This window comes from Catharus ustulatus, chromosome 27 (assembly GCF_009819885.2).
Source record: "Catharus ustulatus isolate bCatUst1 chromosome 27, bCatUst1.pri.v2, whole genome shotgun sequence".
Classification (NCBI taxonomy): domain Eukaryota; kingdom Metazoa; phylum Chordata; class Aves; order Passeriformes; family Turdidae; genus Catharus; species Catharus ustulatus.
In genome coordinates, this window is record NC_046247.1 from 1,845,342 (window position 1) to 1,966,902 (window position 121,561).

General features: G+C 49.4%; 5 protein-coding genes across 8 annotated transcripts; 3 read left to right on the forward strand and 2 right to left on the reverse strand.

Annotated features, from left to right (window-relative positions):
• Nucleotides 1–6,423: 6,423 nt before the first annotated feature.
• On the forward strand, nucleotides 6,424–20,180 carry RHOBTB2 (Rho related BTB domain containing 2). Of its 2 annotated transcripts, none has more exons than XM_033081271.2 (10): nucleotides 6,424–6,983; nucleotides 12,433–12,634; nucleotides 12,765–12,868; nucleotides 12,953–13,138; nucleotides 13,790–14,811; nucleotides 16,166–16,284; nucleotides 16,359–16,509; nucleotides 16,595–16,683; nucleotides 17,695–17,800; nucleotides 18,954–20,180. In XM_033081271.2, the coding sequence occupies exons 1-10, from the start codon at nucleotides 6,952–6,954 to the stop codon at nucleotides 19,190–19,192; spliced, it is 2,250 nt and encodes a 749-aa protein (XP_032937162.1). In that variant the 5' UTR covers nucleotides 6,424–6,951; the 3' UTR covers nucleotides 19,193–20,180. The 2 variants fall into 2 exon arrangements, with proteins under 2 accessions (XP_032937162.1, XP_032937164.1); XM_033081273.2 differs by lacking the exon at nucleotides 6,424–6,983 and adding an exon at nucleotides 8,507–8,611.
• Nucleotides 20,181–21,511: 1,331 nt separating this feature from the next.
• Nucleotides 21,512–33,134, reverse strand: LOC117007975 (tumor necrosis factor receptor superfamily member 10B-like). The gene is made up of 10 exons (XM_033081459.1): nucleotides 32,961–33,134; nucleotides 28,010–28,139; nucleotides 27,309–27,437; nucleotides 26,146–26,260; nucleotides 25,978–26,063; nucleotides 25,647–25,745; nucleotides 24,972–25,012; nucleotides 24,209–24,304; nucleotides 23,242–23,308; nucleotides 21,512–23,160 (listed from the first exon to the last, which is right to left on the reverse strand). The coding sequence occupies exons 1-10, from the start codon at nucleotides 33,006–33,008 to the stop codon at nucleotides 22,817–22,819; spliced, it is 1,155 nt and encodes a 384-aa protein (XP_032937350.1). The 5' UTR covers nucleotides 33,009–33,134; the 3' UTR covers nucleotides 21,512–22,816.
• An 8,005-nt stretch (nucleotides 33,135–41,139) lies between these two features.
• On the forward strand, nucleotides 41,140–52,282 carry CHMP7 (charged multivesicular body protein 7). 2 transcript variants are annotated; one of them, XM_033081321.1, is made up of 10 exons: nucleotides 41,140–41,505; nucleotides 42,338–42,512; nucleotides 46,505–46,690; nucleotides 47,258–47,391; nucleotides 47,642–47,690; nucleotides 48,594–48,713; nucleotides 49,562–49,660; nucleotides 50,218–50,278; nucleotides 51,004–51,168; nucleotides 51,840–52,282. In XM_033081321.1, exons 1-10 carry the CDS (start codon nucleotides 41,216–41,218, stop codon nucleotides 51,902–51,904), a joined length of 1,344 nt encoding a protein of 447 aa, XP_032937212.1. In that variant the 5' UTR covers nucleotides 41,140–41,215; the 3' UTR covers nucleotides 51,905–52,282. The 2 variants fall into 2 exon arrangements, with proteins under 2 accessions (XP_032937212.1, XP_032937213.1); XM_033081322.2 differs by having other exon boundaries at nucleotides 41,179–41,505; nucleotides 51,007–51,168.
• Nucleotides 52,283–57,355: 5,073 nt separating this feature from the next.
• Nucleotides 57,356–66,901, forward strand: R3HCC1 (R3H domain and coiled-coil containing 1). The gene is made up of 8 exons (XM_033081325.2): nucleotides 57,356–57,445; nucleotides 58,202–58,328; nucleotides 59,028–59,165; nucleotides 59,814–60,858; nucleotides 61,728–61,900; nucleotides 62,625–62,695; nucleotides 63,763–63,858; nucleotides 66,677–66,901. The coding sequence occupies exons 2-8, from the start codon at nucleotides 58,234–58,236 to the stop codon at nucleotides 66,823–66,825; spliced, it is 1,767 nt and encodes a 588-aa protein (XP_032937216.1). The 5' UTR covers nucleotides 57,356–57,445; nucleotides 58,202–58,233; the 3' UTR covers nucleotides 66,826–66,901.
• Nucleotides 66,902–67,618: 717 nt separating this feature from the next.
• Nucleotides 67,619–121,022, reverse strand: LOXL2 (lysyl oxidase like 2). 2 transcript variants are annotated; one of them, XM_033081324.2, is made up of 14 exons: nucleotides 120,901–121,022; nucleotides 115,124–115,517; nucleotides 111,132–111,307; nucleotides 95,395–95,606; nucleotides 88,665–88,884; nucleotides 86,984–87,167; nucleotides 83,410–83,561; nucleotides 81,630–81,797; nucleotides 79,578–79,743; nucleotides 78,326–78,569; nucleotides 74,254–74,369; nucleotides 73,513–73,649; nucleotides 72,018–72,129; nucleotides 67,619–69,206 (listed from the first exon to the last, which is right to left on the reverse strand). In XM_033081324.2, exons 2-14 carry the CDS (start codon nucleotides 115,470–115,472, stop codon nucleotides 69,127–69,129), a joined length of 2,316 nt encoding a protein of 771 aa, XP_032937215.1. In that variant the 5' UTR covers nucleotides 115,473–115,517; nucleotides 120,901–121,022; the 3' UTR covers nucleotides 67,619–69,126. The 2 variants fall into 2 exon arrangements, with proteins under 2 accessions (XP_032937215.1, XP_032937214.1); XM_033081323.1 differs by lacking the exons at nucleotides 67,619–69,206; nucleotides 115,124–115,517; nucleotides 120,901–121,022 and having other exon boundaries at nucleotides 71,897–72,129; nucleotides 86,984–87,164; nucleotides 111,132–111,211.
• Nucleotides 121,023–121,561: the final 539 nt, after the last annotated feature.

The following is a 121,561-nucleotide window of genomic DNA, read 5'->3' on the forward strand; positions in this document are numbered from 1 at the left end:
CCTGGAGAACTGGGATGGACTGGGAGGGCTCCAGTGTCCATCCCAGGGCACTGGGACCCGCGTGGAATCCTGGCCGGCCTGGCAGGGATGGGTTATAAATAGCAACGTTTCAAATTCAGCCGGCATGAGGCTCTTCCCTTCAATCCCTGCTTTATTTTCTCCCTCTTGCCAAGGATCTCCGCAGCCTGGCGTGAAGGGGAACACAGCCCGGACCCTCCCCTAAATCCTCCAGGGAAAACCTGGAGCTGGAACAGTTAAATTGGTTCAAATCCCCGATGGTGATGCACTTAGAGCAGATTAACCTTTGCGGCAATAGGTTCCCAAATCACGCTGAACTGGCTTAACCCTTCCCTAAATGGGTTTAACTGGTTTGTGGCGGGGGCTGGTGGAGCTTTAACGAGCTCACAGCAGAGTCCCAGAGGTGGCGCTTTCCTGGGAAGCCCTGAGCCCCCCCAAGATCCCCCAAAACCAGTCTGGGGGGCTGGAAGGAGGTGAGGTCACTTCTCATATTTGCGGGGAACCCTTCAGCATCTTTTCCAGAATATTTCCAGCTTCTCCCCTGCCCTGTTTTTTCGCAGCCCCTTGGCACCCCGGCTCTGAAGGGAACCCCAAAATCTCCTCTATTTACAATTCCTCACCCAACAGAGTCACAGACCCGCTGCCTTTACATCCCAAAAAAACCCCCACCCAGCTGCAGAGCGACAGATAACAGCCTGGGGTCCCTTTTCCACCTACCCCTGTTTCCAGCACCAGTATCCCCAGTTCCAGCGCAGCTCAGAGCCTGTGCCCAGCCGGTTCTGGCAGGGTTGAGACCTGACATCCCCCCAGGGTGATGATTTGGGAGCGATTTCGGTGAGATTGGGACCATTTGCAGATGCTCCAAGACGCAGATACAAACCCGCCCTTGCTCCGGGCTGGGAGCGTTTCCCTTGGTTTGTGTACCAGCAAAAAAAAAGGTTTTTTAGCATCTACCACCAAATTAGACGGAAAAAAAACCCTCTGACCGGAGCTCTGCTGTGCCTGCAGTGAGGCCAGAACTCGGGGTGCAGGTGAGGCGAGGCCCCGTGTGTGCCGAGCTGCACGTTCCAGTTCTTATCAAATCCATCGGGACCAGCTCCAGCAGCGCTGGGAGCAGCTCCAGGGGCTCCTCCTGCCCCATTATCCCCTGGGCTCCCTCCTTTCCCACGGAGTCACCTCTCCATCGCTCTGATTCACCCTCCCGGCTCGTGGCTCCTTTCCGTGGCCCGTGGACATTTCCCCGGTTCTCATTGACTCACCCAGCCAGAGCTCGCCCTCCGCTTTTCCAGTTCCCATCCCGGGTATTTCTGGGTCGTTCGGACTCACCTGGGATCTCCCTTCCTTCCCTGCATCCCTGGGGAGCATCCCAGGATGGGGAATTCCCAAAATCACCTCCCAACCTGGGCAGAAATGCTTTTCCCAGACCTCAAAGCTGCGGGGAGTTTCCTTTTCCAGGAGGATTCTCCCCATCTCTCACCCTGGCTGGCATCTTCTGCTGTTGTTTTATTTGTTTGTTTGTTTTTTGAGTTTTTTTTCCCCACAGATCACAAGAAAAATAAACGATTTGCAGAATTTAGACGCCTCAATTTAGTGGAATTAATGTGGAATTTAGATGCCTCAATCAGCAGAATTTAGTGCCTCAAACATATTCCTTCATCGTGGAATCATCCCATGGCTCGTTTTCTCCAGCAGTGGAGGAAACACTTAGGAACGAGTCTGAAAAACTTGGGAAGTGCAGAAAAATGGGATTTTTTTTGGAGGGGAAGCAGAGAGACGCTGGCCCCGGCGCGCCCTGAACGGCTCGGAGTGGAAAATTCCTGTCGGTTGAGTTGGGATTGTGGTCCAACAGGTTTTTAGTCCCGGCCCCTTGAGTTGTGTCAGTGCAAAAACTCATCCCTAGGGCATTTGTTTAGATCACATGGGCGAGAGTATAAAAATGGGTCCTGCCTGTCCTGGCCAGATCGCACCTGGAAAGGGAAGGCGGCTGCTGGAGGGGACAGAGCGGGGCTGCTGCGCTCAGGTAATCGCACCCAGAACGAGAATTATTCCAATTTCTCCCATGGATGGGGTATGGACACAGCGAGGATTCCTCTGCCGGGAGTTTGAGGGGGAATGAAAAGTTTTTGAGGGTTGGGAAATGGGGGAATTGTGGTGGAGAAGTGTTGGATCCTGTCCCAGGAGCAGCTCCAGGTTTTTCCTCGCTCCCTCGCCACCCCTTGGAGCTGTGGAGAATTGGGAGAATTGATCTGCGGGGTAGCGAAAAGGAGAAATTGGAGCAAAAAAATGGGAATTTGGGTCCTGGAAAGGAGAATTTGGGGATAAAAAGGGAGAATTTGAGATCAGAAAGGGAAATCTGGGTCCAAAAATAGAGAATTTTGACCTAAAAATGGGAAATTTGGGGCTAAAAAAAAAAAAAAGAAAATTGGTGGATTTTGGGATTTACCTGCTGCAAATCCTTCCCTGCTGGGATGGGGCTGGAATCACATCCTGGAATCCCAGGAGGATTCAACTGGGAGGGAATTCCAGGATTTGCTGATCCAACCATATAAAAGGACCCTCAGGGCAGAGAGGAGACACCGAGATGTGCGGGAGCGGAATTTTCAGCGTGGAAAAAAGAAATCTCAGGCGCTGCTCGCTGGTTCAGGGCTGCTGGTGGCTCCTGGTTGGTGTCACCATGTCCTGGCTGGTGTCACCATGCCCTGGCCGGTGTCACCTCGCTGTCGCTTCCCTCGCCCTTGGGGTAGGAATTGCTTTTTGAGCTGTTTCACAAGCTCAAGCGGCCGCTCCCAGGGTGAGGGAACACGGAGATGTTCGTGCCCCGGGGCTCCTGGATGCTCCCGGTGCTGTCCCCTCTTTTTTCCTGCTCTTCCCTCCCTCCTGGGATCTCCAGAAGTTTTCTCCCCACTCAACGCTGCTTCTCCTCGGCTCTCCATCCCCACTTGGAGACTGTTGCTTGGAGACAGACTCGCGATTCTTTGATATTTTAACCTTTATTTTTTATTTTTAAATGGGGGAAGAGTAGGGGCAAAGAAGAGGATGGCACCACCCTGGTTGGGAGCAGAGTCCAGGAAAGATCTGACACCAGAGGGAAAGGTTTAAACCGAGCAAAATCAGCATTTTTCCCTCATTAGGAAATATCCAACCCCCCCACCAAGCCCCCTCATGCTCTGTGGCCAGGAAAAAGTCCCAGGAGGGTCCCAGTTTCTCCTTTTTCACCTCAGGCCCACACCCAGGTGCGGCTTGAGAATGAATTCCTTGGCTGGGGGTGGCCTGGAGGGTTATTTTTCCTTTTCTGACGAAGAGCCCAGGCTGGTTGGCAACATTATCCTCCTATTTTCTGCACTGCTCTCCGTCGCAAGAGAAACCAGGAGAAAAAGGGAAACAGAGAAGCCACAGGATGCGCCGTTATGAGAGGAACTTTCCCCAAAATAGAAGCTTTTCACAGTTTTTTCACGAGGCGTCAGCAGCTCTTAATGCTGTACGAAACTGTGAATCCTGCCTGGAGCAGCCGGAGGGAGCCTGACAGTGCTCCAGGCTGCAGCTCCCAGGCTCTGTGCCCCCCAAAAAGCAAAATTTCGGCTGTGATTCCATCCCAGCAGCGCTTTCTGCACCCATCGTGGCGATAAATCCGAAATATCCCAGCTGGAGGGTGCAGAAATCCTGCACGGATGGATCAAGACCTTGAATTTCGCCCTGACCTGGTTTTTTTTTTAGCTGTAAAAAAATCCGTCTGGAGAGCCCCAAATGTTCATTAGCTCAGCGCTGGGGCGAAGGGACGCTGGGCTTGTGTAAGGAGTTTTACAAGAGCACACGGCTCCTTCTGGGTTTAAATATTTATAAGCTGGGTGATGAATCCCCGGGGCTGTGCAGCCGTATCGATGGCAGGGTGAGCTGTCACCCGGGCGGTGTCGGGTGGCCGATTCCAGGGCTGGGAGATGCGATCCAGCTGAGGCAGAGAATTCCTGAACGCAGGGAATTTCCAGAGCCCCCCAAAAGTCCTGGCTGGCAGAGAAACCCTGCAGGGGATGGAAGGTGCAAAAATGTTCTTTTTTTGATTTTTTTAGACTTTTCCTTCTGGTCTCAGCTGTTTCCTGGGCTTTGCTCCCCACCAGTGTCCTTTTGTCCCCCCGTCGAGGTTGGGTTTGGCCATTTTTGCAAAGTTCTGGTTGAAGATTTCTCCAGTTGGATACCGAGCCTGTAAATGCCATTTTTTGGGAGCTGCTGATGGGGCTGGGGGATTCATGGGGCACTTGGAGCTGCCTTGTAGCCTCCCTCAGGAAGCAAAACTGCAGGATTTGGGATTTTTAGAGAAGCAAAACACGGGAATGACCCTTGCTGCTCCTCCTGGTGAACCCATGGGTGGATCCAGCACCACGGTGGGTGCCTGGAACCCATTCCCTGCCAGTAGCCAGGACTGTGCTGGCTTTGCCAGGAGCAAATCCCAGGCTGGACTCTGCTCCTGACGTGTGCAGGATCCAGTGACGGGGGAGGAGGGACAGCCCCATGCCCTGCCTCGCTCCAGAGCCTTGGGCAAAGCCACCATGCCAGGGGACAAGGTGGCCTGCTGGCCACCCCAGGAGCCCCAGGAGCACAGGGAAAGCTCTTAGGCCAAGGGTGAGGTGATTGGAGAGGGGCTGGGAGAGCCTGGTTGGGGCTGAGGGGAGGTTGTCACTGTGGAAACTTTATGGGACAGGTCTGGGAGTGTTGCATGGATTGATTTATTTTGGGGTGGCATCAGGAGGGCAGCGAGGCAGGGGGACAATGGGGACACAAGGGACAACTTGGCCAACCTGAATCCTTTCTGTCTCCGGGGTCGGGAGGTGACGCTGGGAGGGGAGGGGGTGGCTTTAGGATGTGAATCCGTGTTTGGGGTGATCCCACAGAGCCCTGTGCCCTCTCCTTGCAGAGCTGCCACCAGAGAGCGATGGAAAGGCCAGGGAAGGGCGGCCCCGGCGGGAAGATGACAGCCATGGCTCGCAGCCTGTGAGTACCTCCCGCTGCCTCCTCCTGCCGCTGCTCCTCCTTTCTGCAGGGACTTTGCTCTTTGCTCCCATCCCACCCCACAGCAACACCTCCATTCCCCATGGATGAGCTGGGAAATTCCCAGCAGAGCAAGGCAAAGGCAGGATCCTGGCTCTGGGGGCTTTGGGAATGTGTGGTCCAGGGTTTTCTGTCCCAGACCTCTGAGGGATGCATTGCCTTGGTCTGTGCCAGCCTTTCCAGGTGAATGATGCTGGATTTGGGGGGTAGAGCCAGAAAAGCTGCAGAGCATCCAAGGAGTGTAAGGAAAATGGGTTTGGATTTGGAGCAGTGCCCTCCTGTCCCAGCCAGACTGGGCAGGGTCCTGGCAGCAGCTGGCAGAGGTGGAAACACCCCTGGCTTTAGACTGGAGAGTCATAAATTTTATTGGGGCTGGAGCAATGTCCACTCATATCTCTGATATCCTGAGAGCTTCTTCATTGCTGGCTGTGGGACATGGAGGGAGGAGGGTGCTGTGGGGTGAGAAGGGGGCTTGGAGGGACCCCCAGAGCTCAGCCTTGGGTGTGGAGCTCTTTGCCTGGGGTTCAGGGCGGTCATGGAGCCGGGCAGATGGAATTCCAGAGGTTTAAATGGGAGAGATGGGAGCAAAAGGCGTTTTAATGACAGCACTGCTGGGGATGGCGGTGCTGAGGGAGGGGGATGTCACTGGGGGGCTGTGCCATGCCGTGGGCAGCTGTGCCATCCCATACTGTGCCATCCCATGCTGTGCCATTCCATGCTGGGCCATTCCATGCTGTGCCATGCCATTCCATGCTGTGCTATTCCATGCTGGGCCATTCCCTCTGTGCCATTCCATGCTGTGCCATTCCCTCTGTGCCATTCCATGCTGTGCCATTCCACCCTGTGCCATTCCACCCTGTGCCATTCCCTCTGTGCCATTCCCTCTGTGCCATCCCACCCTGTGCCATTCCATGCTGTGCCATTCCCTCTGTGCCATCCCATGCTGTGCCATTCCCTCTGTGCCATTCCCTCTGTGCCATCCCACCCTGTGCCATTTCATGCTGGGCCATTCCCTCTGTGCCATTCCCTCTGTGCCATTCCCTCTGTGCCATTCCCTCTGTGCCATCCCACCCTGTGCCATTCCATGCTGTGCCATTCCCTCTGTGCCATTCCCTCTGTGCCATTCCATACTGTGCCATTCCATGCTGTGCTTTTCCCACTGTGCCATCCCACCCTGTGCCATTCCATGCTGTGCCATTCCCTCTGTGCCATTCCCTCTGTGCCATTCCATGCTGTGCCATTCCATGCTGTGCCATTCCATGTTGTGCTTTTCCCTCTGTCCCATCCCATGCTGTGCCATTCCCTCTGTGCCATTCCATGCCATTCCATACCATTCCAAGCTGTGCCAAAGCATGGCCTCGCTGGAGAACAGTCAGCTGGGACTCTCCACGGAGGAGAGGGGCCGTGAGCATCACCCACATCCTCCACAGCTGCTCCTGACCCTTTTCCCTGCCCTGTGCCCATCCCAGCTCCTCCATCCGCTCTCTCCTCTGCTCTCCTCTCTTTCTCCTGGCAAGGAGGCCCGAGCTCCTCCGCAGCCGGAGGTTTCCCTGCCAGTGACAATCGTGCTTTTGTTTTGCCTGGCTGCCAGAGGGGCAGGCAGGAATTTGGCTGCCCAGAAAGCTGCCGGGAACCCTTTCTGCCACAATTAAGCACCTGCTACAAGAGAGCAAATAAGCCAAATCATGCGGCTGGCAAACAAGCTTTACGTGTTCCTTCCCCGTGACCCACTCCAAGAAGCAGAATGCTCCAGGCTCTGCGGCTCGGCTGCTCGCAGCTCCCGGGCCGGGGATTCTCCAGCTCCGCCGCCTCCTCCCGGTCCCGGTGCGGGCACCTCTGCCGCCTCCAGAGCGCTTCCCCCTCCCCAAATTAGCAACTCCCTCTCTTTCTGCTATGGAGAGACAAATCCCCGTGCTGCGAGTTCGGTGAGGAGGGGGGCGATGGTGGGGCTGGAGGGGGGAGCGAGGTGAGCGCTGCGTTTGACGCTGCGGGTTTTGCATCAGTGCCAGCCCGAGCACGGGCTGGGAAGGGATCAGGCCGTGCAGGGGCCGAGCTTAGCGCGGCTCAGCGGCGGGGATGGGGAGGGAAGGCGGCGGAACGGCTCGGGGAAGGGATGGCGAGCATCACATGATGCGGATATTCGGGGTCAGAGCAGCGGGGCCAGCGCTGCCCGGCGCCTTCCCGGCAGCCGCGCTGCAAAGATGACTCGGAGGTTTTTTTGGGGTTTTTTTTTTGTGCCCTGTGGGTTCAGATTTTGGGGTGAGGAGGGGGTTGCGAGGAGCGCTGTGGAACGATGTAAAAGCAGGAGCGCAGCGTGGAGGGCACGGAGGGATGGAGCAGCTTTGCTGCCCCCGCCGTGAGAAGCCCTGCGAGGGTTTGGGGCTGTTCTGGGGGGGCTGTGGGGCTTGTGAATGCCCACACACGGCCCAGCCGGGAGCTGGCACCTCCTGAAATGTGGGGAAAGGGAAAGATGCTCAGAGGGATGCGGGAGAGGGTGCACCCCTTCCCCACATCACTGGGGGATCGGATGCAGAGGAAGGATGGAGATTTGGGGGGATGAGGGTGTTAAACCCCCCTGTGGATGTCACAGAACACGGAGGGAATCCAGGAGCAGGGGGGATAGGGGGGATAGGGGTCCAAGGAGTGCAGGATTGGGGGGCAGGATGGAGATCCCTGCATGGGAGGATTTTAGGGCCAGCACGGAGGTCCCCAAGCAGAATTGGGGACACAACCAGAGCATCCTGAGAGATTCAGGGGCAGGATGGGATTACAAGGAAGGCAGGATTGGGGAGGGGGGCACAGCAAAATCTCCTTCAAGGGAGAATTCGGGACACGATGGGGGTCCCACGGCAGAATTGGGGACACAACCAGAGCGTCCTGAGAGGTTCAGGGACAGGATGGGATTACAAGGAACGCAGGATTGGGAGGGGACACACACAAAAAAAAAGAATTAGGGACACGATGGGGGTCCCACGGCAGAATTGTGGGGGCATCACCACACAGGGATGGTTAGAAGCCATTATGGGGGAGTCTCAAGGAGGATTTATGGGGACACCACAAAGCCCCCTACAAGGCAGGTTTAGGGGGCAGGATGAGGGTCCCACGGCAGGAGACCCATCCCAGGATGGGAGCCAGAACCGATCCTCCCACCAGGGACGCACTGAGGGTCCCCACGGGCGGCAGGACGAGCCCGTACCCCCCCAAGCAGCTCCCCCCGCTTCTCCCTCAGCCAATGCGCGGCAGCGGGGGGGGGCTGCGGGGCGGGACTCCGCCGGGGCCGCTTGTTTTTTGTGAATGAAAGGCGGGGCGGCCGCGACTGCAGCGCGCAGGGCAGCGCGCACCGCAGGGCCGCGATCCGCGCAGGGCTCCGCGCAGCGCAGCGGGCCGCGGATGCGGAGATCGGGGCGGCCGAGGAGCCGCCATGGGCCCCCCCGGGCCCGGCCTTGAGCCGCCCTGCAGTGCCCAGGCGAGCCGCGCAAGCCGCGCCGTGGCCATGTCCGGAGGGGCGAGCCCGGCCCCGGCCCCTGGGAGCCGCCGCTTCGTCTGTGTTGGTGTGAGTACCGGGGACCCCTCCTCACCCCACGGTTCATCGTCCCGTTCCTCCTCCGCGCATCCTGCCCGGCCCGGCCCGGCTCGGCCCAGCACGGACAGCGAGGGCCGAGCCCTTGGCCGTGCCCCGCACCCCCGATCCGGCTGCTTGGAGCTGGCCCCGAGCCCCCCACCCGCTCCCGATGCTCTCCGGTCCCCTCGCTGTGTCCCGCAATGCCCCGCACCCCCATCCCGGTGCTCCGAGCACCCCCGAGCTCCTGGCGATGCCCCGCAGCCCCGAGCGGGCGCTGCGAGCTCTCCTGAGGCTCCTGGCGATGCCCCACAGCTCCGGCCTGGATCCTCCTCATTCTCCTTGCCATGTCCCGCACCCCGAGCCGGCTGCTGCGAGCCCCCCCATCCTGCTCGTGATGCCCCGCACGCCTGGCCCGGGTCCTCCCCGAGCTCCTCGCCATTCCCGCAGCCTCTCCCGATGCTTCCTTGTCCCCTTTGCAATGCCCCACAGCCGCGATTCGGCTGCTCGGAGCACCCCTGAGACCCCTTGCAGTGCCTGCATCGGCTCCGGATCCTGCCCAGCCCCTCGGATCCTGCCCAGCCCCTTTGCGATGCCCCCTCCCGGTGTTCTCAGCCCCCTTTGCCATGCCCGCACCCCTTCCCGGTGTTATCACCCTTTCTGCGATTCCCGCACCCCCTCCCGGTGTTCCTCGACCCCCTTTGAGATGCCCGCAACCCCTCCCGGTGTTCCCAGACCCCCTTTGCCATGCCCTCATCCCCTCCCGGTGTTCTCAGCCCCTTTGCCATGCCCCCCCGGACCCCTTTGCCATGCCCTCACTCCCTCCCTGTGTTCTCAGCCCCCTTTGCCATGCCCGCAACCCCTCCCGGTGTTCTCAGCCCCCTTTCCTATGCCCGCACCCCCTCCAGATGTTTTCAGCCCCCTGTGCGATGCCCTCACCCCCTCCCGGTGTTCTGAGCCCCCTGTGCATCCTTATCCGGATACCCCGAGCACCCCCAAGACCCCTCACAATTCCCCGCACCCCCGATCCTACTGCTCCCCTCTCCTTCCCCAACCTCTCCCGGTGTTCCTTCGCCACGTCCCGCACCCCCGATCCCGCTGCCCCCCTCCCGCCGCGTCCCCCGGCCCCGGCCGTGCTGCAGCCCCGCTCGGGGCCCCGTTTCTCCCGCACCGCCTCCCACACCGCCTCCCTCCGCGGCCTCCCCAGCCCCGGCAGCTCCCGCGGGCCCCGCTCCCCCCGCACCCCGTTTTTTGTGGCCATCGCCGCCGTTTCGGGGCGGTTCGGCCCCGCTTTGGGGGTTCCCCTCCCCTGGCGAGGTGCGGGAGGGAGGATTTTGGAGGCTGCGAGTTGCTAAGCGACGGCTCCCGGGGTGATGGTGCAGTTGCCGTGGCAACCGCGGGCTGGGAGCCTGGAAAGAGCAATTTTGGGGTTCTCCTTGGGGGGGTGTGGGTGTGGGTTGGGTGCCCGGGGTTTGGGTGGGGGGCTGTGGCAGGCACGGAGAGCAGGGCTGGGCTGGAGCTGCCCTGCTCCTCCAGGGAGAGCTTTTCCTTCTGGGGGTGCAGCTCCAACCTCTCTCGGCATCTCGGGTTTATTTTTAGTCTCCTGTGGGTTTTGGAGCTGTTCTCAGGACAGAAGTGATGGTGGGGAAGGTGAGGAGGGGGCTTGGAAAGGTTCAGCCCCTCCTGGGGTGGTGTCTGGGTGAGGGGCTGTGACCCCTTGGCTCTGTGGGGCCAACAGAGCTCCCCAGTTTGGTTCTGCTTTATCAGGAACCCCCTTTTTGTCCCTGCTGCTGTCCCCTTCTTCCCCTCCTCACAGCAGGCGCTGATCCCACAGGGATTTATCCCTTAATTCCCATGAGGCACCGAGCTGGCTGGGCTGGGGGTGGGCTGAGCTCCCCACGAGGGACAAACATCCCAAGTGCCAACTGCAGTTGTCACTCCTGTGCCTTCCCCCTCCATCCCAACGAGCTGGGCCGGACCTAAAAATAAACCCCAGCAAATCTGAGCGCTCCCAGAAGATCTCCTGGCCCCACAGAGCTCATCCCTGAGAGGAGCAGGGGATGGGAACAGAGTGGGGTGGAGATGGGAAGGAACCCACCTGCCCCTTGGGATGAATTCCCTGCATCCCAAAGGATGGAGAGGGGCACAGAATGCGGTGACAGCCACTCTGAGAAGTTTTACCTCGGGACAAACCTGGATTTGGATTTATGGCACCTGCCTTTGCCTCCAGCTGCCCACGGGGCTCCTGGCTCGCCCTGCCCCGTGCATCCAGGTGTGCCCAGGGAGCCTGCGCACGGAGGGAGGTGCTAACATTGGGAAGTCCTTGCCAGGCTCGGTTTGGGGAGCTCTGGTCCCACGTGCAGGGCTCCGTTGCCATCGTTACCGGGTATTTTCGCTCACTGCGCTGGTGGTTTATTATAGCAGCTCGGGAGGCCGCTGCCAGGAGGGAGCAGAGAGGAGGAAGAGATCCATGGCCTTGGAAAACTCAGAGAAATTGGGATGTGGGGTTTTTTGTCCTTTTTGATGTCCCAAAGGAGAAGAGATCCCTGGCCTTGAGAAGTTCAAGAAATTGGGATGTGGGGCTTTTGTCCTTGATATCCCAAAGGAGAAGAGATCCATGGCCTTGGGAAGCTCAGAGAAATTTGGATGTGTGGTTTTTATCATTTTTGTTAATCCCAAAGGACAAGAGATCCATGGCCTTGGGAAATTAATGAAATTGGGATGTGGGGTTTTTGTCCTTTTTGATGTCCCAAAGGACAAGAGATCCATGGCCTTGGGAAGCTCAGAGAAATTTGGATGTGTGGTTTTTGTCCTTTTTGCTATTCCCAAAGGACAAGAGATCCATGGCCTTGGGAAGTTCATGAAATTGGGATGTGGGGTTTTTGTCCTTTTTGCTAATCCCAAAGGAGATGAGATCCATGGCCTTGAGAAGTTTAGAGAAATTGGGATTTGGGGTTTTTTTTCTTTTTTGATATCCCAAAGGACAAGAGATCCGTGGCCTTGGGAAGTACAAGAAATTGAGATGTGGGGTTTTTTGTCCTTGATATCCCAAAGAAGAGATCCATGGCCTTGGGAAGTTCAGAGAAATTGGGATGTGGGGTTTTTGTCCTTTTTGCTATCCCTCAATCCCCTCAGTGCTTTTTCTCCTGGAAACCACATCAACCCTCGGGTTCATCCTGTGATGAGTTAATTCTGGCTGATTTAGGCTCTGGTTTTGAGCAGGGCACCCCTGGGCGCTGCTCTTTAGCTTTGCAGCACCCACAAGGTCTCTCTCAGGACTGTTGGGGTCACACCTGCTCCTGGGAGCTCTCCCAATCCCTCTGGGAAACCTGAGGAGTTTCTTCTCGCTGCTCTTAGCTGGGAGCAAACATCCCCTGAGGAATGGGGTGGGAAAAGGGGGCAGGTCAGGGTCCCCTGCCAGGCAGCACAGCCTGGCACTGCCCGCGTGTGCACTCAGTCAGGAGGCTCTGGAAGCTTCTCTTGCAAATGCTGGAGAAGGAGAAAAGGAAGAGGAGGAAGGAAGAGGGGAGAAAAAAAAAAAGCCTCATCTCACATGAACAAGCATGAGCCGGGAGGGAGGAGGGCGCAATCCAACGCAGGCCATGTGTCTGACGTGGCACAGCAGCCACACTGCCACCAGAACATGAAATTTTAAAGGGGACTGGTGGGGACAGCGAGCTGGGAAGGGCTGGGCAGCCGCTGCAGAACTTCCCTGAGCTGCCAGGGAGTGTCAGCATCCTCCAGCTTTGTGCCTCTCCTGTGCCCTGGAGCCACCTCCTGGCTGTGTTTGCCGAGCCCTCCCTCCCCGCCCGCAGGTCCCAATTAATGGATTCTGACATGGATTATGAGAGGCCAAACGTAGAAACCATCAAGTGCGTCGTGGTCGGGGACAACGCGGTGGGCAAGACCCGGCTCATCTGTGCCCGCGCCTGCAACGCCACCTTGACCCAGTACCAGCTGCTGGCCACCCACGTGCCCACGGTGTGGGCCATCGACCAGTACCGCGTCTGCCAGGAGGTGAGGGCTGCCAGGAGCGCTGGCTGGGCTCGTGGAGGCTCTGGGAATCCTGAGCCGCGGGGAATTGTGATGGACAGCCCTGGTGGTGTTGTTGTGGGGTCTGGGATTGAGGGTTTTTCTGTTCCTGCAGGTGCTGGAGCGCTCCCGGGATGTGGTAGACGATGTCAGCGTGTCCTTGCGCCTCTGGGACACCTTTGGTGACCACCACAAGGACAGGCGCTTTGCCTACGGCAGGTAGGGACAGGCTGACCCTGGCGCTGCCCCCGGCAGGGAGGGACTCCCCAAAACCAAACCCTGACCCCCTCTGTCCCCTCGCAGGTCCGACGTCGTGGTTTTGTGCTTCTCCATCGCCAACCCCAACTCCCTGCACCATGTGAAGACCATGTGGTACCCGGAGATCAAGCACTTCTGTCCCCGTGCCCCCGTCATCCTGGTGGGCTGCCAGCTCGACCTGCGCTACGCCGACCTCGAGGCCGTCAACCGGGCACGGCGACCCCTGGCCAGGTGGGACCCCGGCTGATACAACACCCCGCTCCTCAAATACTCTGCAGAGCTGGCCCGGGGTGCTATCATGTAGAACATTAGAGGTTCTTAATCCCAGGGATAATTATTCAGTTTAATTCTTGTCTTCCATGAGGGCAGAGCAGGAGAAAAAGAGAATGAGATGAGGGGGCTCGGGGTTTTTCAAGGGTCAGGAAAGGGGAGGGGGAACTTGGCTTCTTGCCAATAGCCTTTCAGAGGGTCAGTCCACAGGTTTTACAGGGTTACAAGGTTACAGGGACATACCAGCAGATGTCCCCGCCCGCCCTCTGATACAACGCCCGAGGCTATTCCCGCACCCTAACTTTGCAGAGCTAGCCTGGGGTGCTATCATGTAGAACAGATGAGATATTAGAGGCTCTTAATCCCAGGGTTTTTCTCTGTTTATTTCTTCATGACAAAAGAGGAAGTCTCCCAAGGTCAGGGGTCTTTTCTAAGGTCAGGAGAAGGGGAGGGGAAACCTTGGTTTCTTGCCAATAGGATTGCAGAAGGTCAGCCACAAGTTTTACAGGCGTTACGGGGACACACAATTCTCAAAGCATCTTAGGTACTGGGTTACAACAGCCCTCCTTATCTCAGGAGGTCTCTACATTAATTATCTCCCGTCTCTTTCAGGCCAATTAAACCTAATGAGATTCTTCCCCCGGAGAAGGGCAGGGAGGTGGCCAAGGAGTTGGGGATCCCTTATTACGAGACGAGCGTGGTGGCCCAGTTTGGCGTCAAGGACGTCTTTGACAACGCCATCCGCGCCGCCCTCATCTCCCGCCGCCACCTGCAGTTCTGGAAGTCCCACCTGCGCAACGTGCAGCGGCCCCTGCTCCAAGCCCCCTTCCTACCCCCCAAACCCCCTCCTCCCATCATCATTGTCCCAGACCCCCCTTCCAACAACGAGGAGCGTCCAGCCCACCTCCTGGAGGACCCCCTGTGCGCGGACGTCATCCTGGTGCTGCAAGAGAAGATCAAAATCTACGCACACAAGATCTACCTCTCCACCTCCTCCTCCAAGTTCTACGACCTGTTCCTCATGGACCTGAGCGAGGAGGACCAGCAGAGCACGGCGGGGCACGGCTTCGGGGCGGTCACCGCGGCCGCCGAGCGGGTGCTGCACCAGGAGGAGAGGCACCACGGGCGGGATTTCCTCCTGCGGGCAGCCAGCTTCGACATCTGCGAGAGCGCCGAGGAGGCCGGACCCGGCCAGCGCAAACCGTGCCTTAGAGCCTCCACCAGTGACGGGATCCTGCGGGGAAACCGCTACGAGAACGGCGAGCGCGGGCTGCGCCGGGGCCGCAACCTCTCCTCGTGGAGCCGAGCCTTCAGCAGCATCCAGGAGGAGATGGCCGAGGATCCGCTGACCTACAAGTCCAAGCTGATGGTGGTGGTGAAGATGGACGCGTCCATCCAGCCGGGGCCGTTCCGCGCCGTGCTGAAATACCTGTACACGGGAGAGCTGGACGAGAACGAGCGGGACCTCATGCACATCGCTCACATCGCCGAGCTGCTCGAGGTGTTCGACCTGCGCATGATGGTGGCCAACATCCTCAACAACGAGGCGTTCATGAACCAGGAGATCACCAAAGCCTTCCACGTCCGCAGGACCAACCGGGTGAAGGAATGCCTGGCCAAGGGGACTTTCTCAGGTATGGATCCAGGAGCAGCCTGGTTGTTTTTTTGGGGGGGTTCATTTTGTGGGGTTAGAGCTGCTGGTTTTTGGTTTTGCTCTGTGGGTGAGAGGTGGCTGTGCCTCCCTTGTTTTTTTATTTTATTTCATTTTTTTTTTATTTTTATGGCTTTTTTTTTAGCCCAAAAAAGTGAATGTGAAGCCTTTCACCGGTGTTTCCTGCTCCCCAGCTGCTCCCCAGCTGTGCCTCCCTTGATTTTTTATTTTATTTTATTTTTTTATTTTTATGGCTTTTTTTTTTGCCCAAAAAAGTGAATGTGAAGCCTTTCACCGGGGTTTCCTGCTCCCCAGCTGCTCCCCAGCTGTGCCTCCCTTGATTTTTTATTTTATTTTATTTTTTTATTTTATGGCTTTTTTTTTTGCCCAAAAAAGTGAATGTGAAGCCTTTCACCGGGGTTTCCTGCTCCCCAGCTGCTCCCCAGCTGTGCCTCCCTTGATTTTTTATTTTATTTTATTTTTTTATTTTTATGGCTTTTTTTTTGCCCAAAAAAGTGAATGTGAAGCCTTTCACCGGCGTTTCCTGCTCCCCAGCTGGCCCAGCAGCTCTGTTTATTTATGGAAGTGCTCCAAAGGGTGACTTCCTCCTCTCCCAGCCTGGATTTTCACAGGGTCATCCTGATTTATGAGGAGCAATCCTTCGTAGGATTTCCCTGGCTTTCCAGCGAGCACCAGCACGAGGTGACATCCCAGGGGGATATGAATGTCCCACCCTCCCTCTGGCTGGATTTGGAGATGGATCCTAATATGGCCAGGCTGCCCAGATGTGTGGTGGCCCTTGCACACCCCTGGGAGAAGCTGTGGAGAGCGAGCCAGGAGATCCCAAGGGCTCAGATTTGGCTGTGACATTTTGTTTCCCCTTCCTAACAAATGTGTTGTGAGCTGGGAAAACCCTTTGGAACAGGCAGAGCGCTGCTGAGGCTCTGCCCTGAGCTCCTCTGAGCTGGATCAAAATTAGAGATATTTCAGGGAAAAATACAGGATGTACCAAGCTCTGTCCCCTTCCCTCTGCTGCCCCAAGGTGTTTTGTGCCTGAGCCCCAAGTGACAGGGCCAGTCCCAGCAGCACCCCTCTGTAAAGGGTTAATTAATCAGTGACTTATCTTCATTTTCTTCTGTCTTCACTCAGAGTCAGGATTAAAACCACCAAGGAGATGAATTTTCTTGGTTGTTTATTAAATTTTATCCAAAGTACAGAGTTCAGCAGCTAAAAGTGAGCAAAGTGGAGCTGAACCGAGCTGGTTACAAGGAATTTTAAATCCAAAGAACTAAAACCCACTAACCAAAGCGCTGTGACCCTGCTGTGCTTGTCCCCAGATGTCACCTTCGTGCTGGATGACGGTGCTATCAGTGCCCACAAGCCCCTGCTCATCTCCAGCTGCGACTGGATGGCCGCGATGTTCGGCGGCCCCTTCGTGGAGAGCTCCACCAACGAGGTGAGCAGAGCTGCCAGGGCGGGGTGGCACAGCTGGGGACACAGCCAGGAGGTGACAATGAGTGTGTCTGGCAGGTGGCACTTCCTCACACCAGCAAGAGCTGCATGCGGGCGGTGCTGGAGTACCTGTACACGGGGCAGTTCAGCTCCAGCCCCGACCTGGACGACATGAAGCTCATCATCCTCGCCAACCGCCTCTGCCTGCCGCACCTGGTGGCTCTCACAGGTGAGTCCAGGTGGCTGCAGCACGGCAGGGTGGCTGTCACCCCGTGCCAGCCCCCCTCTGAGTCCCTGTGTCCCCCCCTGTGCAGAGCAGTACACGGTGACCGGGCTGATGGAGGCGGCGCAGATGATGGTGGACATCGACGGGGACGTGCTCGTGTTCCTGGAGCTGGCTCAGGTGGGACAGGAGGCTGTGCTGGCAGGGCTGGGGGGCTCCAGGGGACACACAGGGGTGGAGCAGGGCTGGGGGGCTCCAGGTGACACACAGAGGGGTCTGGAAATATTGGAGATGCTCAAGGGGACACACAGAGAGAGTCTGGCAGAGCTGAAGGTGACACAGAAGTGTCTGGCAGGGCCAGAGGTGACACAGAGGGGTCTGGCAGGGCAGGGGGTGACACAGAGGGGTCTGGAAATGTTGGAGGTGCTCCAGGGGACACACAGAGGAGTCTGACAAGGCTGTGATTGCTCCAGGTGACACACAGAGGGGTCTGGAAATGTTGGAGATGCTGAAGGTGACACACAGAGAGAGTCTGGGAGGGCTGAAGGTGACACAGAGGGGTCTGGCAGGGCTGGGGGTGACACAGAGGGGTCTGGGACGGCTGAAGGTGACACAGAAGTGTCTGGCAGGGCTGTGGTTGCTCCAGGTGACACAGAGGGGTCTGGAAATGTTGGAGATGCTCGAGGTGACACACAGAGAGAGTCTGGCAGGGGTGGGGTTCTCCAGTGACACAGAGGGGTCTGGCAGGGCTGTGGGTGCTCATAGTTCTGGGTGGGGACACACAGAGAGGTCTGGAAGTGTTGGAGATGCTCCAGGTGACACACAGAGGAGTCTGGCAGGGCTGAAGGTGACACAGAGGGGTCTGGCAGGGTCAGAGGTGACCCAGAGGGGTCTGGCACAGCTGAAGGTGACACAGAAGTGTCTGGCAGGGCTGTGGTTGCTCCAGGTGACACAGAGGGGTCTGGAAATGTTGGAGATGCTCGAGGTGACACACAGAGAGAGTCTGGCAGGGCTGGGGTTCTCCAGGTGACACAGAGGGGTCTGGCAGGGTCAGAGGTGACCCAGAGGGGTCTGGCAGCTCCAGGAGCCGGACAAGCAGGTCTGGCCTTGGATGTCCAGGGAGCAATGAGGTGACTCCCTGGCGCTGGCCCTGAGCTGGTGGCCCTGAGCTGCTGTCCCCTCCTCCCCCAGTTCCACTGCGCTTACCAGCTCGCCGACTGGTGCCTGCACCACATCTGCACCAACTACAACAACGTCTGCCGCAAGTTCCCCCGCGACATGAAGGCCATGTCGGGAGGTGAGTGACAGCTGGGGAGGTGACAGGGGTGTCCCCATGATCAGGGGGGTGACAGGGGTGTCCCCGAGGTCCGGGGGAGCTGACAGGGGTGTCCCCGAGGTCCAGGGGGTGAGTGACAGCTGGGGGAGGTGACAGGGGTGTCCCCGAGGTGGGTGGCAGCCAGGGGGAGGTGACAGGGGTGTCCCCATGATCAGGGGAGTGACAGGGGTGTCCCCGAGGTCCAGGGGGTGAGTGACAGCTGGGGGAGGTGACAGGGGTGTCCCTGAGGTCTGGGAGGTGACAGGGGTGTCCCCGAGGTCTGATAAGTGAGTGACAGCTGGGGGAGGTGACAGGGGTGTCCCCAAGGTCCGGGAGATGAGTGGCAGCCAGGGGGAGGTGACAGGGGTGTCCCCAAGGTCCGGGAGGTGAGTGACAGCCAGGGGAGGTGACAGGGGTGTCCCCGAGCTCCGGGGGGTGACAGGGGTGTCCCCGAGGTCTGGGAGGTGACAGGGGTGTCCCCGAGCTCCGGGGGGTGACAGGGGTGTCCCTGAGGTCTGGGAGGTGAGTGACAGCTGGGGGAGGTGACAGGGGTGTCCCCTCGATGCTGGCACCACCCTCACCCCTTGTTATAAGTGCATGACACTGTTGGCTTTTCACAACTATTGTTATAAATGCTGTATGAGTAATGTTAAAATAGCTTTTCTGTATGAATATAAGTTTTTTTTTTTTCTTTTCTTCTAATAGCAAAATTTAGACATAAGTTTTTTGGAGATATTATGCTTAAACTACCTGCTTAGTTAAGATAAACAGCCCGTGAGTGTGTGATAAAAACCCTGCAGCTGACACAACAATTATCAACACTCACCGGCTGCAAAAGGCCAGGACCACCTCCCAAATTAAAAAATGATAATAAAAAAAATTAAAACCACAAACCAAAAAACAGCACGCTCTAAAAAACCAAACCCAAAGAGCGGCCATGCTGAAAAGGATTTAACCATACATAAAAAACTATAAATAGGCAACAAGTTAATGTGTTGTAAAGTGAATTTAAAAACCGTTCACAAAGCAGCCACGTGCTGTTTTAACCCTTCGCTTTACATCTATCTCCTATAATCTTTTTATCAAACCTTTTAAAATTTTAAAATGTGTTTTTCACACCTCTGTGTGCCCGCAGAGAACCAGGAGTACTTCGAGAAGCACCGCTGGCCGCCGGTGTGGTACCTGAAGGAGGAGGATCACTACCAGCGGGCGAAGAAGGAGCGGGAGAAGGAAGACTACCTCCACCTCAAACGGCAGCCCAAGAGGCGCTGGCTCTTCTGGAACGCCTCCTCCTCCCCTTCTTCCTCTCCTTCATCGTCGGCAGCCACAGCCTCCTCTTCCTCCTCCTCCTCCTCCTCCTCGGCTGTGGTTTGAGAGCCCCGTGCTTGCCCTGGCTCCAGCGAGACGGGGAGGAGGAGGAGGAGGAGGAGGAGGAAGGGTGGGATGCCCTGCCCCAGCGCCAGGCGTGGAGAGGCACAAACACCACAGTGGAGGCGGTGGCCACTGGAGAGGGGCTTGTGGCTACTGTGGAGGGGACTTGTGGCTACTGGAATGGGGCTTGTGGCTACTATGAAGGGGCTGGTGGCCACTGGAGAAGGGGTGGTGGCTACTGGAGAGCACTCATGGCCACTGGGGAGGGGCTGGTGGCTACTGGAGAGAGGCTTGTGGCTACTGGAGAGCACTCGTGGCCACTGTGGAGGGGCTGGTGGCCACTGGAGAGGGGCTGGTGGCCACTGGGGAAGGGCTGGTGGCCACTGGGGAGGGGCTCAGGGCCAGCCCCGTTGCTCCTGGAGCCCTGCTGGCCCCGCAGAGCCCGAGCAGCAGGAGGAACTCTGCGTTTACAGGAGCACGAGGGCTGCGCCGTGGTTTCATTTGGGAGTTTTTGTTGGTTTTGTTTTTTGCGGGGGCAGCGCGAGGGAAGAAGGCAAAGGAGAAGAGGAAACGCGTCCTGCTCCCGTTTGGATCTGGAACCACAAGCTCTGGGATGTGGTTTGGGTGTCTGATGGCATCTCAGCACCTGGAGCCACCCTGGGGGTCCTGCAGCCCCCTTTGGCTCACAGCAGGGTCAGGCACAGGGCTGGGGACCCCGGTCCCCAAACGCCTCCAGGCACTGCAGAATTTCCCCTCCAAGTGGGGTCAGTCCTCACTCAGGGCACGGAGGGGATCTCACTCCTCTCCTCCCTGTTCTTAACTCTTCACTTTTATTCATACAGAAAACTTAAAGCAAAAAAAAAAACCAAAAAAAAAAAACCCCAACCCAATCCCAAACCCTCAACCTGCCACAGCAGAAACCAACCCCGAGCCCTGGGCTTGGGATTTCAGCCTGGAAGGCTCCATTGTAATAAATGGTATTTTAAAAGCCCAGCGTGGTCCCTGTGTGTGTGGGAGGAGCTGCTGGACCGGCACAAACCCTTGTGCCAGCTCTGGGGTGATGCCACCACCCCCCTCCAGCGCTCCTGGGACGGGCAGGGACAGCGAGGCCCCGCAGGACCCCACCCCAGGTGGCTTTGTGTGACCCCAGGTGGCTTTGTGTGACCCCAGGTGGCTTTTCCATCCAGGTGGCTTTTCCATGGGACTGCCCCTGCCTGTCCCACCTGTGTCCCTGCAGCAGGGCAGGGGGCACCCAAACCTCCTCCCCCTCCCCAGCAGGGATGGGGAAAGCTTGGAAAGAAGTTTTTATTTTTTTTTTTTTCCCTGGGGAAAGCTCCATCCCTGCGGAGGCTGCTGCTGGAGGAGCGCCTGGGGATGCTCCCAGTGCTGTCCCCTTCCTTTTCCACACTGCTCCTCTTCCCAGCTGCCCTCCTGGAGCACCTTGGAGCCTCCCATTGTGGTGTTGTCACCCAACCTCGGTGTTGTCACCCTTGGAGCAGGTAGGACACCACTTTGTCTCCTTTTCACACGATCTGGGCGCTCCCTGCTGCTTCCCAGCCCCGTTCACTGTCCCCTGGCAGTGACCCCTGCATGTGCCTGGCTCTGCAGGAGCTCCTGCCCAGCTTTGCCTGCTCAGGGGGGGCACAGGGAATGCCCAGGAGAGACCCCTGGGCTCGAACTCCTCCTTTTCACCCCAGCCCCACATCCTTAAAAAATAAAATAAAATAAAATGAAATAAATCCCCTCCGCAGTGCAAGGGGCTGGAGAGCAGCTCCAGGGGGGTTTTTGGGGGGTTGAGCAGAGCCCTTTTCTCACTAAGCACTGCATGGATTTGCAACACAGCTACTGCAACACACAGAGCCCTGGCTGGGTGGTGCCACCCCCAGAGGGACAGAGGGACAGAGGTCACCCCCCTGCTGTGGCAGGGGACTCTGGTGCAGGGGAAATAAAGGTCAGGGTGGGTGCTGAGGGCTTTTCCCTGGCAGAAATGTCTTAGTTCTGGTGGGATAGAAAGAATTCCTGGTGGGAATAAATAATTGCTGAGCGTTAATTCTGTGGGCTGAGTGCTGGAGCAACTGGTGGCCACTGGGACCCTGGTGGCCACTGGGACCCTGGACCTACTGAGACCCTCACCAGACCTCTGAGGGAGAAAAAAAACAAACAAACAATCAAACTAGAGAAGAAAATCTGAAGGATTTTTTTTTTGTTTTGTTTTTAAGAAGTTATCTCTTCCTTCATAACCACAGAAATGTAAAAAACTGGAAAATAGAAAAAACTGGCTGGGCCAGAGCTCTGTATAAAAACACACAACCATGCTTAATAAAAAAAAAAAAAAAACGGTATTTTTATACAGCTTTTAAGTTAATATATGTATGTTTACATTTGCTAAATAAATTAAATATAAAACTCTGGTGTGTCACCACCTTGTTGGAGGATGGAGGAGAAGGGGGGAGCAGCAGGAAGGGTGCTGGCCACCCTCCCACCCCACTGGGGAAGGTCCTGGTGGATTTGGGGGGGGCAGCTCAAGTAATCCAGTGATTTCCCCAGCTGAGAAAAAACAAAACCTGAGCTCAGTGCGAGGGGCAGTGTTTGAGGAGCTGCCCTGGGTGAGGATGGGCAGCAGTCACAGTGCAGTCACCCCTGCACGCTGCCTGGGGACACAGGGACAGCACAGCCACCCCTGGCCATGGGGGACCAGCAGGGGATTTGGGATTTCTCCTTTCTCCTCAGCTCTGGGGCCTCCAATGACAATGTGGAGCAAATCCAGAGATGCTCTGAGGGCTGGAGCTCTCCCAGCCTGGAGAAGAGAAAACTCTGGGACACCTTCAAGCCCCTTCCAGTGGCCAAAGGGGCTCCAGGAGAGCTGGAGAGGGACACTGGGCAAGGCCCTGAAGTGCCAGGACATGGGAATGGCCTTAAATAAAACGATTAGGTATTAGGAAGAACTATTTCACAATCAGGATGAGTAAACAGCGGCAGAAAAGCTGCCCAGATAAAGCTGCCCCATCCTGGCAAACATTCAAGGTCGGTCTGGGTGGGGCTTGGAGCAGCCTGAGCCCTGCACTGTCCCTTCCCCCAGGCAAACCCCAGTGACCATAGTGCAAAAATGGATCGTTCCCAGTCTCTCCTCCAAGTCCAGTTTCAAACTGGCTCCAAAGAGTAAACAAAACAACGCAGAACACTATTTCTTCAGCAAAAAAAGAAACCAACGTCCCAGCTGAGCCTGCAGAACCACCAAGCATGCAGAGGGAAGCTTTCTCAGAGGTGTTCTAGAAGCAGAAGCCATTTCATGACGCCAGGAACAAGGATGATCCAGTTCAAAAGCACAGGGATGCCAAAAATCCTGAAAAATCCGTTCTGTGTGCTGATGCTGAAGATCCAGGCAGTACCGTTGGCATCTTGAAACAATGGGGTTTTTTAAGGTTTTTTTTGAAGGTTTTTGCTCTGACCCAGTGAGATGAAGAAACCAAGCCTGGGTTCTGTGAGGAAGCACCAACATCAAATCTGTGACTGCAGCACAGAGCACCCCGAGGTTCGTACTCCCATGAGGATCAATCCTGGCTCTGCTGAGCTCTGAGACGGCTTCAAAAGCACAGGAGCCAAAGCAGAGCTACGAACAGCTGCACTTCAAGTGTTCTGGGAGGTATTTAATGGTTGTAGATTGAAGGAGGGAGGTGCAGCCTGTTCGCTGCTGCCTTCAGCCCCGTGCTGGAACAATCCCTTGTGGACCAGAAGGGAGGCGATGCTCTCTGCCACCCCACCGAGGTGCAGCTCGTCCAGGGTCTCCAGCAGAGTGTTCACAGAGGCTTTGGAGCCCTCCCTGCTCTGCCACTTGAGCAGCATTTCATAGACACCGTCCTCGCTCGTGGCCGTGACGACGTCGTTCTCCTCCAGCTTCAGGTAGCGCCCGAATTTCTTCCAGTGCTCGGTGCGGACCTTCCTGGCGAAGGTGTAGAAGGAGCCTCGCAGCCCTGCAAGGGAGGGGACAGCTCAGAGCAGGGCAGCTGCCACAGGGGACACCCATGGGACATCCCCTGAGCCCCACATCTTACTCTGACTGGGGTCCTCCCCCGGCGCTGGAACCAGATTCCACTTGGGTCTCGTTCTGGGTGGCGTCACCTGGAATGACAGTGTCAATTCTGGAATGGCAGTGTCACTTCTGGAATGACAGTGTCACTTCTGGAATGACAGTGTGACTTCTAGAATGGCAATGTCACTTCTGGAATGACAGTGTGACTTCTAGAATGGCAATGTCACTCATGGAATGGCAATGTCAATTCAGGAATGACAGTGTCACTTCTGGAATCACAGTGTCACTTCTAGAATGACAATGTCACTCCTGGAATCACACTGTCACTCCTGGAATGGCAGTGTCACTCCTGGAATGGCAATGTCACTCCTGGAATCAAAATGTCACTCATGGAATCACAGTGTCACTTCTAGAATGGCAATGTCACTCATGGAATCACAATGTCACTTCTAGAATGGCAGTGTCAGTCTTGGAATGGCAATGTCACTCTTGGAATGGCAGTGTCACTTCTGGAAGGACAGTGTCACTCCTGGAATGGCAGTGTCACTTCTGGAATGGCAATGTCAGTCCTGGAATGACAGTGTCACTCTTGGAATCACTATGTCACTCCTGGAATCACAGTGTCACTCCTGGAATGACAATGTCCCTCCTGGAATCACAACATCATCCTGGAATCAAGTCCTACAGCACCCAGCCAGCCCCAGCACCAACGTGTCACTTGTGAGGGTTGCAGCCCCTGTCCCTCTGTCCCAGGGCTGCTGGGTCACCCCCTCCCACCCCCTCCCACCCGCGTGTCCTGGCTCTGGGCTGGCAGCAGGACCCGACAGGGGGACACAGGAGCTGTGCAACTCCGGACTGCAACGAGCATTGTGCCATCCTGATCCCACAGAGAGCCCCTTCACCATGTCCCTGAGTGGCCCAGCCCTGGCAGCCCCCAGGATGATCAGATTTTGGCCAGGCAGGAGGGGCAGAGGGTGCCATTCATGTACCGGCGGCTCCGGCTCTGGCTCGCGCTGCTCGTTGGCGTCATTGTCCCTTGCCCCCGTGTTCACACTCTTGTACTTCAGCTTTCGAAACATGGAGCTCTGTGGCAAGGGAGAAACACAAACTGTGGTGGTTTGGGAAGGCAGGGCCCTGCCGTGGAGCCAAGGGTGTGGATCCTGAGCTTGGCAGAGCTCTGGGTGAGCACAGCCCGTCCCTACCCTGGGATCTCCACCTTGGAGCCTCCTCTGCTTGGCCCAGCTCCACCAGCCCTGCAGGGATCAAACTCATCCCCTGCTCCATTCTCAGCTCCATGAGCCTCATCCCCTGCTCCATTCCCAGCTCCACGAGCCTCATCCCCTGCTCCATTCCCAGCTCCACAAGCCTCATTCCCTGCTCCATTCTCAGCTCCATGAGCCTCATTCCCTGCTCCATTCCCAACTCCATGAGCCTCATCCCCTGCTCCATTCCCAACTCCATGAGCCTCATCCCCTGCTCCATTCCCAACTCCATGAGCCTCATCCCCTGCTCCATTCCCAACTCCATGAGCCTCATCCCCTGCTCCATTCCCAACTCCATGAGCCTCATCCCCTGCTCCATTCCCAGCTCCATGAGCCTCATCCCCTGCTCCATTCCCAGCTCCATGAGCCTCATCCCCTGCTCCTCCAGCCCTCCCAGGAGCTGCTGGCCAAGTGAGGAGCAGAGGGAATGGGGAACCTCACTCCAGCCCACAAACAGAGCCAGCCCCCATCCACCATGCCAGGAACTCACCACCATTTCGTAGGGTCCCTTGCTCGAGGTTCTCCCATCCTCTGGAAGATGGAAACAGTGCTGTGATCCCTCTTCACCCAGGCAGGACCCTCTTCCCACCCTTCCCACACCAGGTGGGTGCTCCTGGGATCCCTCTTCCCATCCATCCATCATCCATCCATTCATCCATCCATCCATCCATCCATCCATCCATCCATCCAACCATCCATCCATCCATCATCCATCCATCCATCCATCCATCCAACCATCCATCCATCCATCATCCATCCATCCATCCATCCATCCATCCATCCATCCATCCATCCAACCATCCATCCATCCATCATCCATCCATCCATCCATCCATCCATCATCCATCATCCATCCATCATCCATCCATCATCCATCATCCATCCTTTATCCATCCATCATCCATCATCCATCATCCATCCATCCATCATCCATCCATCCATCCATCCTTTATCCATCCATCATCCATCCATCATCCATCCTTTATCCATCCATCATCCATCCATCCATCATCCATCCATCCATCATCTATCCATCCATCCATCCATCCATCCATCCATCCATCCATCCATCATCCATCCATCCATCCACCCATCCCAAACCAGGTAGGTGCTCTGGTGTCCCCTTCCCACACCAGGTGGGTGCTCTGGGGTCCCCTGCCCTCACCTGGGGAGCTGCAGCGACGTTTCCAGACGCAGAACCCAAATATTGCTAAGATGATAACAACTAAGGCCACAGCTGCAATCACCCCGATGACCCAGCTGCCTAAAGCAGATAAAACAGGGCTGTGAGCTGCTGCTCCTGCTTTCCCCCAACCCCATCTCCCACCCTCAGCATCCCCCAGCCCCATCTCCCACCCCCAGCATCCCCCAAGCCCCATCTCCCACCCCCAGCATCCCCCAAGCCCCATCTCCCACCCCCAGCATCCCCCAGCATCCCCCAGCCCCATCTCCCACCCCCAGCCCCATCTCCCACCCCCAGCCCCATCCCCCCTTACTGAGGGTGCCGCTGTCCGTGGCAGGACCGCACACGAGGTCGCTGTCAGCCGTGCAGGGTTTCAGCACCTTCTGACCCTCAGGACACCTGGGGAAGGGGACACAGGGGGGGCTCAGCAGCTGCAGCTCCAGCAGGGACCCCCCAGGAGCCACCTGGGCACTGGACCCACCTGGTCTGGCACTTCTGGCACATCTCACAGGGGTGCTCTGGAGGGCAGAAGGTGCCGTCCTTGCAGGCACACACCGTGTTCCTGTTGGGCTGGCAGGGGCTCAGCTGCACCTGGTCTGTGGGGCACAGGGGACACGGGGTTGGGATGGATAAGGATTGGACAGGAAGGGCTCACAGGTGTTTGTGTGTAGCAGAAAAAGGATTTTTAAATGTAGAATCTGGAGAGGGAATAGGAATGAAAGCAAGTTTTGGTATGGAAAAGAATTGCTGAGTCAGGCTTATTGGGTAACTAAGTAGGCAAAAGGTGAAATGAGTTGGAAGGGTTTTATGACTCAGAGCAAAGGATAAATCCACCTCAGACAAAAGATATTTTTACCAAGGAAAAAGATTTTCACAAACAAGAAAACCAATGTTGCAAGTAGAGAAAAGATCTCAGAATTTTCCACTGCAAGAAAACTGAAGAACAACTTGTAGCTTAAACTGTAACACACTGAATTTAGTGATTGGAAAAGTGACATGGATGTGGTGATGTTGGTAGCTGTGATGGGCTGTGGGTAATAGCAAAGGTGTTGATTGGTTGTCAGGTATTGATCTGCAATGAAAAGTAAATAATTAATTGGAACCAGAACCAGAGGGAGCTTCCAGATGAACCCTGAAAAGGCTGAGGGTGGGCTCTGTACCCACAGCCTGTGAATTGCTGCATCATTGGGGTACAATAAACAGCATTTAAAATAATAAATAAATTACTGTATCATTTGGATGTAATAAACAGCATTTAAAATAATAAATAAATTGCTGTATCATTTGGATGTAATAAACAGCATTTAAAATAATAAATAAATTGCTGTATCGTTTGAATATAATAAACAGCATTTAAAATATTAAATAAATAAATTGCTGTATCGTTTGGATACAATAATCAGCATTTTAAAGAGCCAGTCAGGAGTTGCCATCCCTGATTTTGGCTCTTACACCACAGCTCCATCAAACTGCACCAGCACCTTCCAGTGCTGCTGGGAGCCTCATCCTCCTCATCCTCCTCATCCTCCTCATGAACAGCTGTGGGTCTGGCACAGATTCCAGCCCCTGCCACTCCCTGGGGACACTGCAGGTGACACTGAGCTCCCTCAGCTGGACCCAGCCCTGCTCCCCCCCAGCTCGTACCTTCCCTGCACTTGGAGCACTCCTGGCAGGACAGGAAGGCGTTGGGATATTCCATGAATTCCCCATCTCCACAGGGCTCACACCTGCCAGGGCTGTTCTGGACTTTACACTCTTCTACAAGGTAGGTGCCTGAAGGGAAAGGGAAATTCTGAACACACAAGGAAGGGGCTGGAGAATTCCTGAGGGAGCTGGGAAGGGGCTCAGCCTGGAGAAAAGGAGGCTCAGGAGGGACCTTGTGGCTCTGCACAAGTCCCTGCCAGGAGGGGACAGCCCCAGGTCGGGCTCTGCTCCAGGAACAGGGACAGGAGCAGAGGGAACGGCCTCAGGCTGGGCCAGGGGAGCTCAGGGGGGACAGCAGCAGGAATTTCCCCATGGAAAGGGGGCTCAGGGGTTGGAAGTGCCCAGGGGGGTTTGGATCCCATCCCTGGAGGTGCCCAAGGAACTCCTGGAGGTGACACCCAGTGACAAGGTGGGGATCAGGCTCAGGTTGGATTTGGTGACCTTGGAGCTCTTTTCCAACCTGAAGGATTCTGTGATTCCACCACCAGCAAGAAAAGGAAAATATTCCCCCAGTGAGTGCTTAGACCCGTGAGAGGGGAGCAGGGCAGAGTTGGAGCTGTGCTGCCCTCAGGAGCAGCCAGGACACAGCACAGGAGCACAGAGAGGCTGCAGAGGTGGGGTCAGTGCTGAGACCATCTCACCTGCAGGGCACTTCTGGCAATAGAGGCCACCAGCAGTGATGTAGCCATCACCTCTGCTTCCCCAGCTGGCATCCAAGACATCTGAGCTGTCCCTCCTCACGGTGACAGCACCAGTTCCTAACGCGGCCGCCTGCCAAAAATACAGAAAAACTCAGATTAAATCCCCAACCCATGGGGGAAAGGGAAGGTGAGAGCTGCTGTGCCCAGTGGAGCACGAGAGGAGCTTTGGGCTGGCTCAGCCAAAGGCACTTCCCACAGATTTTCCTTGGCAAAGCCTCCGGAGGAGCTCTGGATGTTCGCAGGGGAATTCCAGCTGCCAGGTTATCAGCAGGGCAAAGAGCCACCAACCCCCTTTTCCTTCCCCAATTTCTGAGAGCACCAACAGCCCTGACTGGAGGGGAAAGGTTGGAAGAGGAACGGGTTTGTGGCAGGAAAACGGTCACAAGGCTGGAAGGTGGCTGCAGTGCCCACCAGAAACCCCTGGGCTGTCACTCTGGGCTCCCAGGGGACAGCGTGGCCTTGGCTGTCCCTGCAGGATCAGGAAGAAAAGTCACATTTCCTCCAGCTCTCCAGGCCCTTTTGTGCTGCCTCAGCTCCTTCCGCCCCGGGGCACTGCAGGAGGACACGATGCTCATTTGTCCCCTTTGGCTCTGGGGGGGTTTGGGCACCTCAGTGTCCCCAAACAGGGACAATGGCATCGGCTCTGAGCCAGCAGAGCTGCTCCGTGGATATCCCTGGGTATAAACTGGATATATATTGATATAAACTGGATATCCATGGGTATAAACTGGATAGAGATTGATATAAACCGGATATATATTGATATCAACTGGATATCCCTGGGTACAAACGGGATATATATTGATATAAACTGGATATCCATTGATATAAACTGGATATAGATTGATATAAACCGGATATATATTGATATAAACTGGATATCCATTGCTATAAACTGGATGTATATTGATATAAATGGGATATATATTGATATAAAGTGGATATATATTGATATAAACTGGATATCCATAGGTACAAACTAGATATAAATTGATACAAACTGGATATATATTGATATCAACTGGATATCCATAGGTACAAACTAGATATAAATTGATACAAACTGGATATATATTGATATCAACTGGATATATATTGATATCAACTGGATATCCCTGGGTACAAACGGGATATATATTGATATAAACTGGATATCCATTGATATAAACTGGATATAGATTGATATCAACTGGATATATATTGATATAAACTGGATATCCATTGCTATAAACTGGATGTATATTGATATAAATGGGATATATATTGATATAAACTGGATATATATCGATATAAACTGGATATCCATAGGTACAAACTAGATATAAATTGATACAAACTGGATATATATTGATATAAACTGGATATCCATAGGTACAAACTAGATATAAGTTGATACAAACTGGATATATATTGATATCAACTGGATATATATTGATATCAACTGGATATATATTGATATAAACTGGATATCCATTGATACAAACTGGATATATATTGATATAAACCGGATATCCATTGATACAAACTGGATATAAATTGATATAAACTGGATATCCATAGGTACAAACTGGATATATATTGATATAAACTGCAGATATATCAATTCTATATCCATTTTCACAGATCTGCCCCTACCTGCACGGGCTGGCAGGGAGCAGCACGTCCCAACACCCAAGGGCTGCAGGCGACACTCCTGCCCTCCCTCCTCAAACAAAAATCTGCCTTTTAGAGCGAATATTTCAGCCATGAGTCAGAAGCTGCCTGGAACGGCTGAAACAATAGAGCTGCCTCCCGTCCCCTACCCACAGCACCTCCTCCCTGAGGCTTCCCGGGCAGGAATAAGGCAAAACCGGCTGCAGCAGGTCAGGGGGACAGTCACGAGACACGGTGACACAGAGCCACCATGGCAAGGACAAACACCCACCCTGACCATGGCACAGAGCCCCCAGCCCTGGGAATGGGGCCAGCTCCAGATCCTGCCTTGGAGGGATCAAATCTGTGTCCCTCCAACTCCTCCTGGCTCTACATCCCCAGGATCTGCCTCTGCTCCTCTTTTCTCCAGCTAGGAACGTTTGCAAGTTTGTAAAGTGATTTTTAAAATCCACTTGAGGAGCTCCAGCCACAACAGCTTCGCTCATTCTGGTCCTGGGAGTCCTGGGAGTGAAGGGTTAATTTATCCCACTACCATGGGGAAAAAAAATAATATTTCTTCTTATTTCTTCCCCACCTTTTCTGCAGTTTGGGAAGGCCCCTCAGGCACGGGATTTCAGCGAGAGCACCAACAAACGCACGATAAGGTTATCAGCCCACAGCACCCCGCCGCCACCGCTGACAAAAGCGTCAGTTGGACAATCCAGCACGGGTGGAATTCAGTTTTCACCCACAGTAAACAACCCAAGGCACAGGGATCCCTCAGCAGTTTTTCCTTCTTGGGGAATCAGGTCTGGAGAAAAAGTTCGGGGACACAAAAATCTTTGAACTTTCTCTGCTTCCATCCCCAATTTGTTTTTTTTGGTGATCCCAACCTCAGGATCCTTGGACTCTGGAGAGACCCCTCACTGAACTCCTGACCTGAAGAGGAAGAAACTTCCCCCAGCCCCTGATGGCAGCAGCAGGACGGGATAAAAGCGATGCTGGGCTGACCTGAGCTCATTTTCCCCAAGGACACCCCGCTGATTCAGGCAGGGATTTTCCCCTGGAATTCCCACACGTGGAATTTGAGCTCTAGCAAAGTCAGAAATCCAAAGCATTCATCCTCAAAAGCTGTGTCAGTGTCATGATGCAATATCACACCATCATGCCACATGAATCGTCAGCTCCCATCCCTAATTAAAAACAGGATAGAAAGTCGCACTTGAGGCTGTGCCTTAAGGTGACGAGTTTAGCAAGGCGTGGCTTTGTCAGGCCTTCTAAACAAACTCTTCTAAACAATGTGAGGGAATGAATTGGATCACAAACACTTCCTAAAAACCTGTTCAGTGCTGATGTAATTCCGGGGCGGGAGCAGCCCTGGCTGGATTCTCACAGATCAAATTCAGATCAGGATCCTCCCGACTTCAAGTGAAAACAGAGCTCAGGTATTTCCCAACTCTACGGCATCCAACGCAAATATTGGAAAGTTGATATGCCCAGCTGGAATTTTCTGTCCTAAATCCTTGTGCTGAGAGTTCGGCCACCCTCTGGGCGAGTCGCATTCCTGCGCCGGGAGCATCGCGGCGCGATGTGTTAAAACATCCCCGAGGAGTGTCGGGGCTGCCACCAGATGCCAGCAAAAACGATTTGGGAGCTTAGGGAGTGGAAATCCCCTTCCCTGCTGCGGCCTGCAGCCTTCCATCGCCAGCACCGTCCCCGTCCGAGCTTTTTTGCCATCTCCTCCCATTCCACTTGCAGGCTGCGGCTCCCCTCCACCCCCGGCGTCAGCCTCGGGTCCTCCCGGTACCCCGAACCGTGCCGTGCCATGCCCAGGTGAACTTCCCTGGTCCGACCTGCCCAACCGAACCCCCATGTCCGACCTGCCCATCCGAACCCGTCTGGTCTCCACCAGCCTATCCGAACACCCCTGGTCGCCACCTGCCCATCCGAACTCCCTTGGTCCGACCTGCCCGTCCGAACCCATCTGGTCACCACCAGCCTGTCCGAACCCCCCTGGTTTGCCCATTCGAACCCCCCTGATCGCCACCAGCCTATTCGAACCCCCCTGGTTCTCACTAGCCCATCTGAACCCCCCTGGTCCTATCAGCCCATTCGAACCCCCCATGTCCGACCTGCCCATTCGAACCCCCCTGGTTTGCCCATTCAAACCATCCTGGTCGCCACCTGCTCATCCGAACCCCCCTGGTTCTCACTGGCCCATCCGAACCCCCCTGGTCCGATCAGCCCATCCGAACCCCCTGGTTTGCCCATTCAAACCATCCTGGTCGCCACCTGCCCATCCGAACCCCCCTGGTTCTCACTGGCCCATTCAAACCCCCTGGTCGCCACCAGCCTATCCAACCCCGGCTGGTTTGCCCATCCGAACCCCCCTGGTCCAACCTGCCCGTCCGAACCCGTCTGGTCTCCACCTGCCCATTCAAACCACTCTGGTCGCCACCAGCCTATTCGAACCCCCCTGATTCTCAACTGCCCATTCGAACACCCCTGGTTCTCACTTGCCCATCCGAACCCCTCTGGTTTGCCCATCCGAACCCCCCTGGTCACCACCTGCCCATCCGAACCCCCCTGATTCTCATCTGCCCATTCGATTCCCCCCTGGTCCGACCAGCACGTCCGAACCCGTCTGGTCTCCACCTGCCCATTCAAACCCCTCCTGGTTCTCACCTGCCCATCTGAACCCCACCGGTTCTCACCTGCCCATCCGAACCCCCCTGGTCGCCACCAGCCCATTCGAAGCCCCCTGATTCTCACTAGCCCATCTGAACCCCCTGACTCTCACTAGCCCATTCAAACCCCCCTGATCACCACCAGCCCATCCGAACCCCACCGGTTCTCACCTGCCCATCCGAACCCCCCTGGTTTGCCCATCCGAACCCCTCCGGTTCTCACCTGCCCATCCGAACCCCCCCGGTCCCACCGCCTCGCCCCCCGGTCCAGGTGAGCCCCCCCGCCCCCTTTTTCCCTGTCGCCCCCAGAACCCCCGGAGCAGGTGAGCCCCTCCTGCCTCAGTTTCCCCCTGACTCACACGATCCTTTCCCCCCAAACACCCCCAATTCCCCCTCCCCACCTTTTTCCTCCCTCTCCGGACCCCGTCCCACCCCTCCGCTCCGAGCCCCACGACAGCGCTGCAAGCCTGGGCATGTCGCGACAACCCCGCGCAGCCCCCGCACGGGTCCGGACCCCCCTGGCCGCGCTCCCGGAGTGTCCCCAGGTCCCCACGAACCCTGTCCCCACTGACCGTGACCAACAGCAGCGCTGGGAGCCAGCGCCGCCGGGAGCGGCGCATCCTGAGCGGGCACGGAACGGGAACAGAGCGAGTATAGCACGGGTATAACACGGATATAGCACGGGTATGGCACGGTACGGCACGGTACAGCACGGATCGGTCCGCACACGCCTCTGGGACACTTTCCTCTTCCCAGGCGGAGTGCAGAATGACCGGGAGCAAAGAGGAGGAGGCGTTTTATTACGGGGGCGGGACGGGACGGGACAGGAGGATGTTACGCCGAGTGGAGTTACCCTAAAACCAACCCATGGATGCACGGAGGGATGGAAAGAAGGAATGATGGAAAAACTACTCAGGTTTTATTCGATGTGAAAGTCACGTTTTGCTGTTTTGGTAAAATTTAAATGGTTTAATATAATAGGAGACACTCACAAAGCAAAGGGTTAAAATGGTTTGGTGCTTGCCAAGAGCAGCTTGTTTTTAAAATACACTTTACAATGTATTAACTTGTTGTATGTTTAGAGTTTCTTTTGCACAATTAAAATTTTTTGGGAATTATTTAGCATGGCTACTTTTTGGGTTTGGTTTTTTAGGGTATGTGTGTTTTTTGGCTCATGGTTTTAGTTTTTTTTTAATTATTTTTTAATTTGGGTGGTGGTTTTGGTTTTTTGCAGTTGGTGAGTGTTGATAATCGTGGTGTCAGCTGCAGGGCCCTTATTGCACATTCACGAGCTGTTATTTTAACTAAGTGGGTAGTTTAAGCATATTATTTTAAAAAAACTTATGTTTAACTTTTGCTATTAGAAGAAAAGAAAAAAACCCTTATATTCACACAGAAAAGCTATTTTAACATGATACATACAGCATTTATCTCAATAATTGTGAAAAGCCAACAATGTGTCATGCACTTATAACACTCGAGAAACAGAATTTTTAGTTTTTTCTTTAAGTTTTCAACCACTCTTATTTTCTTCTTTCACCCCCCAAGTGACTGAATTAATTTCCCAAATCACACAGGAACATTCAGGAATAATTTCTCAGGGTGTTGCTTCTTCTCCATCTTGATTTTTTCCCTATCACTCATTAACTCCAGAGAGCAAGACCTCGTTTTTTTGTGTTCTGGGGAGGGAAATCGCAGGATTACGATGGTTTCAGGTTAGGGTTAATGTGTAAAGGCACAGCTCAGCAACCTTGTAAAGCTGAGCTGGGAATTGGGGAAATTCCGCCTTTTTTTTTTTTTTTTTTTTTTTTTTTTTTGTGGGATAGAACCCGCCATGAAAGGGGAAAAAAAAAAAAAAAAAAAGTCAAAAATTAAATATTGGTAATTTCTGCTGTTACACAAACGGCCCCGCTGCCTCACGTTATCAGGTGATCAGGTGTGAGGAAAATTAATTAATCTCAAGAAAAGTCTGATTTTTACTGAGATGATGGATGTGTGATGGGAGTCCAGAGACCCTTCCAGTACCAAAAAAGGCCCCCAGAGAACTTTTTCAGGTCTCTTCCAACCCAAACCATACCAGAATTTTTTGAGAAATCGAGGCAGAGAAGAATTGTGAAAGTTTGTTGATGTTTGTGTAATGGACCCTGAACTGATCCTCCAGTTCCGTTCCGGCACCTCCCCGGTGACTCACCGGAGGCTCTTGGAAAATTTTTTTTTTTTTTTTTTTTTTTTTTTATGCCACTTTGTCCTCCTTCCCAAGGCAGCGAAATCTGCAGGTGAACGGGTGAAAAACGTGATCCAAGGCAGGGAAAATGCGAGCAACACCAGAAAAAAATGCTGCTCGCCAGGAAAAATGCCAGGAAAAATGCCAGGAAAAAGGGCTCAGTGCCCCGGCAAGGAGCAGCCCCAACTGGATGAGTTAAATCTGGCTAGTCCCCTCTGGATGTGGATATTTGGGAAGAACTTTCTCTTTGCTGGCTGCTCTGTAGCCAGGACAAGCCTGGTTGTCTCCTGGCACAAGAATTATTCAGCCTGGCTGTGCCACCATCAGTGGATTTGGAGGAGGAGGAGAGAAATTCCTGCTGCTTTCCTGGGTGGGTGCTGTTATTACAAACCCCAAAAAATATGTGGGGGCCTTTTGTTTAACCAAAACCGTGTGTTCTGTGCTCTGGACACCGCTGGCTGCAGCTGAAGTCATTGAGTCATCAGAGGATGATTCATTTTCATCAGAACTAGTACAAGGTTTAGTGCTTGGACTACAGCCTACTGTTAATCCTTGTGCAAACGAGATGGGGAAGGATTTACCCTCTCTGAAAAATCAACCTGATGCTCTTTAGGGAGCTGAATTTAGCCAGGAAAATTCGGGATTTAGAGCAGAACTAGTACAAGGTTTAGGTCTAGGACTAAGCTACATGTTAATCCATGTGTAAAGGGGATGGGGAAGGATTTATCCTCTGAAAAATCAACCTGATGCTCTTTAGGGAGCTGAATTCAGTCAGAAAAACTCGGGATTTGGAGCAGAACTAGAACAAGGATTAGGTCTAGGACTACAGCCTACTGTTAATCCTTGTGCAAACGAGATGGGGAAGAATTTATCCTCTCTGAAAAATCAACCTGATGCTCTTTAGGAAGCTGAATTCAGCCAGGAAAATCTGGGATTTAGAGCAGAACTAGTACTAGGTTTAGGTCTAGGACTAAGGTGCATGTTAATTTATGTGCAAATGGGATGGGGAAGGATTTATCCTCTCTAAAAAATCAACCTGATGTTCTTTAGGGAGCTGAATTCAGCCAGGAAAACTCAGGATTTAGAGCAGAATTAGAACAAGGTTTAGGTCTAGGACTAAGCTACATGTTAATCCATGTGTAAAGGGGATGGGGAAGGATTTATCCTCTCTGAAAAATCAACCTGATGCTCTTTAGGGAACTGAATTCAGCCAGGAAAATTCGGGATTTAGAGCAGAACTAGAACAAGGTTTAGGTCTAGGACTAAGCTGCATGTTAATCTATGTGCAAATGGGATGGAGAAGGATTTGTCTTCACTGTACATCCCCCCTGAAAAATCAACTTGATGCTCTTTAGGGAGTTGAAATCAGACAGGAAAAATCGGGATTTAGAGCAGAACTAGAACAAGGTTTAGGTCTAGGACTAAGCTACATGTTAATCCGGGTGTAAATGGGATGGAGAATTTATCCTCTGAAAAATCAACCTGATGTTCTTTAGGAAGCTGAATTCAGCCAGGAAAATCTGGGATTTAGAGCAGAATTAGAACAAGGTTTAGGTCTAGGACTAAGCTACATGTTAATCCGTGTGCAAATGAGATGGGGAAGGATTTACCCTCTCTGAAAAATCAACCTGATACTCTTCAGGAAGCTGAATTCAGCCAGGAAACTCGGGATGTGTGACAGGGGGCACATGGAAGTGGATCACCCACACTTCATCCTGCTTCCACAGCCCTCCCTGGCACCCCACCCTCCTCTCACCAAACATTCGTTGGAAAACCACAGGAATTTCTCTTTCCATCTCACTCTCCCCATTTATAAAATTGCTGACAAACCAGAGAATATTTGCACAAAGGCAGCTCAGTGTCCAGCCCGAGGTCAGAGGGGTCACCCTGTCCCTGTCCCCAAGGAGTGGGACACAGGGCACACACATCACTCCCTCTCCCTGCGAGAATTTCCATCCTGGAAAAAGCACCGTGGTTTTTATTCAGGGAGGATTTTTAGCCAGGCTGTTTCACGAGTGAGAAGGGCTGGGTGTTTATCTGCCAGGGCCAGACCTGCAGCCCTTATCACCCCCTGGTTATCCCACAGCTCCCTCTGCACAGGAATCCCCTGGAGCCCCGAGGCTGAACCCCAGAACAACCCTGGGGGGAAATTGGGCAGAGGGAAGAGAAGGGAAGAGAGGGGAAGAGAAGAGAAGAGAAGAGAAGAGAAGAGAAGAGAAGAGAAGAGAAGAGAAGAGAAGAGAAGAGAAGAGAAGAGAAGAGAAGAGAAGAGAAGAGGAAGAGAAGAGAAGAGAAGAGAAGAGAAGAGAAGAGAAGAGAAGAGAAGAGAAGAGAAGAGAAGAGAAGAGAAGAGAAGAGAAGAGAAGAGAAGAGAAGAGAAGAGAAGAGAAGAGAAGAGAAGAGAAGAGAAGAGAAGAGAAGAGAAGAGAAGAGAAGAGAAGAGAAGAGAAGAGAAGAGAAGAGAAGAGAAGAGAAGAGAAGAGAAGAGAAGAGAAGAGAAGAGAAGAAAAAGAAATCCCTCTGGTTCTGGGATCTTAAATCCTTCCCTGGCTGGCTCAGTTCTGCTGCAAGTGGAGAATAAAACGCGTGTGAGGACTCAACCTGAGACTGAAATTCCCACAGGGAGCAGAGCAATAAAGGCATGAATGGAAAAGCTGAGCCTTATCAGCCAGAGTTAATGTGCAACCTTGCTTGTGACACACTTCAAACCCTCAGAACATCCCCGTGCAGTCTGACCCGGTGTCCGTTTGTCCAACACCCAGCTCTGCAGGGATGGGGGCTGGGGGGGGCTCCAATCTCCCCTCCCGGAGCTTCTCCCCCGGGGCTGTGACCCCCAGCACACCCTGGGCTACGTGACCGCTCCTGTTTTATTTTGGAACACCCCCATCCAGTTTTCCCTTCAGTTCCCCTCCTGTTTTGGTGGCAGCACGATAATTTTGACCTTCCCTCCCCCCTCCTCTTCTTCCTCCTCCTGAATTATTTTTCCTCCTCCTGATAAACGCGTTATTTGGCTCATAAATTCCAAGTTCCTCTTTGAAATTAAAAAAAAAAAAAGCTCTGTGGCAAGCTGTGAACTCGATGAGAGTTCTGCTCAGTTCCCCACTGCACCTTCCTTGGGCAAGCCTGGACAAACCACCCTGGCCCTCCGTGCCTCAGTTTCCCCTCTGTGGTGGCACGTGCTCAGATTTCTGTCCCCACTCCCTTTTCCTGCTTTGTTTTTTGGGGTTTGTGGGGTGCTCAGGGCAAGCAGGTGGATTTTTCATCATTTCTCTCTTTCCCAAAGCTGCTTCCCATAAGGAGGCCACCCCAAATCTTCTCCAGGCTGAAGAAACCAAATTCATTCTCGTCTTAAATTTGTGTGCTGGGTCCCTGCTTCCCTGGGAGCGGCTTATTTGGAATTATGGATTTATCTTCCCAAATTTGTGTGCTGGATTCCTGCTTCCCCATGAAGGGCAGAGGGATTTATTTGTAATTATGGATTTATTTTCCCAGCTGCTTGTGCTGGATCCCTGCTTTCCCAGGAAGGGCTGAGAGATTTATTTGGAATTTTGGATTTGTCTTCTCAAATTCATATGCTGGATTCCTGGTTCCCCATGAAGGGCAGAAATAAGTAGAAAATTTGGAATTATGGGTTTATGTCCCCAAATAAATGTGCTGGATTCCTTCTTCCTTGGGAAGGGCAGAGGGATTTCTTGGGAATTATGGATTTATCTTCTCAAATTCCTGTGCTGGATCCCTGATTCTCTGGGAAGGGCTGAGACATTTATTGGGAATTATGGATTTATCTTCTCAATTCTGTGTGCTGGATCCCTGCCTCCCCATGATGGGCAGAAATAAGTAAAAATATTTGGAATTATGGATTTATCTCCCCAAACTCATGTGCTGGATTCCTGGTTCCCCATGAAGGGCAGAGGGATTTATTGGGAATTATGGATTTATCTTCCCAAATATGTGTGCTGGATTCCTGCCTCCCCAGGAAAGGCTGAACGATGGCAAACAGGGAAGGAATTCCTCATTTTGAATTCCTCATTTTGAATCCCTCACCTGTCTCAGCGCCTTCACTTTGACTCCTGAGCCTCTCCCCACCCCCTGCTCCAGCTGGGATCCATCCCCCAGGCAGGATCAGCTCATCCTTGGGCTCTTTCCATCCCAGCATGTGATCCCTGCTCCTTGGTCAAGGCCAAACCTCCCTGGAGCCTCTTTGAACAAAACCTCGTGATCCTGCGCTGCCTTTCCTTCCTGGATTTTTTTTTTTTCTATTTTTTTTTCTTTTTTTTTTTTCCCCAGGCTGGATTCTGGCAGGAGCAATCCCAGCTCCTCAGGTTTCCAGGCACAAAATGATGTTATTTTGAGGCTACAACTGGATTAATGAGAAATTTTGGCTTGGAAAGGAGCTAAAAATAACGGCTGCCTGTGCTGAGTCATTCCCTGATTTCCATGGATTGGTTTTAAGGCAGCTCTGGGACCTTCCCTGCCTTCCCTGCAGGAGCAGAGCCGAGCTGGTGTCACCAAATTCCAGGGAATTGGGACCAATTTAATTTAATTCTGATTTCAATCCCTTGAATCAGGCTCCAAATGTGAAAAAAAAAAAAAAAAAAAAATCAGGGATGAGACAAGAGCAGCTCCACCCATGGCTGGAAAATCCCTTCCCCTCGGCACTGCTCTGCTGCATTTCCCAAATTCCCAAATTCCCAAATTCCCAAACAGGGATTTGCTCCCCTTTTTCCAGGAGCAGCACCAAAAAACGCTCTGGAAAATCCCAGATTTGGGGCTCTCCCAGATTTGGGGGGATGCAGGGACAGGGAAGGGAAACTTGGGATGATCCAAGAGCTCTGGAAGTGTCCGAGGCCAGGATGGGATTGGAGCAGCCTGGGAGGGGGGATGGGGTTGGGATGGTGTTTGGGATGGGGTTTGGGATGGATTTGGGACGGATTTGGGATGGGATTGAAGGAAAGGATGGAATTTCAGGATGGGATTTAAGGATGGGGTTTAAGCATGGGATTTAGGATGGGATTTAAAGATGGGGTTTAAGAATGGGATTTAGGAATGGGGTTTGGGATGGGTTTGGGCTGGGGTTGGGATGGGGTTTAGGATGTGTTTGGGATGGGGTTTGGGATGGGTTTTAGGATGGGATTTGGGATGGGTTTAGGATGGAGTTTAGGATGGGTTTGCGATGGGTTTGGGATTGGGTTTGGGATGGGGTTTGGGATTGGTCTGAGATGTGATTTGGGATTGGGTTTGGGATGGGGTTTGGGATTGGTCTGGGATGTGATTTGGGATGGGGTTGGGATGGGGTTGGGATGGGGTTGAGATAAGTTTGGGATGTGATTTGGGATGAGTTTAGGATGGGGTTTAAGGATGGGGTTGGGATGGGTTTGGGATGGGATTTGAAATGGAATTTGAGATGGAATTGAAGGAAAGGATGGGATTTGGGATGGGTTTGGGATGGGGTTTAGGATGAAGTTTAAGGATGGGATTGAAGAATGGGTTTTAAGGATGGGGTTTAAGGATAGGATTTGAAGATGGGATTTGGGATGGGTTTGGGATGGAGTTTGGGATGGGATTTAGGATGGGATTGAAGGATGTGGTTTAGGATGGGTTTGGAATGGGGTTTAAGGAAAGGATGGGGTTTAGGATTGGTTTGGGATGGGGTTTGGGATGAGTTTGGGATGGGGTTTGGGATGGGTTTAGGATGAGGTTTAAGGATGGGATTTGAAGATGGGGTTTGGGATGGGTTTGTAATGGGGTTTCAAGAAAGGATGGGGTTTAGGATGGGGTTTAGGATTGGTTTGGGATGGGTTTGGGATGAGTTTGGGATAGGTTTGGTATGTTTTCTTTTATAGTGGATTTATTATTATTATTACAGTTGTTATTATTTATATGTTTTATGTTATATGATGAAAATTAATAATATACAAGGAATATTTTATATATTATACATGCGTATAGGATACATTATAAATATTATATATTATTATATATAAAAATTATTATCTATAGTTATTATCTATCTATTATTATCTATATATAAAAATTATTATCTATATATTATTTTATATAGAGATTATTATATATAGTTATTACCTATATGTTAATATCTAGATATATAAATTACTATATATCGTTACTATCTATATATTATTATTTATATATATAAATTATTTATTATCTAGCTATATAAAAATTATTATTAATATATTTATATATCTATATATAAATTACTGTTTTTATATAACTCTCTCTATATAAAAATTATTATTAATATCTATGGTCTCAAATAGCCCCAAGCCCCGCCCTCTCACCAACCGCCTTGACCTCCCTTATGACCTCACTAATGGCCTCATAAATACCGCCATAATGCCATCACAATGACGTCACAATGACGTCACCGCACGGCTCCCGCGGCCTCGTGGGCGTGGCCATTGCTCCCCTCCGGGCCGTACCACAGCGGGGGCCGCGAGGGGGGGGCACGGCGCGGCCCACCCCGAGTGACGCGGGGGGGAACGCGGGGGTGACACCGCGCATGCGCCGTGCGCGGCTCCCCTGAGGCGGGCGGGCGGCCGGGCCGGGCGGAGGCCGCGGCCGAGCCGGGGGCTCGCGTAGATGTGCAGCCCGGGGGAGGCCCCCCCTGGGCCGGCCGCGGCCGGGGACCTGCCCCCGGAGTGGGAGACGGATGACGAACGCATGGCCTTCCTATTCTCGGCCTTCAAGCAGAGCCGCGAGGTGAACAGCACCGAGTGGGACAGCAAGATGGCTTTCTGGGTCGGGCTGGTGCTGGCCCGCGGCCGGCGGAGCGGCGCGGTGAGGACGTGCCTCAGGGAGCTGCAGAACGGCTTCGAGCGGCGCGGCAGCGTCCCCTTGGGGCTGGGCACCGTCCTCAGGGAGCTGCTCAGGTAAAAAGGAGATCGGGGGCGGCCTTGAGGGTGTGGGGGGAGCCGGGGGATGCGGCTGGCGCTGGATCCGTGCTGGGAATTGAGCGCTCTGAGGGCCTGGAGGAGCTGTGGCTGCTGCCCTTGGATACCTGCGAGTGTCCAAGGACGGGTTGTAGCAACCTGAGATAGTGGAGGTGTCACTGGGCATGACAGGGGTGGCACTGGATGGGGGTTTTGTCCAGCCCAAAGCAGCGTGGGGTTGTGTGAATTGCGGTTTGTGTGTGTGGAATTTAGGAGGGTGAGCTGGGCAGGGAATCGGACCTCACCCAGGGGATTCCACAGGATTCCACAGGAATATTGGGGTTAAATGGGGGTAATTCCCTGCAATCTTGTGCTGTCGAGGGCACCGGGGATGTGTTGAGCTGCTGTTTGCAAGCAGAGGTTTTGTGCTCAGAAATTGGGGCTGGTACCTCAGAGAGACTCAAAACAACAGGAGCTCTGTTGGTGATCTGAAAATTAAAACCAGAGAAGCTACAATTTAATATTGAAGCAGAACTGTCACGAAATGGCTGATTAGCCCCAAAACTGACCCTCCCTGTTCATTTCCTCATTTTATTCCTCATCAGTTTCGAGTCACAAAACTGGGAGAAACTTGCAGGTCGGGAAAAAGAGTAAACAAAAGGCACTAAACAAAATGCACTTGGTATCCAGAGGAGACAGGGGAGGAGTGGAAACCTCTGTGTGCTCCCAGCAATAAAATCTCAGACTTGGAGCTCACTGGAGTGGAGGATGTGCAGGATACCCAAGGTTTAGACTGAGTGTGTTCAGCTCCACTGAATTATCTTTTTTCTAGACGTGGGAAGCTCCAGAGGGAGTCAGACTTCATGGCCAGTGTAGACAGCAGCTGGATCTCGTGGGGTGTGGGAGTTTTCATCCTGAAGCCCCTCAAGTGGACCCTCTCCAGCGTGCTGGGGGACAGCAAAATTCCCGAGGAAGACGAGGTTCTGATTTATGTGGAGGTGCTTCAGGTGAGTGTTGAGAGCTCTCCTGAGCTTGTGCATCTCCAGGGAAATCTGGAGTTGTTCCATGTGCTGGGGAGGAGGGGTCAGGGCTGGCAGATCTTCATTGCTGATCCTGAGGTGTTCAAAAGCCTGGAGAGAGGTGGATGGGAAGTGATTTAGATCTGCTGGTGTTCCTTGAAAATGATGGAGCTGCTGGAGAAGAGAAGCTCCAGGGAGATCTGAGAGTCTCTTCCAGGGCTTAAAGGAGCTTCAGGAGAGCTGGGGAGGGATTTGGACAAGGGATGGAGGGACAGGACACAGGGAATTGCTTCCACTGCCAGAGGACAGGGATGGGTGGGATGCTGGGATGGAATTCCCAGAGGAGCTGTGGCTTCTCCTGGATCCCTGGAAGTGTCCCAGGCCAGGTTGGAGCACCCTGGGACAATGGGAGGTGTCAGGGGTGGCACTGATGGGATTCCAGGTCCTCCCATCCCAAACCATTCTGTGGTTCTGACAATGACTTCTCACCGACTCCAAGAAAAGGGAGGGATGGAATTCCCTGCTTGTCCAGAAAGGCAAGAACTGTAAAGCCAGCTGTAAATCCCACCTGGAGCTGATTCCTGTGTGGGACATGAGGAACTCTCAGCCTGAGTTCCATCTGCTCCAGGGATGGAACAGCCCAGCCTGGAAATGCAGTGTCCCACAGGCTGGAAATGCAGTGTCCAACCAACCTGGAAATGCAGTGTCCCACAGGCTGGAAATGCAGTGTCCAACCAACCTGGAAATGCAGTGTCCCACAGCCTGGAAATCACTCTCCCACCAGCCTGGGAATGCTGTGTCCACATCCTGGAAATCCAGTGTCCCACATCCTGGAAATGTGGTGTCCCACCAGCCCAGCTTCCCTGGAAATGCAGTGTCCCACAGGCTGGCAATCCAGTGTCCCTTATCCTGGAAATCCAGTGTCCCACAGCTTGGAAATTCTCTGTCCCAGTGCCTGGACATCCAGTGTCCCTCTGCCTGGAAATGCAGTGTCCCACTTCCTGGAAATCCAGTGCCCCATCAACCTGGAAATCACCTTTCCCATATCCTGGAAATCCATTATCCCAGTGCCTGGAAATCCATTGTCCCACCAGCCTGGAAATGCAGTGTGCCATCAACCTGGAAAACCAGTGTCCCACCAGCCCAGCTTCCCTGGAAAAGCAGTGTCCCACCAACCTGAAAATTCTGTGTCCCACATCCTGGAAATCCAGTGTGCCATCAACCTGGAAATGCAGTGTCCCACATCCTGAAAATCACTCTCCCACCAGCCAGGAAATGCAGTGTCCCACCAACCAAGTTTCCCTGGAAATGCAATGTCTCTTGTCCTGGAAATGCAGTGTCCCATAACCAGGAAATGCAGTGTCTCACCAGCCTGAAAATAATTCTTCCACCAGCCTGGAAATCCAGTGTCCCACATCCTGGAAATCCACTATACCACAACCTGGAAAACCAGTGTCCCACCAGCCAAACTTCCCTGGAAATTTCCTGTCCCACCAGCCAGGAAATCCAGTGTCCCACATCCTGGAAATCCCCTGTCCCACCAGCCTGGAAATGCAGTGTCCCAGTGCCTGGAAATGCAGTGTCCTATGGGCTGGAAATTCAGTGTCCCACAGCCTGGAAATCCCCTGTCCCACAGGCTGGAAATGCAGTGTCCCAAGGCCAGGAAATCTGGTGTCCCACAGGCTGGAAACCCAGTATCCCACCAACTTGGAAATCCAGTGTCCCAGTGCCTGGAAATTCACTGTCCCACATCCTGGAAATCCAGTGTCCCACCAGCCTGGAAATGCAGTGTCCCTCAACTTGGAAATGCAGTGACCCACAATGTGGAAATCACTGTCCCACAACCTGGAAATGCAGTGTCCCACATCCTGGAAATCACTCTCCCACCAGCCTGGAAATCCAGTGTCCCACCAGCCCAGCTCCCCTGGAAATCCCCTGTTCCACAGTCTGGAAATGCACTGTCCCACAACCTGGAAATCCTCTGCCCACTTCCTGGAAATCCAGTGTCCCATAGGCTGAAATTGCAGTGTCCTACATCCTGGAAATCCACTGTACCACAACCTGGAAAACCAGTGTCCCACCAGCCCAGCTTCCCTGGAAATTTCCTGTCCCACCAGCCTGGAAATGCAGTGTCCTACAGGCTGGAAATTCAGTGTCCCACAGCCTGGAAATCCCCTTTTCCACGGTCTGGAAATGCAGTGTCCCATAGCCAGGAAATGCAGTGTCCCATAGCCAGGAAATGCAGTGTCCCACCAGCCTGAAAATCATTCTCCTACCAGCCTGGAAATCCAGTGTTCCTCTGCCTCAAAATCACTGTCCCAACAGCCTGGAAATGCAGTGTCCCACACTCTGGAAATCCCTGTCCCACACTCTGGAAATCCCTGTCCCACCAGCCCAGCTTCCCTGACATTATTCCAGCTGCTTTCCCATGGGCTTGGGGCTGCCCTTGGATCCTTTCCCACCCCTTTTCTCTCTCTCTGTTTCTCTCTGAGTGTGCAGAACGAGCCCCAGCTCTTGCTGTGCCTGTCTGGGTTGCTGTGCCCAGCAGAAATCTTTAATTTTGATTTGGTTCAGACCTGGGGAGGGATTTCCAGGAAGAGCAGGAGAAGCCAATTGTGGTTCCTGTGCTGTTCCACAGAATTTCAGGGAGTGTCAACAGCAGAGTTTTGGTTTTATGGATGATTTATTCTGAGAGTTCATTCTGAAAATCACTCTGGAATAAAAGGGGAAAATGTCCAAGTTTGGAGGATTTGGGAAAAGGGGCTCAGAGCATCCCTGTGATGCCTTGGGAAAACAGGGAGAGTTAGAAAATAAAATATTTAATATTATTTATGAAAGACCAAATCCTCTGAGAGGGGCTAAACCCAAGATGGACATGAGATTTTCAGACAATTCAAAGTTTTATGTATCATTTTCCAATTATTGCTTCAGGTAATGAAGTCATTTATTCCCACAACTCACTTTTATTTATATTTTTCAGGGCCTGAGGCTGTTGGGTGGCCTTGAGTTTCAGGCCTAGGGGGATTTTTTAAGTGGATTTTTAGAGGGATTTTTTTTGTGGATTTTTAGAGGAATTGGTTTTTTGTGGACTTTTTAGAGGGATTGTTTTCTGTGTTTTTAGAGGGATTGGTTTTGGTGGTTTTATTTTTTTTAGGTTTTTTTTGTTTTATTAAAGGGGTTGCTTTTTGTGTTTTTTTAGAAGGATTGATTTTGTGATTATTTAGAAGGATTGGTTTTTTTATGAGTTTTTAGAGGAATTATGTTGTGAGATTTTTTAGAAGGATTGTTTTTGTGATTTTTTTTTAGAAGGATTGTTTTTTGTGATTTTTAGAGGGATTGTTTTGTGATTTTTTAGAGGGATTGTTTTGTGATTTTTTAGAGAGATTGTTTTCAGTGGTTTTTTCTAGAGAGACTTTTTTGTGGTTTTTAGAGGGATTGTGTTGTGTATTTTCTTAGAAGGATTGGTTTTTGTGGGTTTTTAGAGGGGTTGTTTTTTGTGGGTTTTTAGAGAGACTTTTGTGTTTTTTAGAGGCATTGTGTTATGTAGTTTTTTAGAAGGATTGTGTTTTGAGAGGGATTGCTTTGTGAGATTTTTTAGAAGGATTGTTCTTTGTGATTTTTTTAGAAGGATTGTTTTTGTGAGTTTTTAGAGGGATTGTGTTGTGAGATTTTTTAGAGGGATTGCTTTGTGATTTTTTAGAAGGATTGTGTTGTGTATTTTTTTAGAAAGATTGTTTTTGTGATTTTTTAGAAGGATTGTTTTGTGATTTTTAGAGGGATTGTTTTCTGTGGGTTTTTTCAGAAGGATTGTTTTTTGTGCTTTTTTATCGGGATCATTTTTGCGCTTTTTAACACGATTACTTTCCACGACCAAACACCGACCCTATTCCCCCTCCATACAAAGCTCAGAACGACACAAACCATTCCAGGAGTTTCTAACCCCACAAGACAAACCCTGAGGCATCCCTGCCTGTTTGCAGGAGAAAGCAGAGGAAGTTTATCGCCTGTACCAGAGCTCTACCCTCTCCTCCCACCCCGTGGTCGCGCTGGCCGAGCTGCGCTCCCTCTGCGCCGGCCTCTGCCCTGATGAAAGAACCTTCTACCTGTTACTGCTGCAGCTGCAGAAGGAGAAGAGGGTCACCATCCTGGAGCAGAATGGAGAGAAGGTACAGGGTGCAGGTGACTGCTTTTGGGTGGTGTCATCCCTGGCTTGCCTGCAGAGATTTGATGGATTTTGGTTAATGGGTGTTCTCTGCCTGCAAAGGTGAATTCCACGTGCTGCAGTGGTGATGAGAAATCCTCATTCTGGCATTAAATATTTCTAATAACTCTGATTTAATTCTGAGTTAAGAACATGGTAGACCTGCAGGTTGACTATTCCCTGGAATCCCACATTTTTTGGGAAGCTTTTCCTGTTTGTCACTCCCTGCAGAGGAGCCGGCACTCAGCTCTGAGATTCCCCTTTCCCTGCAGTGTTCTGAAATCTGAGTCTGACATCCCCATCCACTTCCAGAATCCAGGGATTAAATCAAGTTTAAATATTTAAATCTTCCATTAAAGCTTTTTGTTGCCACACTGCTGATCCTGATCCTAGTTTAACATTAAATCCTGGGACATCCTCATGACTCTAAAACCTAAACTGGGAGTTCAAAACCATCTTTTCCTTCCAAGTGAAAGCATTCCTCACTGAGATTTTGTTGAAGTGACTGCAGGCTGTGCTGCTGTGATTTCAGATTGTGAAATTTGCCCGAGGCCTCCACGCCAAGGTGTCCCCAATGAACGATGTGGACATTGGAGTTTATCAGCTGATGCAGAGTGAGCAGCTGCTCTCACAGAAGGTGGAGTCCCTTTCCCAGGAAGCAGAGAAGTAATTTGGGGAAGGGTGGTGGGAACATCTGGGGGATGGAGAACTTTGGGACACAAGTAGAAGCTGCTTTGTTCTTTGCTGTTAATAAAATATCAGAGCCATGTGCTGTGGCAGCTTTTCAGGGGGCAGGGAAGGGCTCTGAGCAAGGATTTGGGTTTGGAATTCATTCGAGGATTTGTGGTTTGAGGGTGGTTGTGCTTTTTAAAACAAGGTGGAAATTTCCTTTTTTCTTTTTTTCTCCATCTTCCAGGTGTAAAGAGGATGCCAGGAGTGCTTGCAGAGCTGGGAAGAAGCAGCTGGTGAGTGGAACTCTCAGGGAAATGTCCTGGAGCTGCTGCAGAACTGCAGGTCATGCCCAGGGTTAAATTTAGGGGGCTCTGAAAGCTCTCCATAAAGTGAAGAATTTATTTTTCCACAGTGAGATAATGAAGAGAAATGGGAATAAACTCTAAAACCCACTTGTTCTGTGCAGTGGAAAATTCTGAGATCTTTACTTGCAACATTCTTGTTTGTGAAAATCCTTTTGTTTGGTGAAAACATCTTTTGTTTGAGGTGGATTTGTCCTTTGCTCTGAGGTTATAAAAACCCCTTCTAACTCTTTTCAGAATTTTCCACTGCAAGAAAACTGAAGAACAACTTGTAACTTAAACTGTAACACACTGAATTTAGTGATTGGAAAAGTGCCATGGATGTGGTGATGTTGGTTGCTGTGATGGGCTGTGGGTAATAGCAAAGGTGTTGATTGGTTGTCAGGTATTGATCTACAATGAAAAGTAAATAATTAATTGGAACCAAAACCAGAGGGAGCTTTCAGATGAACCCTGAAAAGGCTGAGGGTGGGCTCTGTACCCACAGCCTGTGAATTGCTGCATCACTGGGGTACAATGAACAGCATTTAAAATAATAAATAAATAAATATCTGTATCATTTGGACACAATAAGCAGCATTTAAAATAATAAATAAATAAATAAATATCTGTATCATTTGGATACAATAATCAGCATTTTAAAGAGCCAGTCAGGAGTTCCCATCCCTCATTTCAGCTCTTACACTTTGTCTTTCCCACCATTTTAATATTTGCAAAAAGCCAATAATAGAACAGCCTAGAACATGATTCTGGCAGGATCCAATACATGTATTTATATATGAATATATATGAATATATATTTGTGTGTGTACATGAGCTGTGTGCCCCTGGCAGGCCCTGAGGTGCCTCAAGGCCAAGCGCAGGACGGAGCGGCGAATCGAGGAGCTGCACTCCAAGCTGGACGCGGTGCAGGGAATCCTGGACAGGATCTACGCCTCCCAGACCGACCAGATGGTACCTGGGCTGCTCCTGCTGCCCCCTGGGCTTCTTCCTGGGCTCCTCCTGCCCCCTGAGCTCTGCCTCCCATCCCTGAGCTCCTCCCTGAGCTCCTCCTGCCCCCTGAGCTCTGCCTCCCATCCCTGAGCTCCTCCCTGAGCTCCTCCTCCTGCTCCCTGAGCTCCTCCTCCTGCCCCCTGGGCTCCTTCTGCCCCCTGAGCTCTGCCTGCCTCCCTGGGCTCCTTCTCCTGCCCCTCACCTCCCTCCCTGAGCTTCTCCCTGAGCTCCTCCCTCCTTCCTTGAGCTCCTCCTTCCCTCCCTGAGCTCCTCTCTGCCTCCCTGAGCTGCTCTTTCCTCCTTCCCTGAGCTCTTCCCTCCTTCCCTGAGCTCCTCCCTTTCTCCCTGAGTTCCTCCTCCCATCCCTGAGCTCCTCTCTGAGCTCCTCCCTGAGCTCCTCCTCCTTCCCTGAGCTTCTCCTTCCCTCTCTGAACTCCTCCTTGAGCTCCTCCCTCCCATCCCTGAGCTCTTCCCTGAGCTCCTCCTCCTGCCTCCTGAGCTCCTCCCTCCTTCCCTGAGCTCCTCCTCCCATCCCTGAGCTCCTCCCATCCCTGAGCTCCTTCATCAATATTTGTACATCTTTGTCTTTTATTTTTAATTTCAAAGTATTTCAGGCTGGACCTCACCAGCACTGTGCATCTTTCTGTCTTTTATTTTGAATTTCCAGGCATTTAATACCTGCCAGGCTGGAGTTTTTGGGCATTTTTCATCTTCACCTCTTTTATTTTGAATTTCCACATATTTAATGCCTACAAACCTGGAATTTTTGAGCATTTTTCATCTTCACCTCTTTCATTTTTCACTCCCAGGTGTTCAATGCCTACCAGGCTGGAGTGGGAGCCCTGAAGCTTTCCATGAAGGATGTGACAGTGGAGAGGGCAGAGAACCTGGTGGATCAGATCCAGGAGGTACTGAAATATTCTCAGAAACTCAGCAATTCTTCATCCTTTGCTTGCTTTGAATTATTTATTCTTTCCCTTTATGGCACCAAAGCAAACTGAATTAATTTGGAGCTAAAACATCAGCAAGAAGATTTCTGGTTTTGGGGTTCTGTATTTTAATTTATTTTAGATTTGTGCATTTTGTGGGGTTTTTTTGATCAGCAGGAACTGAAGGGAGCAGAGCCTGTTTTAGCCAAGCATGAATTTTTTAGCTTGAGCCTGAGCTCAGGGGCTGAGATTTGTTGGTCTTCAGCTTCCTGCAATTTCAACTCTTTATTTCTGTGAAAAAACTCAAATCACACAGAGATTTTTACTCCCACTTGAAAATATTTTATATTCTAAAATAATGATATTTAATCTTCGTGTTCCTTGTGAAAACCATGCTGGAAATGTCTTTTTGCACTAATTTTTGCTGCCTTTACTTCTGTTTTTTGTATTTTTTAGTTTGTTATTTCTCCTTTTGCTGAAGCAGCCATAGTAGGGCACCAGATGAATTTCTAATCTTTATCTTGTGTTTATTTTAGCTTTGTGACACTCAAGATGAAGTGGCCCAGACTCTGGCTGGAGTGGGGATCAATGGTCTGGGTATGTCCTGGGGTTTTTGTTCTTTGCAATTCCTGTCCCTGCTCCATCCCTTCCTTAATCCTTCCCTGCTTGATCCATCCCTGCTCCATCCCTGATCCATCCCTGTCCTTGCTCCCTCCTTTCCCTTCTCCATCCCTTCCCTGCTCCTTTTCCTGCTCTCTTCTTTCCTTCTCCATCCCTTCCCTTCTTCTTCCTTCCCCTGCTCCTTCCCCTGCTCCTTTCCCTTCTCCTTCCCCTGTTCCCTCCTTTCCCTGCTCCCTCCCCACATTCAGCAGCTGCCTGGGGGAATAAACTCTTCCCAAAACTCCATTTCTTTTCAGGAATGGGGAGCAGGGAATTCTCCCCTCTCAATTTGTTCATCTCCAAATCTCGTGGTCCCCATTTGGGGCTGGATTTCAGTTCAAAGCTGTGTAATGTTGATTGAAATCTATTTTTAGGGTGGCTGCTGCTTTGTTTTTTTGAAGTGATGAGCTTTTTCCTCTGGTCTGGCTGTTGCTGCAGCTTGTTTGCCTCTGCTGAAAGGTGCCAGAGCTTCTTGGCCTCAGTGCCAAGATAAAAAATTCTCCTCCCTGAGATCAGGACCCAATTTTGAGTCCTTTAAAAGAAGTACAGGAAATTCCTTGTGAGTAACAATGGATGGGAGGAATAACAGCTCTGCTTTGGATCTCAGTGCTGTGAGCATGCCTCTGAATTCTCCTTGGAGCTGAAATGTTTTCTTTAATCAGCAGAGATGGACTCTGAGGAGCTGGAGAAGGAGCTGGACAGTCTCCTGCAGGATTCCAGCAAGGATTCTGTGGATCTGCCTCCCATTCCCCAGAAGGTGCCCAGTGCCCCCATGTCAGATGCTGAGCTGGAGGCTGAGCTGGAGCAGCTCTCAGTGTGTGCTGGAGGTGGGAATGGCAGCAGGGCCTGGGAGGGGGCTCAGGGCTCAGAGAGTTAAACCCAGTCCTGGCAGAGCTGGGAATTGTGTCTGGATCCAGGTTCAGAGAGCTAAACCCAGTCCTGGCAGAGCTGGGAATTGTGTCTGGTTCAGCAGAGCTAAACCCAGTCCTGGTAGAGCTGGGAATTGTGTCTGGTTCAGCAGAGTTAAACCCAGTCCTGGAGAGCTGGGAATTGTGTCTGGTTCAGCACAGCTAAACCCAGTCCTGGAGAGCTGGGAATTGTGTCTGGTTCAGCACAGCTAAACCCAGTCCTAGCAGAGCTGGGAATTGTGTCTGGATCCTGGTTCAGAAAGCTAAACCAAATCCTGGGAGTGCTGGGAATTGTGTCTGGATCCAGGTTCAGAGAGCTGGAATTTTTTTGGGTGGTTGTGGATGTGCTGAGACACTCTGGAATTTCACTGGGTGATTCTGGATGTGTTGAGGCACTCTGGAATTTCACTGGGTGGTTCTGGATGTGGTGAGGCCCTCTGGAATTTTTTTGGGTGGTTCTGGATGTGTTGAGGAATTCTGGAATTTTTTGGGGTGGTTCTGGATGTGTTGAGGCCTCTGGAATTTTTTGGGGTGGTTCTGGATGTGTTTGATGAGTTCTGATCTCTTCTCTGTTGCAATTCTCTTCACAGATCTGCCACAAAAGACTCCCTCTGCTTCTTCTGAACCCAAAACAGCTCTGGGACTGAATCTCTGAGGAGCCAACAGAATTCCTGTTGCTGCAGTTTGGGAAGTTCAACGTTCCTGAACTCATGACCAGAACTTCCAAGCAGAGGGGGACACCCCCCTGTCCTTCTGGATCTGTCTCTGCTCAGCAGCAGGAGCTCCTGCCATGACAATCCACTCTGGACCTGGCCCCAGCTGGTTTTTGTCATCTCTGTGCCAACATCTGCACTGGTCTCCACCTGACTCGTGGCCCCAGGTCACTGCCACACCCTGGGAACACAATCCAGTGAAGATAAAACTCTTCTGTGTCCATAGCAGTGCTCGGTTTTGGGTTTGATTTTGATTTCTCTTCCTTTGCTGTGGCTGGTGTTGAGAATCTGAGTAGCAGCAGCGTTGCGGTGGCTCAACATTTGGCTCTTTGTGTGGTTGTTTTGAACACTTTGGCACATCAGTTCAGCACCTGGTGGTTGTTGTGTCCCTCCCTCTGGATCCTGCACTCACAGCCAGGCACTGGAACTGCTCACTTTTAGGAGATTTTGGTGCTGCTCACAGAGGGCAAGCACAAAAGAATCCCTCTGTCTCTGATGACATTAAGGCCTTAAAAGAGAGACCTGCAAAAGATTCCCCCAGAGCAGTTTCAGGCTGTTGTGGCCAGGCCTGGGTGCTGCCTCTTCCTGCTGGCTGAAATTGGAGCTGTGGAGATGTTTGTGTCCTCCCTGGGAGCTGCAGGAGATGGCTCTGAGCTACCAGGGAGGGATTTGGGCTGGGAACAGAAGGGATCCCTTGGGACAGCACAGCTCCAGGGCTGTGCCTTCAGCCCTGGCACTGCAATCCCACAGGAGTGTGTGTTCCCAAAAATAAAAACACCCAAATCCATCCCTGGGGATGTTTTTGATGCACAAAACCCCTGAGCACCACAACCCTGATCCTTTGCAGGTCACTTTTAACCCCTCGTGTGCACATGGGAGGGTGGGGAACCCAAATCCCTGAGAAATGGAAATTCCAGGAGGGGAATGTGTTCCTTCCCTGGGGTTATGAGCAGGGCAGGGGAGTGCCTGGCTGCCTGTGGATGGATCACCAGCCCTGTGCCCCAGTCCTGACTGGGAATGGGTTCCTGTACTGGGAATGTGTCCCAATATCACTGAGAATGTGTTCCTGGGCTAGGAATGTATTCCAGTATCACTGGGAATGTATTCCTGTACTGGGAATGTATTCCTGTACTGGGAATGTGTTCCTGCACTAGGAATGTGTTCCTGTACTGGGAATGGATCCCAGCACCACTGGGAATGTATTCCTGTACTGGGAATGTATTCCTGCACCACTGGGAGTGTATTCCTGCACTAGGAATGTATTCCTGCACTACTGGCAATGTATTCCTGCACTACTGGCAATGTATTCCTGTACTGGGAATGTGTTCCTGTACTGGGAATGTATTCCAGTATCACTGGGAATGTATTCCTGCACCACTGGGAATGGATCCCTGCACCACTGGGAATGTATTCCTGCACTGAGAATGTATTCCTGTACTGGGAATGTGTTCCTCTACTGGGAATGTGTCCCAGTATCACTGGGAATGTATTCCTGCACTACTGGGAATGTATTCCAGTATCACTGGGAATGTATTCCTGTACTGGGAATGTATTCCTGTACTGGGAATGTATTCCTGCACCACTGGGAATGTATTCCTGTACTGGGAATGTGTCCCAGTATCACTGGGAATGTATTCCTGTACTGGGAATGTGTCCCAGTATCACTGGGAATGTATTCCTGCACTGGGAATGTATTCCTGTACTGGGAATGTATTCCAGTATCACTGGGAATGTATTCCTGTACTGGGAATGGATTCCTGCACTGGGAATGTGTCCCAGTATCACTGGGAATGTATTCCTGTACTGGGAATGTGTCCCAGTATCACTGGGAATGTATTCCTGCACTGGGAATGTATTCCAGTATCACTGGGAATGTATTCCTGTACTGAGAATGTATTCCTGTACTGGGAATGTGTTCCTCTACTGGGAATGTGTCCCAGTATCACTGGGAATGTATTCCTGCACTACTGGGAATGTATTCCAGTATCACTGGGAATGTATTCCTGTACTGGGAATGTGTTCCTGTACTGGGAATGTGTTCCTGTACTGGGAATGTATTCCTGTACTGGGAATGTATTCCAGCACTGGGAATGTATTCCAGTATCACTGGGAATGTATTCCTGTACTGGGAATGTATTCGAGTATCACTGGGAATGGATTCCTGTACTGGGAATGTATTCCTGCACCACTGGGAATGTGTTCCTGTACTGGGAATGTGTCCCAGTATCACTGGGAATGTATTCCTGTACTGGGAATGGATTCCTGCACTGGGAATGTATTCCTGTACTGGGAATGTGTCCCAGTATCACTGGGAATGTATTCCTGCACTGGGAATGTGTTCCTGTACTGGGAATGTATTCCAGTATCACTGGGAATGTATTCCTGAGGTGTCCCCAGCACTGGGGGTGTCCCTGGGGGTGTCCCCAAGGGCTGTGTCCCCTCTGTCACCTGTCCCCAGTGCAGGCTCCTGCCAGGGGAGGGGGAGGTGCAGCCCCCCTTCCCCCATGGAATGATGTCCAGTGCAGCTCTGTGTTCTTTCCTCTGGAAGTAAAGGGAGAAAAACCTCGGTGCTCTCTGTGTGTGACAAAAGGGGAGGGGAGGGGGGGACCCCAGGGGCCTCCTGTGCTCTGTCCCTGCTCCAGCTGCTGTTCCAGCTGTGCTGGGATCCAGGGGTGCTCCTGGGCTGCCTTATCCAAACCCACAACTGCTCCACCAGACTTTATTTAACCTGGCTTTAAAAAGCCCATTATTAAATATTGTCACAAGTAATAATTTGTCTGTTTTTCCTGAGCAGCCTCTGCTGCTTTTTGGGTGGCACCACCTTCATTCCTGGTGTCATTTTGGACACAATTCCTGCTTTTCCTCATCTTCCCCTTTCTTTTTTATCTCTCAAACCTGCACTTCCAAGGCTCACAGCCCTTTGCCCATGGAAAAAAGGAAACCAGTTCTAGTGAACCCCTTGGTTTTGTAGCAGACAGTTCCTAAAGCTGATTTTGGGACAGTTTTTTCACCCAGCTTCTTGTTCTAGTTCTAATTAAGCAGCCCAGGTTGAAAGCCTGACACTGATTTTGCCTCTGCCTGAAGAGAATCGATGTAAATTGAGTGGCCTGGTGTATAAAAAACCAAATTTCCCTCTGAAACCACAATTCCTAAACCTGGAGTTCCCAGGCTGTTGATTCTGTTTCCTCTGAGGTTTGATCTGATCCCTGGAGTGCTCCCATGGATTTTTTTTTTTACAGGGCTCAGGTCTCACCTACAACCTGGATTTTTGTTTTTTCAGGTCTGACTCCCCCTCCTTTCTCCCCTGATCTCAGAACTTGTCCCTTCCCTGGAAACCCAAAGGAATTCCTGCAGGAAAAAACTCTCCCCTGTGATCCTGGAAGTGACATTTAGGAGTTAAATCCAAGCAGCTGCTGCTTTATTTTGGAGTGGCTGGAAATTTTCTGCCTTTGATGCAGAGTGGGGGATGTAATCAGGGTGCCTGAAGTGGAGAAATTTTCAGGATATTTTGGTGAGACAGCAGGGAAAGGAAATCAAGGGCAGCCTCTTGCTGGGTGAGGAAATTAAATATAAAAACTTCTGAGCTGAATTACCACCAAACAGGAATCTTTTCATGCTGAAGAGATGCTTAAAATAGTGCTTGAGTCTGGGGAGAAAAGGAGCTGTTGGTTATAAAATAATGCAGCTCCCTCAGGGGAGGGGGTTTGGAGCTGCTGGGTTTGGTTTGCCTGTGGCAGCAGAACCCGAATTTCTGCATCAGGTGTGGTCCAAAAGGCACAGAAATTGGATAAATTGGATCCCATGGATCTCATGGATCTCATGGGTCCCATCCCATCCCATGGATCCCATCCCATGGATCCCATGGAACTTATTCTATGGATCCCATCCCATCCCATGGATCCCATCCCATGGATCCCATGGAACTCATTCTATGGATCCCATCCCATCCCATCCCATCCCATCCCATCCCATGGATCCCATCCCATGGATCCCATCCCATGGATCCCATCCCATCCCATGGATCCCATGGAACTCATTCTATGGATCCCATCCCATCCCATCCCATCCCATCCCATCCCATGGATTCCATCCCAAAATCCCATCCCAAAATCCCCGTGGGGCACAGCGGGCAGAGCATCCCTGGGAGTGGGAGCAGGACAGAACCTGGACATCCCAAAAAGACATCCCCCAAAAAGGCATCCCGGAAAGACATCCCAAAATCCCATCCCAAAATCCCATCCCTGGGAGCATCCAAACCTTCTGGATCTGCGGCAGCCTCGGGCCGGGCCCATTCCCCGGGAGCTTTCCCGGTTTTTTTCCTCCTCTCCCTGCCCTGACCCCGCTCCGCGCTTTTCCCCCTCTGCGATCCCCAATTCCCGAGCGCAGGAATCGCTGCTCCGCTGCTGCCATCTGCCCTCGCTGCCCGGAACAGCCCCGGCGCCGCTGAGGAGCGTTAATTAAACCGAACTGCGGCAGCAAACCCCGCGACACGGGGACAGCGAGGGGACAACGCCGCGACACGGGGACAGCGAGGGGCCGGAGCCCGGGAGCGAGCCCGGGAATATCGGCTCCTGTCGGGAATGGCAGGGTGATGGATCCGGGTTTAGCAGAGCCGGCTCGGGGTGATGGATCCCGGCTCAGCATGGATTTGTGCAGGTGATGTGGAATTGTTCCCATGGATTTGGAATGATGTGGAATTGTTGACAGAACCGGGATGGAGAGGGACAGAACCAGGAGTGAGAGGGACAGAACCGGGATCGGGTGGGACAGAATCGGGAGAGAGGGAAGAACCGGGATGGGGGAGAAGAGCCAGGACAGGGCGAGAGGAGCCCAGACCGAGCGGGACGAGCCGGGACGGGCACGGAAAAGCTGCGATCGGTCGGGAAGAGCTGGGACAGAGCGGGACGAGCCGGGACAGAGCGGGACGAGCCAGGATCGAGTAGGAGGAGCCAGGATCGAGCAGGAGGAGCCAGGATCGGGCAGGAGGAGCTGGGACAGAGCGGGAGGAGCCAAGATCGAGCAGGAGGAGCCGGGGCCAGGCAGGAGGAGCCAGGATCGAGCAGGAGGAGCCGGGGCCAGGCAGGAGGAGCTGGGACCGAGCGGGAGGAGCCAGGACCGGGCAGGAGGAGCCAGGATCGGGCAGGAGGAGCTGGGACGGAGCGGGAGGTGCCAGGATCGGGCAGGAGGAGCCAGGATCGGGCAGGAGGAGCCAGGATCGGGCAGGAGGAGCCGGGACAGAGCGGGACGAGCCAGGATCGGGCAGGAGGAGCCAGGACCGGGCAGGAGGAGCTGGGACCGAGCGGGAGGAGCCAGGACCGGGCAGGAGGAGCCAGGACCGGGCAGGAGGAGCCAGGATCGGGCAGGAGGAGCCAGGACAGAGCAGGAGGAGCCAGGATCAGGCGGGAGGAGCCAGGATCGGGCAGGAGGAGCCAGCACCGGGCGCAGGCGCTGCTCCCGCATCCGCCGCTCGGCCGGGCCTGGCGGTGAGGACTCGGGGGGACCCGGACCGGGCAGGGGGGCCCGGGGGGACAGCGGGGTGCGGGAACGGGGGGGACAGCGGGGCCGGGGGTGCGGGGATGGGGGAGATGGGGGGTAACGGGGGGTGGTGGGGATGATGATGATGATGATGGGGGTGATGATGATGGGGACAGGAGGCAGCACGTGGCGCTGGGGGGAGGTGGGGGCAGAGAGCGGGATGGGGGCTGGGGGTGTCCGGGGATGGGGGATAACGGGGTGCGGAGGGGCTGGGGATGGCCAGGGATGGGGGATTTTGGGATGGATAGGGGAGAGGGGTTTTGGGATGGACAGTGGGATTTTAGGATGGACAGGGATGGGGGATTTTGGGATGACCAGGGCAGGGGGATTTTGGGATGGGGGATAACGGGGTGCAGACGGAGCCAAGCACAGGGGGTGGGTGAGATTTGTAGGGGGGTGTTGGGCACCCATGGGCGGGGTTTATGGCTGTCCCACCACGTGTGTCCTGTCCCTGTCCCTCCACGTGTGTCCCTTCCCCTTCCCTTGTCCCTGTCCCACCACGTGTCTCCCTGTCCCTGTCCCACCACGTGTGTCCCTGTCCCACCAGGTGTGTCCCCACCCCTGTCCCTGCCACTGTCCTTGTCCCACCAGGTGTGTGCCTGTCCCACCAGGTGTGTCCCTGTCCCTGTCCCACCATCTGTGTCCCTGTCCCACCAGCTGTGTCCCTGTCCCTGTCCCACCAGCTGTGTCCCTGTCCCCTGCAGGCTCCCCCCCTGCCACGCTGGCTCTGCGCTCCATGGACGGCGTTTTCCTGTCGCCCACCGAGGATGAGTTCGTGGGCAGGATCACGGAGGAGCTGGAGCAGTTCATGGTGCAGGGGCAGCACCAGCGGTGAGTGCAGCAGGGACAGCAGCAGGGACACCCTGGCACATTTGTTTGGTTTTTTTTTGGAGTGAAAGCAGCAGTGTTTGGGGTCTGGCTGTTTGTGGCTGTTGGTGGCTTTTGCTGCTCGCCCTGGGTTCAGCTGGGTCTGTTCCCAGCCCAGTGACCTTTGGAGCCCTTGAGGTGGCCAGTCCTGAGCTCAGCTCCCTGCCAGCTTGTGGTCACCTTAAATATTTGTTCCAGTGCTTTTTTTTTTTTTTCTTTTAATAAAATATTTGGCAAAGAAATTCCCTGTGCAGTTGTCGAGCACTCGGGGACAAACTGTGTGTGACAGCAGTGACATTGAATTTGGGCTTTATTTATCCATTGTTGGTTTATTTATCCATTCTTGTTTTTATTTATCCATTCTTGGTTTATTTATCCATTCTTGCTTTATTCCTGGTTTCTGGAGTGTGCTCAGACTGGGAGGAATGGGATCAGGAGCAGCTTTCATATGGATACAGCAGGAATGAGAGTCCAGGCCTTGGGATCAGGATTCCCAACCTCCCCACTCTCCATTTGATGTGCAAAATATTTCTGGGAAGGGATTTGAGCTCTTTAATGTCAATAAATCCTGCTTGACTTTTTTTCTATTTAAACCCCATGCTGAGAGTGACTTGGGGATGAGATTTGTTGGATTTTCCCAACATTCCCATCCCTTCCTTGCAGAGTTCTCCTGTTCCCACCCCTGTCCAGCCGCCTCAGGTACCTGATCCACCGCACTGTGGAAAACATGGAATTACTGAGCAGCTTCTCAGTGGGAGAGGGCTGGAGGAGGAGGACAGTCATTTGTCACTCGGCTGTCAGGTGAGCTGGGCTCCCTTGGCTTGGGGCTGGAAATGATCCTGGAATCCTGGAGTGCTTTGGGAGGGACCCAGAGCTCGATCCTGGAATTCTGGAATGCTTTGGGAGGGACTCAGAGCTTGATCCTGGAATTCTGGAATGCTTTGGGTGGGACTCAGAGCTTGATCCTGGAATTCTGGAATGCTTTGGGAGGGACTCAGAACCCATCCCAGCCCCTTTTGTCACCTTTTGGGGACACCTCCCACCATCCCAGGGTGCTCCAACCTGGCCTTGGACATTTCCAGGGATCCAGGGGCAGCCCCAGCTCCTCTGGGAATTCCATCCCAACCAGGAATTCCTCCCCCAAAATCCCATCCATCCCTGCCCCTGGGAGTTTAAATCCATTCCCTGTGTCCTGTCCCTCCATCCTTTGTCCCCAGTCCCTCTCCAGCTCTCCTGGAGCCCCTTTGGGCTCTGAGCTCTCCATGCAGAATTCCCAGCTCTCCCAGCCTGGCTCCAACCCTTGGATCAATCCCAAAGTCACCGTGTCCCACTAAAGATCTCCCAGACCCTAAACAACAGCAGTATTTTTCCTTTTGCTTTGACAATTTGAACCCACATTCCTGGGGGTGTTTCCCTGCTCACCTCCCACCATTTTTCCCCTCTTCCCAGGCTTCCCAACGAAACCTCGAGCGACCAAAAACCCGGGACCAACCCCGGCCGTGCCCAGCGCCCGGCCCAGCCCTGGGGCCGGGGGGGCCGGGGCGGGACCCGGCTGCGCCACCCCGGGGACACCCACGGGGACAATCCCCGCTCCTCTGTGGGCTCAGGCAGGATCACCAGGCCGCCCAGGAAGAGGCAGGACAGAGCCCTGTTCGTGCCCAAAGGGATCCGGAAAAAGGCGAATTGGAGGGACAGGGAGAGCCCCGGGGAGGAGCCTGAGTGGGGAGGTGAAAACTGCCCCAAAAATTCCACAGGGCACAGCCAGGGCAAGGATGGAGGGAAGCAGCAGGAGAATGGGGCAGGAAAAGGCAGCTCTGAGCATCCTCTGTGCCATGAGAAGGTGCCACCCTTAGGGAATAGCCAGGATTCCTGTGAGCAGGAAATTCGGGATAGAGACTGTTCCCATTCTGCTCCTGGACACAGCCAGCATCCCCCTGAAGCAGAAGAGCAGGAGCCAAGCCATGCCAGCACCAAAATCAGTGAATTCCAGCGCCAGGAAAACCAACCCAGCCGGAATTCCGGAGGGTCTGAGTGTGGGAAAAGCTCCTCCCCTTTGGAAAAGCACGGCTGGACAGGGCTGGAAAGGCAGAGCAGGAGCAAATCCCCAGAGCAGGGAGCCCAGAGCTCCAGGCTGGAAAACCAGAGCAGGAGCAAATCCCCAGAGCAGGGAGCCCAGAGCTCCAGGCTGGAAAACCAGAGCAGGAACAAATCCCCAGAGCAGGGAACCCTGAGCTCTCCCACGCTGGAAAACCAAGAGCAGGTGGAGCAGAAACCTCTTGAGAATGTTCTGGAAGGGCCAGGAGAAGCTCTGGCTGCTCCTGGGGACGATCCCCAGCGGATCCACGGCGGGAAGGTGCCCAGGGAGGAAGAGGAGGACAAGGAAGACTCAGACGTGGCCGAGGCGCTGAGCAGGAGCTTGGATTTGGCTGCAGGGGACAAAGAGGGGACAAGGCAGAGCAGCCTCGAGGATGACACAGCAGAGCTGCTGGCAGAGGTGATTGGGGGAAAAATTTGGGTCCCTGGGAGGAAATTCCACATCCTGGGTGGTGCTGGCGGGGCTGGAGTGGCCAAGGTGAGGATTGGAGGGGATGGAACTCAAGCCTGGTGTCCTGGTTTGAATGTAAACCCCTCCCTCCAATTTATTGTAATTTTGAAATCAAGGGGCTCTCAGGCAAAGATATGGGAATAGGAATAACAGTTCTTTACTAGGGAAATTAAAATAGAAATACAGAATTCCAAAGAACAACCCCAAGCCCTGCCAGAGTCAGAATCCAAGCTGACAGCCGTCAGTCAGGCAGGGTGTTGGCAGCAGTCCCATCCCATGGTGGCTGCATCCTCCTGCAGTGACAGATGTGGCTCAGCTGGAGCAGTGCTCCTGGACAAGGTGCAGTTTCCCTCTGGAGCTCCAGGGATGATGTGGAAGGGTCTGGTTTTCCTCTGGGATCCAGTGGGAAAGGCTGCTCTGATGTTCCAAATCTCAGATTTGATCAGGGTAGGAAATGCTTGGCTCCTCCCCTGGCTGGAGCATCTCCCCATGGGATGATGGAATTTTATCAGCCATGCCCTGGGACTCAGTGGCCATGGACAGGAGAGATCTCCTGGAGGGAGGATGGGCTGTGAAGAGATAAAGGTTTCAATGGATGGCCCATTAACATGAGATATCTCCCATGGAGAGAAAAAGCACTGCCCTGCCTGGTTTTTAACACATGGCCCATTAACAGCAGATATCCCACAGAGATCAGGATCACTGCCCCACCTGGTTTTTAACAGCTGGGGACAGAACAGACAATTTTGATCACATCCTTTATTGCACTCCAACACTTGTTGGTTTTAATTTTGAATTCTTGGTTTGGGTCTTGGCAGATCGTTGGGAATTTGACAGTGAAGGACATCAGCATCGAGAGGATCAGCGTGGATTATTGCAGCTATGGGGAGGCCCAGGTCACTGAGGGGGACTTGGGCCACGTCACCGAGATCTACGACTTCCCCTCGTCCCTGAAAACCGAGGACCTGATGGAAATGTTCTCAGATTTCCAGTGAGTGACTGCTGAGCAGGGCAGGGAGCAGCAGCAGCCTGGCCCTGGCAACAAAATCCTGAGTTTTAGTTTCACCTTCCCCTCTTCATGTGCCTGGTTTAAAACCCAACTTTACTCAAAAATCCTGAACAAAATCCTGAATTTTGGTTTTTCACCTTCCCCTCTTCATGTTCCTCAAACTGCAGCAAAAATCTCTTTAGGCCTGGTTTAAAACCCACCAGGGACTCGCAACAAAATCCTGAATTTTAGTTTTGCCTTCCCCTCTCTGTGCCTCAAAGGGGTTTTGCTCCAGTTTAGGCCTGGTTTAAAGCCCAGCTTTACTCCAGGGATTGGCAGCAAAATCTTGAATTTTAGGGGTTTTTTTTTAATTTTTTTTTTTTACCTTTCCCTCTCTGTGTTCCTCAAACTGCAGCAAAAGTCCCTTTAGGCCTGGTTTAAAGCCCAGCTTTACTGCAGCACCCCCATTATCCACAGACAATATTTCAGTGCTGGGAGCCAATCACTAAAACTGAGCCTGGGTTTGGGAGGAAAAGGAGAATTTTTGGGGTAATTCCACCTTGAAAAAGCCACATTTAATCTCCTTTTTTCTTTTTTTCCTGCCCTTTTTCCCCATTTCAAACAGCAATAATTCTTTGGGAAATGGCACAAAACCCTCAAAACCCCTCCTGGGCTGCTGGGTTTTGTTTTTCTTGTCATTAATTCCAATTTTTCTCTTTTCTTGCAGTGAGAGTGGCTTCAAAATCCAGTGGGTGGACGATACCCACGCCCTGGGAATCTTCTCCAGCTCCTCCACAGGTATTTGGGGAGGGCTTGAGACCCCCCAGTCCCTTCCCAGTGCCCTGAACTGGTTTGTACTGGGATTTTGTTGGGCCCATTATTGTTTAAAATTTCATTTAATTTAAATTTTATTTTATTTTTAACAATTTTATTTTATTTTTAAAATTTTGTTTTATGATATTATTTTATTTTACTTTATTTTATTTGTTTAAATTTTAGTTTAGTTTAGCTTAGTTCTTGATTTTATTTATTTATTTATCTATTTATTTATTGTCCTTGCAGCATAATGTGATTTTTTTTGTGGGGCTAATCCCAGAAATTTGATTGTCTTTGTAGCATAATTTGAATTTTTTTTAGGGTTGATCCCAGGAATCTCTGATTGTTCTTGCAGCATAATTTGAATTTTTTTGGGGGATTAATCCCAGGAATCTCTGATTGTCCTTGCAGCATAATTTGAATTTTTCTGGGGGTTAATGCCAGAAATTGTGGTCATTGCAGCATAATTTGAATTTCTGGTTAATCCCATAATCTCTGTCCTTGCAACATAATTTGAGGGGTTAATCCCAGGAATTTCTGGTTGTTCCTGCAGGATAATTTGAATTTTTGGGGGGGGTTAATTCCAGGAATCTCTGATTTTTTGGGGTTAATCCCATAATTTCTGTCCTGCAGCACAATTTGAATTTTTTGGGGGTTTAATCCCATAAATTTCCATCGTTGAAGCATAATGTGATTTTTTGGGGTTAATCCCATAATTTGTGTCCTGCACCATAATTTGAATTTTTAGGGTTAATCCCAGGAATCCCTGATTGTCCTTGCAGCACAATTTTTATTTTTTGGGGGGTTAATCCCAGGAATCTCTGATTTTTTGGGGTTAATCCCATAAATCTCTGTCCCTGCACCATAATTTGAATTTTTTTGGGGGTTTAATCCCATAAATTTCCATCGTTGAAGCATAATGTGATTTTTTTAGGGTTAATCCCAGGAATCCCTGATTTTCCGTGCAGCATAATTTGATTTTTTTGGGGGGGGTTAATCCCATAATCTCTGTTTTTTTTGGTGTTAATCCCATAATTTGTGTCCTGCAGCCTCCCAGGCCCTGGGCCGCCGCTATCCCAGCCTCAAGCTCCGGCCCCTGATCCACGGCACCAAACAATCCAAGCTCAAGGCTCTGCAGAGACCCAGTAAGGCCAAACCCTGCCCCAAAATTCTGTGATTTCTGCTAAAACTGCAGGATTGTTGGCTTCTGGAAAATATTGAAATAAATGCTGTGTGTGTCATGTTGAAATAGATTTTCTGTTTGAATATGTATTTTTTTTTCTTCTAATAGCAAAAGTTCGTGAGGTTTTTTGGAAATAAATTAATAAACATTTTTTAGAAATAAATTAATAAACTTTTTTTAGAGATAAATGAATAAACTTTTTTAGCAATAAATTAATAAACTTTTTTTAGAAATGCATTAATAAACTTTTTTTAGAAATAATATTCTTAAACTACCCACTTAATTAAAATAACAGCCCATAAACATACAATAAAAATCCTGCAATTAACACAACAATTATCAACACTCACCAACTACAAAAATTCAAGATCACCCAAATTAAAAAATAATTAAAAAAAATTAAAACCACAAGCTGAGAAACACACATGCTCTAAAAAACCAAAAACCCAAAAAAGTAAAAAACCAAAAAGTGGCCATGCTAAAAAGTTCCCAAAAAAAGTTGAACTATGCATTAAGAAATATAAATATACAACAAATTAATGTGTTGTAAATTAGATTTTTAAAAAATTTCCAATATTTTTGCAAATATTAAAATAAATGCTGTGTGTGTCATGTTAAAATAGATTTTCTGTATGAATATAATTTTTTTCTTCTAATAGCAAAAGTTCATGAGTTTTTGTAGAAATAAACTTTTTTAGAAATAAATTAATAAACTTTTTTTCAGAAATAAATTGATAAACATTTTTAGAAATAATATTCTTAAACTACCCACTTAATTAAAATAACAGCCCATAAATGTGTAATAAAAAATCTACAATTAACACAATTATCAACACTCACCAACTACACAAAACCAAGACCACTACCCAAATTAAAAAATAATTTAAAAAAAATTTAAAAACCACAAGATGAGAAACACACATGCTCTAAAAAACAAAACCCAAAAAATAACCATGCTAAATATTTCCCAAAAAAGTTTAACTATGCATGAAGTAATATAAATATGCAACAAATTATTATACTGTAAAATGGATTTAAAAAAAAAATTCCCAACTCTGTGCTCTTAGCAATTTACCCAGCATCCTTTGCTTTATGTTTGTCTCCTGTTGTCTTTTTATTAAAACTTTTAAATTTTTTAAATTTGGGATTTTTTTTGTAATTAATTGGGATTTTTGTAATTAATTGGGATTTTTTTGTAATTAATTGGGATTTTTTGGAATTGGGATTCTTTTGTAATTAATTGGGATTATTGTAATTAATTGGGATTTTTTGGAATTGGGATTTTTTAAAATTGATATTTTTTAGAATTGGGATATTTTGGAATTGGGATTTTTTTGGAATTAATTGGGATTTTATGGAATTAATTGGGATATTTTGGAACTGGGATTTTTTTGGAATTGGGATTTTCTGGGGATTTTTTGGAACTGGGATTTTTTTTTTTTTTTTTTTGTACTGGGATTTTTTAAATTGGTTTTTTTGATGTTTGGATCTTTTTGGAATTGGGATTTTTGTTTGGATCTTTTTTTAATTGGGATTTTTTGGGGATTTTTTTGGAATTGGGATTACTTTTGGATTTTTTTGGAATTGGGATTTTCTGGCAGGCAAAGCCATCGAATTTCCCAGGAATTTCCTCTCCCCTCTCCCCCTGCACCATCCAAAGGACACAGACCCAATCTGTGGTTGGCAGAATTTTATTCAGGAAGGAGAAATGGTGAAGCTGAGCCGTGAACATCAGTTGATTGATTACCATTGATCGATTGATTATTGATTATTGATTGATTTCATTGCCTTTCAATCCGATTGATCAGGTCCAGTTGCCAGAGGAAAGCAAAGCCACGAAGCTCAGCAGCAGCAGAGACTCTGAACCAACAATTCCTGGGATTTTCCAGCTCACTGCAGTCAATAAATTCCAATTTTAATGCTTTAAATTCTGATTGAAATCCTGCTGGATTTAAAGGAAACATCCAAAAATTTGGTTTATTTTGCATCTCCCCTTCATCTGGTTTTTCATTTATTCACTCTTCTCAATCAGGTTGAATGAAAAATAATAATTAAACATAATAATTAAACATAATAATTAAACATAAGAATGAAACATAATAATTAAACACCATAATTAAACATCATAATTAAGCATAAATTCTGTTGGTATTATGATTCTTTTCCAAATATAAATTGGGATTTTAATTAGCTGACAGCATCTCTTAACATTTTAAAATTTTTTTCTTTTTTTTTAATAAATGAAACTTCTGGAAAAACAAGCAAAGGCCCTCCTTTGCTGTGTAGATAATTGCAAATTGAGAAAGGATTAATTAATTAATCCCCAAATCCAAATTATTGTGGACTTGGTGGATTTATTCATTGCAGCAATCCCAAATTATCTGAAATATTTGGATACAATTTAAAATGCAGATTTTTTTTTTCTTTTCCTTGCTGTTTTCCAAGGATTTTTGTTTTTGTGAAGTTTCAGTTGGGATCAATTTTGATTTTTTGGATAAATTGGTTTTTGATAGGGGGATGGGATGTTGGGAATTTTGCCAGGAAGAGGATGAAGAGGGGGGAAACAATTTTCTCACACAGCACAATCAACCTGAAACTTTGTGGTGACCAAAATTCCACTAATTGAAAATAAAAAAAAATAAAAAATCCAATTCATTCACCGAGACAGAACGATTCTATGTCCATAAATGAATAAAAAAACCAGGAAAAAAAGCTGATTTTGAGGATTTAACCACCCTGAAGCCCCAGCTGGATAAATTTTTCCAATTTTTTTTCCCCAGAACTCCTTCAGCTGGGAAAAGAGAGGCCGCAGACGGACACAGCAGTGGCCAGGAGACTCGTGTCCCACGCCCTGGGCTGGAGGCACAGGCAGCAGGAGGCAGCAGGGAGTGAAGAATTCCAGCCAGAATCCTTGGATCAGGAGGAATAATCAAAAAAAAAATCCAAAAAAACCCCAAAATCTTTAAAAGATGAGCATGGCTGTGCTATTAAATGCATGCAGAGCAGGCAGTGCCACGGGGTTGTTCCTTCAAAGTTGGGAAAAGTTTTTTTTGTTCTGGTTTTTCTGGGAAGTGCTGGGATTTCACAGCACCTGCAGGGATAAGGTGGTTTTTTATTCCTTATTCCTGCTCTGTTTAAAAAAAAAAGCATTAAAAGTAAGGAAATTGGAATTTTTTTGGTCAAAATTCAACTTTAAGCAAGGGCAGGAGTTGAAAAATCTGTTCCAGGTTTGTTGTGGTGTTGCTGTTCAGATATCCCAGAAAACTGAATCCAAGTTTTGGGGAATTTTTCCCTTTTTTACAGAGTTTTAAGAGCTTGAACTTCCCTGTTGGTGAGGAAAGTTGTGGGGGAAAAAAAAAAAACCTCCAGAATTTGCCTGTGCTGATGTGCCCAGAGCTGGGTTTGAAATGAGTTCCAGTCTGGAATTCTGAGGGGAAAAAAAAAATGGAATTTTCCAACTGCCAGGAGGTTCAAACCCTAGAGAAATGACAAAATACTCCAAATATTTCTGCATTTTTAACATCCCTGTGAGCTGGGGTTTTGTTGGAATCCCCTGTGGAATTTCAGGTAATTTGGGTTGTAGAAAAAGGGGAAAAAACCCCCAAACTTCCATTAATTGTGAGGAAAAATACACCAAGTGCTTCTAAAGTGATTTATGGTTTTTTTTCCCCCAGGGAAAAGGTTTTTATTGGAGCCAAAGTGTGTCCTCAAACAAACTGAGGGAATTCCCACAGGAGCAGATCCCTGGGGATGAGAGGCAGGAATTTTCACAAGGATAAAATATCCTAATTTATCCTTGGGGAAAAAAAAAAATGATGTAAAATCTGGTGAGGAGGTGATTCTGGAATTTGAGGATCCCTGTGGGATGGAAATTCCCAGCTCTGAGACCTCAGACCTGGGGAATTGCAAAGTTCTGGGTGCTGAGGGGTCTGATACCCTGTGAGATGAAATTCCGTGTGGAATTCCATGTGGAATTTTATGTGAAATGGAATTCCATGTGAAATTCCATGTGGAATGAAATTCCATGTAAAATTCCATGTGGAATGAAATTCCATGTAAAATTCTATGTGGAATTCCATGTGAAACTTTATATGAAATGAAATTTTATGTGAAATTCCATGTGAAATGAAATTCCATGTGGAATTCCATGTGAAATGAAATTCCATGTGGAATTCCATGTGAAACTCCACATGAAATGAAAGTCCATGTGGAATTTTATGTGAAATGAAATTCCATGTAATATTTGATGTGAAATTTTATGTGAAATGAAATTCCATGTGAAATGAAATTCCATGTGAAATTCCATGTGAAATGAAATTCCGTGTGGAATCCCATGTGAAACTTTATGTGAAATGAAATTCCATGTGAAATTCCATGTGGAATGAAATTCCTTGTGGAATTCCATGTGAAATTTTACATGAAATGAAATTCCATGAGAGATTTTATGTGAAATGAAATTACATATGAAATTTTAGTGAAATTTTAGGTGAAATGAAATTCCATGTCAAATTCCATGTGAAATTCTACATGAAATGAAATTCCATGAGAGATTCCGTGTGGAATTCCGTGTGAAATGAAATTCCATGAGAGATTCCGTGTGGAATTCCATGTGAAATGAAATTCTGTGAAATTCTGTGTGAAATGAAATTCCATGAGAGATTCCCTGTGAGATTCCCTGTGAAATTCCGCGTTCTGCGTTTGCTCCCCTCCGGAGATTGGCGGTTGTTGGATCCGAGCGTTTCACTGCAGTATTAAATTCAGCTTTACACTGTTCTGCTCACAAAAAGCTGCTCCTTTTTTCCTTTCTTCCATTTTTCCATTTTTTCCATTTTTCCATTTTTCCTTTTATCCTTTTTTCCTTTCATTTTTTTCCTTTTCCTTTCCTTGTATTCCCTTGCTGCTGAGGAGGAGCCGAGTGCAGGAAGCAGCAGCACAAACAGAGGCGTTGGGAGTGGAAAAAAAGAGCTGAAAAATTCCCAAATCATGCCTTGGAAATGAAGGATAAAGACATTTTTTGGGACCTGAGTGCAGGAAAATCTTTGGAACGATGAAGAGCTGGAATTGCAGGAGGCACCGAGGGGTGGTTGAGCACCTAAACTGGGCAGGGAGAGGAATTTTTTCTGGAATGATCCACCTGGAATTGAGAGTTTGGTTGAGGCTCGATGTCCTGGGGGTGCAGTGGTTCGGGAAGGGCCGGAGCAGTCCTGGCTTCCTTAAATTAGTGGGAATTCTACCGGGCGGACACGTTGTTATTTGTGAGTCCCCTGAAGTGGTCGAATTTCTGCTCCGTCTCCTCGCTGAAGGAACCGCCTGGAGAGGCCACAGGGAGAGAGAGCGGGGTGAGCAGGGAGGGAAAACAGCCGGGAATGTCGGGAGAGGAAGGGAAAAATACCTGGGAATGTCAGGAGAGGAAGGGAAAAATACCCGGGAATATTGGGAGGGAAAAATACACGGGAATATTGGGAGAGGAAGGGAAAAATACCCAGGAGATACCCAGGAGTATCGGGAGAGGAAGGGAAAAATATCTGGGAATGTCAGGAGAGGAAGGGGAAAAATAGCTGGGAATATCGGGAGAGGAAGGGAAAAGTACCTGGGAATATCAGGAGGGAAAAATACATGGGAATATTGGGAGAGGAAGGGAAAAAATACCCGGAATGTCGGGAGAGGAAGGGGAAAATACCCAGGAATATTGGGAGGGAAAAAACCTGGGAATATTGGGAGGGAAAAACCTGGGAATACTGGGAGAGTCAAAAATATCCAGGAATATCAGGAGGGAAAAATACTTGGGAATATCAGGAGAGGGAAAAATACCTGGGACTATTGGGAGAGGGAAAAATATCCAGGAATATCAGGAGGGAAAAATACTTGGGAATACTGGAAGAGGAAGGGAAAAATACTTGGGAATACTGGGAGAGGGAAAAATACCTGGGAATATCAGGAGAGGGAAAAATACACGGGAATATTGGGAGGGAAAAACACTTGGGAATACTGGGAGAGGAAGGGAAAAATACCTGGGAATATTGGGGGAGGGAAAAACACCTAGGAATACCAGGAGAATGAAAAATACCCAGGAATATTGGGAGAGGGAGGGAAAACCACTTGGAAATACTGGGAGAGGGAAAAATACCTGGCAATATTGGGAGAGGAAAAACACTTGGGAATACTGGGAGAGGAAGGGAAAAATACCTGGGAATATTGGGGGAGGGAAAAACACCTAGGAATACCAGGAGAATGAAAAATACCCAGGAATATTGGGAGAGGGAGGGAAAACCACTTGGAAATACTGGGAGAGGGAAAAATACCTGGCAATATTGGGAGAGGAAAAACACTTGGGAATACTGGGAGAGGAAGGGAAAAATACCCGGGAATATCAGGAGAGGGAAAAACACCCAGGAATATTGGGAGAGCATGGAAAAAGCACTTGAGAACTCCAGGAAATCAAAGGAGCAGGGAAAAACACTCTGGAACACTGGGAGAATATGGGATGAACAGAGAAAAATGCTCTGGAACCATGGGAGAACACAGGAAAAGCTCTTGGGAACATTGGGATTGGGTGGAACCAGACCCCTGGAAATGAAGGGTTTAAAGGTCTGGAGTTAATTAAATGAAGTTTTAATTAAATCTCGCCCTAACCAGCACAGCCAGGAATCCCCAGGAGGGCTGGATTGGTCTCTTGTGGATTTGCAAGACTGAATTACCCAAATTTCATCAGTTTGGTGAAAAAAAATAAAGTGAGGCCTAACCAGGCCTGTGAAGGCTCTGCTCTGAACCAGAACCAAACCCTGATTTCTCTCTAATTAGGACAAAGTGAAAATTAAAACCTTTATTTTTCACTAGAAATATCTCCCAGCTCATGGAACAGCTGCAATGGGCTTCACTTTTCCTGAACTAGGTCACAGGCTGAAATGTGACACTCAGGATGAGAATTTTCTGCTCAAATCCCAACAAAATAATGAGAAAAATCAGTGGTTACATAGATTTTAAATTTTTTTTTTCCAGGAAAAACATTCCTTGAAGAAAGGAATTTTCAGAGCTGGTTTTATTTGGAGCTGAGCAGGGAGTTGTGTTAATTCATTTTCTGTCCTAAAAAGCCCCCAAGTTAATTCCATTTCAAATGGCTTTGACAATGGACTAAGCCAAATTTAAATCAGTATGGTTTGATATTTCCAAAAAGAAAATACCAAATGATAATATTTTAAATTTTTCCAAGAAAACAGAGATTTCCCTGACAATCCAGGGACATTTTAATTCCTGCCTGGCACACCAGGAATTTTTTTTTCCCCCAGTTTTTCACTCTTTTCCACTGCTTTGTTTGTTTTCCAAGAGAACTTTTGTGACCTGAAGAGATCCCAGCTTGGCAAAAATAATTTGATTTTTGGGAAGAAGGAATTTCCCAGGTTGCACCAGAGTTTTTCCTGAGGGGAAAACATCAAATTCCATTTTTGAGAGGAATCCTTGGAGCACCCCTGGCCCTGAAGCCTGGGAGTTCTGAACTTTTTGTGCTGTCAGGCACAAAAAAACTCTGCTTGTGATTTGAGGCCTTGAAGAAGGATTCCAAAATTTGAGAGATGGAGTTAAAATCACGGGTGTGTTGTTAAATAGAAATGTAGTGAAGGGTTTGGAATTTGGGGTTTTAGGATATAATAATGAGTATGGGATAAGATGGAGGATTTTGGGGGTTTGGCTTCTTGTTCCTTCTCGGTTTTAAGTTTTGATTGGATGGAAAGTTCTGCACTGTGGGTCACAAGTGTTTGGTCACTGGGTCAAAATTATAAATAATATAAATGTTAATTTTTAATTGAATAGTTAGGCCTTAAAAGACCTTGTGAGGAGGAAGATCCAGCTCCATACTGTCATTTTTAGCTGGAAGTGCTGCAGCACTATAAATAAAATAAATATACTATAAATAAAATAAATAAATTATAAATAAAAAACCAAAAACAAAAATAAAATAAAAAAATAAAATAAATAAAAATAAAATAAATAAAAATAAAATAAAATTAATAAACGACCGAGCCCAAACAAAAACCTATCTCTCATGCTTCAAGCCCAACTCTGACTGAAAACAAAGATAAAAATAAATAAATAACCCCAAGCAGAGCTGGAGGGGCCAGCCCTCACCTATGTGGCAGTTGTACATCCAGATGCGCTGCCCGTCGTAGCGGCTCCGGCATTTCATGACGTTGTTGGAATAATCCGACTCTGCCACCTCGTAGTTGGGGTTGATCACGACCTGGGAGGGATGGAGGGACAGGGTGGGAGTTGTTGACTTGGTAGGATGCAGGATCAGTTGTTTTTTGGTTTTTTTTTTATTTAGCAGGAAATGAAAATGAGTTTTGTAAAGAGAGAGAAATTACTTGAATAAAGATCAGGGGATAAAGCCTGGCTTGGGGAATTATGGAATTGTTTGGGATGGAAGGGATTAAAAATTCATCCCATCCCAGTCCTGCCATGGCAGGGACACCTCTCTCTGTCCCAGGTGATCCAAGCTGGCCTTGGACATTCCAGGGATCCAGGGGCAGCCCCAGCAAATCTGGGAATTCCATCCCAGCCAGGAATTCCTCCCCAAAATCCCATCCAAGCAGCACATGGAGCCCTGGAATGATTTGGGTTGGAGGGGATCCCAAAGTTCATTTGGTCCCACCGTGGTTCCCACAGCTCCCACTGCCCCAGGTTATCCCAACCTGGAATTCTTGGACATTCCAGGGATGCAGGGGCAGCCCCAGCAAATCTGGGAATTCCATCCCAGCCCCTCACCACCCTCATTCCATCCCAAATCCCATTTCAATCTCCCCTTTCCCATGGGGAGCCATTCCCTGGGTCCTGTCCCTCCATCCCTCATCCCCAGTCCCTCTCCAGCTCTCCTGGATCCCTCTTCAGGCTCTGAGCTCTCCCTGAGGCTTTCCCTTCTCCAGGTGAATTTTAAAAAGCCCCCAGGTTAATTCCATTTTAAATGGCTTTGACAATGGCCTAAGCCAAATGGAAATTAGTTTGGTTTTGATATTTCCATTCCCAATTCCCTCAGCCTTTCCTCCCAGCAGCTGCTCCATCTCCAACTCAGCACAGCCACACCTTCCCCCGTGCCCCAAAATCTCCCTCCAAACCCCCATTTTCCATTTCACCCAGCTTAGACAGGAATCATTCCTCTCCTTTCCCTCCTGCCCACTGCCACTGGCTGTTTTTGGACCCAGAAAATTCCCCCCATGGGCATGGACTGGAGGCCCAGCTCAAATTCCTGCAAAAACCCCACAACCAGCACCTTTAATCCCAAAAAATTCAGGGAATGTTGCTTAAATCCAGCTCCAAAGAGGAAGGCTGTGCTTTGGGAACGTGACAACACTGTCAACAACATCAGATGGGCTGGGCCTCTCCAGGATTTGCTGGACATGGATTTTTTAAAGATTTTAATCTCCAAACTCTGGTCTTGGGCCCTGATTTTTCCCTTGGGAGTGTGTGTTGATTATCCTGGTGGATAATCCTTTATCTTTTACGCATATGGGAATAGAATCTCTTTATAAACAGAAGTTGGAGATGTCAAATGAAGAAATTTGTTAAATTCTGGATGTGATTGGTTAAGTAAAAGCAAGAGGAGTGTCCCAAATGAGGATTTTCCCACCTGGAAGAGGTAATCCCCGGGGGGGACGTCAGTGATGTCGATCCACTGGCAGTCGATGTCGTGCCGATAAACGTCCCAGCAGCCCACCGTGATCCCCTGCTCCCCAAAATTGGCACACTCGTACTGCTTCTGCACATCTAAAGGGGGAGAATCCAGGCAAAAAAGGGTTAAATCCACAGCAGAATTCCCAGGAAATTCCTGCTTGCTCCCCATGGGCAGGGATAAACTCCAGGTGTGGGGTTTTGGGTGAGATTTAAGGAGTTGCCACCTTCAGACTTCTCTGGGAATTCCTCATGTGGGAGGGAGGAGAAAATGCAGAAAATTTGGGGTTTTGGAGCAGCTCAGAGTTGGGATGGAGAGAGCTGAGGGTGGAAAAGAGAATGGGAGATCTGGGGGGTTCCATCATCTATCCTTTATCCATCCATCATCCATCCTTTATCCATCCATCATCCATCCATCCATCATCCATCCATCATCCATCCATCATCCATCATCCATCCATCCACCCGTCCATCATCCATCCATCCATCATCCATCCTTTATCCATCCTCCATCCATCCATCCATCATCCATCCATCCATCATCCATCATCCATCCATCCATCCATCCATCATCCATCCATCCATCATCCATCCATCCATGACCATTTCTGGCTCCATCCAGGCCACCTCCATCCCCTGGCAGCTGTCACCTGCTGAGGAAGAGGATGAAATTCCCGGGATTCAGGGCTCTGGCACCGACCTGCTTCGCACTCCGTGTCCTCCAGGCAGAAGCTGGCCTTGTGTCCCTCGGCCACCTTGGTGCCATTGAGGTTCAGGAGGTCGTAGTGGGTGAACACCTCCATGCTGTGGTAGTGCCTGTGTGGACAGACAGGACAATTATCCTCAGGGATAATTAATTTACCTCTATAATTAATTTTTCTTTAATTACCAGGGCTGAAGGGCTGAGTGGAGCTGCAGAAAATACTCCTTGGGTTCCATCACCCATCCTGCTGTTTCCTGGGATTTATTCACATGGAACCCCAGGCAGCTTGGGTGGGCAGGGACTTAAGGATTATTTTGTTCAGGATTTGTCCATGGCAGGGATGGAATATTCAGGATGGTGGGAAGGGATTTAGGGATCATTTTATTCCATCCTTGTCCATGGCACGGACACTTCCCACCATCCCAGCCTTCTCCAGGTCCGGTCCAACCTGGCCTGGGACCTTTTCTTAATCCCTTGCTCCAGCTTTTCTGGGATCACAGTGTTTTATAGTGAAAAATCCACCCAAAAACTCATCCCTTGGAGCAGCCCCATCATTTCCCACGAATATTCCACACAGAGCTGGCTATTGATTAATTAAACCTGCCTGCTTTTATTGATTAATTTTTAAAGCAGCAGAATGTGAATTTATCAGCTGGAGCAGCTCCTTTCACCCTGCCCAGAGCTGGATTTTCACCCAGGAGACATTTCCTAGATTTAAACTGGGATGTGTCAGTGTCAGCCTGGCCTGGAGAACATTCCAGCACAGCAAAAGTCAGGAGAGAGCCTGGAGTCTGGGTTTAGATCCCTGATTAACAAAGTCAGACCCAGCAGGGTTTGGGTGATGCTGGACTCAGGGGACATTGGGTTTCTTAAGCCCTGCTGCTGGCTCAGCAGAGAATTAAGCTGAGCTTTAGTCCATGGGATTGGCAGAGCAGGAATGAGCTGGAAATACCAGATTAAGGCTGGGCACAGCAGTGTGGATGATGCTGATGCAACACCTTGGATTTGAGCCCAGCCTTGGAACTGGAAGCAAATCCAGGGCGTGAGGGACCAGGGAAACAACTGGAGTGGGAGCTAAAACCCAGCTTTGGGTGAGCCCAGCTTTGGGAATGTCTATCCCAGCTCTGGAACCCTGCACTGAGACCCAGCAGGGCCCATCTGCAAAGCTCAGCTCAGAGTGAGGCCCAGACAGGGCCTAATTCAGGACCAGTTGCTTAAGAATTATTTTAAAAAATAAAAAAAAGTTAAAAAGGCATAAATCCACTCCTTTCCAGCTGCAAAAATAATCAAGGCTTAAACACTTCCAACCACCACCATTGCTCATGGATTTACAGATGGGGAGGAGCAAAGAGGGAAGGGAAGGAAATTTTCCTTGCTTTTCCCCCACCAAAAAAAACTTAAAAAAAAAATCCAGAAATTGCCATCTGCCTGAATGAAATCATTTTCCACTCCCTGCTCGGGGTCTTCCCCATTTTTATTCCACTCTCACATCCAAACAGGAGCTCCCAGGCAGGAGGCAGAGCCCAAGGTTGTGGATTTGAGGCAGACTTGGCTCAAACCAACGAACCTGATGCGAGTTTGAGCTTCTGGAGCCTGACTCAGTTTCTGAGCTATGCCTGAGTCACTCCCTGGGCTGTTTACACTCTGCTGCTCACAGACTGGAAAGATTGAAGAGGGATTGAGTTCATCCCTGTCTGTCTGAACAGGATCCAGTTTGGGGCACAGATGGCTCCTGGCCTTTTCCTCACCCTTCCCCATCCCATCTCCCTCCCATCGTGCCAAAAATTGCTCTGAGCTCGCCCTTTTTCAGTGCTGCCAGCACATCTCAGCTATTTGGGAAGGTTATAAAGAACTCTTAGATTTAAAGTTTACCACTCTTGTGTTTCCCCAGTTTTTTAAACAGGTTTTTTAAACCCAGTTTTTTAACCCAGTTTTTTTTTTATTTTTAACAGGACAGGAGGTGTGCTTGGAGTTATTTCACTGCTTTTAACCTCAAATTAGGGGGAAATCCACCTTGTACCAGCCCTGATTTCACAGCAAAGCACCTGGAGGGGCTCCAGCTCCATCACCCTCCACATAATTTATCCCAAACTTTCTTAACTAACTGTGTGACACTGAGCCCTGTGTGTGACACTGAGCTCTGAGTGTGACACTGAGCCCTGAGTGTGACACTGAGCCCTGAGTGTGACACTGAGCCCTGAGTGACACTGAGTGTGACACTGAGCTGAGTGTGACACTGAGCCCTGAGTGTGACACTGAGCCCTGAGTGTGACACTGAGCCCTGTGTGTGACACTGAGCTGAGTGTGACACTGAACTGAGTGTGACACTGAGCCCTGAGTGTGACACTGAGCTCTGTGTGACACTGAGCCCTGAGTGTGACACTGAGCTCTGTATGTGACACTGAGCTCTGTGTGTGACACTGAGCCCTGAGTGTGACACTGAGCCCTGAGTGTGACACTGAGCTCTGAGTGTGACACCGAGCTCTGAGTGTGACACCGAGCCCTGAGTGTGACACTGAGCTCTGTGTGTGACACTGAGCCCTGTGTGTGACACTGAGCTCTGTGTGTGACACTGAGCCCTGTGTGTGACACTGAGCCCTGAGTGTGACACTGAGCTCTGTGTGTGACACTGAGCTCTGAGTGTGACACTGAGCCCTGAGTGACACTGAGCCCTGTGTGTGACACTGAGCCCTGTGTGTGACACTGAGCCCCGAGTGTGACACTGAGCCCTGAGTGTGACACTGAGCCCTATGTGTGACACTGAGCTCTGAGTGTGACACTGAGCTCTGAGTGTGACACTGAGCTGAGTGTGACACTGAGCTCTGTGTGTGACACTGAGCCCTGAGTGTGACACTGAGCCCTGAGTGTGACACTGAGCCCTGTGTGTGACAGAACCCTGTGTGACACTGAGCCCTGAGTGTGACACTGAGCCCTGTGTGTGACACTGAGCTCCATGTGTGTGACACTGAGCTCTGTGTGTGACACTGAGCCCTGAGTGTGACACTGAGCTGTGAGTGACACTGAGCCCTGAGTGTGACACTGAGCTCTGTGTGTGACACTGAGCCCTGAGTGTGACACTGAGATCTGTGTGTGACACTGAGCCCTGAGTGTGACACTGAGCTCTGTGTGTGACACTGAGCCCTGAGTGTGACACTGAACTCTGTGTGTGACACTGAGCTCTGTGTGTGACACTGAGCCCTGAGTGTGACACTGAGCCCTGTGTGACACTGAGCTCTGTGTGTGACACTGAGCCCTGAGTGTGACACTGAGCCCTGTGTGACACTGAGATCTGTGTGTGACACTGAGCCCTGAGTGTGACACTGAACTCTGTGTGTGACACTGAGCCCTGAGTGTGACACTGAGCCCTGAGTGTGGCACCGAGCCATGAGTGTGACACTGAGCTCTGTGTGTGACACTGAGCCCTGTGTGACACTGAGTGTGACACTGAGCTGAGTGTGACACTGAGCCCTGAGTGATATTAAGCTCCATGTGTGACACTGAGCTCTGTGTGTGACAGAACCCTGTGTGACACTGAGACATGAGTGTGACACCAAGCCCTGAGTGTGACACTGAGCCCTGAGTGACACTGAGCCCTGTGTGCGACAGAACCCTGTGTGACACTGAGCCCTGAGTGTGACACTGAGCCCTGAGTGTGACACTGAGCTGTGTGTAACACTGAGCCCTGAGTGTGACACTGAGCCCTGTGTGTGACACCAAGCCCTGAGTGACACCGAGCCCTGAGTGTGACACCGAGCTGAGTGTGACACTGAGCCCTGAGTGATATTGAGCTCCATGTGTGACACTGAGCTCCCCGTGTGACACCGAGCCCTGAGTGTGACACTGATCCCCCCATGTGACACTGAGCTCCATGTGTGACACCAACACCCCCATGTGACACCGATTCCCATGTGTGACACCAATCCCCACGTGTGACCCCAATCCCCATGTGTGCCACCCACCCCCTGTGTGACACCAATTCTCTTGTGTGTGACCAATCCCCATGTGTGACACAGATCTCCATGTGTGACATCAATCCCCGTGTGCCACCCACCCCCCGTGTGCCACCCACCGGTGACAGTCGTGCCACACCCAGGCGTGGCGCCCGTTCTTGGGCCGGAAGTCGGACTGGCCGTTGTTGTGGATCTGCGAGGAGAAGCGCAGCAGGCGCCGGTAGCCCGAGGTCAGCGAGGTGTTGGCGGCCGAGCTGGCCAGGCAGTTCTCCTCCAGCGCGCACTGCAGCAGGAACATGGGCCTGTCCTCCAGGTACGCCGTCTGCTCCACCAGCTCCGCGTTCAGCACCAGGTCGGGCGCGGCTGAGCGGGGAATGGGCGGTTTGAGTTTAATAAATCACCCCAAAATCAGCCCAAATGCTAAAATGTGGATGAAATTTCAAAGGAAAATCTGGATAGCCAATCTAATCCTGCTCTGAGTTTGAGGAGGAAAAGCCTGGTGGGGAATGATTCAACAGATGGGAAGAGTTGACCTTAAATCCCATGCCATCCCATCCCATCTCAAAATCCCAAAATCCCATCTCAAAATCCCAAAATCCCAAAATCCCATCCCCAAATCCCAAAATCCCATCTCAAAATCCCAAAATCCCACCTCAAAATCCCATCTCAAAATCCCATCCCAAAATCCCATCCCATAATCCCAAAATCCCATCCCATCCCAAAGTCCCAAAATCCCAAAATCCCATCCCATTCCATCGCAAAATCCCAAATTCCCAAAATCCCATCCCATTGATCCCATCCCATCCCAAAATCCCTAAATCCCAAAATCCCATTTCAAAATCCCAAAATCCCACCTCAAAATCCCATCCCAAAATCCCATCCCATCCCATGGATCCCATCCCATGGATCCCATCCCATCCCATCCCATTGATCCCATCCCAAAATCCCATCCTAAAATCCCATTCCATCCCAAAATCCCAAAATCCCATCTCAAAATCCCAAAATCCCATCCCAAAATCCCATCCCCAAAATCCCAAAATCCCCAAATCCCCAAATCCCATTGATCCCATCCCATCCCATCATCCCATCCCAAAATCCCAAAATTCCATCCCAAAAATCCCAAAATCCCAAAATCCCAAAATCCCAAAATCCCATCCCATCTCAAAATCCCATCCCATCCCATCCCATCCCATCCCATCCCATCCCATCCCATCCCATCCCATCCCATCCCATCCCACCCCACTTCCCACAATCCCATCTCTCTCCACCCACCCTCGGACACTCCCATCTCTGGGGTATCCACACCCCCTCTGTCAGGAAGAATTCCCGCTGTTTCGGCGCACCGGGCGGGATCAATCCCGAGTCACTCACTCTCCGAGCAGGACACGCCGGCCCCGAAGCGCCCCCCTCCCCTGGGGCAGGACACGTGGGCCCCGTCGTGCCGGCAGTGGGACAGGGACATCTCCGTCCCCGAGCACTTGACCCCGCTCATCACCACGTCGTCAGCGCTCACGTCCCCGTGCCAGTACCACGTTTCCTGGGGAATAATTAAAAAAAACGCATTTCACACATTCCTTGGGGTTTGGTGGCTCTTAGGGGGATATTTACCTGCCTAAAATGTGGATTGTCCCTCCAGGGGACATCAGGGCAAGACCTCACATATTCCAGGAGGATTTTGCCAAAGGATGCTGGAGCAGGGAACTCGGGGATGCAGAAGGTTTGCCACCAAATCCTTAAAAACCTTGAATCCCATCCAGTGCCACCCCAGCCATGGGCAGGGATATCTCTCACCATCCCAGGTTGCTCCAAGCTGGCCTTGGACACTTCCAGGGATCCAGGGGCAGCCACAGCTCCTCTGGGAATTCCATCCCAGCCCCTCACCACTGTCCAGGGATGAATTACTCCCAATATCCCACCTAACTCTGTCCTCTGGCACTGGGAAGCCATTCCCTGTGTCCCATCATTCCATTTCCTCCTGAAATTCCCTCTCCTCTCATCATCCCCCGTGGGAAATGACCCAACATCAACTCCCAAACCCCAAAACCTGGGAGAAGGCAAGCAAGAACCTAAAAAAATCCGATGAGATCTGTCTGTGCCCACGCTGGGAGCAGTTTCCAGGAAAAGAAACCCCCGGTGTCCCACGGCTCCCGTTGGCCCCGGCAGTTTGGGAAGGCTGGGAGCACACAGGGCTGCCCTGTTCTGCACACTGGGGCTTTATGCTCCCAGAGCTGGGGCAGCATAAGGGCCTTTTCTGTTCCAAATTCCAGCAGCCTCAGCTCAGGGAAAAAAATGCCTTTTCCTCGCTGGACTCTCAGGGCTGTGTCAACAGAGCTCAGGGATGTGGAGAGCCTCAGCTGCCGGGATTTGATGGGGGGAAATCAGCTGGAGGAAGCAGGGAATGGCTCCAGCAGCAGGTGGGCAGCTCCAGCCTCCTCCCTGCTGGGTGTCCAAGCCCAGAACATTCCCTGAGGACCTGCAGATCCCTCCCTGGCCGAGCAGAATGGGTGGGATCTGTCCTTGAGCCCAGGGTGGCAGAGATCACGGAATGGTTTGGGTTGGAAAGGACCTTAAAGGTCATCCCATGGGCAGGGACACTTTCCACCATCCCTGGGTGCTCCAAGCTCCACCAGCCTGGCCTTGGACACTCCCAGGTGTCATTCCTGGCCTTGGACACTCCCAGGTGTCATTCCTGGCCCCTGCAGAAGCCAGAAGGGTTTGGGGCAGGAGAGGAGCAGGGAAAGAACCAGTCAGTGGAGCTGGGCCCACTCCCGCTGCTCAGCCAAATCCAAATTTTTTCAGGTGACCTGACACCAGTTTGAACCCGACCTCTGCATGTCAGGGAGGGACAAGGACCTGCACACAGCCACCAGTCCCAAGGGATTGGGGAATGTTGGGAAGCCTGAGCTGTGAGAAAACTCAGGGAAGAAGAAGGTTTGCCACCAAATCCTTAAAAACCTTAAAGCTCATCCAGTCCCACCCCAGCTGTGGGCAGGGATGTCTCTCACCATCCCAGGCTGCTCCCAGCTGGCCTTGGACACTTCCAGGGATGAGGCAACCACAGCTTCTCTGGGAATTCCATCCCAGGACCTCACCACGGTGCCAGGGAAGAATTTATTCCCAATATTCCACCCAACCCTGACTTCTGGCAGTAGGAATCATCATTATCATTATCATTATCACTATCATCATTATCATTATCACTATCCCATCATTCCATTTCCTGATGAAGTTCCCTCACTTCCCATCACCCCCATCTCCTCCTGCTCCAAATCCCCACCTCCAGCACCGTTGTACATCAGAAATTTCACCCTCAAGCTGTTTTCCAACCCTTGAAACTCCTTTTCCAACGACCCTTCCTCCTCCATCCCTCCCCACCCACCCACCCAGGTGTGATGCCCAGGCGGGGCAGGGCTCAGGGCTCACCTGGAAGGCGTGGCTGGCAAAGCCCAGCCCCAGCTGCCTGCACACCACCATGGCCTCCACGGTGCCCCAGTTGTGGCTGCAGACCGTGCCCCACCTCAGGGTCCCGTTGCGCTCGGCCAGCACCTCCACACGGCCCTCGTAGGGGTTGCGGCCCCCGCTCAGGCGAAGCTGCAGGACACAGAATCCATAAACTCACAGCAAATTTCCAATGGAAAGCACGACAGGTGGGGAAGGAGGTTTTGCTCCCCTCAAAAATGTTGGAATTATTGGATGTCCCCAGCTGGAAGTGACCCAGACTGATAAGCTTATCATAAATTGTCAGTTTATCATTCCAATATGTGGGCAAGAATGTTTTCAGTGGTTTTGGAATAAAATTGTAAATTTTTTCTTAAAATTCTTGCAAAATGTGTTAGAAACACACGAATATATTTTGTTTTCACATTGAAACATGCACAGGAGAAAACTCCCCCTTTAGCACAGAGCTGGAGAAATCCTGGTGAGGGATTTTTTTCCCCCACAGACTGGGAAGAAGGAATTCTAACAAGGCTGCCTGAGCACATTCCCAGTCTTTGCTTAGGGAGAACAACTCAGGGCACTCAGGGCATGCAGCACTGTCTTGGGGTGCAACACAGGATGTGACCAAAGGTCTGGATTCTGTCCCCAGCTGTTAACCCAGCTGTGGCAGTGATCCTGATCTCTGTGGGATATCTCCTGTTCATGGCCAGCTGTTAAACCAGCTGGGGCAGTGTTCTTTATCTTTCCACAGCCCATCCTCCCTCCAGGAGATCTCTCCTGTCCATGGCCACTGAGTCCCAGGGCATGGCTGATAAAATTCCATCATCCCATGGGGAGATGCTCCAGCCAGGGGAGGAGCCAAGCATTTCCTACCCTGATCAAATCTGAGATTTGGAACATCAGAGCAGCCTTTCCCACTGGATCCCAGAGGAAAACCAGACCCTTCCACATCATCCCTGGAGCTCCAGAGGGAAACTGCACCTTGTCCAGGAGCACTGCTCCAGCTGAGCCACATCTGTCACTGCAGGAGGATGCAGCCACCATGGGATGGGACTGCTGCCAACACCCTGCCTGACTGACGGCTGTCAGCTTGGATTCTGACTCTGGCAGGGCTTGGGGTTGTTCTTTGGAATTCTGTATTTCTGTTTTAATTTCCCTAGGAAAGAACTGTTATTCCTATTCCCATGTCTTTGCCTGAGAGCCCCTTAATTTCAAAATGATAATAATTTGGAGGGAGGGGGTCTCCAATCTCCATTTCCAAGAGAGGCTCCTGCCTTTCTTGGAGTTTCCTCAAGATTCGAGCTCAGGGAGTTTAGTTCGTCTCCCAGTTGGGCAGGGGATGGCCCAGCCAAGCCCAGCAGCAAAATGTGTGGGACCAGCTGCAGGAATTACATTTCCTAGGAAAGCCTCCCTTCCCTGCTCCTGTAGACCTTTGGAAGGAGCACTCAGAGGAATCTGTGTCTGGTTCATGCAGTTTGCACAGAATCATGGAATGGCTGGGTTGGAAAAGGTTGAAAATTGGGTTAAAAATCATCCAGTGCCACGGGCAGGGACCTTCCACCATCCCAAGCCTCATCCCACCTGGCCTTCCTCATTTTAAGGACTGTGCCATGTCCAGAGCAGTTCAACAAAAGGAGAACTCATCCTCATTTTCCCTCGTTTTTTAGGTAAAACCTGAATTAAATACTCACAGCTTGGCTGAAACGATTCCTGCCCAAAATTCCCGTCCAAAATTCCCTCCCACTGGGATCCCTCAGCTCCCCACCTGGTTCTGGAAGCCCATGGCTGGCACGTTGCACCTCACAGCAGCATCTTCCTCGTGGTTGCAGCCCTGGGACTCGGTGTTGAACTTGCAGTCCGTGACCGACTTCTCAAAGCCCGTGCACTCGATCTCGTTCAGGTGGATGGGACCCATTCCTTGGGGAAAAGCAGAGAAAAAAATGTAAAAAACTCCTTCTGGGTGGTGAGGGAATACCCCAGCAGGCTGTGAACACCACAGTGACCTCCAGTATTCAAAACTTGGAAAAAAATCTGCTGGTGATTTGTAAAAATAAAACAAACCTCTGTGAAATTATTGTTAATAATTTCACCGTTAAATTTTTTCCAGTGTTCTCTGCAACTCAAGCATATAAAAATCTCACAAAAAGCCAAGTTTCCACTGTTTCATAATTTACAAAATTCAGCTGCAGGGTTTTCACAAGCTGTGACCTTTTGGCTGGGTCTTTGTGCTGGAATCTGCTCCCAGTCAAGGTCTGACACTGAACTGGGACATGGACACGTTGGCTGTGAATAAAACATCCACAGCGAGGGATGGGGAGTCAGGAAAAGAAATCTGGGGCAGGAAATCGAGGATTCCAGCACTGAGGGAAACAGCAGTGAGCCACTGCAGGGAATGGAGAGAAATTGAATGATTTTAGTGCAGGATGAGCAGCAAAAAATCGGAATTTCCATCAGAAAAACATGGAAGGGAATGATTATCCCACAAAACTCAGCTCCTGCTTCGAGAAGAGAAGAGAAGAGAAGAGAAGAGAAGAGAAGAGAAGAGAAGAGAAGAGAAGAGAAGAGAAGAGAAGAGAAGAGAAGAGAAGAGAAGAGAAGAGAAAAAAGAAAAGAAAGAAAAAAGAAAAAAGATAAGGAAAGGAAAAGGAAAGGAAAAAGGAAAGGAAAAAGGAAAGGAAAAAGGAAAGGAAAAAGGAAAGGGGAAAAAGGAAAAAGGAAAAAGGAAAAAGGAAAAAAGAAAGGAAAATGGAGCCAAGGGATGCTCCTGACAGCGAGCACTGATGGATGAGCAGAGAGAAAAGGGGACAAAACCAGAAAGGGAAGTGTGTGGGAACGCTCAGGGAGATTCCAGGCTGTGGGATCTGCAGGAACAGCGCGTTCCACGTTCTCCTCCCTCACGTGGCAGCCCCGGGATGATGGAGCTGTTTCTACATCCCATGAAACACTGGAATCAGCAAATTCCAGCCCGCCACAAAGAAGGGTTTTGGCAAATCCAGTGGATTTGGTCATTTTCTAAAGCTTCCCTGACTCAGGACACCCACGTGTTGTTTCCTTCTCTTCCCTCCTTCAAGCTGAAGGAATTTTCCCTATTCCTTTATTCTCAAAATTTCTCCCATTCCTTTATTCTCTTAACAAGGATTTTGATGTCTTTTTTTTTTTCCTTTTTTCTTAAATTTTTCTTTTTCTTTTCCTTTGGGTGGTTATTCTCACAAGGGCTTGGTGTAATTATTTTTTGTTATTATCACCACAAGGGTTTGGTGTAAATATTTTTTTTTGTTATTCTCCCAAGGGTTTGGTGTCTTTTTTTTTTTTGGTTATTCTCAAAACAACGCCTTGGTGTCTTTTTTTTTTTTTTGTTATTGTCATAACAAGGTCTTGGTGTCAGTTTCTTTTTTTTTTTTTTATCTCCACCCCAGGAACAAGACGAGGGAATCACCAGGTGGTTTCAGTTCGCCTTTGACCACATTTTGGGATTTAAACCAACTCCCAAAGACAGGAAATCCAAACCCAAACCTGGCTCTGAGCTGTTCAAATGCCCTTCTATTTATAATGAGCTAAATTACTGTCCTGCTCTTAAATTGGAGCATTTGAAGTCTGAGTGCAGGATTGATTTTTTGCCAGGAACCTTCTAGTAATGCATTACACCATGGTGTGGTTCTGGAGAACTCAAAGGGAATTTCAGAGCAAAAGATGAGATAATTAAGAATTAATTGTTGGAACAGCTGCCTGAGCAAAAGGTCAGATTCATCATTCCCAGGATTTTTTTTTTTTTCAAGGAATCTTTTTAAGTGACAGAATTCCAGTCTGGCCTCAAGAGAATTATTAAGGTTAAGGAAGAAATTTCTGGTAATCTAAAACTGAATATCCCAACCAAAAATCCTCCGTGCCCTGAATTATGGGATGTTCCTGGGGATGGAACATTTCTTAATTCAGGGCACCAGTGAGAGGAATGAGGGATTTGTCTTTACAAACAAGCTGTAGCTGCAGATAAAAACCAGCAGTGAGAGAGCAAAGAAACTATGGGGAGGATTCCACTCGTTGATAAATGGAATGAGAGAGATTTGTATTTCCAGACAAAGCTGATAAATAAAACCGGGTACTGAGAGATGAAATAAACAACAGGAGGAAGCATAAATTCCATAGGAAAATAAAAAGTGGGGGGATATACATCAGAAAGAGATCTTAGGTGATTTTGGACCTCTAAAGTGCCTCAGCCCATGTGGAAAGAGAGAGGGAAATTGGGATAAAAAGGAGGTTGCATCCTCCAAAAATTGGAGAGACCCCATGGGCTGTCCCTTTATTAAAATAAAATTCTAGAACTCCTCTGTCTCCTTTTGGACACAAACTTTCGGTGTTTGTGGATTCATTTTGCTGCCAGTCTTTACCACAAATTCCATAGGAAAAGACAAAGGGGGGATACATTAGAAGGGTTTCTTAGATTGGTTTGGCAATCGACTGCTAATGCCTGCCGATCGATTGATCGGCAATCGATTGATAATGCCTGTCGATCATTGATTCGGCAATCAATTCATAATGCCTGCCGATCGATGATTCGGCAATCGATTGATAATGCCTGTCGATCGATTGATCGGTAGTCGATTGCTAATGCCTGCCGATCGATTGATCGGCAATCGATCGATAATGCCTGCCGATCGATGATTCGGCAATCGATTGCTAATGCATGCCGATCGATCGATTGGCAATCGATCGCTAATGCCTGCCGAGCGATCGATCGGCAATCGATTGATAATGCCTGTCGATCAACGATTCGGCAATCGATTGATAATGCCTGCCGATCGATGATTCGGCAATCGATTGCTAATGCCTGCCGATCGATGATTCGGCAATCGATTGCTAATGCCTGCCGATCGATTGATCGGCAATCGATTGATAATGCCTGCTGATCGATTGATCGGTAATCGATTGAGAATGCCTGCCGATCGATGATTCGGCAATCGATTGATCATGCCTGCCGATCGATTGATCGGCGATCGATTGATGATTCCTGCCGAAGCCCCATAGATCAGGGCCCCGCCGCCATTTTCCGTGGGGGAGCGCCCTTGCAGCGCTGCCGTAACCACCCAGTTCTATTTTTAACGGTTCACAGGAAATGACGTCGCGGTGACGTCAGGACCCCCCCGGCGTGATTTGGGACCTGTCAAGTACCTCAGCCCATGTGGAAAGAGAGGAAAATTCGGATAAGAAGGAGGCTGCATCCTCTAAAAATTAGAGAGAACGCCCCATGACCTCTCCCTTTATTAAAATAAAATACTAGAACTCCTCTGTCTCCTTTCTCAGCACAACCCCCCGGCGTTGGCGGATTCCTCCCCGGCGCTCACCTTGGCCCAGCCTGGCGCCCGTGATGGCCTCCCTGGCGCTGCCGAAGCCCAGCTCGCGGCACACCACGCTGGCCGACACCAGGTTCCAGCTGTCGTCGCACACCGTGCCCCACTCGCCGTTCTTGAGCACCTCCACCCTGCCCTCGCCCGTGTTGGCTCCTCCTTTCAGCCTCACCAGGGGCTGCTGCAAGACACAAACACAGAGGAGGGATGAGGTTATGTGTGGATGATACAATTCCCCCAAAACCAGTAATTTCACGATTATAAGCCGCACCTGATTATAAACCGCACTTCGGGGTGTTGGCAACTTTTCACGATTTCTCAAATCCACAAAATTCTCCAAAGAGAAACCTCCAAGGTTCCCTCCCCTATCCAATGCTGGATTATTATTATTATCCAATTGCTGTATTATTTGGATACAATAAACAGCATTTAAAATAATCAGTGAATTACTGCATCATTGGGATATAACAAACAGTATTTAAAATAATAAATAAATAATTAAATTGCTGTATGATTCAGATAAAATAAACAACAGTTAAAAATAATAAATAAATAAATTTCTGCATCCTTTGGGTACAATAAACAGCATTTAAAGTAATAAATAAATCGCTGCATCATTTGAATATAATAAGCAGCATTTAAAATAATAAATAAATAAATAAACAGCTGTATGATTTGGATACAATGAACAGCATTTAAAATAATAAATAAACAAACAAATAAATAAATAAATAAATTGCTGTATAATTTGGACACAATAAACTGCATTTTAATAAATAAATAAATAAATAAATAAATAGCTGTATGATTTGGCTAAAATAAACATTTTAAAGAGCCAGCCAGGAGTTCCCACCCCTCATTTCAGCTCTCACCGCCCAGAGCAGCCGGGCACGAGTTCAGCTGGCTCAGAGCAGCTCCAGCACGAGCGTGACCCGGGGATTTCCTCCCTCCCGGCTCTGCCAGCTGCCCTGGGAGCTGCTCTCCCACCCTTTGGAGGAAAACATCTGGAATTTGGGAGGGTGGGAGCTCAGCTGGGTGTGCAGGGACAGGGGGATTGCAGAGGGGAGCTGGTGGTGAAGGGTTCACACCCGGGGGTTTCTGCTCTAATTGGTGAGATTTTGGGGAGGAGTTCCTGGCTGGGATGGAATTCCCAGATTTGTTGGGGCTGCCCCTGGATCCCTGGAATGTCCCAGGCCAGGCTGGAGCACCCTGGGACAGTGGGAGCTGTGGGACCCACAGTGGGACCAAATGAACTTTGGGATCCCCTCCAACCCAAATCATTCCAGGGCTCCATGTGCTGCTTTGATGTGATTTTGGGGAGGAATTCCTGGCTGGGATGGAATTCCCAGATTTGCTGGGGCTGCCCCTGCATCCCTGGAATGTCCAAAACCAGCTTGGAGCACCCTGGGACAGTGGGAGGTGTGGGGCCCAAACCATTCCAGAATTCCATGTTCAGATGGGATTTTGGGAAGCAATTCTCACCTCAGGGTGGGGAGGGGCTGGGATGGAATTCCCAGATTTGCTGTGGCTGCCCCTGAATCCCTGGAAACACCCAAGCCCAGCTTGGATCCCTTGGTACAACCACAACATCCCACCCACATCTGTGGGGATGCACCCGCCGATTTTTACAATTTTTCGAGCCCATTTTCGCTCTGGGCTGGGGGTGGTCCATGCTCACCTCCTGCCTGAAGGCTTTTCGGAAGCCGCTGTGGCTGCTGGGGGCGAAGGCGCGGCCGGGCACGCAGCTGACCACGGCTGGCATCCCGCCCGCACAGCTGCTGTTCTGCCCCGCGCCCGCCAGATGTGCGCCCAGCCTGCAGCTGGAAATGTGCGCCTCGCTGCCGCTGCACTCCATGGAGTAAGGCCAGTAGTGCTGCTTCCTCCGGCTGGCAAACATCCTGCAAGGGGTCGAGGGGAAATGGGGGAGGTGGGGATTTGTTGGAATAAAATAAATGGTGAATGGGTTTTCGCGGAATTTTGGGTGGAAAAAGGGTTTGGGGTGAAGGGAGGATTGGGCAGGATTATTGGGAGGTGTTGAGGTGTCGCTTAAAAATCGTTTAGGTTGGAAAAACCTCCAAGATCATCGAATCCAACCACTCAGAGGAAATAAATCCCTGCAAGAACTAAAAAAAACCTGAGCAGGAATCAAAGGTGCAGCTCCAGCAGATCCCACCCCAGACAGGGATCATTCCAAAGAGGATTTGTGCAGATAACCGAGCTGGAGAACCCCCAAAAAACCTTCCCCTTTCTCTGACCAGCAGCTATCAGCTGGGATTGGGAAAAATCCAAATTTCTGAGAGTGTGTTCACAACCTGGGAGCAATTTCCGAGCTGAGCTGTTCAGTGCTTGGCAGCAGCTCCGGATTTTCGCTCCCAAACTCCCTGGAGCTGCTCCAGGCGCTCCTGAGGAGCAAAGGGGCACGAGGGACAATCTGGGAAGGGAAGGAATCCAGATCCAAACCAACTGGGAGGCTGCTGGAGCAGAGGGGAATGGGAATGTGGGAATCTGGAAAAATGAAAATACGGAAATGTGGGAATGTGGAAATGTGGGAATATGGAAATAATGAGGAAATAATGAGGACATAATGAGGAAATAATGAGGAAATGTGGGAATACAGAAATGTGGAAATAATGTGGAAATATGGGAATGTGGAAATGTGGGAATGTAGGAATGTGGAAATAATGTGGACATAATGTGGAAATAATGTGGAAACATGGAAATGTGGAAATATGGAAATGTGGAAATGTAGGAATGTGGGGATGTGGAAATGTGGAAATACAGAGATGTGGGAATGTGGAAATAATGTGGAAATAAGGTGGAAATAATGTGGAAATGTGGGAATATAGAAATGTGGGAATACAGAAATGTGGAAATATGGGAATGTGGGAATATGGAAAGGTGGGAATGTGGAAATGTGGGAATGTGGAAAGGTGGAAATAATGTGAAAATGTGGAAATAATGTGGAAATGTGGAAATGATGTGGGAATAAGGTGGGAATAAGGTGGAAATAAGGTGGAAATAAGGTGGAAATAAGGGAATGTGGAAATGCAGAAATATGAAAATAGGGAAATGTGGAAATATAGAAATATATGGAAATATGGAAATATGGAAATAAATATGGAAATATGGGTCAGATCAAGCTCAAAAAAAAGGAGTTTAAGTCAGGTCAGGCTCTAAAAAAGGAGTTAAAAGCACAGGGAAGGTTCAGGGGAGCTGAGACCTCCACGTGGCTCTGGGTGATCCCGGAGCTGCTCCTCATTCCAGGAATCTCTGCCACGATCCAGGATGAGCTGTGACACATGGCACAGCCAGGGGAGCGGAATTTGGGGAGGAAAAGCTGCAGTTGGGCTTTGCTGCAGCACAGAGAGCCTGGGGAGGGATTTTCAGCTTTTTTTCAGAGGCTTTTTCAGCTTTTCTGAGAGGTTTTGGGGAGCTCCCCTGGGCAGCTCCAGCTTTTCCCAATTTTTTCCCTTTGGGATTCAGATTTTGCAGGGTCCCAGATGTTTGAGGGGACACTTTTCTCTCGGAGCTCTGCTGCCCAGCTCAGCATTTCTGAGCTCTCCTGGCTCCCAGCCTCTCACTAATCTTTCCTGGAACTGATCTGGGGATGGATCCAGGCTGGAGACGGAGCTGTGGCTGCATCCCATGATGCTGGAAAAGGATGGAGCAGGGATTGGAGCAGAGTTAAAATTTCAAAAATTGGAGCAGAGATAAAATTTTAAAAACTGGAGCAGAGTTAAAATTTTAAAAATTGGAGCAGAGTTAAAATTTTAAATATTGGTGCAGAGTTAAAATTTTAAAAATTGGAGCAGAGTTAAAATTTTAAAAAATTGGAGCAGAGTTAACATTTTAAAAATTGGAACAGAGTTAACATTTTAAAAATAAAATGAAATAGGATGAAATACGAAGCAGCCACTTCCCAGCTGAGCTCAGGGAGGACCTGAAGGAGAATTTTCACCCTTCACAGACACAGAAAACTCCATGAACTCCAGAGCAGACAAGAACCAGCCTGACTCAGGGAAGCAGGGATGGGGATGCCTTAGAATAGCAAACAATGACCTCAGCCTGGAAATTTCATCAACATCTGGAGGGTATTAACAGCCTGGGGAGAAAAAAAGAGAAATAAAGCCCCACCTCGGGTCCCTAGACTGAATCTAGCTGAAAAAAGCAGAATTTAGCTGATTCTTGCAGCCAGAATCTCGGGGCTTTGCTGATGTTTGGTTTTGAGCACAAAAAGGGAGCTCAGGGTGAAGCTGCTCAGGTCAGAGGTGGGAATGAACATTCCTGCTGGGAGACTCCAGCCAATTCCAGGTCAAGCTGGAATTCAAACCAGAGAGAGAGATTTTCATCCCAGCAAAGCCCAAGGGCTGTGGGGAAAGCTGAGGGGTTGGAGAACACTCAGGGTTTTCCATGATTCCAGGACTTGGGGAGTAGAGGATGAATAATTGCACCCAAACTCCAGGAAAATTCACCCAAATCCTGCTGAGCAGAGGCTGGGGATCTCCTCCTCTGCTGTGAGCAGAGATTTCAACCCCCAGGACATTTTTAAAGTGATCAAGGTGCTGCCTTCAGCCTCAGGGAGAAGGGAAGGGAAGCCAGGCCTGCCAAAACCTTTCAGATCTCGGATTTTTCCAGGGAAAAACAAACCAGGAGGGTTCCTGCTGCGGCTATTGAAGTGATGAGCTGCCCTGTTATAAACTCTGACTGGGTTTATAACGGGGTGGGCAGACTGGTTAAACTGGGAGCAGCTCCTTGATGCTTTGTCAAGCCCCAAACGCTTCCAAAAGGCCTCAGGTCCATCCCTCTGCTCCCAAATTTCTCCTCTCTGCATCAGCAAAATGCATTAAATTCTGCTTTTCCAGCCAGAGCAGGAACTGAGGGAAGGAGTTACAGCAATTCCTGCACCAAACCCACCGAGGGGAAGGAACAAGAGCAGCGACTCAGCTTCAGATTTGTTCCATTTCCGAACATAAATCGTCCTGTCGGCTCCAGAGGCCGAGTTCCAGTCAGGAATAAACCCCTGGCAGTGGGACAACGATGAACTCAGTTGTTTTCTTTTGACCAAATCCATCTGCAAATCATTTCAGCTCCCAGCATTGTGCAGGGGCAGTGGGCTGGGGGCTGTGGGAAGCCTTGGCCAGCAGAAACCTGATCCCAGCTTTTCTCCAGGCTGCAGGATCTGCTGCAGATTCCCAAATTAAAGGCAGCAATGAGGAGAAAAAGATTTTTTTCACAGAAGGGAGAGGGGGTTTAGCTCCAGCATGAGCTTTTCCCTCATAAATAAACCAAGCCCAGGTGAGAAGATGCCATCCCAGTGCATCCACCACAAATCCAAGGTCATTCCCAGCCCAGAACTGGGAGCTTTCCCAGTAACACCAGCTGGACACGACACACAACACCCAGGGAAGAATTCATCTTGTAAACTGTGCTGACAAACTAAACTGTGCAGCTGCCAAGGCTTTACAAGCCTCTCCCTGCCAATAAAATCCCTTCCCCAGTTTTGTTTTCCCAACCTGGGATAATGTTTGGCACGTTCTCCAAAATATTTGTGGGTGCTGGAGCCCAGAAAAGAAGGGAAGGGAAGGAGGTCTTGGGGCTCCTCAGCAGCAGAGCTCTCCTGGGCTGGGATTTGGGAGCACTTCCTAATCCCAGCTCAATTCAATGGGATTTTCAGCAGTGCTGAGCAGCTGCAGTCAGATTTTCCATCTCCATGTGTCCCAGAGACAGGACAGCTCCTTTTGTTTAAGGCTGCAGATGCTCTGGTTAATGCTTTTCTTGGAAAGGCCACAACTGGAAGCAGGAAAAATCTACTTTGTCAGTCTGGAGGTGATTTATTCCCTGCTCCTGCAGGGGGTGGGAATCTCAGGGACTGAGGGAAATTGCTGCTCTGGTGGAAGCAAACTCTCCTCACACTGGTGTTCCAGGCAATGAATTCCCTGCTTATCTCCCTGGGAATCTGCAGACAGAATTCCAGCAGACAGAATTCCAGTGGGTTCTTTATTCCTGATTTTCCCTGCTCATCTCCCTGAGAATCCTGCAGACAGAATTCCAGCAGACAGATTTCCAGTGGGTTCTTTATTCCTGATTTTCCCTGGTCTCCAGGGCAATGAATTCCCTGCTCACCTCCCTGAGAATCCTGCAGGCAGAATTCCAGCAGACAGAATTCCAGTGGGTTCTTTAGTCCTGATTTTCCCTGATTTCCAGGACAGTGAATTCCCTGCTCACCTCCCTGGGAATCCTGCAGACAGAATTCCAGTGGGTTCTTTATTCCTGATTTTTCCTGATTTCCAGGACAGTGAATTCCCTGCTCATCTCCCTGCTCATCATGCAGACAGAATTCCAGTGGTTCTTTATTCCTGATTTTCCCTGCTCATCTCCTTGGGAATTCTACAGACAGAATTCCTGCAGACAGAATTTCAGTGGGTTCTTTATTCCTGATTTTCCCTGGTGTCCAAAGCAATTAATTCCCTGCTCATGTCCCTGGGAATCCTGCAGACAGAAATCCTGCAGACAGAATTCCAGTGGGTTCTTTATTCCTGATTTTCCCTGCTCATCCTGCAGATAGAATTCCAGCAGACAGAATTCCAGTGGGTTCTTTGTTCCTGATTTTCCCTGCTCATGCCCCTGGGAATTCTGCAGACAGAATTCCAGCAGACAGAATTCCAGTGTTTCTTTATTCCCAATTTTCCCTGTGTGGCTTTGGGCTGTTCCAAGCCAAGGACCTCTCCAGCAGATCAGCATCTTGCTAATGAAGGGAACGAAGGCTGATCCAGAGGGAATGTTCAGAAATAGCAATTGCACAGGCAGGAAAACCACAGCTCCTGCCTGGAGCGCTCAGCCCTCCCCTGCAGCTCCCCCTCCATCCCCAGCTCACGGAGCAGCAAAGGAACGAGACAGAATTTCATTTAAACTCTTTTCCATCTGCCTCAGGGTGGTTTTTTCCTAAGGAACAGTGTGGGAAGAGTTTTGTCTGGTGACAAAAAGCAAACAGAAGCGGTGACAACAGAAAAAGCTCAGAGCTCCTGGCCCTGAACAGGAAATGCAGACTAAACCTTTCCGCTTGCAGGTCTGGAAAACACAATGTTCTCCCCAGAAATTTCTTCATTCATTTTACAGGAATCTATAAATTCAGGGAGGAAAAGCAGGTCTGAGATCCTATAAAGGAATTTATAAATCCAGGGAGGAAAAGCAGATCTGAGATCCTATAAATGAATGAACAAATCCAGGAGGAAAAGCAGCACTGAGATCCTATAAAGGAATCTATAAATCCAGGAGGAAAAGCAGATCTGAGATCCTATAAAGGAATCTACAAATCCAGGAGGAAAAGCAGCTCTCAGATCCATAAAGGAATGTACAAATCTAGGGAGGAAAAGCAGCTCTGAGATCCCATAAAGGAATTTATAAATCTAGGGAGGAAAAGCAGCTCTGAGATCCATAAAGGAATATACAAATCCTGGGAGGTAAAGTAGATCTGAGATCCCATAAAGGAATGTACAAATCCAGAGGGGAAAAGCAGCTCTGAGATCCCAGAGGATCCTTTTCCCTGCACCTTGAGGGATGCAGGAATTGCACCCGGGGTGGGAAGGAGGAACCTGGGCACAAGGGAGCACAGGAAAGGTTTGATTTATTCCCAGGTGACTTTTTGGGAGCTTCCAGAACACCCAGAGCTGCTCCCATCTCTGGATTTCTGCACAGGGATGGGGTGAGCAGCTGGAGAGATAGAATGGGATGGAATTCCTGCCTGGGAGGGTTGAGGGGCTGGGATGGAATTCCCAGATTTGCTGGGGCTGCCCCTGGATCCCTGGAATGTCCAAGAATTCCAGGTTGGGATAACCTGGGACAGTGGGAGCTGTGGGACCAAATGAACTTTGGGATCCCCTCCAACCCAAATCATTCCAGGGCTCCATGTGCTGCTTGGATGGGATTCTGGGGAGGAATTCCTGGCTGGGATGGAATTCCCAGATTTGCTGTGGCTGCCCCTGGATCCCTGGAATGCCCAAGGCCAGCTTGGATCACCTGGGACAGTGGAAGATGCCCATGGCAGGGGTGGCACTGGATGAGATTTAAATCCCTTCCACCCCAAACCATCCCATGATTTTCCCACATCTGATGGATTTTCTGGGACAGTGGGAGCAGTTTGGCCCCATCCCTGCTGGAAGAAATGCTCACCCATTACAAAACAAAAATATTCTTTGGGCCAAGCATTCCATCCCCCATTCCAGACCCTGCCAAACACCGAGACTCCCATGGACGAGCATCCAGGAATTCTGGACATTCCAAACATTTACAAGAGGGGAAAATCCCAGCTGGAGGAACAGAGCTTCTCCCACCCCATCTCCAGCTCACACTGAGAACAATTCCAAGCATTCCAAGGAATATTTGTGGCTCCCACCCAGCCCTGCCCTTACTTGTAGACGTTGGTGTTGTATTTCCTCTCGCTGGGGAAGCCGAACATCCCGCACACCACTCGGGAATTCTTCATGCTCCAGTGCTTGTCACAGATCTGCTTCCAGGTGCCTTCATCCTTCACCTCCACGTAGCCCTCGGTGACCGGCACGCGCTTGCGGTAGGTGGCCAGGATGGCGCGGATGCGGATGTCCTCCACCTGGATGTTCATGTTCTGGGGTGGAAAACAAACGGGAATGATGCTGGGTTGTAAGGAAATGGAGTTTGGGGAATTGTAGGTGGGGTCACAGCCCCATTGTGGTCAATGCTGTGGGCAGAAAATCAATGGGAATGACATTGGGTTGGAGGGAAATGGGTTTGGAAATTCCAGATGGGATCACAGCCCAACTGTGATCAAGTTCTGGGGGTGGGAAGCAAAGGGAATGATGTTGAGTTGGAGTGAAAAGGGTTTTGGGAATTCCAGGTGGGGTCCCAGTCCCAATTGTGGTCTGGGGCAGAAAATAAACAGGAATGATGCTGGGTTGGAGGGAAATGGGCTGGGAGCTTCCAGGTGGGATCACAGCCCCATTGTGGTCAAGTTCTTTGGGCAGAAAATAAATGGAAATGATGTTGAGTTGGAGGGAAAAGGGTTTTGGGAATTCCAGTTGGGATCACAGCCCCATTGTAGTCAAGTTCTGAGGCCGAAAATAAATGGGAATGATGCTGGGTTGTAGGGAAACAGGTTTAGAGAATTCCAGTTGGGATCACAGTCCCATTGTGGTCAAGTTCTGTGGGTGGGAAATAAATGGGAATGATGCTGAGTTGGAGGGAAAAGGGTTTGGGCATTCCAGGTGGAATCACAGCCCCAGTTGTGGTCAAGTTTTGGGGATGGGAAATAAATGGGAATGATGTTGAGCTGGAGGGAAAAGGGTTTGGGAATTCCAGGTGGGATCCCAGACAAGCTGTGGTCAAGTTCTGAGGCAAAAAATAAACGGGAATGATGTTGGGCTGGAGGGAAAAGGGTGTTGGGAATTCCAGGTGAGATCACAGCCCACCTGTGGTCAAATTCCACGATTGGAAAATAAATGGGAATGACACTGGGTTGGAGGGAAAAGGGATTTGGGAATTCCAGGTGGGATCCCAGCCCTGCTGTGCTCAGGTAGGGAAGAAAGGACGAGGAACGGACAGGATAAGAGGGATTCAAACTTCCAGAGGGCAGGGTTAGATGGGATTTTGGGAAAAATTCTTCCCTGTGAGGAGTTGGGATGGAATTCCCAGAGGAGCTGGGGCTGCCCCTGGATCCTGGCAGTGCCCAAGGCGAGGCTGGATCAATTTGGGATCGTGGGAGGTGTCCCTGGGAATTGCAGGGGGTGGAAGAGATTATTTTTAAACTCCCAACCCAAACCTTTCTGGGATTTGATGAATCCAACCTTTCCACCTCGTGTAAATCCATCCTCTGGAGGAGGATTCTTTTTCTCATTAAAAAAATAAATCTCTAATTTATTTTATAAGTAGCCCTGTAACAAATCTGCTTTGTCACTCCAATTTCCAGCACTGTTTTCACCTAAATTGAGTTCCTGTGGAAACGAACCAAGCTCAGCTTTGTTAGGCCTGGCCTAAACCCCAGACTGGCTCTGGCTGCAGGGAGCTGGGAGCCCTGGCAGGGCAGGAATTTGAGGTCTCGATCCAGAGCCATGATTTCATGTGGAATGTGGGATTCCAACGTGCTGACAGCAGCTCCTGCAGCTCCTCCTCCAGGGAGTGAGTCACGGAGCAGGATGGGCTTCACACTCTGAGGGCACAGAGCTGCAGGACCTGGGGGCAAAAAAATTCCTGAGAGCACAAACCAGCCCTGCAGGGCTCCAGGGACAAATCCTGGCTGGGAAAAAAAAAATTCCTGAGAGCACAAACCAACCCTGCAGAGTCCCAGGGACAAATCCTGGCTGGAAACAAATTCCTGAGAGCACAAACCAGCCCTGCAGGGCTCCAGGGGCAAATCCTGCCTGGAAAAAAAAAATTCCTGAGAGCACAAACCAGCCCTGCAGGGCTCCAGGGGCAAAATCCTGACTGGAAAAAAAAAATTCCTGAGAGCATAAACCAGCCCTGCAGGGCTCCAGGGACAAAATCCTGCCTGGAAGGGGCAAATCCTGCCTGGAAAAAAAATTCCTGAGAGCACAAACCAGCCCTGCAGAGTCCCAGGGACAAATCCTGGCTGGAAAAAAATTCCTGAGAGCACAAACCAACCCTGCAGGGCTCCAGGGACAAATCATGCCTGGAAAAAAATTCCTGAGAGCACAAATGAGCCCTGAAGGGCTCCAGGGGCAAATTCTGGCTGGAAAAAAAAAATCCATGGAGGCACAAATGGGTCCCAGGGATAAATCCTGGCTGGAAAAAAATCCCTGAGGACACAAAATAGACCTGAAGGGCTCCAGGGGCAAATCCTGGCTGGAAAAAATCCATGAAGGCACAAATGAGACCTGCAGAGCCCCAGGGACAAATCCATGAAGGCACAAATGGGTCCCAGGGGCAAATCCTGGGTGGAAAAAAAATTCCTGAGAGCACAAACCAGCCCTGCAGAGCCCCAGGGACAAATCCTGGCTGGAGGGGGCAAAACCTGCCTGGAAAAAAAATCCACGAAGGCATAAATGAGTCCCAGGGGCAAATCCTGGCTAGAAAAATAAATCCATGAAGGCACAAACCAACCCTGAAGGGTCCAAGGGTAAATCCTGACTGGAAAAAAATCCCTGAGGATGCAAACCAGCCCTGCAGGGCTCCAGGGGCAAATTCTGAATGGAAAAAAATCCATGAAGGCACAAACCAGCCCTGAAGGGCTCCAAGGGTAAATCCTGACTGGAAGGGGCAAATCCTGGCTGGAAAAAAATCCCTGAGGACACAAACCAGTCCTGCAGAGCTCCAGGGGCAAAATCCTGACTGGAAAATAAATCCATGAACACATAAATGAGTCCCAGGGGCAAATCCTGGCTAGAAAAATAAATCCATGAAGGCACAAACCAACCCTGAAAGGGTCCAAGGGTAAATCCTGGCTAGAAAAAAAAATATCCTGAGGGCACAAATGAGACCTGCAGAGCCCCAGGGATAAATCCTGACTGGAAGGGGCAAATCCTGCCTGGAAAAAAAAAAATCCACGAAGGCACAAATGAGTCCCAGGGACAAATCTTGACTAGAAAAATAAATCCATGAAGGCAAAAATGGGTTGCAGGGGTAAATCCTCGCTGTAAAAAAAAATCCCTGAGGACACAAAACCAACCCTGAAGGGCTCTAAGGGTAAATCCTGCCTGGAAAATAAATCCCTGAGGACACAAACAAGCCCTGCAGAGCTCCAGGGGCAAAATCCTGACTGGAAAATAAATCCATGAACACATAAACGAGTCCCAGGGGCAAATCCTGGCTAAAAAAATAAATCCATGAAGGCACAAACCAACGCTGAAAGGGTCCAAGGGTAAATCCTGGCTAGAAAAAAAATATCCTGAGGGCACAAATGAGACCTGCAGAGCCCCAGGGATAAATCCTGACTGGAAGAGGCAAATCCTGCCTGGAAAAAAAAAAATCCACGAAGGCACAAATGAGTCCCAGGGACAAATCTTGACTAGAAAAATAAATCCATGAAGGCAAAAATGGGTTGCAGGGGTAAATCCTGGCTGGAAAAAAAAATCCCTGAGGACACAAAACAGCCCTGCAGAGCCCCAGGGGCAAATCCTGATTGGAAAATAAACCCATGAACACATAAATGAGTCCCAGGGGTAAATCCTGGCTGCAAAAAAATATCCTGAGGACACAAAACCAGCCCTGCAGAGCCCCAGGGACAAACCCTGGCTGCTGAAGCTCCTCTGTGGTGGGAGGTTACAAAAGGAGTGAATTCCCTCCCAGGAGCCCTTTCCCTGTGAAATGAGTGCCCAGGGTGACATCAGGGCTGAGGAATCCTCGGGCTCAGCCACTCGGAACACAAAAATCGGAGCAGGGCAGGAGGAGGGAGCAGGACAGGACCTGCCAGGTCCTGCAGCTCTCAGGGCTGGGGAAGTGCAGGGCAGAGGGTGGAAAAAACCCACGTTTTGTTGGTTTGGTAAGATAAAAAGGTAATAGGAGATATACGGAAAGTAAAGGGTTAAAACGGCCAGGTGGCTGCTTTGGGAACGCTTTCAAAAATAGATTTTAAAATTTATTTATTTATTTTTATATTTAATTTATATTCATTTATCTTACAATATATTCGGGGCTGCTTTGGGAATGCTTTTTAAAATATATTTTACAATTTATTTATTTATTTATTTAATTTATATTTATTTATTTTCCAATATATTCAGGGCTGCTTTGGGAATGCTCTTTTAAATACATTTTATAATAAATTTATTTATTTATTTTTATATATTTATTTTATATTGATTTATTTTACAAGATATTCGGGTCTGCTTTGGGAACGCTTTTTAAAATATATTTTACAATTTATCTATTTATTTATTTAATTTATATTTATTGATCGTACAATAAATTCGGGGCTGCTTTGGGAACGCTTTTTAAAACAAATTTTACAATTTATTAATTTATTTATTTAATTTATATTTATTGATCGTACAATAAATTTGGGGCTGCTTTGGGAACACTTTTTAAAGTATATTTTGCTATTTATTTATTTATTTTTATGTATTTATTTTATATTTATTCAGCTTACAATATATTCGGGGCTGCTTTGGGATGCTTTTTAAAATACATTTCACAATATATTTATTTATTTATTTTATTTTATTTAGGTTTATTTATCTTACAATATATTTGGGCCTGCTTTGGGAATGCTCTTTTAAAATACATTTTACAATACATTAATTTGTTGCATATCTATACTCCTTTATGCATAGTTAAACTTTTTTTTAGGAACTGTTCAGCATGGCCACTCTTTGGGTTTGGTTTTTTTAGAGCGTGCTGTTTTTTGGCTTGTGGTTTTAAATTTTTTAAAATTATTTTTTAATTTGGGTGGTGGTTTTGGCCTTTTGCAGCCGGTGAGTGTTGATAATTGTGTTAATTGTAGGGTTTTTATCACACATTTATGGGCTGTTATTTTAATTAAGCAGGTAGTTTAAGCTTACAATCTCTAAAAAATGTATGTCTAACTTTTGCTATTAGAATAAAACCTGTATTCACACAGAAAAGCTATTTTAACATTACAGATACATTTATCCCAACAGTTGTGAAAAGCCACAATACTGTTAGAAGTGCGTGACATTGTTGGCTTTTTGCAAATATTAAAATAAATGCTGTATGTATCATGTTAAAATAGATTTTCTGTATGAATATAGGTTTTTTTTTTTCTTTTCTTCTAATAGTAAAAGATAAACATAAGTTTTTTAGAAATAGCCTGCTTAAACTACCTGCTTAGGTGAGATAACAGCCCGTGAGTGTGTGATAAAAACCCTGCGGTGACACAACAATTATCAACACTCACCAACTGCAAAAGGCCGGGACCACCACCCAAATTAATAAATAATAAAAAATAATTAAAACCACAAACCAAAAAAGGCTACTCTAAAAAGGCAAACTCAAAAATTAACCATGCTGAATAGTTCCCAAAAAAAGTCAAGCTATACATAAAGGATTATAAATATGCAACAAGTTAATGTATTGTAAAATGTATTTTAAAAAAATTCCCAAAACAACAGTGTGCTCCTAACAGCTTGCCAAGCACCTTTATGTGTGTCTCCTATTGTCTTTTTATTAAACTTTTAAAACTAAATTTAAAAATTAAATTAAAATTAAATTTTTTTAAAAAATTAGAATTAAAATAAATTAAAATTAAAAATAAAATTTAAAACTAAAATTCTAAATTTTAAATTAAAATTAAATTCTATTAAACCTTTTCAATTTTACCAAAATGTGTTTTTCACACCACACCACCTCAGACAATCCACTCAGGGTTCCCCTTTTCCTTTTCTTTATTCCCCCTCTGCCTTTCTGTCTTTTATTTTCTCTGATTCCCCCTCTCCCCATCACCTGCAGAAATTCAATTCTCCAAAATCCAAGCTGGAGCATCCCCCAAATCCTGGAAAACAAAATTTACCCAACACTGCACACACAGGCTGGGCTCAAAAATCCAAAATAACCCCCTGGGATTCCCAGATTTATTCCATCCGAGGGAATTTTGGGTGTTCCAAGGGGGAATTTGAAACCTGAGAAAATCCATTTGCAGCACCAAATTTCTCCCGAGCTTGGCAGCTTCTCCCAAAACCTTGCAGAGTTTTTTTGCCTACGTGCTGTCAGGAAGGTATCAGGGCATTCCAGGCCTCCCCAGGCTGCTTTCCAAACCCTGCTGCAATTTAGGAAAAAAAAAAAAAAAAAAAAAAAAAAAATTCAGGTTTCCAGCTCTTTGCCTTGATGCAGAAATTGTGTTGTTTACCCAGGGCTGTCAGAGGGAACCTTGTTCTGCTTTCCTCACTCTGCCTCTTCACCAGGAAAAAAAAAAAAAAAAAAAGGGAATCAAAGCTTTAAATCCACTTGGAAACAGCTCTGGGTGCTGAAGATCTCCAAGTGTTTTTAATAAGAACTTTTTAAAGGGATTAACCCAAAGGCCACACTCCAAACTGAGCTGGGAAAGCACCTGGGAAGGGATGGGGGGAGAGGGAGTTTTCCCTCTGTGGTTCAGAGAGAGAAAAAAAATCAGGGAATCCTCTCCAGGATCACAGGGATTCAATTCCAACCCCTCCTGAGGAACCCACTCTGGGGTTTTTTTTGGGTTTTTTTGGGTTTTTTTGTTTTGTTTTGTTTTTTTTACAGCACTGAAAAATAAAGTGGAAATGAAATTTATTTCTCTTGGATTTGGGAAAACATTCCTGGGGCCAAAGTGCCACCTCAGGCTCTGGACAAAATCAAAATTCTCCCATCTCATCTCTCTCCTCCCAGAGATGCTGACTCAGACATGAAAAGAAATCCTGCTCCAACCTGGGATTCTGGTTTGTCATCATTATTATTCTTTTTTTTGGCCTGTGTTTGCCAAGGAGGATAAAAAATAAAAATGAGAAAAGCAGCAAAAAATGAGGCAACGTTTCGTTCCTGGAGGGAATTTTTCTCCTGATAGCTCCAACAGACCACAGTGATTTTCAGGATCTGTGTGAGAGCAAAACCAACTCAAATCTTGTCCCCTTTTTATTCCCAGAGCTGGTTTAGAGCAGGAATTTTGTAATTTTGTGTGGGAGCAAAACCAACCCCAGTCCTGTTCTCTTTCTCCCTCCCAGGGCTGGTTTAGAGCAGGAATTTTTGTGAGAGCAAAACCAACCCTAATCCCATTCCCTTTTTCTTCCCAGAGCTGTTTTAGAGCTGGGAATTTTGGAATACTTGAATTTTTTCTGGGAGCAAATCCAATCCCAATCCCATCCCCTTTTCCCTCCCAGAGCTGGTTTAGAGTTGGAATTTTTGTGAGAGCAAATCCAATCCCAATCCCATCCCCTTCTCCCTCCCAGGGCTGATTTAGAGCAGGAATTTTTGCTGGAGCAACTCAATGCTTTGCCCCTGCTCTGAACAAAGAGCAAAACCTCAGAGAGGAATTCAGGGCACTGCAGAGCCCAAATTTATATTGGAAAATTCATGAACAAAGGCTCAAAATCAGCACTCTGAGGGTTCTCCAGGACAAAAGGCTGCCAGGAGCCTTTTCCCAATAATTTTCAGGGATTTGAGCGGTTTCCTTTGGCTGCAGAGGTTTTGCTGCTCTGTTCAATCATGCAAATCCAGGCAGGAATGGTTTCTGCTCCACCAGCAGCTGGGCTGATGGTGAAAACAGATCCCAGAGAAAAACTGGGAGCAAACAACACCTAATGGATAAAGCAGGTTCCTAAAATCCCCTGTGCTGTGCTGTGCTGCAGGGACACGTGGAGAAAAACCCCACAACAAGGAAAACTCTGGGATTGAGGGAAAGCTGAGCCTAAACCTGAACCATGACTGGGCAGCAAAGCTGTGATTTGGGAGGGACAGGAGGGGGAAGAAATCCTGAGAAAAGCTGAGCCTAAACCTGAACCATGACTGGTTCTGGGGAGGCAAAGCTGTGATTTGGGAGGGACAGGAGGGGGGAATGGTTTGGAATTAAAGGGGGGAGAGTTAGATGGAATATTGGGAAGAAATCCTGAGAAAAGCTGAGCCTAAACCTGAACCATGACTGGGGGGGTGAAGCTGTGATTTAAGAGGGACAGGAAGGGAATGGTTTGGGATAAAAGGGGCAGAGTTGGGAAGAAATCCTGAGAAAAGCTGAGCCTAAACCTAAACCATGACTGGTTCTGGGCAGGCAAAGCTGTGATGGAGATTTGGGATAAGGGGGGGACAGGATGGGGCAATGGTTTGGAATAAAAGGGGGCAGAGTTGGATGGAATATTGGGAAGAAATCCTGAGAAAAGCTGAGCCCTAAACCTAAACCATGACTGGTTCTGGGCAGGCAAAGCTGTGATTTGGGTGGGACAGGAGGGGGGAATGGTTTGGAATTAAAGAGGGAGGGTTAGATGGGATATTGGGAAGAAATCCTTCCCTGGGATGGAATTCCCAGATCCCTGGATCCCTGGAAGTGCCCAAGGCCAGGTTGGAACACCCTGGGATATTGGGAGATGTCTCTGGGGATGGGATTTAACTTCCCACCCCAACCATTCCAGGATTCCACCATCTGGGACTTCCAGCATCCTACAACACAAACCAGTAAAAAACAAGGGAAAAGCACATTAAACTCTTCCAAGCTGGGCCTGTTTCCCTCCATCCCAACCCTGTCCCTGCCAGGAGCCACCTCCAGGGCCCCAGAGCTGCTCCACAAAACCCTGGCAGAGGCTCCGAGCTCCGTTTCGAAACCAGGGGAAAAAAATTTGGTGTTGAGCCCTCAAAGGGTTTGGTGTGAGCCCTCACAAAAGGATTCCTGGCTGGGAAAGCTCTCACATGAGCCTGGTGGGGTTTTTTTTCCACCCTCTGCAGCAAATGCTGTCCCACAGCTCCAGGAGGATCCCACCCAGCTTTGGGAATTTCCTCGTTGATGCCCAGGATGGGTTGGTTGGGTTTTCTCCAAACCCTTCCCTCTCCTTCTGGAGGATGCTCAGGAGTCAATCCAGGAGAGATTCCTGAAGTTTCTGTTCCTAGAAATCCCTGGTGCTGAATCTCCCTGGAGTTTGGATTTCTCTCTGCTCTGTTTTGTAATTTTTCCATTTCCATTTTCATTCCTCTCCTGCTTTGAGAGCTCCACGATCCACTCAAGCTCCTCCTTCCTTCCCTAAGCCTGGCCTACCCCACTTCCCCTTAAATAAAACCTATTTACATCCTTTTTCCCTCCCCACAGAGCTCCAGGATTTCTCAGCATCCAAACACCAGGAATCAAGGCTGAAACTTGAACAAAAAAATCGATTTTTTTTTCTCCAATCCACAACACAACACCAAAATCTTTCCTCAGGGGCTTTGCCCATCATGAAAACCTCTCCTTCCACTAAACCTCAGCCACCAGAGGAAAACAAATTTTTTTTTTTTTTTTTTCTTCTTATCCATGGGAATGGGCGGAATGTGTTTGGGTTTAAACATCTGGAGCTGAGGCTCTGAGTCACCCCAAGGTCCTGGCTGCTAAATAAACACTGAGGATGGGACAAAGCTGGGGGACAGCCCTGGGGACACAAAAAAGGATGAGGGAGCAGAGTTTGAGCCAGGCTTAGGGGCCAGGAGCAGATTTGGGGCTGACAAAAACCTGGCTGAGCTGGGGCAGAGCGAGGGGACAGCAGGAGGGGCTCAGCTTAGGCCAGGCTCAGCTTAGGGAGGACACAGCTCTGTCCTGACAGCCCCAGGCCAGGGGAGTTCAAATTTATCATTCCCTGAGTCTTTCCTGCTGAGCCTGATCCTTTTCTGGATCCTTTTCAGCTGGGGGAAAATTCAAATTTATTGCCAAGACAAGGTCAGTAACACAGAATTAATTCAATTAAATCTGTGCAAAAGATTTGCAAGCTCATTAAGGCCAACCTCTGACCAATCAGCACCTTCTCTCCAGCTCTGTCCTTAGGAGAAGTTCAATATTTGAACAGAAAAATCATCTTTAGCCCATTCATTTCATTTCCACCCCAAAGCCTGATCCCTGCCACAAAGGAGCCACTGAGGCAAATGATCCCATTCACTTGGAATGCACAGCACCAAAACACGCTGGGTTACCCCAAAATCAGCTTCATTAACATTTTTCTGAGGTGAGGAGATGCTGAAGACCCTCCCAGACCCACAGAGCAGCAGAATTTGGAGGAGGAAACATTTAGAGCAGAGGGAAACTCCAAGCCTGTTGTCACAACAGACAGGAAAAATAAAACTTTTTTTAATTAAACTCTGATTAAACAGGCAAATTAAACGTTTTTAATTAAGCACTGATGGCTGCAGGGCACGGAGATGGGGTGGGGGTGACAAAATCCTGCAGTGGGGATGGAGATTTTCATGGGAAAAGCTGGAAAAAAGAGAGATTTACCTGGGGAATCACAGAGCCTGGCTTGACTGAAAGCTCCTGAGCACGACCTGGCATTAAAAATCTGGAATTTTAACCTTAAACCCCATCTCATCCCAGCCTAGCACACCTCCCACCATCCCCAAACCCCTCCAGCCCAGCCCTGGACATTTCCACCCCATTTTTAACCAAAACCTTTGAATCACTGGGCTTTGAAGTGAGATTTTTTTTCAGCCTCACAAGCACCCAGAGGGGAAATGAAGGCCAGAAATAGCAGAGCTGAGCCAGACCTGTCTGGCCAAAGCCCTGGGCTGGTAGCAGAGCTATTTGTGAGCCTCTAAAAGCTGCAGAAATTCGATATATTTAGAGTCTGGACTATTTGAGGAAGGAGGTGGACAGCAAATATTTTGTTCAGGATGTTTTGGGGCGTGAATTAAATCAAATTCCTCTGGTGAGAGGATTTAAGGGATGTGTTCAGGTAGGGATCAGGCACTGTGGTCCTGAAATGGCTGGAAAAGGCAGGAAAAAACTGGAGTGGGTCTGGGATGAGCTGGGATAAAAAATTTGGGAATAGTTTGGGTGAGAAAGGAGCTCAAAATCATTCAGGGATTTAAAAAATTCCAAAATGCTTTGGGTAAGAAAAGAGCTCAAAATCATTCAGGGAGATTAAAAATTCAAAATACTTTGGGTAAGAAAGAAGGTTAAAATCATCCAGGCAGATAAAAAAATCTGGGAATGGTTTGGGTTAGAAAGGAGGTTAAAATTATTCAGGGAGATAAAAAATCCTGGAATGGTTTGGGTGGGAAAAGAGGTTAAATTAATTAAATTAATTCTCTGTTCCTGACCTATCTTGGCAGTAAATTTTCCCAGTTTTTTTGGTGCAGAGGTCGAGCTCTGCCCCTTCCCAGCAGGAAGAGGGATGGAAAAGTTCAGGGATGGGAAATGGATGGGAAAGAGCTCAAAATCATTCAGGGAGATAAAAAATCCAGGAATAGTTTGGGTGACAAAGGAGCTTAAAATCATTCAGGCAGATAAAAAATTCCAAAATGCTTTGGGTAAGAAAGGAGGTTAAAATCATTCAGGGAGATAAAAAATTCCAAAATGCTTTGGGTGGGAAAAGAGGTTAAATTAATTAAATTAATTCTGTGTTTCTCTCTTCCTGACCTTATCTTGGCAGATAAATTTTTCCATTTTTTTTGGTGCAGAGGTCGAGCTCTGCCCCTTCCCAGCAGGAAGAGGGATGGAAAAGCTCAGGGATGGGAAGAGATGTGACACAACCCCCAGAGCACAAGCTGGGCTGGGATCTGCCTGAGCACATCCCTGTGGAATGGCTGAGGGATTTCTGGAATGGAAAATTTCATCCCTTCCCATCACCCACAGCTCTTCCAAACTGGGGAGCAGAGCTGGGCTGGAGACTTGGGTGGGAGATTGGGAAGGAATTCCTGGGTGGGATTTGGGGAAGGAATTCCTGGATGGGATGTTGGGAAGGAATTCCTGGGTGGCATTTGGGGAAGAAATTCCTGGGTGGGATTTGGGGAAGGAATTCTTGGGTGGAATTTTGGGAAATAATTCCTGGGTGGGATTTGGGGAAGGAATTCCTGGCTGGGATTTGGGGAAGGAATTCCTGGCTGGGATTTGGGGAGGAATTTCTGGGTTGGATGTTGGGAAGGAATTCCTGTCTGGAATCTGGAGAAGGAATTCTTGGATGGGATTTGGGGAGGAATTTCTGGGTTGGATGTCGGGAAGGAATTCCTGGGTTGGATGTTGGGAAGGAATTCCTGGCTGGGATGGAATTCCCAGATTTGCTGTGGCTGCCCCAGATCCCTGGAATGTCCAAGGCCAGGCTGGAGCTCCTGGCACAGTGGGAGGTGTCCCAGGGGATGGGACTGGAAGTGCCCAAGGCCACCCTGAAGCTGAGGAACCTTTTCCCAATATCCAACCAACCCTCTGGCCCAGCTCCAGATGTTCCCTTGGACCCCAAAATCCTGTGAATCCACGGGCTGTGCACACAGATCCCAAACCAGGCTGGGAATGCAGAACCCAACACCCAGGCTGGGTTTAGCACCTCCAGCCAGGCCTGGTTTAGTAAAGCCTGGCTTAAACAGCAGCTGGAGGACAAGCTGACAAATCTTTTCCCCTGGGAATCCCGGTGGGATTGGGCTGGTCCTGCTCTGTCTGACAGAGAGTCCTGACCACAGCAGGGCTCAGAGGAAATTCCAGCCCCCTCACCCCTCATTCCAGAGAGAAAACATCACTGGGACAAGCTCTGGCCTCCAGCAGCGATGATGTTTCCCTGATTAATGACCTGCACAATTCCCAGGAATTGCCGGAAAGGGCAAACACTTCCAGGAGGTTCAGGAAAAAAAAAAAAAATCCCTTTTTTTCCCTTCTGAGGACCTCATCCCAAAAATCCTTTTTTTTTAAAACTTCTGAGGAGCTCATCCCAAAAATCCCTTTTTTCCCCTCTGAGAAGCTCATCCCAAAAATCCCTTTTTTTCCCCTTGGGTCCCCCTGCTCCTTATTTTTGGCTCTGTATCCCACATGAGATAAGGCAAAGATAAGAGAAGGAAAACTGGGAGGGGGAAGGAGCTGGAACATTTGACAGGGAGTTGTGGCATCCCAAAAATCCCAAGTGCTCACCCCCAGCCTCAAGGAAGGAAAGCAGGGAAGGAGCCCTTGAGCTCCAGGGAAGGAATTTTATAGGGAGAGAGGAAAAATCAGCTGGATTCTGCAGAATGGGAGCAGCAGTGTGGTCGGAAATTCAGGGAGAAAAACAGAATCCTGGAATGGTTTGGGTGGGAAGGGAGCTCAAAATCATCCAGGGAGGTTAAAAACATCTCAAAATTGGGTGGGAAATGAGCTCAAAAAATTCAGAGAGATAAAAAAAAAATTCAAAATGGTTTGGGTGGGAATGGAGGTTAAAATCATTCAGGGAGATAGAAAATCCTGGAATGGTTTGGGTGGGAAAGGAGGTTAAAATCATTCAGGGTGATAAAAAATCCTGGAATTATTTGGGTAAGAAAGGAGCTTAAAATCATTCAGAGAGAAAGGGAATCCTGAAATGGAATGGGTGGGAAAGATGCTCAAAATTATTCAGAGATATAAAAAATCTGGGAATGGTTTAGGTGGGAAAGGAGGTTAAAATCATCAGGGTGATAAAGAATCCTAAATGGGTTTGGGTGGGAAAGGAGCTCAAAATCCTGCAGTGCCCTCCCTGCCATGGGCCAGGACAGTTCCCAGCCTGGGTTTGGACATCCAGGGATGGGGCAGCCACAGCTTCTCTGGAATTCCCTTCCAGCCTCTCCCCATTCTCACAGGGAAGGTTTTTCCCCAATTTTCACCTTCTCTCTGGCAGTTGGAGGCAGGCATGGGAGGGATGAGCAGGATTTCTGCACTTCCATCCCACTCCGTGCAGCTCCCTAAAAACAACCCCACTTCTCCCTTTTCCTGCTGCTGGATCCAGGAATCTCTTCAGTCTCATGATTCATCTGAAATTTCAGCACCCCCACAGCAGTAGCCGAGCTCATTCCCAATTTTCCACTCCCCCAGCCCCCGTGCTGAGCTCATGGAAAAGCAAAAACTCCTCCAAAACTTCCCTGATGAATTCCTGGAGCAGCTCGGGGTGAGGTGACCTCTGTCTAGACTGAACCAGATTTTCCTCCAGGTGTTTTGAGGACTCTCTGTGGTTTCAGAGGAGCCAAAACCACCCCTGGTGTTTTCTGGGACACAAGGGAGCCATTGATGGAGCGGCTGGGGATGATCCCTCCCTGGGCAGGGATGGAATCCCTCAGATCCTGGAGCTGCAGCCCTTCCCTGGAACTCTGAGTGCTCATCCCAGTGCAGCCCAAGGATTCAAAATGCAGAATTCACTCCTGGGAGTGTTTTGGGGTGCAATACAGAGTGTGACCAAAGGTCTGGATTCTGTCCCCAGCTGTTAAACCAGCTGTGGCAGTGATCCTGATCTCTGTGGGATATCTCCTGTTCATGGCCAGCTGTTAAACCAGCTGGGGCAGTGTTCTTTATCTTCCCACAGCCCATCCTCCCTCCAGGAGATCTCTCCTGTCCATGGCCACTGAGTCCCAGGGCATGGCTGATAAAATTCCATCATCCCATGGGGAGATGCTCCAGCCAGGGGAGGAGCCAAGCATTTCCTACCCTGATCAAATCTGAGATTTGGAACATCAGAGCAGCCTTTCCCACTGGATCCCAGAGGAAAACCAGACCCTTCCACATCATCCCTGGAGCTCCAGAGGGAAACTGCACCTTGTCCAGGAGCACTGCTCCAGCTGAGCCACATCTGTCACTGCAGGAGGATGCAGCCACCATGGGATGGGACTGCTGCCAACACCCTGCCTGACTGACGGCTGTCAGCTTGGATTCTGACTCTGCCAGGGCTTGGGGTTGTTCTTTGCAATTCTGTATTTCTATTTTAATTTCCCTAGTAAAGAACTGTTATTCCTATTCCCATATCTTTGCCTGAGAGCCCCTTGATTTCAAAATGATAATAATTTGGAGGGAGGGGTTTCCATTCTCCATTTCAAAGAGAAGCTCCTGCCTTTCTCAGCAGTCACCTGTCCTCCAAACCAGGACATGAACCACGCTGGGATGTGCAGCACAGCCAGGGTTTGCTCTGGGGGCTCAAAAGGAAAATGCTTACAGGGGGTCTTGCTGTAAATTGTGGTCAAGGGCAGTCATGGAATTCAGACAGATAAATCTAAGAAAAGGGAGGTACTTGAGGCACAACAAACTCCCCAAGCTGAGGCGATGAAGGAATAAAAACAAACCTTTTTTCCTTTCTGAGGAGTTGAGGGGGAAAAAATCCCTTTTATAGTAAAAAGTTTCAAAATCTTGCTATTTATCTGACTTTCTGCAATTGGAACCTGAATAATGTTTCTCCAACCCAGCCAGGACCAACCAGGAGTTAAACCCCAAGATGGGATAAATATGGGATAAAGTGATAATGAAAATAAATATGGGATAAATATGGGATAAATACGGGATAAACATGGGATAAATTGATCATGGCAATAAATACATGATAAATATGAGACAAATTGATAACATAAATAAATTTGGGATAAATTGATCATGGGAATAAATACGGAATAAACATGGAATAAACTGATAATGTGAATAAACATGCAAGATAAACACGGGATAAATTGATAATGTGAATAAACATGCAATAAACATGGAATAAACTGATAATGTAAATAAACATGGTAATAAACTGATAATATGAATAAACACAGGATAAACACGGGATAAACCGACCATCTGCATCCCTGTGTGCAGGACACCCCAGATCATCATTTTTACCCCAATTACCTCGATTTGATTAATCAGGGAGTTGTCAAACTTGAAGCCAGGGATCCTCTTCTCGCTGCACACCACGCCCACGTCCTCGCTGTGCTTGCAGTCGCTGACGCCCCAGCCGTTGGAGCCGCAGGCGGCCAGGCTGCTCTCCCTGCCCGTGCAGTGCACGTTGTCCAGCCAGATCTTCCCTGCAAGGGGGGAAAACACAGCTGAGAATCCCACAGGAAAACACAGCTGAGAATCCCACAGGAGGAATCTGGGATTCCACAAATCAGGATTCCAGGGAAGCGCTTGGGGCCTGCTCTTAGGGTGAGCAAAGCGGTGCCTCAAGCAGCGCATGTTCTCCAGACAAATATTCCCTGGAATGGGAGGAAAACACAACTGAGATTCCCTGAGGAGGAAAACACAACTGATATTCCCAGAGGAAAACACAATTGAGATTCCCAGAAAAGGAATCTGGGGTGGATTCCCTAAATCATGATTCCAGGGAAGTGGCTGGGCCTCGCTCTCGCGGTGAACAAAGTGGCGCCTCAAGCAAGGCATGTTCTTCAGTCAAATATTCCCTGGAATGGGAGAAAAACACAACTGAGATTCCCAGAGCAGGAAAACACAACTGAGATTCCCAGAGGAAAACACAGCTGAGATTCCCAAAAGAAGAATCTGGGCTGAATTCCCTAAATCAGAATTCCAGGGAAGCGGCTGGGCCTGGCTCTCAAGGTGAACAAAGTGGCGCCTCAAACAGCGCACATGGTACAGACAAATATTCCCTGAAATGGGAGGAAAACAGAGCTGAGATGCCCACAGATTTTCCCTGGAAAAGGAGGAAAACACAACTGAGATTCCCAGAGGAGGAATCTGGGCTGAATTTCCTAAATCAGGATTCCAGGGAAGCACCTGGGCCCCGCTCTCAAGGTGAACAAAGCGGCGCCTCAAGCAGCGCACATTGTCCAGTCAAATATTCCCTGGAAAAGGAGGAAAACACAACTGAGATTCCCAGAGGAAAACACAGCTGAGAATCCCAGAAGAGGAATCCTGGCTGGATTCCCTAAATCAGGATTCCAGGGAAGTGCTGCCTCTCACTCAGTTGAAAATCAAGGTGAACAAAGCGACGCCTCAAGCAATGCACGTGGTCCAGCCAGATCTTCCCTGGAATGGGAAGAAAATAGTTGAGATTCCCACAAATTTTCCCTGGAAAAGGAGCAAAACACAACTGAGATTCCCAGAAGAAGAATCTGGGCTGGATTCCCAAAAGAGGAATCTGGGCTGGATTCCCCAAATCACGATTCCAGAGAATCATCCCTGGAAGTGCTGGGTCTCACTCTCAGTCGAAAATCAAGGTGAACAAAACGACACCTCAAGGATTGATGGATTGGGAAAAGCTTTTGGGGGGGCTCTTCCCACTCTGGTTCTGTTCTTAAAATATTAATTTAATATTTGAAATAAATATATGTCTTTGATATTTATTGAATATGCCATTATAACCATCAATAAGATATATATGTGAATAAATAAATTTCTTTAGCATTTTCAAGAAATTGATTTAATATTTAATGAAGATATATCATGATATCATGATATCAATCAAAATGCAATTGCATATAAGTAAATAAAGATATTTATTTAATATTTTAACATTCTAGTATATATATTTGATATTCTAATATATGTTTTAATATATTTATATATTTGATATTTTAATATATAATATATATTTTAATATATACTTAATTTTTGTTTTTTTAATATGTATTTGAGGCCTGGGGATTTCCCTGGGAATTCTCCCTCTCGTTAAACCCCGTGGCCAGCCTGGTTTGTTTTCTGGTGTCACGGTTCTTCCTCACTTGGAAATCTCCTGCTCTGCCTCCAGAGCCAAAATCCACAAATTTGGGAGCAGATTCCAGGTTTTTGATTTCCCTCGGGCCCTACTCGCTCTTTTACAGGACATTTATAGGTGTGAGCACTCAAAAATTGCTAAAATCCACCCAAACCAACACATGGGATTTTATCCCTGTGGGATCCAGGCTCCAGGGAGGGCAGGAAAAATCCTCTGTAGGACAAAATTCAATCCCAAATCCTGATAAATCCCCTGGGCAGTTGTTGTTACATGGATTTGTTGTTATTCCTGGATTATTTCAGAGTTTTTCTTCTAAAACTTGGTGATTTCAGGAATTCCCACCTGTCACACACAAATATTTTCCTTTCCAGAAAGGAGAAACACATCCCCAGGACAAGGGGAGTGGATTTAAGGTGGAAAAGGGAAAATTTAGGTGGAATTTCAGGAAAAAATTCCTCCCTGTGAGGATGGGGAGGGGCTGGGATGGAATTCCCAGATTTGCTGGGGCTGCCCCTGGATCCCTGAAGTGTCCAAGGCCAGGTTGGGATAACCTGGGACAGAGGGAGGTGTCCCTGGCAGGGGGGAATTGGATGACTTTGAGTTCTTGTCCAACCCAAACCATTCCATGATTCCACAGATAAAATTTGGGATGAGACTGGAAAAACTCCCCCAGTTTCCTGAGATCCCAAACCAGGAGCCCTCAGCTGCTCCAGGCATTTCCCCATCCCTGTGTCCATCATTCCAACACTTTTACACCTTTATCACCTCAGAAAGCACATTAGGAGAGAGAAACACCCCAACACCACCAATTAAACCAAAATTAGGGATTATTGGGGGCTGGAAAGGTTCTCTCAATTCCCTGGGATCCCAAACTAGGTGGCCTCAGATGCTCTAGGCCTTTCTGCATCCCTGTGTCCATCCTTTGGATGCTTTCCAACACTTTCACCTCATGGAACCCAAACCCACCTGGCACAGCACGAAACACCCCAACACCACCAATTAAATCAAAATTAGGGATTATTTGGGACAGGAAAGACTCCCTGAATTCCCTGGGATCCCAAACCAGGTGGCCTCAGCTGCTCCAGGCATTTCCCCATCTCTGTGTTCATCAATTAAAGATTTCTACACCTTTATCACCTCACAGAACACAGCAGGAGAGAGAAACACCCCAACACCATAAATTAAACCAAAATTAGGGATTATTGAGAACTGAAGAGACTCCCCAGACTATTCCAAGACCCCCTCACCTTCTCCTTTTCCGTACTTGGAGCTGGGCAGCCAGGACACGGCCTCCACGTAGCCCAGCTCCCTGCAGAGCAGGGGAGACACGCCCCAACAACACCAATTAAACCAAAATTCGGGATTATTGAGAGCTGGAAAGACTCCCTGAATTCCCTGAGATCCCAAACCAAGAGCCCTCAGCTGCTCCAGACCTTTCCCTGTCCCTGTGTTCATCCCTGGGATGCTTTCCAACACTTTCACCTCACAGACCCCACACCCACCTGGCACAGCACGAAACGCCCCAACACCACCAATTAAACCAAAATTAGGGATTATTGGGGGCTGGAAAGACTCCCTTAATTCCCTGAGATCCCAAACCAAGAGCCCTCGTCTACTCCAGGCATTTCCCCATCCCTGTGTCCATCATTCCAACACTTCTACACCTTTATCATCTCACAGAACAGAGCAGGAGAGAGAAACGCCCCAACACCACCAACTAAACCAAAATTCAGGATTATTGGAATCTGGAAAGACTCCCCCAGTTTCCTGAGATCCCAAACCAGGAGCCCTCAGCTGCTCCAGACCCTTCTGCATCCCTGTGTTCATCCCTGGGATGCTTTCCAAGACTTTCACCTCATGGATCCCAAACCTACCCGGCACAGCATGAGAAAGGAACACTCAACACCATAAATTAAACCAAAATTTGGGATTATTGAGAGCTGGAAAGGCTCCCTGAATTCCCTGGGATCCCAAACCAAGAGAACTCATCTGCTCCAGGCATTTCTCCATCCCTGTGTCCATCCTTTGGATGCTTTCCAAGACTTCTACATCTTTATCACCTCACAGAGAACAGCAGGAGAGAGAAACGCCCCAACACCACCAACTAAACCAAAATTAGAGATTATTGGGTACAGAAGAGATTCCCCAGACTATTCCAAGACCCCCTCACCTTCTCCTTTTCCGTACTTGGAGCTGGGCAGCCAGGACACGGCCTCCACGTAGCCCAGCTCCCTGCACACCACGTTGGCGGCGTGGATGGAGAAGTCGTCGTCGCACACGGTGCCCCACTCTCCGCCGTAGAACACCTCCACCCTGCCCTCGTTGTGCTTCCTCTTCTGCCCTGCCAGCCTCAGCTGGATTTTGGGCACGTTTGAGGCTCTCTGTTGGGGCTGGAAGACCTGGGGGGATGGCTCGGGGTAGCCAGGGTACGGCCAGAGCTCGTACTGGGCGCGGCTCAGCTCGGCCAGCAGCAGCAGCAGCACGCAGGGCTTGGAGGGGAAAATTTGGGATTTTCCCATTTTTAGGGCTTGCAGTCCTCAGAGCCTGAGCGAGGCAGGGCTGTCCTGGAAGAAAATCAGGTTTTAATGGAAGTTTGTAATGGTAGAATGTTTGTAGCTCTTCGAAATTTGGGGTTATCTCCAGTACCTGTAAGAAACAATTCTTTCAATTCTTTAATTCTTTCAATTCTTTCAATTCTTTAATTCTTTCAATTCTTTCAATTCTTTAATTCTTTCAACTATTTCAATTCTTTCAATTCTTTAATTCTTTAATTCTTTCAATTCTTTCAACTCTTTCAATTCAGTTCCTTCTTGTAGGGTAGACGAACAAACTGGAACCTCCCCCCCTTTATAAGTTTAGGTCAACTTGCCACATAATTTCACCCCCAAAAATACATTTTACCCAGAGGAAAAGTCTCCCTGCAAATGATTTTCCTGTTTCTCCACAAATGCAGCAGGAAAAATTCATCCAGATCCTGCCAGGACAGAACTGAACCATTTTTGTCTCCCCATGGGATATCTCCTGTTCATGGCCATGGTTTATAAACCAGCTGGGGCAGTGTTCTTTATCTCCATGGGATATCTCCTGTTCATGGCCATGGTTTATAAACCAGCTGGGGCAGTGTTCTTTATCTCATGGGATATCTCCTGTTCATGGCCATGGTTTATAAACCAGCTGGGGCAGTGTTCTTTATCTTTTCACAGCCCATCCTTCCTCCAGGCAGTCATTTTCTGCTCATGGCCATTGAGTCCCACTGTGGCACTGATAAAATTACTGCATCCCATTGGGAGTTGCTCCAGCCAGGGGGAAGAGCCCAACATTTCTTACCAAGATAAAAACAGAGGTTTTGGGACACTAAGGGAGCCCTTTCTCCACTGGACTCCAGAGGGAAACGGGATTGCTCCACATCACCACTGGAGCTTGGGAGGGAAACTGCACCTTGTCCAGGAGCACTGCTCCAGCTGAGCCACATCTGTCACTGCAGGAGGATGCAGCCACCATGGGATGGGACTGCTGCCAACACCCTGCCTGACTGACGGCTGTCAGCTTGGATTCTGACTCTGCCAGGGCTTGGGGTTGTTCTTTGTAATTCTGTATTTCTATTTTAATTTCCCTAGTACAGAACTGTTATTCCCATTTCCGTATCTTTGCCTGAGAGCCCCTTGATTTCAAAATTATAATAATTTGGAGGGAGGGGGTTTCCATTCTCCATTTCAAAGAGAATTTCCTGCCTTTCTCAGCAGACACCTGTCCTCCAAACCAGGACACAGTGCCAGAGCTCAGTGGGAAAAACCCTTGGGGTTCCATTGTTTGGGCTCCCCTGTCAATCCCAAGTGGAAAACAGGGAATTCTGGCACAGGGAGCTCAGGCTGGGGCTGCCCCATCCCTGGAAGTGCCCAAGGCCAGGCTGGAGGGGCTTGGAGCACCCTGGGTGGGGTGGAAGGGGTGAAGGGAGATGAGATTTGGGTCTCTTCCCACCCAAACCATTCCATGGCTCTGATCCAGGTCCTAGAGAATTGATAACCAAAAATTTGCCCAGCAGCTCCTTCACTCCACAGCACAGAAATCCTGGATTTCTCCTTCCCTGAAAAAGACATTCCAAGACATTTCAGGGCTCTGATATCCAGGAAAACTCTCCCTGCCCTTCAGCTGCAACAGGGATGGTTCAGCCACAACCCAAAAAAAAAAAACAACCCAAACATTTAAAGGGCACCAGGCAGAGCCAGCTGCACCCACACATTATGGGGGCACCAGAAAACCACAATAGCACAACTGAACATGGAAAATATTCCAGGAAAACCACAGCCCTGCCACTAGGAGCAGCACTTGGACTCGTTCCTCCCTCAGGGTTGAGGGACTGCACGTGCTGAACTCCTTGAAAATAAATCCAGGCTCAAGTTTGTGCAGGTTTGGGCTGGATTTTCCCTTTTTGTTTTATTTTTTTGGGCTCATTTCTCCCCTCACAGCTTCTAACAACGTCCAGATTCATCCCTGACGTCAGGACGATATTTTGGTCTCTCCATTCAGAGCAATCCAAGGCAGAACATTAAAAACCCATCGAGCAGAGCCAGGGGAGGAGGCAGGAAATGCTCCAGGTCTGCTGCTCCCCGTGCCCTGAGCTCCATCCCCACAGCAATTGTGTCATTTCAGCATTCCAGGCATGATCCTGGGGGTGCTGACTCAGCCCTGTCCAGAGCTCCTGAAGGGAACAGAGGCAAGGAAAAAATATGGAATTGTCCTGGAATTGTGGGATGAGTTGGGAGGGATTTAAATCCCATCAGTGCCACCCCTGGATGGGCAGGGACACCTCCCATTGTCCCAGTGCTCCAGCCTGGCCTGGGACACTGCCAGGGATCCAGGAGTTCCTCTGGGAATTCCATCCCAGCCAGGAATTCCTCCCCAAAATCCCATCCAAGCAGCACATGGAGCCCTGGAATGATTTGGGTTGGAGGGGATCCCAAAGTTCATTTGGTCCCACCGTGGTTCCCACAGCTCCCACTGTCCCAGGGTGCTCCAGCCTGGCCTTGGACATTCCAGGGATCCAGGGGCAGCCCCAGCAAATCTGGGAATTCCATCCCAGCCCCTCCCCACCCTCATTCCATCCCAAATCCCATCTCAATCTCCCCTTTCCCATGGGAAGCCATTCCCTGGGTCCTGTCCCTCCATCCCTGCCCAGCCCATCCCCAGAGCCCAGGGCTGTTCCTGCAGCACCCACAGAGGGATGGGAAAATCAAATCAGAGAATCCTGGGATGGTTTGGGCTGGAAGAGACCCTGAATTCATCCCATCCCAGCCCTGCCATGGCAGGGACACCTCCCACTGTCCCAGATTATCCCAGCCTGGCCTTGGGCACTGCCAGGGATCCAGGGGCAGCCCCAGCAAATCTGGGAATTCCATCCCAGGGAAGAATTGATTCCCAAAATCCCATCCATCCCTGCTCTCTGGCAGTTTAAAGCCATTCCCTGGGTCCTGTCCCAGGCCAGGCACAGAGGATGCTCCAAGTGCCCCTCTCTTCCCAGGGGAGCTTCTTGAGGGGCTAAAACCGAGAGCAAACAGGACCTGGAGGAGATTTGGGGAGAGATCTGGGCCTGGATTTGGGAGATGCTGAGCTGAGCGCCCCCAGGACAGATGTTGGCTGTGGATCCAGATGTTGTTCCCTGGAAAAATCCCGTGTCCTTGCAAATTTTAGGGCATTTATCCCAATAAACATCAATATATCCTCATAAATATATCCTTATAAATATATCCTTATAAATATATCTTGATATTAATATCTCCTTATAGTGATAAATAACTTTTTATAGTGATAAATATCTCCTTATAGTGATGATAAATATCTCCTTATAGTGATAAATTTATCCTGATAATGATGATAAATTTCTCCTGGTAGTGATGATAAATATCTTTTTATAGTGATAAAAATCTCCTGATAATGATGATAATTTTCTCCTTAGAGTGATGATAAATTTCTCCTGATAGAGATGAAGAAAACTATTCCTGCTGCATTCCCAGATTTCTAAACCAGGATCTCTGGACTGTTCCAAACTCTCCTGTCTTTAGATCTTTATTTTGTTTTTAATCTCCACACAGCAACATCTTCTTAAATTAAACACCAAAAAAATTCACCTGAAGGTGAAAATTAACCCCAAAAAAGATTCTGAGTGTGCTGAGGGAGCAGAGCTCAGCCTGGCTCAGGGGTGGAACATCCCAAATTTCCACGGAGAGGATTTCCAGGAGGATCTGGGATCCTCCAAGGAGTTTTGGATCACTCCTCACCCTCTGGGTGATGCTGTTTTAATTAATGCTCCCTAATCCTCCAGCGGGACAGGCGGGCTCCAAACCAGGCCCTTGTTATTCCTGGGAAATCCCTTTTGGAATAACAAACTTGCTGTGGATTTGCAGTGGAAACTTTTCCTCTCCTTTCCATTTTTTGCAAGAAATGTGGGGCAGAAAATGCCCAAAAAGCAGCTGGGGGAGCTGGGGGTGATCCCAGTGCCCAAACTGGGAGCTCTGGTTTGAAACCGTGCCAGGAATGCTCTGGAAAAGTTCAGGAGGAGAAGGAATAAAAGGGGAAAATGAATAAAAATTATGGAGCAGAAGGGGAAGCAGAACAGGGACAGTAAAAATGAGTTTGGGAGTTAAATTAGAAACCCAGAGCTCGTTACTGGGAAGGGATTTTGGGGTGAACTTCCAGCAGAACTCGAGGATTTTCCATTCCATCACCCCAGGAACATTGACCTGGGCAAAATCCTGAGGGATTTCCCAAGCTGCTGAAAATTCCCTCAAGTTTTTTCCCCCCTGAAATGCTCATTTCTGCACCCACCAAGCTCCTGCTGGCTTTGGCTGGAGAGGAATTCTGAGCTTCAGCCCTGATTTAAGGATTAATTTTCCCATTTTTGGGAATGTTTCCCAACACCCTCCTGCCCTTGGGATTGGGATTAATGAAATTCCCTCTCTCCAAGGTGTGATTCCTCCCAGATATTCCAGCTTTCATTCCATTTATTGTTATTTTAACTGCTCCCTGCTCCCCAGCCGAGGAAATTCCACCACGGTGGGTGGCTCAGTGCAGAAAAAAACCGGGAAGAAAACCTAAATCCAGGATTTTCAGGCTGAATCCAGGAAAAATTGGAAGCACTGCGCTGAGCTGATGCGCTGGTGATGAATTATTTCCCTGCTGCACTCCCAGATATCCAAACTTGGATCTTCGAAATTATCTGGGCTTGGATTTTTTTTTATCTACAGCTGTTTAATTAACACTAAAAGCTCATCGGGGAGGAAATATTAATCACAATTATTCATGAGCTCAGCCCGGGTTGAACATCCCACGTTTCTCCAGGTGGAAATCCCGAAGTAAATCCCAAAAATTACCAGGATGGAGCAGCTCTGGCTCGGAGAACCCCCAGCAGTGACAGCAGAAAAAAATTCCTTAATTAAGGACATATTTTGCACCTTCTGCCAGACATCTACCCCGGAGTTTTCCCTCTGAAAAAAAATGGGAATTATCCAGAGAGGAGAACCCGGGGTGACATTTACCCCACGCTGATGGAACAGCCGCGGTTTTCTGCTGGAAATTTGGAATTTTTTTACCAAAATCCCAGCTCAGGCACTGCCCGAACTCGCGGCGAGTTTGCAACTCGTCCTTTATTCCAGCCGGGAGCCAAAAAAAAAAAGAAAAAGGGATAAAATCTGCTCTAAAACCACCAGGACTTTAAAAATCTTCAGCATCGCATCCCCGCCAAATCCAGCTCGGGGGGGAGAAGAATTAGGAGAAACATAAATTAATTTTTCTCCTCGATGGGAGAGGGAGAAAAAGGGAGAGAAGAAGTGAAATCAAACTTTCACCGCGAAGAAAGAAAGGCTTGGAAATGCTGAAATGTTGAAATTAATGAACCAGTCGCGATTTCTGTCGCGACCGAGCCCCAAATCCGGCTCGCAGCCCCGAATTTACCTCAATCTGTGCTGGGGGGGAGCTCAGCCCTGTCCCGCTTCATCCAATTCTTCCTCCCGGGCTGGAAAAATCCTCCTGCAAGGCAGGGAAATGTGCGGCAGCAGCTGCTGCTTCCTGCCCGATTTTCGGTGGATTTTGGTTTTTAAACCCCTCCCCGGAGCCGCCCCGCGAGCCGCGCTCCTCCCGGCAGGAGGGGCGGCCGCGCTTTGCTCCCAAAAATTAAAAATAATAAAATTTAAAAGGGTCAGAAAGGTGGGTTTGTGTTTGGGGTGTTGGGGAATAAGCGAGGGGAGTTATCCCGGCCCCTCCCGGGGGAATTTTAATGTTTAAGGGTTGCGAGGGGATTCATCCCTGGAATTCCGGGTCTGGAGCGTTCCAGCATCCTGGAATTACCAACGCTGGAATTCTCGGGGTTCACCCACCTTTAATCCTTAGTTTTTCCAGCTGCTTCAAATTCCCTGGAGTTCCCAGTGCTGGAATTCTTGGGGTTCACCCACCCTGAACCCTGCAGCTTTTCCTGCTGCTCCAAATTCCCTGGAATTCTCAGCTCTGGCACCTCCCGGGGTTCATCCACCTTTAATCCTTCAGCTTTTCCAGCTGCTGGATATTCCCTAAACTCACTCTTACAGTCCAATCACTTCCAGGGATAAGGGATATCTGG

Excerpts from the sequence above, each read along its gene's own strand:
- RHOBTB2 (XM_033081271.2), top strand. The coding sequence starts at position 6,952 with ATGGAGAGACAAATCCCCGTGCTGCGAGTTCG. Across the intron at positions 6,984-12,432 it reads ATCCCCGTGCTGCGAGTTCG|GTCCCAATTAATGGATTCTG; the intron begins GTGAGGAGGGGG and ends CCCCGCCCGCAG. Across the intron at positions 16,684-17,694 it reads TGTTCCTGGAGCTGGCTCAG|TTCCACTGCGCTTACCAGCT; the intron begins GTGGGACAGGAG and ends CTCCTCCCCCAG.
- LOC117007975 (XM_033081459.1), bottom strand. The coding sequence starts at position 33,008 with ATGCGCCGCTCCCGGCGGCGCTGGCTCCCAGCGCTGCTGTTGGTCACG. Across the intron at positions 28,140-32,960 it reads CAGCGCTGCTGTTGGTCACG|GCGGCCGCGTTAGGAACTGG; the intron begins GTCAGTGGGGAC and ends TATTTTTGGCAG. Across the intron at positions 26,064-26,145 it reads TGCCAGAAGTGCCAGACCAG|GTGTCCTGAGGGTCAGAAGG; the intron begins GTGGGTCCAGTG and ends CCCCTTCCCCAG.
- CHMP7 (XM_033081321.1), top strand. The coding sequence starts at position 41,216 with ATGTGCAGCCCGGGGGAGGCCCCCCCTGGGCCGGCCGCGGCCGGGGAC. Across the intron at positions 42,513-46,504 it reads TTTATGTGGAGGTGCTTCAG|GAGAAAGCAGAGGAAGTTTA; the intron begins GTGAGTGTTGAG and ends GCCTGTTTGCAG. Across the intron at positions 50,279-51,003 it reads AGTGGGGATCAATGGTCTGG|CAGAGATGGACTCTGAGGAG; the intron begins GTATGTCCTGGG and ends TTCTTTAATCAG.
- R3HCC1 (XM_033081325.2), top strand. The coding sequence starts at position 58,234 with ATGGACGGCGTTTTCCTGTCGCCCACCGAGGATGAGTTCGTGGGCAGG. Across the intron at positions 58,329-59,027 it reads GTGCAGGGGCAGCACCAGCG|AGTTCTCCTGTTCCCACCCC; the intron begins GTGAGTGCAGCA and ends CCTTCCTTGCAG. Across the intron at positions 62,696-63,762 it reads CTTCTCCAGCTCCTCCACAG|CCTCCCAGGCCCTGGGCCGC; the intron begins GTATTTGGGGAG and ends TGTGTCCTGCAG.
- LOXL2 (XM_033081324.2), bottom strand. The coding sequence starts at position 115,472 with ATGGGAAAATCCCAAATTTTCCCCTCCAAGCCCTGCGTGCTGCTGCTG. Across the intron at positions 87,168-88,664 it reads GAAAAGCCTTCAGGCAGGAG|CAGCCCCTGGTGAGGCTGAA; the intron begins GTGAGCATGGAC and ends TGTGTCTTGCAG. Across the intron at positions 73,650-74,253 it reads GGACACGGAGTGCGAAGCAG|ATGTGCAGAAGCAGTACGAG; the intron begins GTCGGTGCCAGA and ends CTCCCCCTTTAG.